The sequence below is a fragment of the Lutra lutra genome, chromosome 10 (assembly GCF_902655055.1).
Source record: "Lutra lutra chromosome 10, mLutLut1.2, whole genome shotgun sequence".
NCBI lineage: Eukaryota > Metazoa > Chordata > Mammalia > Carnivora > Mustelidae > Lutra > Lutra lutra.
This window is the reverse complement of record NC_062287.1, coordinates 72,783,874-72,912,292: the sequence shown is the minus strand read 5'-3', so window position 1 is coordinate 72,912,292 and position 128,419 is coordinate 72,783,874. Positions and strand designations below refer to the sequence as shown.

The 128,419-nt window shown below is 42.2% G+C and overlaps 3 protein-coding genes across 10 annotated transcripts; 1 reads left to right on the top strand and 2 right to left on the bottom strand.

The window, feature by feature from the left end:
• Positions 1–20,030: 20,030 nt before the first annotated feature.
• GTF2H1 (general transcription factor IIH subunit 1) lies at positions 20,031–59,492 on the bottom strand. 4 transcript variants are annotated; one of them, XM_047690401.1, is made up of 16 exons: positions 59,373–59,492; positions 59,028–59,234; positions 50,092–50,264; positions 46,951–47,143; positions 46,085–46,247; positions 44,406–44,499; positions 42,594–42,743; positions 42,388–42,467; positions 36,937–37,064; positions 36,742–36,829; positions 32,957–33,045; positions 32,475–32,592; positions 27,585–27,675; positions 27,017–27,132; positions 25,680–25,772; positions 20,031–20,475 (listed from the first exon to the last, which is right to left on the bottom strand). In XM_047690401.1, the coding sequence occupies exons 3-16, from the start codon at positions 50,243–50,245 to the stop codon at positions 20,389–20,391; spliced, it is 1,644 nt and encodes a 547-aa protein (XP_047546357.1). In that variant the 5' UTR covers positions 50,246–50,264; positions 59,028–59,234; positions 59,373–59,492; the 3' UTR covers positions 20,031–20,388. The 4 variants fall into 4 exon arrangements, with proteins under 4 accessions (XP_047546357.1, XP_047546359.1, XP_047546358.1 ...); XM_047690403.1 differs by lacking the exon at positions 59,373–59,492 and having other exon boundaries at positions 50,092–50,277; positions 59,028–59,286; XM_047690402.1 differs by lacking the exon at positions 59,373–59,492 and having other exon boundaries at positions 50,092–50,260; positions 59,028–59,286.
• A 6,033-nt stretch (positions 59,493–65,525) lies between these two features.
• Positions 65,526–108,114, top strand: HPS5 (HPS5 biogenesis of lysosomal organelles complex 2 subunit 2). Of its 4 annotated transcripts, XM_047690396.1 has the most exons (22): positions 65,526–65,689; positions 71,044–71,154; positions 71,323–71,387; positions 72,281–72,473; positions 74,334–74,467; positions 78,089–78,301; positions 78,784–78,855; positions 84,265–84,353; positions 87,646–87,824; positions 88,285–88,443; positions 89,222–89,408; positions 90,072–90,195; positions 91,476–91,625; positions 92,976–93,053; positions 93,551–94,128; positions 96,806–96,926; positions 97,122–97,277; positions 98,060–98,179; positions 99,638–99,751; positions 101,126–101,232; positions 104,370–104,640; positions 106,473–108,114. In XM_047690396.1, exons 1-22 carry the CDS (start codon positions 65,582–65,584, stop codon positions 106,504–106,506), a joined length of 3,363 nt encoding a protein of 1,120 aa, XP_047546352.1. In that variant the 5' UTR covers positions 65,526–65,581; the 3' UTR covers positions 106,507–108,114. The 4 variants fall into 4 exon arrangements, with proteins under 4 accessions (XP_047546352.1, XP_047546354.1, XP_047546355.1 ...); XM_047690398.1 differs by lacking the exons at positions 104,370–104,640; positions 106,473–108,114 and adding an exon at positions 102,542–102,687; XM_047690399.1 differs by lacking the exons at positions 104,370–104,640; positions 106,473–108,114 and adding an exon at positions 102,017–102,497.
• Positions 108,115–119,502: 11,388 nt separating this feature from the next.
• Positions 119,503–124,578, bottom strand: LOC125078198 (serum amyloid A-2 protein-like). Of its 2 annotated transcripts, none has more exons than XM_047690406.1 (4): positions 124,486–124,578; positions 122,384–122,478; positions 120,186–120,324; positions 119,503–119,799 (listed from the first exon to the last, which is right to left on the bottom strand). In XM_047690406.1, the coding sequence occupies exons 2-4, from the start codon at positions 122,472–122,474 to the stop codon at positions 119,637–119,639; spliced, it is 393 nt and encodes a 130-aa protein (XP_047546362.1). In that variant the 5' UTR covers positions 122,475–122,478; positions 124,486–124,578; the 3' UTR covers positions 119,503–119,636. The 2 variants fall into 2 exon arrangements, with proteins under 2 accessions (XP_047546362.1, XP_047546361.1); XM_047690405.1 differs by having other exon boundaries at positions 122,384–122,485; positions 124,486–124,526.
• Between the last annotated feature and the right edge of the window lie 3,841 nt (positions 124,579–128,419).

Below are 128,419 nucleotides of genomic sequence, written 5' to 3'. Positions count from 1 at the left end.
ATCACGTTGACAGGTTCCAAGGCAAAGACTGTCACTAGAATATAAGGGCTTCCAAATTGAGGGGCCTCAAAATCAGTGCTACAGAGGGTGTCCTAAGGCCTCTCCAAGCTAGACAATCCCCAGCATATAGAGTGTCCCTTATCTAATCACCACAGGGGAGGACTGTGGGAAGTTGTGATAGCCTTTCCCTCTGACATCTTGGGTGGCAAGGACAGTGATGGGCATGGCTTAGCAAAGAAGAGTGGGCAGCCTGGTGGAGAAGTGACACTGACCTGAGGGGTCAGGAGACCTGGGTTCTTGCCTGGCTTGGTCATGGACCTCTGAGTGACATTGTGGCAGTCACATTCCTTCAGTAGCCTCAACATCCTTCAGTAAACCTAAGAGGATCTCTGCCAGTTCTAACACCCAGGTAGGATCTGAGTTCGTGAATCAAGCCTCCATGCACACCTTCATTTTTAGGATTGCTCAGAACTCAGAGGCAAAGCTGTCCTCCATTTTGGGAAGTGATTAGGGCTGCTCCTGGGATGGAGGCAGACATTCGAGGTGCCTGGCTGCATCCATGGCAACAAGAATCCCACGCTTAGCATTCTCTTATCCCAATATTAGTTCCAAAACTGGGTCCAAAATTCCCAAGAAACTGGTTGGGTGTCGAATATGTGAATGAAAAATCTCACTGGGCTTTGGAACCAAATTACTGTTAACAGGAACCCATCTCTCTCTGATTCTTCAAGGAATTTTGGAAACCTTACCAAATGAGGAATTACATTCCAAGCTCTAGTGTAAAGAAGAAGTCTGATTTCCTATAAAATTCCAAGAGGATCAAAGCAAGTATAGTTGTGAATAAAGCCCGACTACTCTATTTGTAATTTCCTGGGGCTACAGTGTGGGGAAGGAATGGAGGTCTCCTTATTTGTGCAGATGCTGACTGGCAGAGCCCCCTCACTGAAATTTGGGCCTGTGGGCCCTGGGATCTTGTTTAAACTGCTGTTCACAGCCATTCATCTAGCTGTACCCCATTCATCTGCCTGTACTTTGAGCCTGTTCAGAGGGCCCTGGCCTGAAAATGCTGTCCCACCTCATATTTTTGGGGTACTAGAAGAGGTTCTGACTCCCTGGGGAGCATGAGAGTCTGTTAAGAGAAGCAAAGGAGAGCTTCCTAGGTACCTCAGGAAGTATCCCAGGCTGTGGTGGGTCTGGTGCAGAGGAGGAGAAGGCTTCCCCTGCCGCTAGATAAAACTCACTGGGTCCGGGGCGCCTGGGTGGCTCAGTGGGTTAAGCCGCTGCCTTCGGCTCGGGTCATGATCCCAGGTCCTGGGTTCGAGCCCTACATCGGGCTTTCTGCTCAGCAGGGAGCCTGCTTCCTCCTCTCTCTCTGCCTGCCTCTCTGCCTGCCTCTCTGCCTACTTGTGATTTCTCTCTGTCAAATAAATAAATAAAAATCTTAAAAAAAAAAAAAAACTCACTGGGTCCCTCACACGTGCATAGCCTAGGGTGGTTGTCATGTTCAGTGAGAACATGACTTCAGCCAGGAGAAGAAAGCAGAGCAGGAATTTTTTTACCTCCATTTTACTGGTGAGACTGTGGAAACCTCAAAAAATGGAATTGCCCCAGACCACACAGCTGGAAAACAGCCAGGCAGATTGCACACTCCCAGACTAGCTTTCTTTCCCAGGGCTCACTCTGCCCCTCTGCCTTTTCCTTTGGTGCTTTACGGCCTGGAAAGCGCTTAGCCAGCCCTCTGCTCCCGGGATCTCAAAGGGCAAATCAGCCTCCCTCCCCCCGGCACTCCATTACCTTGCACGGCGTGCCTGTGTGCAGGGCCAAACTCTGCCCTTTGTACAAACACACTTGCCATGTCAGGCCCTGTCAAAGGACATTCCAACTTAGCTCATCCTCCAGTTTTAGCCACAGAAGGGAGGAAAGCCTAGGGGAGGCCCTCCCAGCCTTGGCCCTTCTTTAGCCACTGAATTAGAGGGAGACCAGCCCCTCAGGCCTGCCCCTGCGTTGCTGACACTGGGGCCGCTGACACTGTGGGGCCTCTCCGCTATCTCTTCTGGCTCACAGGGCAGGCACTCACTGTGGGACACTAGGGCTCAGGGCTCAGGGAAGAGAAGGGAAGTGCTCTTGGCTCCCATAGCGTTTCAGTGGTGGTGACCAAGGTGCTGGAGCCTCCCAACGAGTCTAGTACTTTCTCACTGCACCAGACATGTGGTCTTCTCAGCCAGCCTGGGCTCTAGCCTGGCACTGTGGGTGTGGCTCTCACTCCAGTCTCCGAATCCTGGTTTTTTCCACTGTCCCAGAGCCTCTTCCAACAGCCCCTACTGAGGTTGGCAGCTTGGCAATGAGGCCTCACTGTGCAGGCGGCCACACCCAGCCATTAATGCTACAGGATTGGCACGAGGCCACCGTAGCCTCAGCCTGCTCTCCAGACCCCTGAGCAGCAGGCTCATGATGTCACAGGCCCTCCCCTGAGTCTCAGCTCCTTCTGAAGCAACCACATTTCTCCTCCTTCTTCATCAGCCACAGATGGGCACAGGCTGTGCCGGCATCTCCATAGTAACCGGGCCTTCAGTTTCCTGCCTTGGGCCACAATCCAGAGCCAGCACCATTGGCAGAACTCCTCTGCAGATGCCAGGAAGGCTGACTGTCGCTGCAGGCCCATCACCCCTTAGTGTCAGCCCTGGGAACAACAGCCTAGGGAGGTAGCCGGGCTGGGCATCCTTTTAAACCCATCAGTTTTTTGAGAAAGGTCCTGAAATGAGGTCAGGCTGGGAAGCTCACTCCCTCTCCCCCATGTGGAATTGATTCTTCAAGGCAGGTAGTGGGGCATTGGGGTTAAACTCTTTTCAGGGAATCGGGTGAAAGTTAAAAATTCCACAACATGTTGGTTGGCTTTAGACTTTGCTCTTCCTGGCAGAGGGGGCAGTGGCAGTACAGGAGACAGAGTGCAATGGATTAGGCAATGATCCCAGTTCTTGGCCATCTCCCACCCCACAAGATGGATCCTGGGGCAGTTGAGGCGCTGGCAGACTCCCAACCGGGGAAGGGGGTTATGGATGAGAAGTTAAAGACTCCATTTTACTGGTGAGACTGTGGAAACCCCTGTCCTGGTGAGAATGAGAGAATGGGCAGACCTGCCCCCTTGTCAGCTCTCCCGATGGAGAGGAGGAGGGGTGCTCGCGGGGCACCCAGGGGCAGGGACGGCACCTCACTGCCACGATCCCCAGGACTGGGGAGGTGTCTTCATAGAGGTTCTGTTTCCAGGGGAAAAAGAAATCAGAATGCCAAGTGGAACTGCTTCTGGTTGCCACGCTTCTCTTCTCAGCTCAGAGATACGCACTTCTCTGCTTTCAATGACAGCACTCCTGGTAGGGGAGAGGAGCGGGCCTGAAATTTGGCTGTATGTATACAGCACCAGGCCAGTGTTCACAGCCTTCCCTGCTCCCCGGAGCACCCCACCCCTTTACCTTTTGCCCCCAGTCTCAGAGGGGAGTCCATCTTTGCATGAGTTCTTTGGGCTTTTGTGATGCTGAATCAAGAACTCAGTTGACCTAAGACTATATTGGATGGTAGAGGGGAGCTTTGGGTCTATGGCTGTTAATACACATGATAAAGAAGCAGAGAAAACATCTCAAGGGTATTGCGGAGGGGGGGCGTGGGGGGAGGTTTAAAAAGACATGCCCTAACTCTGTGGCTGACTGAAGGTGGGCTGCAGAGGAAGGCGGATTCTCACTTGGTGCGGCTGCAGTCCTCACTGTGAGCCGCACTCCCGCTTTGCTGAAGGACCAGCCAAGCATCTGAGCTCTTTTGAAATTCCCTGTGACCATGGAAGGGGGCTTCTTAGTGTCAGGAGCCCAAACCCCGTAGGTCCAGACTTTGAGAGAATTGCCAGAATAATCACTCCCATGTTTCCCAAACATTTAATATGTCCCTAGCCCTCCTACCAAGTGCTTTAGGTGCGTTCTCTGATTTAATCCTCACGACTGCCCCGAAGAGTAGGGAACATCATCGAGTTCGTTTTAGAAACAGGAACTGAGGGGCGCCTGGGTGGCTCAGTGGGTTGAGACTCTGCCTTTGGCTCAGGTCATGATCTCAGGGTCCTGGGATCAAACCCCACATCGGGCTCTCTGCTCAGCGGGGAGCCTGTTTCCTCCTCTCTCTTCTGTCTGCCTCTCTGCCTACTTGTGATCTCTCTCTCTGTCAGATAAATAAATAAATAATCTTAAAAAAAAAAATAGAAGGGCGCCTGGGTGGCTCAGTGGGTTAAAGCCTCTGCCTTCAGCTCAGGTCATGATTCCAGGGTCCTGGGATCGAGCCCCACATCAGGCTCTCTGCTTAGCAGGGAGCCTGCTTCCTCCTCTCTCTCTGCCTGCCTCTCTGCCTACTTGTGATCTGTGTCTGTCAAATAAATAAATAAAATCTTAAAAAAAAAAATAGAAACAGGAACTGAGTCTGAGCCAGGTGAAGGAGCTTGCCCACAGTCCCACGGCCAGATGTGCGATAGCTGGGCTGCAGAGGCCTGCGATCTGAGAGGCGTGGGGCAGGCTCCAGCGTGGAAATCAGGAGCTCCCACCCCTAGCAGCAGGAACAATGGAGAGTTCCTCTCAGCAGCCTCCCAAGGACATTGCCAGGCCATCCTGAAGAGGACTCTCTCCAGAGCGGCAGACTCTCACTGAGCTAATGAAGCAGAAAATGGATGGGGTTTCCATGAGGCATTGCTGCCTGGAGGCTGCTCCCTCACTGATGTGAGCAGAAGGAATGTACGGAGCGCCAAAGTGATTTTCTCTGGGGCAGCTTCCGCCAACCTGTTTCGGGGCCATTTTGCTAAGACCTGGGGGTGGAGGGGCTGGGGAACTCACAGCCCAAGTGGGCCCCTCGGAGGAGGAGGCCCTGTGTGTCTCTCTGTCTTGACCATTCAGAACCCAGACGTCTCCCTCCTGCCCCTGCCACACAGAGAGACGTTTTCTCCTTTCCAGGAGAGGGATGCACAGCGGGGCCTCCGTCTACGCGGGGCTCCTCTAGGCTGCATCAAACTCCTTACCCTTCAGAAAGACGGTCTCAGCGGGAACCTCCGCTTTGGGCACCAGACAGGACTTGGGTTCTAGCCCTGACTCTGCTTCTACTGCCCGTATGTTTCTGGGCAAGTCACTTCACCCCTCTGAGCCTTATGCAGATGTGAGAGAGAAAAAATAAAAGAAGCCATCTGATAGTTTTAATGCAAGAAGGACTTGGCACAGGACACTTGCTCAATAAGCCATTTCCTTATCTTAGGAAATGAGCTGAGGAGAGAGTTGGGTTGGTTTGTGGTCTCTGTCCTGACAGTTTGTCATTTATTTTGGACTGTAACTGGTTCACAGACTTATTCTTGGCCCTGCACTGAGACCTGGCCTAACCTCTTCCTCAGGTGAGGGCTGCCCCAGGACCTGCATATAATGCCTCCCTTATTCAAGTTTGTTTTGGTTGGTTTTCTTGGGGGAAGTGGTGTTTTGATTTTTTTTTTTTTTTTAAAGATAGACAACTTGGGGTGCCTGGGAGGCTCAGTTGGTTAAGTGTCTGTCTTTGGCTCAAGTCATGATCCCAGAGTTCTGGGATAGAGCCCCACATCGGCTCCTAGCTCAGCAGGGAGTCTGCTTCTCCCTCTCCCTCTGCCTCTCCTCCTGCTCATGGTCTCTTTCTATCTCTCTGTCTCAGTAAATAAATAAAATCCTTTTAAAAATTGTTAAAAAATAAAAACCTTTTTTTAAAAAAGATTTTATTTATTTATTTGACAGACAAGAGATCACAAGTAGGCAAAGAGGCAGGCAGAGAGAGAGAAGGGGAAGCAGGCTCCCTGCTGAGCAGAGAGCCAGATGTGGGGTTTGATCCCAGGACCCTGAGATCATGACCTGAGCCGAAGCCAGAGGCTTAACCCACTGAGCCACCCAGGTACCCCCCCCCAAAATAAAAATAATCTTAAAAAAAGGGGAACGCCTTATTACTTAGGATTATAGTCATATATATATATATATATATATATATAAGCTGGGCCGGGCTGGCCAGGGAGGGACTACCAGTTCCTAATTTCTTATAGTGCCTCTAGTCCAGGGTATAAAATACATGGGTGTTCCTCGACACCCTAAGCTGGCCATGCTGCCTGGCCATTGCCAAACGCAGGTCAGTTTCTGCCTCTTGCATGCATTCAGAAAGGCAGCCTCTGCCTGGGAGGCCGGCTTTCCTCAGCTTTTTTCTCATGGGTTGGAAAGACAAACAGCCATGCAATGTCCAGACAGCCACTAAGGAAGGGACACATCTCCAGGAGACAGGTTCTGATCAGTGTCTTTCCCCAACTATGGCTCTTTGCTTTGGCCTCATACTACTCTGGGTTTGACTCCTAGCTTTGCTACTTACTGTGAGAACGTGGACAGGTTATTTGATCTCGTGGAACCTCTGAGTTCTCGTGGAACCTCCTCTAGAATGGAGATAATACCATTTTCATAGATTGTTGTGAGGTTTAAATGCAAAGCTCTGGGCATAATAAATGGTGCTCAAGGGACGCCTAGGTGGCTCATTGGTTAAGTGTCTGCCTTGGGCTCAGGTCATGGTCCTGGGGTCCTGGGATCAAGATCCCTCTGCTTGTGTGCTCTCGCTCTCTTTCTCGGACAAATAAATAAATAAAATCTTTAAAAATAAATAAATAAATAAATAAATAAATAAATAAATAAATAAGGGGTGCCTGGGTGGCTCAGTTGGTTGGTTAAGCGACTGCCTTTGGCTCAGGGCATGACCCTGGAGTCTTAGGATCAAGTCCCGCATGGGGTTCCCAGCTCAGCAGGGAGTCTGCTTCTCCCTCTGAGTCTCTCCCTTCTTGTGTTCTCTCTCTCAAATAAATAAAATCTTAAAAAAAAAAACCTAATAAAACAAAATAAATAAAATAAAATACAATAAAATAAATGATGCTCAAGAAATATTAGTTCCCTTTTCTCTTCCTCTGGGGAGATCTGGAATGTTGCACTCTGGGACACTTTCTGGGGAGCTCTCAAGAGTTCCATCTAATAAGGGGGACAACCCGCAGGAGCCAGGAAAGACCTTTGATACCACATGCTTCCCAACTGGCACTGCCTTGTTGGGCTGGAGATATCCCAGGGGCAGTTCTAAGACAGGCACGGAGCCAGTTGCCTTCCCTGAGGCTAAGAACTAAACACACCGGAAAACTGTCAATTACCAATTCCTCCCATATGCTCACCTGGCAGCTCAGGGCAGCAGGCGCAAAGGTGCAAAGGAAGGGAGGTCCCTGGCAGCAGAAATACAGCCCTAAGATGGAGGCAGTTTGTAGGAGGTCTACTTTGCTACTCCAGCTCTGGCCCGCCGCAGATAGCCTCTTGCCATTCAGAATCAGCTAACTCAAACCAGGGCAGAAGCATTTCTAACACTCATTCCACAGAAACAAACTGATTTCGGTGAGGAAGGCTACCACTGGGCAGTCCTTAGTTTCCATTCCAGTTTGTGGACCAGCAGTAGGAGACGAGCATACATCCAGGGCTATTTTGGAAAGCGATGTGTTAAGTCTCCCTTCTGGATCATGCAGCATTAGTTCGTTGCAACTCAGGATTAGTGTTTACCAAATTTTAGGCATCCTCACAATGCTTACCATGCCTGAATAGCACCTATACTAAAATTTATTCAACAATTTCCCCCTTCCTCCTTCCCTCCCTCTTTTCTCTTCTTTCTTTCAAGTAGGCTCCATGCCCCATGCTGGGCTCAAACTCAGGACCCTGAGATCAAGACCTGTGCTGAGATCAAGAGTCACATGCTTAACTGACTGAGTCACCCAGGCGCCCCTGAACACTTTCCTTTAAATAGATTCACTGTTTTTTAATTCATTCTTAGCAAAATATGGGCCTGATATACTAGTTATACACACACACAGAATAAAATACACAGCTATTATAATTGTGAAGTGCTCTTTCATCTGATACTTAATCAAGCCCTTGGAGGTGTGCTGACCATGATTTAGAAAACACTGGGCTAGTGAAGAACTTAGTAAGAGAATACTTAGGAACATGTTAAGAACTTTGGCCTAGGGGCACCTGGGTGGCTCAGTTATTGGGCGTCTGCCTTCGGTTCAGGTCATGATCCCGGGGTCCTGGGATCGGGCCCCGCATTGGCATCCCTGCTCCATGGGGAGCCTGCTTCTCCCTCTCGCATTCCCCCTTGCTTGTGTTCCCTTTCTCGCTGTGTCTCTGTCAGATAAATAAAATCTTTAAAAAAAAAAAAAGAACTTTGGCCTACTGTATCACAAGGAACTTAGGCCAGCTAATAGGGGTGTGTGTAATACTGATTCAGAGCAATCACCTTCTGGGGCCTCTAGTCATGAATTGATGACCATTCACCTAGACCTAAATAAAATAAAATAACTCCCAAATTCATCACTAGTGGACCTTTGGTTAAACATGGTGGATTTGTATTCATATGTTTATCTTAGCTTAACTAAATTGATAGGAAAAGAACACACAAAGGTATAATCACACAAAGATGGAAGAGATTGGGAGAGGAGACCACCACAGGTGATGTCTGCCGACAAGCTTTTACAAAGTTGAAATCAGCATGACTCACACCAGAGTGAAATCCAAGCATCCCCAGGACATGGTGAAAAGGGAGAAGCTGATTTCCCCTGCAACTAGGAACTGGAGGTAGCAGCTACTGTGGAAGGTAGAAGTAAAGTGTGGGGCTGGAACAAGGGATGCAAGGGACTGTTGGGACCCCTAGATGCCTATCACCACCCTGTGAAATGAAACAACTCTTTCCCGTGTCTACCCTCACTGAAAATGGGAGGTTTAGTCTTTGGGAAGATGAATCAGGACCCAGGCACAGTGAGAGGTGTGGTGAGTGGCCCTAAATACAGGAGCAGAAAAGAATGTCTGTATGCTGAATAGAATTCCTGAGGCAATTCCCAGAAAGCAACTAGGCTAAAACATTCCCAGGTAGATACATGGAAGCACCTTCCCCAGAGAGACTAAATGGCCTCAGAGAGAAGTCCCCCAATACTGACATTTGCAGTCGTGGGTGGAAAGGAGGCTTCCCTCCCCAGTGACCCACAGGAAGCCCTCTACCTGACAGGCCTGCCTCTGCACATTGAGCTTTGAAGCTGCTTTCAAGTATCTCACTCAAATACAAGAGCTAGCTGAGGGGTTTTATAGTTTTTTCACTGTTTGGAGAAGTAGTCACAGGAGTGTCAGAAGATCAAGCAAGCTGCAGACTATGATGAGGTTTTTCCCAGGAAAGACAAAAATGTTGGTCAATGCTAAGCGAAGTCAGTCAGAGAAAGACAAATACCATATGATTTCACTCATATATGGAATTAAAAAAAAAAAAAAACAAGCAAAGGGAAAAAATAGAGAAAGAGGAAAACCAAGAACAGACTCCTAACTATAGAGAGCAAACGGATGGTCACCAAGGGGAGAAGGGGATAGGGGGGCGATGAGGAGATGGGGGAAACAGGTCATGGGGATTAAGGAGCGCACTTGTCGTGGTGAGCGCAGGGTGACAGAACTGTTGAATCACTAAACTTAGTAAGAGAATACTTAGGAACATGTTAAGAACTTTGGCCTAGGGGCGCCTGGGTGGCTCAGTTATTGGGCGTCTGCCTTCGGCTCAGGTCATGATCCTTAGTTTTTTTGTTTTTTTTTTTCTGATTTTTATTTTTATTATTATTTTTTAAATCCCTAACAGATTTTTAAAAAGAGGCTATATTAAATGACAATGCATTTTGAGTCAGGGGGAGGAAAAAAAATTAAAAACCCAAAACTTCTTTCAGTTTATTCAAAATAAAAATACACATAGAATTATGAAAATATAGGTTTACTATTTCCACCACGTAAGTTGATGCTGCTGTTTGAAAGGCTTGCAAATTGTTTTTCAAGTTTTTAAAGCTCATCTCGATCCCTCAATAAAGTATACCTATATTCGCTGGGTGCTAATTTCTGGAAGGAGCTCTCAGGTGGACTGCTTGCTACATCTTGGACTTACATCTGAAACTAATATAGCACTGTATGTCAACTAATTAAAAACTTTTAAAAAAAGAAAGAAAGAGGGGCGCCTGGGTGGCTCAGTGGGTTAAGCTACTGCCTTCGGTTCAGGTCATGATCCCAGGGTCCTGGGATAGAGCCCCACATCGGGCTCTCTGCTCAGCAGGGAGCCTGCTTCCCTCTCTCTCTGCCTGCCTCTCTGCCTACTTGTGATCTCCGTCTGTCAAATAAATAAATAAAATCTTTAAAAAAAAAAAAAGAAGAAAGAAAGAAAACACAAGTTGGTTCTAGCCCCCTGCCTGGCTGCAATGTTGGTCTTCTGTTTGCCCTACCGGGCCACTCTCCTCTTCCCCAACCCTGCTCTGGGCCCTGGGGGACTGACCCGAATGAACCACACAGCAGCGGTGCCCCACGCCCTCTGCCACTGCCTTCCCTGAAGGAGACTGGGAGAGAGGGAGAGGCATACCTTCTCCCCATGGGACCATGGGTGGGCTGTGTCCCTTCTGTCTTCTCTTCTGGGAACCACTCTTTTCGATCACTGCATCAGGCCTAGGCCTGGTAGGTTGGGGTACTACCCTATTCCTACAGTTTCTCTATACTCTGCCCACACCTTTGTAAATAGTCCCTTCATTAACCTTCTCAAATTCCCCAATTTGAGGGTGCCATTTGTTTCCTGCCAGGACCATGACTGTGGCATGGAGCAATATTTACATAATCAAAATGTAAAACCTGACTATTGACTATCAAAAAGCTGTGAAATAGGGGGAGCCTGGGTGGCTCACTCAGTTAGGTGTCTGCCTTCGGCTCTGGTCATGATCTAAGAGTCCTGGGATCCAGCCCCACGATGGGTTCCCTGCTCAGCCCGGGAGTCTGCTTCTCCCTTTCTCACTCTCCCTGGGTTCTCTCTCTCCCTCTCTCTCTTTCAAATAAATACATAAAATCTTAAAAAAAAAAAAAAAAAAAAGGCTGTGAAATAATTATATTGGGATGGAGAGAGGGAAATGGGAATAATGATATAAGAACACTAAATCCTCTACTACCAAAATAGAAAGTCAGCAGATAATAACAAAATTCATAAATTAAGAAAAAATTGTATGTAAGTGAAAGGAGTTGAAAGTGATTGATTCTGTGAAGAGAGAATACAGAGCAGGGAGCAGTGGTTTGGTAGACATGTTTTGGTATGTGCCTTGTAGGGCTCCTTTTTTTTTTTTTTTAAAGATTTTATTTATTTATTTGACAGAGATCACAAGTAGGCAGAGGGGCAGGCAGAGAGAGGGGGAAGCAGGCTCCCTGCTGAGCAGACCCTGGGATCATGACCTGAGCCGAAGGCAGAGGCTTTAACCCACTGAGCCACCCAGGTGCCCCTACTTCTGACTTTTTAAAATCACAAGCAGGTTGGGGCACCCGGCTGGCTCAATTAGAAGAGTACATGACTCTTGATCTCAGGATTGTGAGTTTGAGCCCCATATAGGGTGTAGAGATTAAATTAAAAAAAAAACAAACACTTAAAAAAATAAAATTATGAACAGGTATATCTTTGCTAGAGAACACAATTTTTAAAAGGTCCAATGTCAGGAGAAAACAGGACAGTGAAGGCCCTTTTATTCTTTTGAGGACCTCGCATATAATGGATGCTTAGTGGTACCAACAGAAGAGTTTAAGCCTGTGTGGCTCTCCCTACCAGCTTTATTATTTATTATTATTATTTTTAAAAAAGATTTTATTTATTTATTTGACACAGAGAGAAAGACAGTGAGAGAGGGACTATAAGCAGGGGGAGTGGGAGAGGGAGAAGCAGGTTTCCTGCTGAGCAGGGAGCCCAATGTGGGGCTCGATCCCAGAACCCTGGGATCATGTCCTGAGCAGAAGGCAGACGCTTAACGACTGAGCCACCCAGGCGCCCCTCCATTTAAAAAATAGTTTATTTAATTATTTGAAAGAGAGAGAAAGCGCACAAGCAGGAGGAGCAGCAGGCAGAGGGAGTGAAAAGCGGGCTCTCTGCTGAGCAGGGGACCCGATGTGGACCTAATGCAGGACTCGATGCCAGACTCGATCCCAGGACTCTGGGATCATGACCCAAGCTGAAGGCAGACACTTAGCACAGTGAGCCACCCAGGCACCCCTCCCTGGCAGCTTCAGCTCCAAGAATCTGTCCCCTTCATTGCACATCAGGAGAATGAAGCAGTCTCTCGGCTTCAGAGCCATCTGTGCTTGTCAGTGTGTGGCCTGACAGAAATAAAATAGCTCTCCCTCGCTCCATTATTTATAGCAGGTAGAAGAGAAAGTTCCAGCCTGCCTGAGCAGGGTGGGGAGACAGGGCCCAATCTTTTGCAGCTGCACAGATCTTACATTCAAGAGCGGCATTCGGCATTCGAGTCAGCTCTCTGCTCCCAAGTTCGGAGTCAGGGGCTTTAGGAGAGTTGTTTGACCTTCTCAAGCCTCGCTTTATTCTTAAGTGAGCCTGCTGAGGGCACGGTTGATTTCACCCATCATCTAGGACAGTGCCTTTTCACAACTGGAGACTTTATAAGGTGGGGACTGCGGACTGACCCATAGTAGGAGCTTGGTAAACCACTGCTGAAAGAATCCTGAGCGTTAAATAAGAATATACTTATGCATGGCGAATATCTGGCAAATAGACCTAACAGATATCAGTATCTTTCTTTCATTCTCTGCCTCAGCTGCCTATCAATGTTGATATTATATACTCGCTGGAGTTAATAAGATTTGAGCTGAAGATGATGATGATGAAGATGCTGATAATAAATGACACGCAGAGCATTTATTGCTTAATTTGTGCCAAGCAGTATTCTAAGCACTTACATTTATTAGCTCATTTAACTACAATAAATCTACAAGTACTATTAGTATGCCCATTTTACAGATGAAAAAACAGGCATGAAGAGACTAAGTACTCACACCACTAGTAAGTGGCAGGGCTGAAATTTGAACCCAGGCAGCTAAACTGTAGAGTTTGACTGCTTAAATCACGTTAGGCTTTTTACCAGTCTATTCATGTACCACAGAAAATGGACCACTATCATGTTTTTAAAGAAATTACTTCTTGCGGGGTCCCTGGGTGGCTCAGTTGGTTAAGCATCTGCGTTTGGCTCAGGTTGTGATCCCGGAGTCCTGGAATGGAGGCCCGCATCAGGGTCCCTGCTCAGTGGGCAGTCTGCTTCTCCCTCTGCCCCTCATCCCATTCGTGCTTTCTCTCTTGCTCACTCTCTCAATTAAATAAATCTTTAAAAGAAATTAAAAAAGAAATTCCTTCTTGCCTAAGCTACAATTGTAGATATCAAATCACCACATTGAGGTCTGTGGACGTGTTCACTGAAGCCTGTTAATGACCTTGTTTTGAAAAGAAACCCTTTGTACCTATTGAATCAAGTTTCAGGGTTGCTCTTCAGGTAACTTTCTCTTTTACCTCAAGTTTGGGCCCAACCTCTATCTTTTTATTTTCATTTTGTGATTGTTAGTATGTATTGTTAAGGAGTCCACTTATATCACTGTCACAAAGCCCAGGCTGGGTCCTAGTGGGTCCTAGAGGCAAGTACACCCTGCTCTGGGCTTTCTGGTTATACCACTGTCTGCTCTCCATCTCAGCTGAAAACCCAGGCTCAGGGGCACCTGGGTGGCTCAGCGGCACCTGGGTGGCTCAGCCGTTAAGCATCTGCTTTCGGCTCAGGTAGAGATCCGAGGGTCCTGGGATGGAGCCATGCATTGGGCTCTCTGCTCAGCAGGAAGCCTGCTTTTCCCTCTCACACTCCCCCATTGTGTTCCCTCTCTGTCAAATAAATAAAACCTTAAAAAAAGAAAAGAAAACCCAGGCTCACGAGGCCTCAAATCCTGACTCCCTACTCCAGGAAGATGCCCAAATCAACTACGTAGGAGGCTTTTTCAGTGAAGAAGACAACTTTGTCTTCCTAGCAGACAAACCTCTACTTTAAGAGGCAAATGGCAATCCCAAACCACGGACAGGTTGGGACCTGCACATGCCTCAATCCCACTACTATTTTAAAGAAAGTCTCAGCAAGTAGTTAAAAGATAATAGTATGTGCTAGTATGTGCTTTCCTTACACTCATAAATGCAAATCTTTTTTTTGCTCTAAATATCAAGCAGTATGAAGTGCAACATTAATTTGGAATGCATTTTGGATTCTAGTTTATAGTATCCTTTGGTTTGCAGCTGTTCTTTGACTTGTATTTACATGTTACACCTCAGGCAAGAACACAGAAGCCTCTTGTTCCCCAATGAAAAGAATTTATTTTATAAATACTGCGACTGAGGTGTGAAATAAGTCATAAGCAATTTATACATAAAAAAGTTCCTGGGGCACCTGGGTGGCTCAGTGGGTTAAGCCTCTGCCTTTGGCTCAGATCATGATCCCAGAGTCCTGGGATGGAGCCCCACAACAGGCTCTCTGCTCAGCAGGGAGCCTGCATCTCCTTCTCTCTCTGCCTGCCTCTCTGCCTGCCTCTCTGCCTACTTCTGCCTACTTGTGATTTCTCTCTCTGTCAAATAAATAAATAAAAAATCTTAAAAAAAAAAGTTCCTAATTTGGAGAATGCAGGGTACCACACAAAGTGACTTTGGAAGGTGAGCCATGATAAGACGCAGGCAGTACTTTGGGGGATTAAAGTACAGAAGAAAGCACTTTTACTGTTCTTTGGGACAATTTTCTTCCTTTTAGGTTTTCAACAATGAAGTCAAGCCACTGTGTGGCTCAGTGAAAACCAGTATCAGCTTTAAGGACAGCAAATACTCACACAGCTTTCACATGTGCTGGACTCTGCTCTAAGCACTTTATCACAATGTTACGATATTCTATCACAACCACCTTATCAATAAAGTACTATTATAATGCCTATTTTATAGATAAAAAAAATGGAGGCACAGATTAAATTGTCCAAGGTCACACAGCTAGTGAGCTATGGAGTTGCAATTCAAACCCAAACAGCCCTGCTAGAACATGTCTCTACTGCTCACGAAGCTGCAACCACTCCCAGCTGGGCACACTGTTTTTCTCTACTCCCTATATCTGTGGATGCAAATGTTCTTGGTGATAGGATCTGATTGTACATGTAAGGCCAAGCAATTTTTGTATTCAGGCCAGGAATAGCCTGTTCTAATGGATAACCAGGTGCCAGAACAGTACACTAATGGATAGGACCAAAATTTACAAAAATTTGGCTTGCAGAAGTAGGACCATAAATGGATTCTCTAAAGAGACCCATTATCAAGGTTTATCTTAAAGATCATGAATGTATGCACAGACATCTCTTGCCAGAAAAATCTCAGGTTGTAGACTAGAAAAACAATGTTTTTTTAGATTTATTTATTTGAGAGAGAGTACACACGTGCACATGAGAGGGGAAGGGGCAGAGGAAGGAGAGACAGACTCTCAAGCAGATTCTGCATTGAGTATGGAGCTTGAATGGGGTTTGATCTCACGACCCTGAGATCATGACCTGAGCTGAAATCACAAGTCAGATGCTTAACCAACTGAGCCACCCAGGTGCCCCAGAAAAAAAAAAAAAATTAATTTTGAGTGAAGAGAAAAATATCCATGAGAAAATGCACTGAGGGGCGCCTGGGTGGTTCAGTTGGTTAAGTGTGACTTTAGCTCAGGTCATGATCTCAGGGTTCTGGGATCAAGCCCTGTATCAGGCTCCCTGCTCAGTGTGGAGTCTGTCTTGTTCCTCTGCCACACCCCCCTGCCCCAACTCTGCCCATGCTCTCTAATAAAAAAATAAAATCTGAAAATTAAGAAAGAGAGGTGCTGGGTGGTTCAGTCGGTTAAGTGTCTGCCTTCAGCTGAGGTCAAGATCCCAGGGTCTTGGGATCAAGCCCCACATTGGATTCCCTGCTCATTGGGAAGTCTGCTTCTCCCTCTCCCCCTACTCATGCTGCCAAATAAGTAAATAAAATCTGAAAAGAAAAAAAAGAAAAGAAAATGCACCGAAGATTATCTCAGCAGAGTGTGATTTGGTGAGAAGGGTATAGAACCACCTTCTAGTTTATATACTTCAATACTGTTCGACCCTTAAAAAAATTGTACTTTCATAATAATTTTTAAAATGACACCAATGGTAATGATTGTATAAGTCATTCATTTTCACAGATCTGTTCACTACAGTTAGCTACTAGAATGAGAGAAATAAATCTGAGTAATAAAGAACTTTGAGCTCTAACACCTAGTGAACTTGAATTTGACACCTGATGGGAGGGCAAGTCCGGTGAGGTAAATGTGGACGTTTTTGTAATTATAACTAGTGTATAACTGAGGGTTATTTTTTAATCCAAACTGACCAAATTTTGTTTTTTGAAGTGTTCAGTCTGTTTGCATTTAATATAATTGTTAACAGGTTGGACTTAAGTACCATCATGCTATTTATTTCTATGACTACAGAAAAGTATAATTTAAATTTAAGCCAGAATTTATCTTCGACTTCAGTGTATTCCTAATATCAGCCATCACAATACACAGACCAGGCTGCTAGGTGGCCAGAGAGAGTCTGTTTCTCAGGTTGTATTCTCAGTACATTGTTGGGATGGGGGTGGGGGAGCAGTGAGAGGAATTGGAATGAGTCTCTACCTCAACAGGTCCAATTCTACATTTGTCGTATGTATTAGGAACTCTATGAAAGATGATGGAAACTGGATTCTGTGGTTCCAAAGCTGGAATTCTAAAGTCTTTTCAGTGACTTGAATACCCTCAAGCAAGAACGCAGACTGCAAACTGAGGGCTGACCACCCCTGAACCCGGTTCTAGACAATGCTCTAACTCTGGACAGTTTAAGCACTGAAAATAACTGAGATTCCCTTGGCCTCAGGAACTGGGAGAACAGCTGAGTCTTCAAGAAGCTAAACTGGGAAAGGGCAGAGGTAACACACTGAGGAATCCCATGCAAGTCTTGACACTGGAGACAGCAAATCTAAGTTTAAAACGGGCAGCTTTCCATCCCAGGGCCGCTGTTGGCTCCAGATGGTATATATACCAACTGGACATCAATTTCTGCATTAAACTGCACCCCCCGGAGGAGTGGGTTACCTATCTATTTCTAGGTACAGGTGTAAAAGAATTCTTTAGTTTCCCAGACTGAAGTGGGCATCACAACATGGCTATTCATTTTGTAGTGTAAGTCCAAAGCAAACTAGCACTACGGACTTTCTTCTTCTTTCCAGAAGAAACTCATCCTCCTAAGGAAGGAAGCGCTTCCATTATATTCTGCAGCCCACTGGGCTAATGGGACCCATTAGGCAGACTAACTCTATACTGTGATTTGATATAAAAGCAATACAGGGGGCACCTGAGTGGCTCAGTGGGTTGAGCTACTGCCTTTGGCTCGGATCATGATCTCAGGGTCCTGGGATTGAGCCCCAAGTTGGGCTCTCTGCTCAGTGGGGAGCCTGCTTCCCCCTGCCCCTCTCTGCCTGCCTCTCTGCCTACTTGTGATCTCTCTTAAAAAAAAAAAAAGCAATACAGAATAGAATCAGAGGTAGTAATAAAAGGGCAGTCAAAAGAAAAACTAGCCAAAGGAGGCATGAGTTGGGGAATAAAAGCTTCCAACTACACAAGGATCTTATTCCTAAGGGACTGCACAGCTTAGAAGTTCGGGGTAAATCCCAGCTCTGGCACTTACTGGGTCTATGAATCTGGGTAAATCACTTAACATCTAAAGCATTTCTGGGGTTCCTGGGTGGTTCAGTCGTTAAGCCTCTGCCTTCAGCTCAGGTCACGTTCCCAGGGTCCTGGGATGGAGCCCCGCATCAGGCTCTCTGCTCTGTGGGAAGCCTGCTTCTTCCTCTCCCTCTCCCCCTGCTTGTGTTCCCTCTCTCACTGTCTCTCTCTCCCTGTCAAATAAATAAAGTCCTTAGGGGGAAAAAAATTCTAATTTGTAAAATAATCTGTTTAACCTACCCACTTCACTGTTATTGTGAGAATGAAGTTGACATACAGCCTGAAAAGCGCTATCTTTTTCCACAGTGGAAAGGTAGGAAAAGTACTAGGCCTAAATGGCAGCCAAAGTCCACTTTAAAAAGACATCAAAGATCAAATACTTTAAACACAAGCTAGACATGAAATTGAGAGCTATTTCCGGTGAAATCACCCTTAAATCCTTCACTTCCTGGGAGAGTTGGTCACATACCTTAAGAATGTCTTTACTCATCCCCTCCTAATTTCCAGAACTCCACTTTAATTTGGACCTAATTTCCAGTCTGATCCTTTTAGGGGTTTGGCCTTCCTGTCAGACTTTTAATCTACAACCAACCAACCCACCCTCATAAAAACAACTTACTCAAAATTTTCTCTGACATAACCCATGCCTAAAGGATAAGGTCTGAATTTCCTACTTTGGCATGCAAAACCATTCACAACCTGAATTACACTGATTTCCCCAGTCATTTACTTGTCATTCCCAATCCTCCAATCTAACACACTAGGGTCTTTTTCCAAGCCCTCCTACCTTCATCATGCTTTGCCCTCTTCAACCTGCAAGGCTTAGCTAAAATATTACCTCTTTAGTAAAGAGGTACCTAGTTCCCCAAAATGGTTTCTTTTTTCGGTCTCCATTACATTGATCACTTAATCTTTAACAGAGCACTCAACAGAGCATTTGTTTAAAACTGCCTTTCCCAACAAACAAACTCTTCTATTTCGAACATTCTTCTACCTGCCCCATCGCTATTGCTTAGAGTAACTGTCGAGATAAGACATTTGAAAAGCACTCTGTAAAATTATAAGGTATAAGAGATTACCACTACTATACGGATCTGAAGGAGAAATGGGAAGACTGAAGCCAAAAGGGAGGTTGCCCCTTTTCTTTTACCAGTTCAAAGTTCAGGTTTTCAGCCTGTTGTAGCCATTATATGAAAGATGATCAGGGTTTCCAGTTACGGAATCAGTCACAAGGATGGAAGGTACAGCATACAGAATATAGTCAATGGTACTGCAATAAATGGTGACAGATGGTCGCTACGCTTGTGAACACAGAGCATAACATGGAGAGTTGCTGAATTACTATGTGGTACACCTGAAACCCAGATAACATTGTATGTCAACCATACTCCAATAAAACAAACTTTTTTTTAAAAAGCAAGAAAAAAAAGGAAAGACAACCAGCTTGTACAATGGCTTTAAAAAAGAATGAGTGGCCCACCCAAGTAAATGTAACACATGAGAAACCACAAGAGGTCTTAACAGTTAAAAGAGTATCTATAAAAAGTTTTACTTTTTAAATATAAGACATCTATAAAGTCTTAAACAGGGGTTGATCCTATTAGGAACAAAATATGGCATGATTCCAGAAACAAGAATGTTTTTTTTGTTTTGTTTTGTTTTTTTGTTGTTTTTTTTTTTTTGCATTTAGGCTTTTCAGTCACTATGCAATGATTATCGGTTCACCAAGGACAGTAACAGATACTGGAGAAAAGGAGATATGAGAAACATCTTTTATTTTTTTCTAAAGAGGTGAAAATAAGTAAGATTTCTTATATTTCTCACTCATAAGATTTTTAAACTCTTAAAAATGCAATTTCCTCTTTTCAAAGCACATGCCATCTTAAAAAAAAAAATCTTAGCAATGTACATTTGCACTCAAAGAAAAACATGCAGCGCCATTGTCTTCTGACAAAATTCTGCATAAAAAAACCCCACGCAACTTTCTGCAAGTTATGTTCCCTCTTAATCATTTAGGGACTCCAAACCACAAACATTCAGTGCAACATTTATTGTTTCTTATTTCCGTAGGAAACACAGGACCAATGATGTCTTCTGACTATAACTGTTTCCTGATGGTTGAGCAACAGTCTCCTTCTGCTTTACTTGAAAGTACTCTCTTAACCTGCTGATGTAAGGGACAACTAGAATTCAGTACAGCTTGAGGATCCAAGTGGAGGATGGAGGAGAAATACTTAAGGTGTACCCTGTGCCATAAACTTAGGAAAAAAATTTACAAAGGAAAAAAAACACCTCAGATTTTATCAATGCACCCTTTTAAAAAGTTTTTTTTTTTTTTAAGTTTCTGAAAGCAGCTTAATGTGAATCAAAAGCAGTTCCTGAGTAACTGCAGTAAACAGTGTCTCTTTAAGATATATATGTGTGTGTGTGTGTACACACACACACACACACACATGTATCTGCAACTTAGCTCATTTTGGTTCTGCCTTAATTTACCTCCCCAGCTTTGAGTTTAGTCACAGTTCCTTTCCTTTCAGGTCACAATGTGCAAGTACAACAGCATCAGCTCCAAGAGTTGGCGTGGTGCAGATGTTCGTCACTTCTGTGTGATCACTGGCATGTCTCAGGCCAGGTTTCCAGAGTCACTGCAGGTCACAGTTCTCTCAATTTCACAAAAACTTGCGAGAGCCACAGATCCTTCACGTTTTCTTCATGAGACGCCGTGACTGCCACTTGTGGAGCTTGTTGTAGGCGGTCTGCAGCATCTCTTCTATGTGACTTACCAACTGAAAAACACAGCAAGACACTTAAGCAATAACTGGGCAAAGGGAGGGGAAGTGAATGCCTCTGATCCAGATCTGGCACATACTTCAGAGTGTAGTTTCCAAGCTCATTTGTATTACCCCAATGAGGCAACTTGCAAGCCCTCGGTGAGGGTATCTGCAGACAGGTTTTGTATAAAAGGTTAAGAGATGGTGGGATAGAGGCTGGAGTTCGCCTGCTTGGTTTGGACTGCAGTGTCTGGCTTGTCATTAACTGGCTATAAGACAACACGGAAGTTGCTACTGGGCTCTAGGCTCAGTTTCTTCTGTCAAGTGAAGGAGGTGTACTAATATGATGACTTCTAGATTAAACACTAGTCTGTGGGCTAAAACCAGGAGGGTGGCATCAACATTATTTTATAGAACAGGTGAATAAAATGCCTTGCTCTCCTGAAGATTCTGATGTAGCAGGTGTGGGATGAGATCTTTGATGTTCAAAAGCTCCTGTAGCTAATTTTGCTGCACAGCCCATCTTGTGAAGCAATTTTCCAAGTTTTTAATGGTCTTTTCCAGCTCCAATGTTACAGAATTTCAATATAACTCAGTAGATTAAAGAAAATATAAATGGTGTCAATGCTTCATATAGGTACTATTGTCATACCTTAGGTCAGGACTATGTATCTTGAGTAGAAAAGGATTTTACCCTGTCATGGATATAACTAGCAGTCAACAAGACCACACCAATCTAAGCTGCTAAAGACTCCTGAAGGAAAATGTCTTTTTTTGAAGGAACATTTCTTTGTGGAGATGGACAGTGTTTATGTGGTTGGAAGTTAACAGTCTTATCAAATCTGTAAATCAGTTCTGGCAGTATGTGGATAAGGGACAGGAAGTCCTAAATCCTTGTAGTATGGCAATGAATTAGATTCAATCTGAGGCAGAATTAAAATAACAAGGGGCACCTGGGTGGCTCAGTGGGTTAAAGCCTCTGAGTTCCACTCAGGTCGTGATCCCAGGGTCCTGGGATCAAGCCCTGCATCAGGCTCTCTACTCAGCAGGGAGCCTGCTTCCTCCTCTCTCTCTCTCTGCCTGCCTCTCCGCCTACTTGTAATCTCTAATAAATAAATAAAATCTTTGGTAAAAAAAAAGAATTAACAAAACAAAACACTCTTATTTACCCCATCTGCTATCACTATGGTGGGGGAGGCGATGAGGTCTTAGGCTATTTAGTTCTGTCTGGAAAATACATAAAAATAATTTAATTTGCTTGATGGTCACCAGTGGTTCCATAATGCCAATTAGGAGATGAATGTCATACCCTCATGTAAGGCTGTACAGGCATGCCTTATTATGCAACATTTTATCATGCTTATGTACTTTTTTTTTTAACAAACTGAAGGTCTGTGACAGCACTGCACTGATTAAGTCTATTAGTACCATCTTCTCAGCAGCATTTGCTCACTCACTGTCACATTTCGGTAGTTCTAGCAACATTTCAAAGTTTTTCATCATTATACTGTTATGGTAATCTGTAGCCAGTGTGACTTTGCTGTTTCTGCAATTGTTTTGGGGGCACCGTGAACCATGCCTGTAAGATGGCAAACTTAATAGATAAATGTTCTGTGTTCTGACTTCCACTGAATGGCTGTTCCCTACCCTACTCCAGGACTCCCTATTCACTAACACGTAATACTGAAATGAAGCCAATTAATAATCCTATAATGGCCTCCAAGTGTTCAAGTGAAAGGAAGAGTCACACATCGCCCACTTTAAATCAAAAGGTAGAAATGATTTAGGTTAGTGAGGAAGGTGTTGTTGAAAGCTGAGAAAGCCTCACTGTGCCTGTTAGCCAAGTTGTGAATGCAAAGGAAAAGTTCTTGAAAAAAAATTAAGTGTTATTCCAGTGAACATATGAATGGATGGTAAGAAAGCAAAACAGCTTTATTGCTGATATGAAGTTTTAGTGGTCTGGTAATGAAGAGGAAGGCCCTAATTCTCTTCAGTTCTATGAAGGCTGAGAGAAGTGAAGAAGCTGCAGAAGAAAAGTCCGAAGCCAGCAGAAGCTGTCATGAATTTAAGGAAAAAAGCAGTCTCTGTAATAGGAAAGTGCAAGGTGAAGCAGCAAGTGCTGATGCAGAAGCTGCAGAGTTCTCCAGAAGACTGAGCTAAGTTACCTAATGAAGGTAGCTACACTAACCAATAGATTTTGAATAGAGACAAAACAGCCTTCTACTGGAAGATGCCATCTAGGACTTTCAAAGCTACAGAGAAGTCAATGCCAGGCTTCAAAAGTTCCAAGGACAAGCTGATCCCCTTATTAGGAACTAATGCAGTTGGTGACTTTGTTTTACCCAATGCTCACTTACCATTTGATTACCCTAAGGCTGTTAAGAATTATAATAAATCTCTTCTGCCTGTGCTCTATACACAGAACAAAGCCTGGATGATAGCACATCTATTTATAACACGGTTTAGTGAATATTAAGCCCACTGTCGAGACCTACTCAGAAAAAGATTCCTTTTGAAATATTACTGCTCACTGACAATGCACCTGGTCACCCTGGAGCTCTGATGGAGATGTACAAGATGAATGTTGCTTTCATACCTGCTAACCCAACATAATTCTGTAGCCCGCGAATTTGAGTAGTAATTTTGACTTCTAAGTCTTACTATTTAAGAAATACAATTCATAAGGCTTTAGATGCCCTACATAGGGATTCCTCTGAGGGATCTACTCAAAGTAAAATGAAAACCTTTTGGAAAGGATTCACATTTCTATTGGCACCTGGGTGGCTCAGGTGGTTAAGTGACTGCCTTCAGCTCAGGTCATGATCCCAGAGCCTGGAGTTGAGGGGCTCTCTGCTCAGTGGGGAGTCTGCTTCTCTCCCTCCCTCTGCCTCTCCCCCTGCTTTTGTGTACTCTCTCTCCCTCTCTCAAATAAATAAATAAACAAACAAACAAACAAATAAATAAATAATATTAATTTAAAAAAAAAAAGAAAAAGAAAAAGAAAGGATTCACCATTCTAGATGCCATTAAGAATAGTTGTGATTCATGGTAACAGGTCAAATATCAACATTAACAGGAATTTGAAAGAAGCTGATTCCAAACCTCATGGTTAATTCTGAATGGTTCAAAACTTCAATGGAGGAAGTAACTGCAAGGTGGTGGAAACAGTATGAGAACTAGAATTAGAAGTGGAGCCTGAACATGTGACTGAATGACGGCCATCTAAGGAGTTGGTTCTCAGGGAGGAGCAAAGAAAGTGGTTTCTTGAGATGGAATCTACTCCTGGTGAAGATGCTGTGAAATGACAACAGCAGGTTTAGAATATTACATAAACTTAACTGATAAAGCAGCAGCAGGATTTGCGAGGACTGACTCTGAAGAAGCTCTAATATGGGTGAAATGCTCACACACAGCACCACATGCTACAGAGAAACTGTTTATGAAAGGAATAGCCCATTGAAGCAGCATATTTCACTGCTGTCTTATTTTAAGAAATGGCCACAGCCACCCCAACCTTCAGCAGCCACCAACACAGAGGTAAGACCCTCCACCAGCAAAATGATTATGACTCTCTGAAAGTTCAGGTGGATAGAAGTTTTAGCCATTTTTAATTAAGGGATGTACTGCAGTGCCTCAGTTGGTTGTGCATCTGCTTTTGGCTCAGGTTGTGATCTCGAGGTCCTGGGATCAAGCCCCACATGGGGCTCCCTGCTTCTCTCTCTCCTCCCTGCTTGTGCTCTCTCAAGTAAGTAAGTAAAATTTTAAGAAAAAAAAGAAGGGATATACAATGTTTTTTAAGATGTAATGTTACTGCACACTTAATAGACTACAGGAAAGTGTAAACCTAACTTTTACATGCACTGGGAAACAGAAAAAATCATTTACATCACTTCACTGCAGTGGTCTGGAACCAAATCTGCAACGTCTTTGAGGTATTGCACGTACATGGCCTGAGTCCTTTTTACCACAGTGTTCCAGGCAGTTACAATCAAGAAGGGCACGTGAACTGAAACTTATGTGTTGTCCTTGCTCTCTTGTAGGAAGGTACTTCAAGCTGCTTTCCTGATTGTAAGTAGTACTATCATTTTGAGAAAAACCACTTAGAACATTTAGGGAATAAACACCAAAAACCTTACTGATGAAGAATTTTCAGCTTTCAACTGTAAAACACCTTTTGATTTAACCTACTTATTGAAATACTAAATCCTAAATTTGTATATACTCTTCCCCTTCATCTCAGAGAAGACCGCCCCGCATAACAGATACAAAAAATTGTCTCCTGCAGGTTGCTCTAGCCTTGCATTAAAAACAACGTTAAAATTCCTGGGCACAAAATGACACTTTTCACTTGCTCCCTCACCCACAGCCCCACCCTACTGTAAGCAATCAGGGAAGCAGAAGGCAGACCATAAGGCAGCCACTCTGAGGTCTCCTGTTACAGAGTAGCAATTCTGTCCTTCTTTGCAGGGTTAGATTTGTGCTTGCTCCTCAGGTTTTCAAAATAATAAATTTTCAAAATAATAAATAAAAAATTTTTAGGGACATACACATAGGTTCTAAATCTACAGAACAAAGTGTAGAGACGATTGGGGCTTTTGGCGGGCTCAGCTGGTAGAAGATGCAACTCTGGGTGTAGGGTTGAGTTCAAGCCCCACCATAGAGACAGAGTGTTTTAAGTAAACCAACCAACCAATCAACCAACCTCATGGAGTTATTACAAATGCTGGGGTTAGTGGTGGCCTTGGAAGACTGTGAAGAGGGAGGGGTAGGCAACTGGATAGGGAATATCTATGGGTATTGGTATTGTTACATTTCTTATGATGGTTTGTGGGTAAATACTTGTTTTATTGTTTTAAAAAGTGTTAGGTATTTTATACACTCTTCTGAATGTATGATACATTTTGTATTTAAAAACTAGTACTCAGAGGGGCACCTCTCTGGCTCAGTTGGAAAAGCATGCCACTCTTGATCTCAGGTCGTGAATGAGAACTCCACACTGGGTACAAAAATTACAAAAAAAAAAAAAAAAAAAAAAAAAAAAAAAAAAAAAAAAAAAAAAGGCAAAAAACCCCCCAACAAAAAAACATACTCTGAGCAACAGGGAAAAAAAAAAAAAGAAACCCCAAATGTATCTACTCATTCACATGAATACAAAGTTAATTTTACCATTTTGCAACACAGAGAAAGAAAACCAGGCTAAAATCATATTGTTGGCTTACATTTGTGCTTAAATACTGTCTCCGAATTTTTTCTTGGAATGGGCAGAGCTTCGTAACTTGAAATCGTTCCAAATTACTTTTCATTTTTACTACCTACAAAAGATGACAAAAATAATTATGCAGAAATCTCAAAGAACCTATAGGGAACAAGAGAAAAACACACATAGGAAGGTTATTATTATTATTATTTTTTCCACTAGATTAACTGGCTTCAGGCAAAGAAACAGTATATACCACCACTCAGTGGTTCATAAACACTGTGGTTCATAATTCACAACCCTCTCAATATTTTTTATGTATGTGTATAAACACATTTATTATACTGTTTTAAAATTTTACTTAACACGAACATCTTTCAGTCATTAAATACTCACTTAAGTCATCATTTAAAATGGATGCATTGTATTTCAAAGTATGCATAGCAAATGCTTCTTAATTATACCCCTTCTGGTAGCTAATTAGGCTACTTCCACATTTGCTTTCAGAGACAGTGGTAGAGGAACATCTCTATTACTAAATATTCTTAATTATTTCCTTAGCTTAAATTCCTAAACACTGAATTTCTGGGTCAAAGCATTTTTTAAAAAGGTAGTATGAGTAATGGAAGAAAGGACTCTTAGCAACCTGGCCATCACTGATAATTTTAAATTTCTTGTTATTTTAAAAACCACAGATTAAAAAAAGCTCTTTCACTGTAGCTTTAAAGATAATTTATTTGACTACTAATGAGTATGAAAATTTCTTTCTTCATCTCATTCTTTAGTGAGATGCCTGTTGAAAGTCCCTTGCCTATTATTTTTAATGGTGTATTTAACCTTTTCTCTTAAGAGTTGTTTAAAAGAGTAATCTATATAGTTAAACTATTACTATTAATACTATAAATATTTTCCCATTTGTCAACTGTCCTTTAATTGGTTAAAAGGGTATTAGTGTTAAATAGCTAGTGCTATATTTGTTGTCAATCTCAGTCTGAATTTCATTATTTCTACAAAATATACCAAATAAGTAATTTTATTGATGTGACTTGTTTTGGGTCTCCGTTCTTTATTTGCTCCCAGTGGCTTACAGCTTGACACAAGTTTTAAGATGTACAATCATTAAGTTATAAGCTCGTCTGAATCTCAAGTTTCTTCATCTATAAAATGGGTTTGAATACCTACTCCATTTAGGGTTTGAATACCTACTCCATTTAAGCTGTAGGCTTAAATTAACGTATGCAAGTAGCTATCTGAGTGTCTAGCACATGGTAAACACTCAATACAATTTTTTAATTTCAAAATAACACGTCGCTAAGTGATACTACCACACAGCTGGCTGTGTTTGGAATCAATTCTGACCTTTTCTTCTAGGAATGGTGTATTAACAGGGAAGCAGGACCAGAAGTGCCGTAGAAGTTCCCCAACAGCCACATAAAGGTGTTTCAATTCAGACTGAATATCATTTGGCACCATCTCTGCAGAAAAAAGAATAGGATAAAAGTTATTTCCACATATGGACACTCTCTGAAAGAAGGACCACTCACAGAATAAATCTGCACATGTGCACTTAGTCTATGCCAAGCCAGGATGTGCTAAGCTTGAGGTAAGGTAATGATTTTGTTGCTATGTTAGAATTCAAATTCCCTGAGATTTTGGAGCAATTTTCAGGTTTCCCTTTATTCTAAGAGGTTAGAAAGCAAAAAAGAAAGCTTTTCATATGATATAGGGAGACTAACAATGTACCACTGTTTGTAATATTAAGATAATTATGAAACCAAAGCTCTTTTCTAAATAGATCTCAGGATCTATATGCATAAAAACAGAAGTGTCAGAAATGCCCCAAAGAAAATCCAATCTAATTACTTTAGCATTCCTCCCAACTCGCTCTTTAGTGCTTTAATCAGTGAGAAAGTGGCTCCACACGTACGGTTTATGGCTTGCTGGGTCCCTCCCTGCATAAGTGCTCCTCCGGGTGACAGCGTTGTGATCGTACTACTGGCAGCGCTACTTGAGAGAACCTGAAAGAAACGGACACACAAAGTGGGTTTCCTCTTCCTGCCATCTTCCTTACTTCATTATTTCAGTTTTACAGCATACATCTTTATTCCTGTATCACAATACATAATTTATAGCAGCCAGAGTGAAGGACTTCGCTTGAGGCCAGAAACACAGTGCGCACAGAAAGAGAGTATCTACCAGTCTTCCAGCAATACTGGGCAAGACTCTAGACCTCAAAACTCACCCTTTTGCTGAGTAAAAGCCCTTTCTTTTTTTTTTTTTTTCCAAGCACAAGAATTTAAATTTTATTTTTTTATAAACATATATTTTTATCCCCAGGGGTACAGGTCTGCGAATCGCCAGGTCTACACCCTTCACAGCACTCACCATAGCACATACCCTCCACAATATCCATAACCCCACCCCCCCCTCCCAACCCCCCTCATCAACCCTTAGTTTGTTTTGTGAGATTAAGAGTCACTTATGGTTTGTCTCCCTCCCAATCCCATCTTGTTTCATTTATTCTTCTCCCACCCCCTCAACCCCCCATGTTGCATCTCCTCTCCCTCATATCAGGGAGATCATATGATAGTTGTCTTTCTCCGATTGACTTATTTCGCTAAGCATGATACCCTCTAGTTCCATCCACGTCGTCGCAAATGGCAAGATTTCATTTCTTTTGATGGCTGCATAGTATTCCATTGTGTATATATACCACATCTTCTTTATCCATTCGTCTGTTGATGGACATCTAGGTTCTTTCCATAGTTTGGCTATTGTAGACATTGCTGCTATAAACATTCGGGTGCACGTGCCCCTTCGGATCACTACGTTTGTATCTTTAGGGTAAATACCCAGTAGTGCAATTGCTGGGTCATAGGGTAGTTCTATTTTCAACATTTTGAGGAACCTCCATGCTGTTTTCCAGAGGGGTTGCACCAGTAAAAACCCTTTCTTAAGCACCAACTCAACTTGCGAAGTAAAACAACACATTAACATATACTTGCCTGCAGCTGGGGAAACAAAAACCTCAACAGAGCAGAAATAGACCGTCTGTTACTTTCCAAGGAAGTGAATACAACTAGCCAAAGGGGAAAAGCATACTCCCCACTCTATCAGTATCAACAGTTAGGGAAGTAATTGGCCTATCTATTCAGTGACTGCCTAACAAGTGCCAGGCACTGTGGTTACAGAGGAACAAATCATTCGGTGAATAGCTCAAGTGCAGGGTTAGTATGTCTAACGCTTTTCTTTCTTTCTTTCTTTCTTTCTTTCTTTCTTTCTTTCTTTCTTTCTCTTTCTTTCTTTCTTTCTTTCTTTCTTTCTTTCTTTCTTTCTTTCTTTCTTTCCTTCTTTCTTTCTTTTCTTTCTTTCTTTCTTTCTTTCCTTCCTTCCTTTCTTTCTTTCTTTCTTTCTTTCCTTTCTTTCTTTCTTTCTTTCTTTCTTTCTTTCTTTTTTTCTTTCTTTCTTTCTTTTTTGAGAGACAGCAAGAGAAGGAACACAAGCAGGGGGAGTGGGAGAGGGAGAAGCAGGCTCTCTGCGGAGCAGGGAGCCTGATGTAGAGGCTCGATCCTAGGACCCTGGGACCACAACACGAGCCAGATGCAGATGCTTAATGACTGAGCCATCCAGGCGCCCCTGTCTAAGGCTTTTCAATGATGTTTTTGTAAGCAGAAATCCATGTGTATATGGACTAGATGAAAACAAAATTTCAACTTGGAGTAAGCATACAGAACATGACAACCATGAGTCAAGGGAACATGGGCGTTCATGCCATTCCTACTTCCTTTTGTCAGAAATGTTATGACGTCTCAGAAACAGAAGCTTCAGTGATTGATGACTAGCCCTGGGCTGCACTCAGGTATACACACCCAAGGACGGAGAACTTCTTGGGCCTTTCTGTCTCAATCCATGCATCTCAGATACAGTATTATTTCTGGGATGCAGAATAGGTGTGGGGAAGAATTTAAATATCTAAGATGGACCACAGCTTAAAAAAGTTAGGATGGTCTACTTGGGCCCAAGGGCCAGATGTTGGACAATTATATTCCAGAAAGAAAAAGTAGTCAAGTAATGTCAAATTTATTATGTGTGCATATATATACATATATATATTTCTCAGCTCTGCCCATGGAAGGGACAGTAACACCAGCAGCAAATGATACCCCAACAGCAATGAGTACACTGTACCCAGGTCGTGGTTTCTTTTCTTTTTTTCTTTTAAAGGATTTATTTATTTATTTTACAGAGAGAGAGAATCTCAAGCAGACTCCATGCTGAGTATAGAGCCTGATGCGGGGTTCAATCTCACGACCCTGATACCATGGCCTCAGCTGAAATCAAGAGTGGGATGCTTGACCAACTGAGTCACCCAGGCGCCCCCAAATCTTGGTATCTAAATCTACCCAGGACTAAAGAAGATTTTGTGGCTGGAGTGGGGAAAGCTTAAGACAAACCTAGAACATCTATCTCATTGTTCCATAAAGTAAGGTACTCAAAAAGGAGGTGCTCAAAAATTGAAGAAAACACTGTCAGAATGTTGATGTTTACAAGAAGCATGGGTACATTTCTGGGGGTGAAAAAACTGCTTTTTTACTTGATTGTGTAAGTGGTTACAAAACTGTTTATGTTTATTAAAATTTCCAGGAGACTGAAAAAAGGTAATTTTACTGTATGTAAATCATACCTTGGTTTAACAAAAAACCAAAAAACAGCAACAGTTCATAACCCAAAGAATAACCTAAGAAACCATGACTCCTCTGTGATATAAATAAATATGCAAGAAGGAAAGGGAAGCTCTTTGTCTTAGCAAAGTGTCACCACATGTAGAAGGGATAATGGAATTAGAAAATCACCATTTGGGGCACCTGGGCAGCTTAGTCAGTTGGGCGTCCAACTCTTGACTTCAACTCAGATCATGCTTTCTGGGTCGTGAGACTGAGCCCTGCGTCAGACTCTACGCTCAGTGTGGAGCCTGTTTAAGATGCTCTCCCTCTGTCCCTCCCACTGCTTGTGCACTCGCTCACTCTTACCCCATTTAATCACCACTACAGTAGTAACTGTTTCTGGTAAGAATCACCAATGGATTCTACAAAATTCACGGCTAAAAACTAATACAGTTTTTATATAGTCTCAAAGTATCTCTCAAAATAACTCATTACAAAGCGAAAAACAGTAACGTTTTGGTTGAGAAACCAGGTAGATACTACCTTACCCGAGTGATTGGAAGTTAGGAAAAATAAATACACGCCTCCTGATATGATACACTAAGGATGACACCTCACTTCTGTGATATTCCTGCCAAAAACGTATAATGTGAATCCAATCATGAGGAAACACTAAAGAAACTCAAATTGAGGGAATTTTACAAAAAACTGGCTTTTACTAAAATATCAAGATCATGAAAAAACAAAGATTGAAAAATGGTTCCATCTGAAAGGGCACTAAAAAGACATGAGAACTAAATGCAACTTATGAACCTGACTTGGATGCTGGACCAAAAAGTTTTCTTTGCTGTAACGGAAATTGGTGGTACAACTGGTAAAATTTTCCTAAGACCTAAAAGGTTGGATAATAATGATAACAATGCTTTATCAATGTTAAGTCATCATTTCTCTAACTGCATTATTTATGAGAGTATCTTTAGTAAATACAAACTGAAATATTTCAGAGTTTCTACTCTCAAAATGGGCCAGAAAACTTTTTTTCCCCCCAACTTTCTATAAATCTGAAATCACTTCAAAATAAAAAGTAAAAAAATAACTTTCAATATGTGACAAGCACTACAAGACATGTATGAACTCTGCCTCAGGGTTTATGAAAACAGACACCCTCCCTGCCCCAGCCCCAAACTTGTTACTGAGCATGTTGAGACTGCTTTACAGAGACAATGAAATCTGACCTGAGTTTTGGGTAATTATTAGGTCGCAGAGGCAGAAACAGGTTAAAGGTATTCTAAGAAGAGAGAAAGCCTGAGCTTTCTCTCTTTTCTAGATAGTTTAGTGTATTAGGCTGGAGAGAAGACTCTTGGTTGTATGTGGAAGGGAATGGTAGAGATACAGCTGGAATTGAAACTGGAGACGTGGATTAGGGCCAGACTGTAAAAGCTCTGTGTGCTAGACAAAGGCATTCAGACAATTGCTATGCCAATGAAAGGAGGCAGTGAAAGTTTTAAGCTGCAGAGTGGTAAGATTAAATAAAATTGATCATGTCTGCCTAAACCAAGGAGTCAAGAAATACTGAAGAATGGACAGGACTTCCAGATCAACTTAAGTATGAATAAGAGGGATGCCTGGGTAGCTCAGTGGGTTAAGCATCTGCCTTTGGCTCAGGTCATAATCCCAGTGTCCTGGGATTATGCCATATCAGGCTCCCTGCTCAGGGGGAGTCTGCTTCTCCCTCTGCTTGCTGCTCCCTTGCTTGTGCGTGATCTCTCTTGGACAAATAAATAAAATCCTTAAAAAAAAGAAAAGTACGAATAAGAGCTATAGATAATAGGCTCAATTTTATGTATTCTAGTTTGAGGTCATGTAGAGTATCTAGACAGTGATGTCCAGTTTTTTGGAAATCTGGGAAATTTCCCCAATAACACTGTGTACGTGGGAGGAAAATAATTAGCAATCACAAAACTCATCTATTTTTCATTATCATCTTAACTTTAGATACTTCTGGAATGTGCCAAAAATTTTTTTTCAATTTATTTGTAGAAATATGTCTTTAAACCCAATTAAAACAGTTTATATAGTTCAATTTGGCTATGCTCATAAACTAAGGAAAGAACTATGGGAATTCTGGTTTTCAAACAGTACAAGTCACCTACCTGAGTTAATTTGGGTGTATAAGCTTCCATTTCTTGCCTAATACTTTGAAAAGAATTAATAATGTCCTGACTTGTTGCATACTGTAGTGACTGGATTGGAGTTGGACCATGATAATACCTAAAGATTAGCAAAGAAGAAACAAATTACTAATCACACAGAATAAACAGCTGTCCTTCAAATATTTTAGCAGTCTCCATGTCCCCAAAGCAAAAAATAATATATTTAAACAGATTTGAGTAAAATAACTTAATTCCCATAAGGGCAGTAAGAAAACTGCACAGAGAACTACATTTTTATCTTGGCTTTGATCATTTAAGCATCCTTTTCTGAAATGCACAAATTAAGTTTTCAAGGAAAAAAGATAGTTTATTCTTATGGTAACAAAGAGACTTAAAACTTGAGTGCTATACTTGTGGAATATACTCTGCAGTGATTTGTGTTACATAACTGTTGTGCCCAAGTTAATATTGACCAAACTTACCTATCTGACTTCTTGAGGTTTAGTGCAATCGTTTTTATGGAATTATTTTTCCCCAAGTCTTCATATTCAATAGACTCTTGTAACTTTGCCTGCAATTATCAACATAGCACTTTTTATGGTACTTTTCCTTATAAAAGTAATGAACATGATTGAAAAAGTACAACTATACACAGGGTAAAACATGAAGTTTTACCACCATGAACTTCAATTCCTAGAGATGACTATGCTAACAACTGGCACAACTCGTTTTCTCACCAACCGCTTACAGTACCTGCTTTCCTACAACCTGGCAGGTGAAAATGGTGTATTTTCCTATTCTTCCACCAAATAAGCAGAACTAATTTATTACGTGTTGTAAATACTTTTTCTTCTCATTTGGTGTTGTTTGGTTTTAATTATTCCCTTACTGCTTATTCTTCTGTGGATTAATTTTTTGCTTAAATCTTTGATCCATTTAGTATTTATTTTGGAATAAGGAATCTGAAATTCTTTTTACTCATCAGTTCTCCCAACACCATTTGTAAAATAGTGTGTCGTTTCCTGTGGATCCTGAAATACCATGTTTACTATATGTTATTTAATTTCTCCACGAATTTGGGTTTATTTCTATGCTCTTTATTTTGGTTTTACTAATCTGTTTTCTCCTGTGCTAGTAAAAGACTGCTAAATTTCTATAGCCCATGTTAATTAAAAAAGATATAGGAAAGCAATCTACATGGTCGTTTGTGAAATTAATTCTACAATATTTCATCCCTTATATAGCTATGAAATTCACCTGATAAACCCTCATCTGTAGCTACCAAGAGTAGAATCAAAACATTTCAGTTATTAAATATCTCTCAAAAAAGGTCAACCTGAAACTTAATTTTTTTTTTTACTACTTTCTCAACTCTCCACCTTTCCACCAACTTCAAGGCATACCAAAATCTGATCTTCATTACTTTTTACAAACATCAAGCTCATTTCTATCCCTGCTGCTCCCTACCTAAGTCATGTCTCTAACCTAACCTCCCATGATAACCCAAATCCTACACTTGTGCTAAGGCCTCATTCGGTGACCTGACTCTTCTACTTAACCGGAAACTCCATTAACGTAAGGACTCTATTACTACTTCTGAATCTCCCATTCTATAAAACCCTTCTGTAGAACACACATCAGACTATTTCAAACTATTGATTTGAAAGAACATCTAGAGTTAGCATTTATTATTGAACATAGTGAAAATTCACATAAACCATGATTTTTGACAAATCTTTAATGACCAAAAATCAAATGTACTTAGTGCCACAGTATCGCAAAGAAAAGCATCATTTCCTAGATTTCATCTTAAACTCCTCTTTCATTTTAATTTCACTTTCCTTAGCCAGAAAAAAAAATATTTATTCAACTCACAAATATTTTTTAAAGGAGTGCACTTGTGATGATTACCGGGTAATGTAGTATGTAAGCACTGAACCATTAAGTTGTAGGGATGCCCAGGTGGCTCAGTCAGTTAAGTGGCTGCCTCTGGCTCAGGTCATGATCTCAGGGTCCTGGGAGTGAGTCCCATGTTGGGCTCCCTGCTCAGCAGGGAGTCTGCTTCTCCCTCTCCTCTCCCCGACCCCTGCTCATGCTCGCTCTCAAATACATAAAACCTTTAAAAAGAATAAACTGTATACCTGAAAACAAATACTACACTATATGCTAACTAACTGGAATTTAAATAAAAACTTAAAAAGAAAAAAATCTTATTGGCTTTGTTAAATATTTATTCATTTGAGAGTGAGAAAGTGAGAGCATGAGAAAAGGGGAAGGTTCAAAGGGACAGAGAGAAGCAGACACGCCACTGAGTGGGGAGCCCAATGTGGGGCCCAATCCTAGGACCTCAGGATCACACCTGAGCTGAAGGAAGATGCTTAACTGCCTGAGCCATCCAGGTGCCTGTGGCTTAGTTTTAAAAGTGTATATGCGAGGGACGCCTGGGTGGCTCAGTGGGTTAAAGCCTCTGCCTTAGGCTTGGGTCATGATCCCAGGATGCTGGAATTGAGCCCCACATCCAGATTTCTGCTCAGCAGGGAGCCTGCTTCCTCCTCTCTCTCTGCCTGTCTCTCTGCCTACTCATGATCTCTATCTGTCAAATAAATAAATAAAATCTTAAAAAAAAAAAAAGTGTATATGCGGGGTGCCTGGGTGGCTCAGTTGTTGGGTGTCTGCCTTCAGCTCAGGTCATGATCCCAGGATCCTGGGATTGAGCTCCACCTCAGGCTCCCTGCTTGGCGGGAAGCCTGCTTCTCCCTCTCTCACTCCTGCTTGTGTTCCCTCTCTATGTCTCTCTCTGTCAAATAAATACATAAATTCTGGTTTAAAAATAAATAAAAGTGTATATGCCTGTAGAAACATTAAGTTACTGAAGCATGAACCAAAGACTCATCTGTAATTCCTTTACAGAAAGATAACCATTTAACGTATTCTTTTGAAGGTGTTTTTAAAAAGTTCATAAAGTTTTTCTTACAAGTGAAATTGTATCACATAGTCTGTTCTGTGAACTTTTCATTTAATTTATGAATTTTTATTTTCTTTGATTCCTAGTATAAATAACACAAAAACTACAAGTTTTATTTTGAAAGACTTTTGATTTCCTCTTCCCTATAGACACTAAACTCTCTGAGGATAAGAACTCTTACTCATTTTTGTTTCCCACCCCTTAATACTTGTAGCAACTCAAACATGGTTTCTTGAATTTATTTTTTTTTCTTAGATTTTTATTTGACAGAAAGAGAGAGCACAAGTTGGCAGAGAAGTAGGCAGAAGGAGAAGCAGGGAGAAGGAGAAGCAGGCCCCCCACCGAGAGGAGAGCCCGATGTAGGGCTCAATCCCGGGACCCTGGGAGATCAGGACCAGAGCCTAAGGCAGATGTGCAACCAACTGAGCCACCCAGGTGCCCCTAATTTCTTGGAATTTAATTTTTTATGAATTAAACTTATGTGAACTCTTTTTTAAATTCAGAATGTCATTAATCCTTTTTAAGTTATTCATGACCGCATCAGTCTCTACTATATGGACATACCAATGATATTAGTACTGGAATGTTTGCGATTATAGTAATTGAAATAAGTATTTGTATCTAAATATATGCACATCTTTTCCTCTTTAAATAACTCTCCAAAATGAAATGCTGTCCCAAAAATGGAATAAGGGCAAGACAAAAATTTTAATACATATTGCCTGATTGCCCTATAAGAAACCTTTATTGTACTTATTTTTATAATTGGGGAGGAATTTGAAAACACAGAGAGGTAGAGTAGCTTGGCAAAATTGCAAGGAAGGAAATATGGAAGTAGATAATTCTGTCCATATTCCCACACAGCCCCAAATGATTTCTTCAACATTTAGTAAGAACACATTTCTAACTCTGAAATGCTAGGTTTGATATGAGGCCCCAATCCTATCTTTTAAAATCATATACACAAACCTTTAGGTTTTCTTTCTGTTATATTGCCTTTGTTGAATACTCTTGCCCAGAACACAAACTGTATGTCAATATGTGTGTACGTGTCCATGTGAAGGAAAAAAAGAGTACAAAACCAGTAAGAACAGTTAACAGACAGGAGTGCATGGAAAGCTGGTTGGCAAGTTAAAACCAAGGAAGTACTCTTTAAAATGTTCTACAATTTATGCCAAATGCTTAATGTCTTGGTCAGAAGAACGGAGTCATTGAGGTAATCGAGGATTAACATAAAATTCTAGCAGTTATACAGGCTGTCAGAAGAAACCTGAGCTCTAAACCTGAACTTTTTACCCGTACCCTTTTGACTGCTGGCTGGAAGCAATCTGCATCTCCAGAATTTCCATCGATGCTGCTGGGCTCACCATTTTGTTCATTTTGTGCTTCTCTTAAAACAAAGGAGGAAATGTTAAAAATCACAAGCAGAACAATGAGAAAATTCCATCTGGCTACCTTGAAAAGCCCAGTTATTGCACTTTTGCATGTATACTTAACTGTTTCCTGAGACCTGCTGCCAGGACCATGGCACTGTGATGGTTAAACCTCTTGATGATGGCAGCATTACTATTCTCCTTTATGGACTTAGAATTAGAAGTAGATGGCATGGAAGAAATGCCATAGCCCTAAAAGAAACAATTTGGAAGATTAAAAATCAAAATAAAGTTCTGGTTTTCTTCTCCATTATGAGAGACACACTTAGCTGAAAATATTTTCTGAAGGATGGGACTGTATTAATTCTGAGCATTACTAAATTTTTACAGATAAATATTTTTAAAAGTTATGTATACAAAAAATACAACATTCTCCTTCTGGCATCAAAAAAACAATCTTAATCTAAAACAGTGCATTTTGGGGCACCTGGGTGGCTCAGGTCATGATCCCAGGGTCTTGGAGTTGACCCCACGTCAGACTCCCTGCTCAGCAAGGAATTTGCTTCTGAACCCTCTGCCTCTGCCCCCTGCTTGTGCTTTCTTCCTTTCTCAAATACATAAAATCTTAAAAACAAAACAAAACAAATTTAAACTGCATATTTAAAAAAAAAAAAAGAGTTAAGTCATCTCTACACCCAATGTGGGGTTCAAACTTAACAACCCTGAGATTAAGAGTTGCATGTTCTACCGACTGCCCCAAACCGTAAATTTTTTTAAAAGAGTTTTGGATAAAGTTAGCAAAATATATTTTTTTTTAGAGATTTTATTTATTTGACAGACAGAGATCACAAGTAGGCAGAGAGGCAGGCAGAGAGAGAGGAAGGGAAGCAGGCTCCCTGCAGAGCAAAGAGCCCGATGCGGGGCTCGATCCCAGGACCCTGGGATCATGACCTGAGCTGAAGGCAGAGGCTTTAACCCACTGAGCCACCCAGGTGCCCCTAACGTTAGCAAAATATTAAATGAAGAAATAGAATACAGTGAAAAAAAAAAGGCATGGACCCTGGAATCATATAAATAGGGATTCAAATTCTAGCTGTATAATTTTTTAAGTATTATTTAAGCAAGGATAGTCAATTTTTCCAAGCTCTGTAAAATAACTCAAATGTATATATATATTTTTAAATAACTCAAATATTTTCAAATATGTACTGAGTTTGTGCTAGGCCTTACAGACAGCAAGTTAATATTTTGTGCCAAAGGAGCCAGAATACTAGTTAGTAGGGTCCTGGGCTGTAAACCAGTACACAGTTAAGGCTTCTATGTGCTAAAAGAGAGGAAGTAGCTAATCCCACTGGAGGAGAGCAGAGGTAGGTTCAAAAAAGCTTCAGGGAGCATCATTAACTCGATCCAGTTCTTACAAGCCAGACACGAAGATAGTAACATTTCAGGGAGAGGAAACTGCTTAAATATAGGTGTAAAAACAACATAATGCATACTGTGTCACCGGCTTTTTCTGTACTGCAGTCACATCTGGAATGAAGGGTGGGTCAGGGATTGGTGAAACATAAGGCTACAATGGCTAAATGAAAGATTATGAAAAGACTCACAGCATTCATCCATTTATCACATAATTACTGATGCCTTTTCTACGCCATGTGTAGGGGACAGGCCAGTAAATAAGAGGTACCCTCACAAAACTTATACTCTACTAAGAGAAAATCGCTTTTGAAAATGACAAGTGGCATCAAGAAAATAAAGAAGGGGGGCATTATACAGCGGCTGGACGGAGAGGACGAGCTACTTCACACAGTGGTTAGGGAAAGTCTCTCCTGAACCAGTCTGAACAGCTGTCTTAAAGATGGTAGAAGCTGGTTAGGGAGGGACGCCTGGGTGGCTCAGTTGGTTAAGCCGCTGCCTTTGGCTCAGGTCATGATCCCAGGGTCCTGGAATCAAGTCCCACATCAGGCTCCTTGCTCCGCAGGGAGCATGCTTCTCTCTCTGCCTCTGCCTGCCACTCTGCCAGCTTGTGTGCGCGCGCATGCTCTCTGACAAATAAATAATTAATTAAATAAAATTAAAAAGAAAAAAAGAAGCTGGTTAGGGAGAAGAGCAAGAAGGAGGAATAGCATGTGCAGAGACCATGAGGTAGAGAAAACTTGGAACGGACCTGAAAGAAGGTATCTAGAGCATAAATGAGTGTAAGTGGCCCATACTGAGGTAGAAGCAGGCAGAGGCCAAATCAAGAAGAGCCTTGTAGAAGTTTTAAGTTCAATGAGAATCCACCAAAGAGTTTTACGCAGAAAACTATTATGATCTGATTTATAACTTTCACTGTTAGGGGAAAGTAACTACAGGGAACAAAAGTGGAAATAGGAATCTCAATTAGGAAGCTAATGAAAACAATCAAGACAAAAATGGCAGTAGCCTAATAACAGTGAGAGGATGTAAGTGTGGAGATGGACAGATGTAGACAAACTGGAGATGTATTATACAGGACTTGCTAACGAACTGAATGTTGGAGGTGAAGGAAGAGGAGGAATCAAGGAGGTTCCCAGGTTTCCGCTTGAGCAACTTAGTCCATGGTAATTTTTTTTTTTTAAAGATTTTATTTATTTTAGAGAGAGACAAAATGTGAGCATGGGTGCATGTGCATAAGTGGCAGGGGCTGGGGTCAGGCAGAGGGAGGAGAAGCAGATTCCCATGGAGTAGGGAGTCCAACGTGGGGCTTTAGTCCAGGACCCCGAGATCATGACCTGAGCCGGAGGCAGACACTTAAACGACTGAACCACTAAAGAGTTCTGATGGTAATGTTTTTTTGTGTGTGTGACACAGAGAAGACCCAGGAACAAATAGGTTTAAGAGAGGAATAAAAGGCTCCATTTTACATCTATGCTGAGGTGTCTGTGAAGTATTTAAGTGAAGACTGCAAGTAAGCAGGTGGGATGTATAATTTTGGAATTCTGGGGTCAGAGAGACAGGGTTACCTGGATTCATCATTACATATTAGTATTTAAAGCAATGGAATGAAGACAACATATTCAGAACATGTACCCAAAGTCTTATCAAGGGAGAATTACAACACCTAGAGCATGATAGAGGAAAAAGAGGCACCAAAAGAAAAACTGAATCACCTAACATTTCTATTATGGGGATTGGTTATGTAAATGTTTACATTTCCATAAAACGGAATACCGGGCACTAAAAAACATAAATGACAGTAACACCTATTATTTGCTGAGCACTCACTGTGTACCACACTCTTCTCTTGTGGCAATTCTATCAAGTCAACACCTTCTTTGTATTGGATTTTTTCAATTGACTTATAATTGACATATTAACATTTTATAAGTTAAAAGTATTAACTTGGGGTGCCTGGGTGGCTCAGTGGGTTAAGCCTCTGCCTTCGGCTCAGGTCACGATCTCAGGGTCCTGGGATTGAGCCCCACATCAGGCTCTTTGCTCAGCAGGGAGCCTGTTTCCCCCTACCCTCTGCCTCTCTGCCTACTTGTGATATCTCTCTCTCTCTGTCAAATAAATAAATAAAATCTTAAAAAAAAAAAAAGGAAAAAAGGTATTAACTTGCTATTTATATATTGCAATAGGACTAACCTAAAGCTGACATCTGTCATGTCATGTAATTATCATTTCATGTTTTGTGGACAGACAACTAAGATGTGGCAACTCTGAAGTTTATAAAACAGCACTGTTGACTATATGCTGTACATTCTATCTCTAGAACTTATCTACCTGCTAATGGTAAGTTGGTACCCATAACAAACATCTCCTCAATTTTCCTACCCCCTGCTAAGGTCAGTGGGGAATTCCGTGGGGAATCTGCTTCTCCTCCCTCTGCCTGACCTCATTTTATAAGAAAACTGGGCTTAAAAATGTTAAAAAAAAAAAAAAAAAGGGAGCATCTAAGCCAGGTAGTTTGGTTTTATAGTTTATCTACTTAACAACTATGGTTTAGCTAGAACTAATAGTGATAATAGGCAAAGCGAAGAACAAAATCACACATAAATATGTGTAATATATAATTTTTTTAAAGTTAAAAAATTTGAGTAATCTACACCCAAAGTGGGGCTCAAACTCAAAATCCCGAGATCAAGAGTCGCCTGCTCTTTCAACTGAGCCAGGCACCCCAATATACCATCATTTTCATTTTTATTTTTAAAAAGTACTAATGGTGTGCCTGGTTGGCTCAGTCAGTTAAGCGTCTGCCTTGGGCTCAGGTCATGATCCCAGGGTGCTGGGATCAAGTCCTGCAACGGGCTCCCTCAGTGGGGAGTCTGCTTCTCCCTCTCTCTCTGCCTGCTTGTAATCTCTGTTCTCTCTTTTTCAAATAAATAAACAAAATATTAAAACAAATTTAAAAAAAAAGGCACTAAAATCTTTTCCCTGTATTAAGCTATACCTCTAAGCTTCACAAAGCTTCATTTTTTTTCAGGATGATTTAGGAGGGCCATGTTTTAATATGTTGAAATTCACCAAGGAAGTGCCTAAAGGTGGAGAATTACCAAGAAAACTCAATCTCATTAAGGAAACGACTTATTTTGGCACCAAGGATTATTTTCCGCTAGAGACTGTAGGTCAAAAGTTTAACACTGATTTCCTTACCTTGTGAGTACCATACAATAAAATAAAGGAAAAAATTTAGAAAAAGAAGACAGGAAGGTTTAAGCATGTGTATATGGCCAGCAGAAGAGGAGCCAAAAGAAAGGTAAGAAAATGAAAATCTGAGTGTTAAGAGAGTAACTGAGGAAGGCAGGCTCCTAGTTTATAAGTAGGCACAGGGATGGAACTTGCCTCAATCAAAAGGGATCCCATCTTTCCCCATGACTGGATACATTTGTAAGTCTACGGTCAAGATGCAGAGGTAGGTGGTACATACTTGGTGGTCTACCTGTTGAAACTTAATGAAACTAGTGTGCAGCCAAGGGTCACAGGTGTGCTCAGTGGGCTACAGAAAAACGGTTATCTTTCCTTGGCCTACTGATATTTATTCACATTTCTTTAGATTAACACCAGAGAATAAAGCTGGACTCATAAATATGTTAAGCCTTCACATTACCTAGAGATGTACCAATGGGGGAAAAATTCCTTTAAAAAAGTTTGAGCAATTCATACAGGGATTTCAATTTTTCAAGGCAATTTTAATAGTAAACAGTGCTACTGACAAGCACTTCTAATAAAGACTGTTTTCTCTCATAAGTTCTTTTTAATTAAAATTTGTTTTTTTTTTGTGGGATGCCTGGGTGGCTTGGTCAGTTAAGCATCTGATTTTAGTTCGGGTCGTGATCTCAGGGTCCTCAGATCGAGCCCTGCATCAGGCTCTGTGCTTTAACAGGGAGGCTGCTTGTCCTTCTCCCTCTCCTTCTGCCCCTCCCCCGACTCATGCTCTCTCTGCCTTTCACTCAAATAAATAAAACCTTAAGAAATATATATGTTTTCTGTTTTTAATAGGCTCTATGCCCAGCATGGGGCTCAAACTCACAAACTCTAGATCAACAGTCGCATGCTCTACCAACTGAGCTAGCCAGGCACCCCTCTCAGAAATTCTTTTAATACCACTTACCTCATCTAATGATTTATCTTCCAAAGCTGTCAAATCAAGTAATGGGTTTTTTACTCCTAATGAAACCATTGTTTTTAACCCTAGAAAATGAATGAAATAAAAAGTTGGTCAAGTCTGGCCTTTTTTAGGAATAAAAAATTCACTAACAACATTATGACGAGAGAGCAGCAAATTAAATTTAATGTGTGTCAGGGATGAACAGTTACCTTTTTCATCTATTTTGGCACATTCTGCAAAGAGGTCCTTTGACCCTGTATTCAGCCGGTCCCTGTGAAAATAGTGGGACTGAAAGAAACGTGTCCAAAATTCCTTTTCTGTCATGTTGTGGGGAACATTTTCGGCATATTTCATTTTTACTGTAGAAAAAAACCGTAATAGTTACATACAGAATTTCCATTTCTTAAAATCTCTCAAGTTAGGGGCGCCTGGGTGGCTCAGTGGGTTAAGCCGCTGCCTTCGGCTCAGGTCATGATCTCAGGGTCCTGGGATCGAGTCCCACATCGGGCTCTCTGCTCAGCGAGAAGCCTGCTTCCCTCTCTCTCTCTCTCTGCCTGCCTCTCCGTCTACTTGTGATCTCTTTCTGTCAAATAAATAAATAAAATCTTTAAAAAAAAAAAATCTCTCAAGTTAACTGAAATAAAAACAACAGCAAGAACTAGACTGAACTGCTCAACTTCATATACTGTATATAATAATCCTACTGTAAATAAAATATGTAACTTGAGAGATTAGGTAATATACTACCTTTATGAATCTTAACAAATTACAAACAAAACCTTATCTTGCTCCAAGAGAACTAAAAGTTTCAAAGTTTTAGTAGAAGTACCAAGAATCAATACCCAACAGACTATCAGTTCAGCACATTCCAGAAGCTCACAGTCTAATCAGCAAAGAAGTTAAGAGCATGAGTCTCTTGAGCCAGAGAGCCCGAATTTAAAATTCTAGGCCTGCCACTTATCATCTGTATGATCTTGTGCAAATTACGTAATCTTTCTGTATTTTGATTTCCTCTTCTGTCATGTGAAGGTAATAAGAGCACCCACTTCATAGGGTGATTTGTAATGACTAAATGAGTTAATATAGATAAAGACCTTAAAATGGTGTCTGATATGTAATAAACGCTATATAATTATTACTATCAGAAAAATATGAAAATAATTACAATTTAGTAACTTTTTGAGGCAGACACAAGTTCCTACAGAAGCAAAGGGGAGGCTTGTACCTACCCAAAGAAGTCAGGATTTTATAGAGGTGGCAGTGGGGCAAATACTTAAGTCCTAAGGGTTCTCGATATATATTTCCAAAGAAGTAACAGAGAGCAGGAGTGAGGAAGTGTGGAGAGAGAACTGTTTAGTCAGCAGAATAATTGAAGTGGTGACTCTCAACCTTGGCTGCACAGCATAAATGAGTAAGGCTGGGATCAAGTCATTTATATTTTTAGGATGGTTTCTGCAAGGGTTAGGATAAGTGTGTTAGAAAGGTCACTCTGGAGGCAGCCTAAAGGATGATCTGAATTACAGCAGGAGAAACTCATTTATTGATGCCTCTGGAGCAGATCATTTTGTGCAGGTATACTAAAGGGTAAATAAAGTTTAAGAGCCGCTGATGGAAGAATGGGAAAGTCATCATACTAATGTAACTGATGACAGCACATCATATACTGACCCATTAGTAACTACCATATGTTTTCACGTATTTTATTGCACTTCATCAGGAATAAAAGGTAAAGCTTTTTGTTTTTCACTGATGTATTACTGAATTCATCCAAAGAAATATTTTTCTTTCTTTTTAAAGATTTTATTCATTTATTTGACAGAGAGAGATCACAAGTAGGTGGAGAGGCAGGCAGAGAGAGAGAGAGGGGTGGAAGCAGGCTCCCTGCCAAGGAAAGAGCCCGATGCGGAACTCAATCCCAGGACCCTGAGATCATGACTTAAGCCAAAGGTAGAGGCTTAACCCACTGAGCCACCCAGGTGCCTGAAATATTTCAACTATATGGAAAAATGGATTCTTTTTACCTGCTGGATAGGTCCTAAATATGGACTCAATGATATCAGAAGTTAAATTGTATCTCAGACCATTGCATCCATCCGTTTGGGGCCGGACATCAGCCTAAAATAAAGACCACACATATATGTTCATTAGAATATTGAGGGAAGATGTGTAAGCTCATAATAGACACTGGACAAAGGTGGCAAAACAGACTTTCTGAATAAACTAGAGACAGAAATTAAGTTCCTCACTCTTAACTGTTGGCATTGGGAGAGGACTCAAAGAAACCTGGCTTGGTTTCACACAATATTACTTCTGTGTAAAATCTGCTTCCTTGAAAATTCAACATAGTCAAACAGGTATTTTTAAGTGTGGCCAAAGGCAGACAGCTAGTGGAGCTTTACCATAATACTTGTAGAGTTACCAAAACAACTATAAACCTTGGTTACTAAATCAATATTATCTGACTGGTTTCTTTTTTTTTTTTTTTTTTTTTTTAAAGATTTTATTTTATTTATTTATTTGACAGAGAGAAATCACAAGTAAGCAGAGAGGCAGGCAGAGAGAGAGGAGGAAGCAGGCTCCCCGCTGAGCAGAAAGCCCGATGTGGGGCTCGAACCCAGGACCTGGGATCATGACCCGAGCCGAAGGCAGCGGCTCAACCCACTGAGCCACCCAGGCGCCCCTCTGACTGGTTTCTTTAGGAAAAGTCTTATTAATTCAATTCACTACTAAGCAACCAGGAAGAATCTAAATATATAACTGGTACTCAAGTTTTTGTTAAATGCATAAATACCGCTTTGGTTCCACCAGGGTATAAACTAAATGAATGTCACTTTCTAATTCTACAGGTAAGGTATTCCCAATTTTTCACTAAAATACATTTTATAAATCTTATTTCTTCTGTAATACATTTAACTCTGCATTACAAATACAGCAATCGTAAAGACACTTATCAGAAAGTTCTAAATTTAAAAGAAGTAGGGGCGCCTGGGTGGCTCAGTGGGTTAAGCCGCTGCCTTCGGCTCAGGTCATGATCCCAGGTCCTGGGTTCAAGCCCCACATCGGGCTTTCTGCTCAGCAGGGAGCCTGCTTCCTCCTCTCTCTCTGCCTGCCTCTCTGCCTACTTGTGATTTCTCTCTGTCAAATAAATAAATAAAATCTTTAAAAAAAAAAAATAAAAAATAAATTTAAAAGAATTAGGGGAAACAAGTATTAGTCCAGTTGCTAAAAGATTCTATTTAATTAAAGTCCATTTCATTTCCAGCATGTTAGGGAGAAGTCCCCAAACCAAAAAAGTACAGCTAGCAAAAAGTATCTATTTAAAAAATACTGCATTTATATATATTTTTTAATTTTTATTTATTTATTTGAGAGAGAGAGAATGAGAGAGCACAAGGAGGGGAACAGCAGAGGGAGAGGGAGAAGCAGACTTCCTGCCAAGCAGTGAGCCCAAGGTGAGACTCCATCCCAGGATCCTGAGATTATGACCTGAGCTGAAGGTAGCCACTTAACTGACTAAGCCACCCAAGGGTCCCAATATTGCATATATTTTTAAAATACTTTAGAAGAATACCATAGATAGCAAAGTAGCCACTGATTTACTTTAAGGAAATGCTAAGTTTTACAAAAGAAATGGCACTGTTAACACATATACCAGGACTTTTTTTTCTTTTCCCTTCAGAAATTTGGAAGGGTAACATACCAGAAATGCTGCAGAAATGCCAACATCTTGCTTATGATTGGATGTAGAACTCTCTGTTGCATTCACATTTAAACGATTGGCCCAGAATTCCTCAGCACTGATCACTTGACTCACAACAAGGTCTTTATAAAGCTGAAACAAAACAGGATCTTCTTGCAGCATTCTGGTGATAGAATATATTGAATATATTGAACTTCTAGAATAAAACGCTATTTATGTAACACTTTAAAAAGACCTTAAGAACATGAAACCCTGAGACACTCAACCTTTTATGAGGCTAGAGCAGCAGAGGTCATTTAGTTCATTTGTTAGTAATTAAAAGAAAAAACATTTTTGGAGGAACAAATGAAGATAAATGGAAGTCTGAAGAAGCAAAGACTAAACTCTTTGAGGGTACAGATTTGGTGTTATTCATCTATCTAGTGACAGCAAGATCACCATGTATTTGTCTGTACTGTATTCTCTTTCACAAATGAAGGTGAAAGGGGAGAGAGGAGGTATGGTTGAGATTTTCCGGCTACCAATTTCTCACGGATAAGCACTTGGGAGACTTAAGCATGGATGGCCTGCAAGATACTGGCGATGGAATCATTGGTCTTATCAGAAACTCATTATTTTATATGCATTTTCAACTTTTTTTACAATGTGATTTCTCTCAGGTTTCTCATTCACAAACACACTTCTAATGGTTTCATGTCATCTTTGTGACAGAGAACTGGGAGAAGGAATAAAAGGACCTTATCACCTTTGAGTCTCAGTTGTGTTCCCTGTCAGATGTTAGCCTTGAGGCAGTTAAATTACTTAATGCAGCACAAGGGATAAGAAATAACAAGCTGTTACATGTCTTTATTCTTTTCCCCCTTCACCTGTTCTTCTCTTCCAGCTCTTTATTTGCTTTCCTCTTGAATTTGGGCAGCAGCTGCTGAAGAAGGTCTTTTACTGCATCTCGCTCTTTGACGGCTGTGCTTTCATTGGAAAAATGGAAGTTAGTTGTGTCCCCTGCATGCAACACCAGCTGAAGCTGAATTTTAGCTTTTCCTTCTGGACTGATTTTCTGGCCTAAAAAGAAGCATGAGACAAATTAGATGAGGACATCCACACTGGAAACTGTCCTACAATAGGCTACTTCTCCTCCCAAGAAGATTCAGAATTCCTTTGGGCTTTAGCTGCCCTGTTCCAATCTTAATGCTTTTGCAGAAATACCCTCTTCTCAAATAATCCCATATAATCAGAGCACAGTTTAACAACTGCACTGCTAACACTCTGCTTCCTTCTTCAGTATCCTCTTTGTGTGGCACTTCTCACCCACTGCCTCCACCTCAAGATACTATAGGGCTTTTGTTTCCATTCAACCGGGGCAGATCTCTAAATAGCCAACTAGGAGTCCTGAACCCACTCTGAACATCTGACACCAAAAAACATCATCATTAATAAAAATGATCTGTCATAATTTAAAAAACTCCAAAACACACCCTTCTCCCTCACTGCCAAGAATACATAATTTTACATTTGAGAGATGTGGTGTCACCACTTCAACCAAGTGATGAAACTTAGTCTCGTCCAAAGTGGGTGTCACAACCTCACACTATTGGCTTTCTGAGGGGATAGAATAGTAAGTAAACACCACCACCCATGTGTTGTTCTTGCTGTGAGGGTTTAATCTGAGTACAATCAAGCCTGTAGACGTAATTTTCAGTTTCTGAGAAATACAGGCCTACACAAATAAAGAAAACCTTGAGACAAGCAAACAATCAGAATATATGTGACAAGCCTATAAAGACTGAAGAGACTACAACTCCATCTGTGAAGTTAGACTGGTTAAAAAAAAAAAAAATCAATGCTACAGAAAACATTGGGACAACTAGGGAAATGTAACAGTGTTCTGGATATTCTACAATTAAAAATTTCTTGGTGTGAAAATATTACCGAGCAAAGTGTATGCACACAGAATCTTAAGTGGGACATATCGTATAGGTATGCACTGTGCCATTCTCAAAATTTTTCCTTAACTTTGAAACTTTTCATAATAAGCTGAGGCTGGGAATGTCAAAATACACCAACATAATGGAGAAATTGTACTTCTGAACTAGTGGGCCTCATGGCAATAATAGAGCTTGTCTCTGTCAGAGGAAGAGAGAGAGATGGAGGGGCTTGGTCCCATGAAATTGGAGACTCTTGGAAGTGTGAAACAAGCTCCCTAGAGCTCACAAGCCAAACCACCTATCTCCTAAACAAACTTTTTCAATAAAGATGCAGCTTCCAGACCCAACAGTTTGGATAAAATATCTTAAAACCAAAACCAGCAATACAGGGCAATTTATACTGTCAGCCAGCCTACTCCAGTGTTCTATTCTGTTTCTCCAAAACTACCACCCCTTTCTAAGCATCTTTTCTCAGTCATTGCTTTATCCTTTCACCATCTTACACTTCGCCTCTGAAAGGTGTACTTCTGAATTGGCTTTTATTTGTTTAAGATTTTATTTATTTGAAAGAGAGAAAGAGAGAACACATGTAGAGGGAGCAGCAGGCAGAGGGAGAGGGAGAAGCAGGCTCCCTGCTGAGCAGGGACCCCAGTGTGGGGCTTGATCCCAGAACCCAGAATCATGATCTGAGCTGAAGGCAACTTATCTGACTGAGCCACCCAGGTGCCCCCTTAAGTTTTTTAATTAGGTTACTTAACTGCTGATTTTCACCTTAGTAATTTACTACTGGTAACTTTCAGTGGATTCTTTCAGAAATGGGTATTATTTCAAATATTCAACTTAAAACAAAAACTGATCTGGGGCAGATGTAGATTTGGGTTTGTGCTCTCATTCTCAATAACAGAAAAATTGTTGAGAAATAGGAAAAGCATATATTCTTTATTGTATGTTGTGGGTACCACAATGAGTGTGTGTTTTGCAGAGCTACAGGATCAGCTTCCTGTTTAAGAGAAATGCTAATAGAGGCAGTTCCTAATTTATGAGTTTCTTCTGGTACAAATTTTAGTTTGTAAGAATACTAGGAGGAACTTGGTGAGGCACTTTTCCACAGAATTTTGAAAGGAGGTAGTATTATCAGAATAGTGGACAAAACACCAGCTAGCTTAGGCAATACCTAACTATGATGAATTTTAAATAGTATTTCCTTTTGAAAGTTAAAAATCTAAGTTGTTTCAGTGGAGACAGAGAAAATCTTGGTCATTTCCAGCAGCAAGTGGAGGTAAGTTCTTAGGGCCACTGTTCACACACAAAGAACATTTATAAATTGAGCCCTTGAATGTGTAAGGTTGACTATTTTTTGAGGTGTCATGTTCCTTGAAATCTACACAGGATTTTATCTAGGGGAAGAATTTTATATCCAGGAAAAAAAATGAATTTGCATTAATGGTTATAGTTCAGATACCACAATTTGCTAAGGATACTCTCTGTATATCTCCTATGTCCAATAAAAAAGTGAGTCTAAAAAAAAAAAAAAGTGAGTCTATCTTTTCAACAGATGGTGGCCACATAACCAAAGATTAGACAACTTGCTTAAATGATACAATTTTATTAAAGGGCAATCTGCCATAATCCATCATTTTAACGCATTTAAATGCATGAACCATCTGAACCAGTAAATCTACCTCAGGATGTACCTCACACATACAACTTCACAAAGATATTAGCCCACAGAACTATGCTGCAGTACTGTTTGCATTAAAAGAATCGTGGAAACTTCCTAGCTGTCCTTCAACAGAAAATTAATTAAATATATGACTATGTCCGTTTAGTGGGCTATTATGCAACTCCTAAAAGAAGGTTCACGTGGAGATCTTTACATGACGTAGATTTACATACATAAAACTATACAAACTCCATTATTAATCACAGGTTACAGAATAACATATATTCAGGGAACCCACTTTATATATACTTCAATATGTTTTTTTTTGAAACTATAATGAAAAACCCCACAAAGACGGTATGAGCAATCTTTTTATAAAAGACTAACAAATCTTCCATCAGACCTTAGTATAGCTGACTTACATTTAATATCTGCATACATATGGCTGATTGTAAATCTATCTTTGCCTTCAGGTGCCCAAGCGATTCTTTCTGCCATGAGGTATAAAGCTCCATCCTGCTTCTTCTGACGCACCTTCTTCACAATCAGCAAAACTTCTTCAGATGAAGTTGCCATGATGCCTAGAAAGTGCTAACCGAGACAAAAGACTTCACATCTCAATTAAGATTAGATCTGTTGACTTCTGGAGTCCTTTCCAAATCTAAACCTAAACTAATAATGAGAAGGAAAAAAGTCCCTGATTGAAAGTTGAAGATAAAGTTGTATGGCATTATTTATTAAAATCAAATTTAACCACTGATATCATAGGTGTGAATTTACACAACACAGTTTATGACACTCGGAAGTTCTTAAACCATTTCTACATATTCTATTCAGACTATTTTATTTATTTTTTTTTTTAATTTTTTTTAAGATCTATTTATTTATTTGACAGACAGAAATCACAAGGAGGCAGAGAGGCAGGCAGAGAGAGAGGAGGAAGCAGGCTCCCCGCGGAGCAGAGAGCCCGATGCGGGACTCGATCCCAGGACCCTGAGACCATGACCCGAGCCGAAGGCAGAGGCTTTAACCCACTGAGCCACCCAGGCGCCCTATTCAGACTATTTTATATTTTACTTTTAGTTCCCCCATAATATTCCTAAGTTTTAAATGTATGATTTGACTACAGATATGCTGGTCTTTTATCTAATCTATATCTAGAATTAGAACCCTACTGAACTTTAGTTCAATTTTGTTTCAGCTGAAACAAGTAAGTGCCACAGGGTCTGTGTGATCTTCCCAGAACCACTCTCAGAGCTGATAGCACACCCACATTTCCTGATTCCTGGTCTAAGTTTCTTCCTGTGTGCTTTAAAACAAAACTTTTAACCCTTAACATTTCAGATGCTATTTCACCGATCTTTTAACAAGCAAATGTCTTCAACTGTTCTCCAGGCTTGGGCTGAAAATTCACGTGTATATAGCTAATTCATTACCTAGGAAACAGCTTTTAGTCTCCCTACCTCTACCCCTTCCTTCCCAGTCCCGGGAATCTTAAAGATTCAACCCAAATCCTAGCGGCTTGGCTGTAGCTAGGCTAGGCTGGAAAGGAATGTGAGGCTGTATGGGCTTAACAGGAAAGAAGCCATGATCTATGGCAATGTCTCTCATGGGCCGAGATGGGGAAAGTGATAGCACAAATGCCCCATATATGTCATTTCTGGTGAAGTTATGACTTTAAGTTTTAATTTCCAAAGAAATGATTTAAAGTTACTTCTTCAGGGATAGCTTAAAATACAATTTCAGAGAAATTAATGTATCTAGGTCTAAAAATTAAATTTGCCATGAGCAAACAAGCGAAACTTTAAAGAAACCCTTTTCCTGGAAGTTAAAACAATTAGGAACAATGAAATACTGAATCTGCCATTAGTTATTCAAATAATTGAGGAACACTTCTATTTGGACATAGTCGGAAAGTAAGCATCAGGAAGAGTAGCAGGCTTTAAAAAAAAAAAAGGAAAAAAAAAATGGAAATCACCGATTCTTCCATTACCTCTTAGGATCAATGAAAAATATGACTGGATTAAAAACACTTTAATTGTAGTTGACACATGGTATTACATTAGTTTCACATATATATGTATAATATAGTAATCTGACAAGTTATGCCCACAACTGTAGCTACAATCAAAAAATTCACTCAAGCAGTAATTTAGAAATAAAAAATACAAGTGAAAAGTGAAATCTTAATTTCTCTGAAGTTAATTTTCTGAATTTTGAGTAGCCAAATATTACCAGGCTACTCTACCTGAGGAATAGGAAGAAAAAAGGGTCAATGTGTTGGGACGCCTGGGTGGCTCAGTTGGTTAAGCAGCTGCCTTTGGCTCAGGTCATGATCCCAGCGTCCTGGGATCGAGTCCCACATCGGGCTCCTTGCTTGGCAGGGAGCCTGCTTCTCCCTCTGCCTCTGCCTGCCATTCTGCCTGTGCTCGCTCTCTCTCCCTCTCTCTCTGACAAATAAATAAATAAAATCTTAAAAAAAAAAAAAAAAAGGGTCAATGTGAATACTTATCATTCAATAAATTTGTTCTGACCCAACAAGTTTAGGGTTATCCAAAGATGAATGTGTGACAATAATGATTTCTGCCTTTTTTTTTTTTTTAAGATTTTATTTATTTACTTGACAGAGATCACAAGTAGGCAGAGAGGCAGGCAGAGAGAGAGAAGGAAGCACACTCTCAAGCAGAGAGCCCAATTCGGGGCTCGATCCCAGGACCCTGAGATCATGACCTGAGCTGAAGGCAGAGGCTTAACCCACTACACCACCCAGGTGCCCCATGATTTTTGCTTCCAAAGAGCTTCCAGTCAGTGAGTAAGATATGTATCAGTGTATACAAATTAGAATGTGTGAAGTTCCTAAAAGGAGATAAAAAAAAAATGTTCTGAATTACGACTCAGAGGCCATTTCCTCATAGAGGAGGTTTTGCCAAAGGTTTGTCATAGATTTTTTTTTAGTGCGATTAAAAAAATTCAGGTATAAAGATACAAATGTAGTGATCCAAAGGGGCACGTGCACCCAAATGTTTATAGCAGCAATGTCCACAATAGTCAAACTATGAAAGAACCTAGATGTCCATCAACAGATGAAGCGATAAAGAAGATGTGGTGTGTACACACACACACACACACACACACACAGGAATACTATGCAGCCACCAAAAGAAATGAAATCTTGCCATTTGGAACAACGTGGATGGAACTAGAGGGTATTATGCTGAGCGAAATAAGTCAATCAGAGAAAGAAAATTATCATATGATCTCATTGATATGAGGAAGTTGAGAGGCAACATCAGGGGTTTGGGAGGTAGGAAAGGAATAAATGAAACAAGATGGGATCGGGAGGGAGACAAACCATAAGAGACTCATAATCTCACAAAATAAACTGAGGATTGCCGGGGGGAGGTGGGTAGGGAGAGGGTGACTGGGTTATGGACACTGGGGAGGGTATGTGCTATGGTGAGTGCTATGAAGTGTATAAACCTGGTGATTCATAGACCTGTACCCCTGGGGCAAATAATACATTGCATGTTAATAAAAAAATAAAAAATTTATTAAAAAATTTTCAGGTATAATTATCAAATCACCAAAATGTGTACATTTTAGGTGGTCTATTTGATGTATTTCAACAATTGTATACATGCATGTACCTTTACTCAAAACAAAACAGGGAATATTTCTGCCACCCCCCAAAATTCTCTCATGTTCCTTTCCATTCAATTCTCTTTCTCTCACCCTCCAACAACTATTTTCTGATTTCTATCACCACAGGTTAGTTTCTGTCTCTTCTAAGTTTTCGTACAAATGGAACCATGCACCATGTACTGTCTCTGACCTTTCACCTAACCTGTTTTTTGAAATGCACCACATTACTTCACCTATCAGTAGTTTGTTCTTTCTTATACCTATGTTAATCATGAGTTGGGTCTTAAATAAATCATGAGTTCAAGTCCCACGCTGGGTGCAGAGCTTACATTGAAAGAAAAAAAAGTACTCAATGCTTACTAACATGTGCCAGGCACTGGGCTAAGTTCTTTATAGGTATTATCTCATTCAGTCCCCAGTTAACAATCCCGAGGTAGGTTCTATTATTAGTTCTATTCTGCAGATAAAGGAAACTGGGTCTAAAAAAAATCAAGATGCTTTCCCAATGCATCAAGGAAGTAGCAGGTTTGAATCTGGGTCAGCCTGACCTTGGAGTTCCACCATGCTATTTTGCAAATATATGTAACTGGAGGGATATATACCCAACTTCATAGTGGTTACCTACTGGTGATGGAATTACAGACGACTTGAATGTTCTTTTTGTTTTCTGGATTATCTATAATAATACATTTTTTTTTCTTTTTCAAAGATTTTATTTATTTACTGACAGAGATCACAAGTAGGCAGAGAGGCAGGCAGAGAGAGAGGGGGAAGCAGGCTCCCTGCTGAGCAGAGAGCCAGATGCGGGGCTTGATCCCAGGACTCCGAGATCATGACCTGAGCCGAAGGCATCGGCTTAACCCACTGAGCCACCCAGGCGCCCCGAGAAAAATAGTTTTTAAGAAAGTCTTTCCAAGAGTTTATTCCCTATCAAACCAGAGGTTTATAAGGTAACATGGAAAAGTGTTAGTAGCGTTAGTGTAAGAAAACAATTGTTATTTTGAATATTTCTGTAATACATATCAATTGTTTCTTATTTACTTTAAAAATTTAATGTATAGGGGCGCCTGGGTGGCTCAGTGGATTATGCCTCTGCCTTCGGCTCAGGTCATGATCCGAGGGTCCTGGGATCAAGCCCCACATCGGGCTCTCTGCTCAGCAGGGAGCCTGCTTCCCCCCCCACCCCCGCCTCTCTGCCTACTTGTGATCCCTCTCTGTCAAATAAATAAATAAAATTTAAAAAAATATATGCATTGTTAACATTTAAAAAAACCTTAATGTATAAAGAAAAATTTATAACATTCATGAACTATTTAATACTTTAATATTAATTTTTATATTCATTACAATACAATTAATAATAAGTTTAAAAAGTCTGTACTATCAGAAGTTACACTGTATACTATACAAACCACATTTTAAGAAACATGAATCAAAATCTGAAAGATAGGAGGAGAAGCTTTATGGACAGGGGAAAGCAGACAATTGTAAGACAATTTTAAGTATGTCCATATATGGAAAAAAAGCAGTGAGCAAGGACAGCTAGCTGATAGAGCAAGTCTCCAATTAACTGAGCTTATAGGCACAAATAAAAAGTGCTAGCTTTGGAAAAGAACAGAAAAAACTTTTCTGAGACAAGAAGGTAAGAAAGAAAAGATGAATGAAGACAGAGAAACTGTAAAATGGAGAATAAATCAGGGGATGGAGAGAACCATTAGAGTCAGTCCCTAGCACGTAAAACCATTCATATTAAAATACATTTGGTGGGGTGCCAGGGTGGCTCAGTGGGTTAAAGCCTCTGCCTTCGGCTCAGGTCATGATCTCGGGGTCCTGGGATCGAGCCCCACATTGGGCTCTCTGCTCAGCAGGGAGCCTGCTTCTCCCTCTCTCCCTGCTGCCTCTCTGCCTACTTGTGATCTCTATCAAATAAATAAATAAAATCTTAAAAAATAAAATAAAATAAAATACATTTGGGAAAACATTCAAAATAAATCAGAGATAAGTAACTGAACATTGGGATGACTAGCCAATTGTCTCACAGCTAACTTGCTTGGCAAATTTCCTTGTTCATTTGTAGCACCTCTGTTAATTGCACAAGACCAGTTTTAGAAAGTTTAATAAAATTGGTGGGGATATCCTACAATGTCTTCTGTGATTTCCAGATTTTTCTTGAAGATGGCTCCTTCTCTTCTAGAGAGAAGCAAAAACTTCTTCCCAATAAACCTCTGTAAGATCCACAGAATGTATTATTTATGAAAAATATTGGTTAGCTCCATCTCAACAAATCAGCTTGAAGATCTAGCTTTACTTAAGAGATTATTTTTTTAGGGACACCTGGGTGGCTCAATCGGTTAAGCCTCTCCCTTCAGCTCAGGTCATGATCCCAGGATCCTGGGATCAAGTCCCACATCTGGCTCCTTGCTCAGCGGGGAGCCTGCTTCTTTCTCTGCCTCTACCTGCCACTCTGCCAGCTTGTGCTCTCTCCCTCTCTCTTGCTGACTTTAAAGATTTTATCTTTATTTATTAGAGTGAGATCGTGCAGTGGAGGGGAGTTAGGGGGCGAGGCAGAGTGGTAGAGGGGGAAGGACAGAGACAGCAGACTTCACTGAGCACAGAGCGGGTCTCGATCCCAGGATCCAGACGAAGATCATGACCTGGGCTGAAACCAAGACTTGGACATTCAATCAACTGAGCCACCCAGGTGCCCCTGCTTAAAAGATTATTTACTTTATGAAATTATCTGCCACAAGACTACTTTAAATAGCAAGATCCTCCAGTAAAGGGATTAATTCATTTGCAGTTAAATATTTGCTTGAAGTTAAATGTACATGCCTTGCTGAGCCTTTGCACATTCTCCTCCTTTCTTATCAACTGGCTTTTAATCATTTTTTTTGGTAGTTAGAGTACTAAGTTTCAAAATTACTAGACAAGACTTTCTGTTCTCTTGATAGCACTTATCCCAACTATAATTAATTTTTTTAAAGATTTTTATTTATTTATTTGACAGAGATCACAAGTAGGCAGAGAGGCAGGCAGAGAGAGAGGAGGAAGCAGGCTCCTTGCTGAGCAGAGACCCCGATGTGGGGCTCGATCCCAGGACCCTGGGATCATGACCTGAACCGAAGGCAGAGGCTTAACCCACTGAGCCATCCAGGCGCCCCTATAATTAATTTCTAAAGTAATTCTTTTAATGCTTGTCTCCCCTGACAGACTACAAGCTTCATAAAGGGAAGAGGATGCATGTAATCACTGCAGTACAGCACCCAGCCACCTATTCGGCCTACATGAAGAGTCCAATAAATATCTCTGATGTCAACTTAAAGTCCTTCTTGTTAAAAGAACACTACCTTGGGGGTGCCTGGGTGGCTTAAAGTGGGTTAAAGCCTCTGCCTTCAGCTCAGGTCATGATCCCGGGGTCCTGGGATGGAGCCCCACATCGGGCTCTCTGCTCACCGGGGAGCCTGCTTCCTCCTCTCTCTCTGCCTACTTGAGATCTCTGTCAAATAAATAAATAAAATCTTAAAAAAAAAAAAGAACACCAGCTTAGTAAGATACATAAGACACCTTTACACATATGTCCTTGGCTAACCTCCAGGAAGCATTATAGCTCTTTACTCAGAGATTACAGTATCATTCCTCAGAGATCCCAATAACTGGCTTATAAGGAAACAGGGATAGGAAAAATTTGAAACTGATCAACAGAAACCTTTAGATTACATCTCTTTCTAATGTGCAGAGATAAATGGGGCAGAAACAAGGACAACAGGTGAAATATAAACTCTGTATCAGCTTCTAAAGGAGAATTATTATTAGAGAGAGCTGCTGTATCTGCCAGCATACAAAATGGAGATCTGGAATGCTGCTTGCTATGAGGCAATCCAAAAAAATTTTAACAATTCAGCATTACAGGGAACAAGACCTCGGAAGTATGTAAAAAGCGAACAAAATTGACCATTTTAATGAAAGTTACACACACAATGAAGCTATTAAGGGGAATAACTGATGTAGCAATTTTGAGACCAAGCACTTTTTCATTTTACAGCAGTGCAGGGAGAGGCAGGAGGAGGAAAATGCGACAGAGACCAAGACAGAATGAAATGTATGCTCATATTCACTAATAAATACTGCATGCTGACAAGAGTACTACATCAAAATTGAGAGAGCAATCAGCTGGTAATCAAAGTGGGGAAGGGAGAGATATTACTTATTAGTTGGATGCCTGATACTGCCACACTGAAGACAGGCTAAGAGAGAAAAGAGGAAGGGCATAAGACACCTCTAGTAGCCATATCCAGAAGGTACAAATAGTGGTCAAAATGCTAGGAAAGCTCAGTCTGGTATTAGGGGGGAAAAACCCCAGCAGCACAGAAAAGCAAGGCTAAAAGGCGGAAAGATAAACCAGCAGGCAGAAGATAAATGCCTCCATGCAGAAAGCCAATCATTTGGTTTATTAAACAGATTCCTCTCTGCACCAATATTCCTAGTATTTTTAAAAAGCTCTCCCTGCATTTCCATGGCTAATTTACATTTGCACGACTCTATGTATATAATATCACCTAAGAGAAACTCACACTTTTAATCTGCTGCACTGCTAAATGTCTGCTGAGTAAGGGCAAAAAAACCAGGTTTAATGGCCTCAAATTCTCTCTCCCTCCTTCCCAAATGAGGGATTTAGGTCTGTTAAAAGGTACAAAGTTCTCTCCAGAGCCCAGTCCTTCTATAAGCCATAGCCCTGATACTGGAGATTATCTTCCCTTCTGGTGTGACTTCTCCATCTCATTTGCTGTAGTTTTGACTTTAAAATCCATTTTAGGGTTGGCAATTTTGGCTTATTTACCAAAGCTCAGTTAAGTGGTTTTCAAACTCTTCCAAGAGGGGAAGCCGACTGGGTGGGGCTTAGCCATCCCAAATCCAATTCCACCATGGAATGCTGTTTTGTATACTGGAGTTCGCAGTAAGAATTCATGGAGAGAAACTTCCACTCCTTCATGGAATTAATACTTACTTCAAGGTGTAGTTCAAACCACTGAGTTTTTTTGTATGTTTTTTTAAAATTCGGTCTTCTAATAGGCAAAAAGGGTAAGTTTTTTTCTCTCCCCCGCCCCCCCACTTACTGCCAAAATGAGCGTTTAAGAGTCAACTGAATATACTCCCTTAGTTAATTTTGTCTCTGAGAACATTGGGGAATTTATAAAAATAATTATACATTTCTATGGGTTGGTGCTCTATTTTTCATCATTACAAGACAATCAGATTGGGAACAGACCAAAACTCGTCGAGTGGATTGGCACACGTGTTAAGAAGGTTTTAAGAAGCGGTAGGACTGACAGGTGAAGCAAAAGGTGTGCGGACACTACGGTCAAAGCAACAGAAACTGAAAGACTTAACAGCACATTTCCTAACGGAAAGGGATCCTCTGTCAGGAAGAGGCCTCCACGTCCTTCATTCTCCGGAGCCAAGTCTGATCCTGGCTTTCAGTAAATCTTCGAGTCCCTTACTCTTAGTAATGGGGCAGACTTCCTACAAGCCAGCAGATTAGGGGTCGCCTATCCCCCGCTTCAGGACAATAGAGGGCTAGCGAGATGCCAGGCTTAGGAGTCGTGGGGACGGCAATAGGGACACAGGGAAAAGGAGCAGAATCCACGCCGTCCTGCGGCCCCCGGGCCTGTCAGCTCCTCACCCACCCACCCACCCCCATTCTTCGGTCTAAACTTACCAGGTGGAAGCTACGGCCTTGGGCAGGGAATAAAGTAACTGGGCTGAGTCGGGTCGAGTTCCGCTGCGCTTCTTAGAGACGCTGCCGGGAAGACGCTGAAACCCAGTAGCCACCGCCGTCGCCACCGCCTCTGTTACTGGGGGGTCTCGCCTCCATCGCTGGCTGCGAGGACTCTGAGGGCACGTGACCGGAAGTACCAAGGCGGGCCTGCCGGGCACGTGACCCAGAGCGCGGCCGCCATGACACCTTCCGCTAGTTCCCTCCCTCCCCCGCCGGTTCCCGCCTGTTTCATTTCCTTTCGCGGGTCTCAAGCTGTGAAAAGTCCCGGGATCCTGGCTGGCTCACCCCTTTAGCCTAAACGTCCTCCGGTCCCCGTTGGCGCTGCGTCTTCGGCCGGCAGCAATCCGTGAACTGCAGGCCGCAGAGAGCGTAATTGCGACCGCGGCCGGAGGGGGAGGGACCACGCGCAAGCAGGGGCGTAACCCGTCACGTGACAAGGAAGTACCGTTAATAGCGTTGTCCCCGCGGTCTCGGCGCTTGTGGATGACGTAAACCGGGGCCGGGAAGTGCTGAAGGGGAGAAAGACTCACAGGTGTCGCTCTTAGTTGCTTGTGGAGTGTCTGTACCGCTTTTAGTTGCTCGGTGAGTGTCACGGCGGCTGGCCGTGAGAGAGGGTCTGATTCACTGAGAATTGGGGGCTACCGGCCTAAAGATGAAGCGGGGCTGAGCGGGGCTGCTGGTCTGTCAACCTTGCTTTGGAAAAATTGGTTGCCGATGCTTCTCTCCTGGAGAAATTTGAATATAGTATTAAAGACATCGCTGCCAGAAAGTTATTGGTTCCGCTAGAAAGCTTCTTGTGCGTAGGGACCGTGTGCAGCGGTGGGTACAAAGCCATATTACAACCTAAAATACCATCTGATGTGTTTCTGAAGCGGCCATGTCACACTTTTGACTCAACTAAAACCCAAAGACATTTTCACATAAAATGAATATAATCTTCCTACTCCGTCCTCTTCAGCGTGACCGACTGCCAGGGTACAAAGCGCGCCGAATGCATGATGCATTTATGAGTGAGTCTCCATTTCTCTGACGAGTTTCTCTGAGGAATTCTCGGATTATTACGTCTTGGGTAGAACGATCCTGTTGTGGAATGGTGGAATCTCCTGTTACTCTTAGCATAGTATCTGTAATTTTTGCTTGCTTCCTTCTCTTTTCCTCCTCCTTCCACGTAGCTAGTGGGGGAAAGAGAACGCTGTTGTTTTCTTTTGATGTGTGAGCAGCAAACACTGGTCCATTGGTAGAGTAAGTATTAGGGTGATGAGAAAAACCTTTTCTTAATCCTACTACTTGTTTATGTTACCATCAAGTTATGCGTGGACATGGAAAAATGATTATTCGATTTGAACTCAGGAGAACTGGATTGTAGTCTCTGCTCTGGCTTAGCAGAGTTCTGTAACCTTGGGCAAGCCAACCCTTAAGATTGTTGCACTGACTTTGGTAAGCATTTATAGCCACCGTCTATTTGTTTAGGTGTGTTTTTTTTTGTTTTTTGTTTTTTGTTTTTTTTTTTTTTTTGCTAAGCTAGAGGTGTGCAGGCTTAACAAGTAATATTTAAACTCAGCTTCGCAGAAAGGGTTTTGTTAGATGGATGAAGGATCAAAAAAGAGTATCTATTAAACCATGGAGGCACCAAAAGTTTATACAGTGAAAGAGAGACAAAAGATAATCTTGGTATAGTTGGAAAATGGTATAAAGTGGAAGATGAGGCTGGAAAAAGAAGTAAGAATGACATAATAGATTATGTAAGAAGGGGAACCTTTGAAGATTTGTACAGAGATTTCTTTTTAAAAGTATGTATTTGGGGCGCCTGGGTAGCTCTGATGGTTAAGCTCTGATGGTCTTCCTGTGGTTCAGGACATGATCTTAGGGACTTAAGATCAAGCTTCACATCGGGCTCTCTACTCAGCGGCGAGTCTCTGCTTCTCCTTCTCCCTCTCCAATCGCTCTCACTTTCCCGCTCTCAAATAAATAAAATCTTGAAAAAAAAAAAAAGTATGTACTTAAAGGGGCTCCTGGGTGGTTCAGTTGAGCTTCTGACTGTTAATTTGGGCTCAGATCATGATCTCAGGGTGGCGGGATCGAGCCCCCAGTTGGGTTGAGCGCAGAGTCAGCTTGAGATTCTCTCCTCCTTCTAAAACCTCCCCCACCCCATGCTCTCGCGCGCTCTCTCTCAAGTAAATAAACCCCATGTACTCAGAACCGATCTTTAACAATCGTCAACATCGTGCTATTGTTTTTACAGAGAATTTAAATGTGTGAGTACTTTTTATATTCATTGTCACGTTTGATTAATAGCAAATTTCAGGTTGAGTTCAGTTCTATTGTATATAAATACTAGGTAGGAAGATTATATTCATTTTATGTGAAAATGTCTTTGGGTTTTAGTTGAGTCAAAAGTGTGACATGGCCGCTTCAGAAACACATCAGATGGTATTTTAGGTTGTAATATAGAAACCTAGTGTCCAGATCCAGGAGGTTACTGTTTCTATTCTATTCTGTGTTATCCAGCTACTTAAGGAATATTATGTTCTATTCTAGGTACCATATTTTCAGGCAAACCTATCTCCTGTGTAGAAGATTGACAAGAATAGAGAGGAATTTGGAAATTGTCATGCTAGAAATGATTGAAGAATTGGGAATGTTAAATTTTTAGAAGACCTAAAAAAAAAATTTTTTTTAGAAGACCTAATAACACTTTTCAGATACTGAAGGGTTGTTTTGGAGGAAGTAAATTTGCTCCCTTAAACTGTAGAAGACACAATTAGAAATAATTAGTAAAAGCTCTAAGTAATAAGATTTAAATATTAAAAGAAAATTAGCACAAAGAAGTATAAATTTGGAGTTGGCTTACCACCATCACCCTGCAACTTTTCTTGAGAACTAACATAGCTTTTGCTGTTTCTTTTTCATTCTCATTTCCCATTAGATCTTTTTTTTTTTTTTTTTTTTTTAGAAAAACAGGAACTTCCTAGGTTCTTTTTTACCTCATTAAATTATAACTTGTAGGACACTGAGATCAAGGCCAAATGGCCTATCCACCTCAGAGCTTAGGATAACAAACAGACGAGATAGATACTGTGGGCTTGATGTCATTCCTCTCTATCTTCTTTAGGATTTTATACTATGGTTTTGTTTTTTTCTTGTATCTTCAGTACTTCTCATTCTAAAGACTCTAACCTACTACTTACAAATCATTTGAGTCTTTCCTGCTCAGAAAGTAAAGAGAGGTTGGGGTGCCTGGGTGGCTCCATTGGTTACATGTCGGACTCTTGATTTCAGCTCAGGTCACAGCTTCAGGGGTTTGGGCTCGTGCCCCACCTCCACTGGCTCCTCACTCAGCAGGGACTCTGCTTGAAGAGTCCCTTAGCCTCTCTCCACTTTCAAATTAGTCTTAAAAAAAAAAAAAAGTCAAGAAAAGTTTTCTTTTCCACCAGATTTCTTGAATAATTGGAAGGCCTTATCTTTACTTCCTTACCACTCAATATTTTTCTCAAGTCTTTGTTTTCTAGTGTGTGCCACAGCACTTCACAGAAGTTGTGATTGCCTAACACTAAATCCTTCGGTTCCTTTCTGTTGCCTCTCAAAATTTCTTCAGGTTCCTTTGTTTGAAAGTCAAAAGCATTTCATACCTTGTGCTGAATTACTCTTCTGTTTTTATCTTTCATTAATCCATTTGTATCCTGTGTTTCAACCAAAGACTAAATGTGTCTCCAAATGTATCCTCTATATTTTTGCTTATTGCTGCCATTTTCCTTCTGATAAAATTCTACTCAGCTCCAGTGCTATTCCCTTAGGAAGTTTTCTATGATTCCTTTGTGGTTATTCTGCCTCTAAATTCCAATGTAGCACTTTGCTTCTCTCTCCCTTTTGAGGGGTATGTGCGTGTGTGTGCATTTTCTCCCTATTTATAAAGTGACTGATTTCTGGAATTATTTGTCTTGTTCCCACCATTGTGCCCCATATTCACTAAGAAGTCAATAAAATGTATGAGTGAAAAGAATGAGAGATTTTTCACAGGACAGGAATTCTCAATTTTGGGGGGGAGCATAAAGATTGTATTTATTTATTTTTAAAAAGAATTTATTGGGGCGCCTGGGTGGCTCAGTGGGTTAAGCCACTGCCTTCGGCTCAGGTCATGATCTCAGAGTCCTGGGATCGAGCCCCGCATCGGGCTCTCTGCTCAGCAGGGAGCCTGCTACCTCCTCTCTCTCTGCCTGCCTCTCTGCCTGCTTGTGATCTATCTGTCAAATAAAAAAATAAAAAAAAAAGAATTTATTGATTTATTTGAGAGAGTGTGCAAAAAATTTACTTATTTATTGAGAGAGGAGGGAGTGGCAGAGGGAGAAGGAGAAGCAGACTCCCTGCTGAGCAGGGAGCCCAACATGGGGTTTGATCCCAGGACCCCAGGATCCTGACCTGAGCTGATAGCACACCCTTAACTGACTGAGCCACCCACGCAGTCCGAAGGATTTATTTTTAGTTAATCTCTACACTCAGAGCGGGGTTCGGACTCACAGCCCTGAGATCAAGAGTCACATACTACTCCACTGGCTGAGCCAGCCACGCACCCTGGAATTCTCAAATATTTTGCATATGGGACTACTAAAGATTTGTTATTTTTTTTTAACTACTATTCGCCTCGCAGAGATCAAGCTGTGTTAAGAACATTATAACAAATAGGAAATAAGACTGTATTATGTCTATACAATAAAAAAAATCATAAGTGTATGTGTGTTTTGCCACTGGGAAGGATGCTCCCTGAAAGTTAGGATTTTGTTTTGTCTCCTGGACCTAGAACAGTGCACAGGTGGGTGCTATTGTAACCTAACAAACTTTGAGTTCACTCCTGTGAATCACAGGTAGAAACTACATGGGGTAGAGTTGTTGCACAAAGGAAACTTTATTTGCAGCAAATAGGGAGATCATGGGGAATAACTTCCAAAGCTGTGACTCCCCAAGCAAGGATGAGTGGGTTTCTTTTACTTAGGGTTAGATGAATTTTAGATAGGGGAGCCTTGTAGTATGTAGAGGCTAGCATAAGGTCGTGCATGCTCCTTAAGGAAACATGCTTATGCATACGTTGTATGTTAAACGTAAAGCAGGCTTGTGCTCCTCCATGGGTGGAGATTTTAGTATTCTACTGAGGTAAAGGTAACTGTGGGTCACTCCCTGGGTCACTGCATGGTTGCTCTGAAAAGGCCTGATTTCCGGGGTTAAGCTCAAACTGGTCCAGGCTGCCTGATCGGATGGAGCTCCTGGATGGAGCTCCTGTCCGGGCAACGGTTACTCCTTGGGGGGTAGTTTCAGTTTCTTTCCATCACGGGATGTTAGGCCCCTGGGGTTTTTTGCTTGAGTTAAGAGATAAGCTAGAAAGCAGAGCTTAAGGAAAAATGTGGGACAAAGGTCAGTGGGAAAAAGCCCGTGAGAAGTAAAGGTCAGGTCCTAGGGTCTAGCTGGTGACGCTATGTTCATATTTGATCAATAAGTGAGTGAGTAAATACATGTGGTTCTGGGAAAAAAAATTAAAAAGTACAAGTAATTTAAAAACAAAAATAAATGGTTGTTTCTAAATTTTTCTGTACTGTTTGCTTTTCTTAATTTGGCATGTTACAAAAGACTTAGGAAAGTTAAAATTAATGGGTAAGAATTTTCTTGAATTTTACTTCTTTTTTGGAAGTTGGTGCAGTTTAACAAAAATACACGCTTGAGAGTTGCAGAACAGATAAACTCTTGCGTTAGTTTACAATGTCTTCATTGGGTATTTAGCATTTGCTGTTTTGTATTCTTATTCCTATTCATTTGTATTAGTTCTCTTATTAAAGCTCTTTTCTTTGAGTTTTTAATTCCCTGCACCTTACTTCCCACTTAGTAGATGCATTCATTCATTCAGCAGATACTTACTGAGCCCCTGATGGTTTGGAGAAAGAGTTCCAGAAGTCTTTTTCTTTGAAGCACTCTTTGAAGCCAAATTGTTGGCTGGTAACTATTGAGTTTGCTGATAGGGTTTATAGTTTGAAGCCTTTAGAGAACATTGCCTTTTAATGAGAGACTCCGAAAGGCAGAAGAGGACTTACAGCTTGAAGTACAACCGAGGTTGCTATTTTACCAAAGAGGAGCTTGACCAGTTTCCCTCTTAAATCCTACATTGCCTATCCTACCTACTCACACTGTGAGATAAACAGAGTGGGGTAGGATTAGGGAGGACCTTGACATTCTGGACTTGATTATCTGGGAGTTTCAGAATCAGGCAATGATACAGTACAAGGTGATGGTTCCATATAATATTATCTATGTGCTTTCTTTCCACTTAGATGCTAAGTACCTCCAGAGTAGGGATCCTTGTCCCTTTCTCCCTTTCTCATGATTCTCTTTGTTCTCCATATATCCATTAAATATATGCTGACTGAGCAAAGAGCTTCTTAAATTTTATTTTTGCAGGTTTTATTCAGGAGTACTTTGCCTGTCACTCAAGGTGGTTTCGACTTTCCAGCTCAATGGCTTTTGTGCCAGTGATACCAGAGTCCTACAGCCATGTTCTTGCAGAGTTTGAGTTTCTGGATCCATTACTTTCAGCCCTGAGGCTGGACTCCAGTCGTCTAAAGGTGAATTTCTTGATCCTTATATCAATTTCATGTTCATATTCATATATTTTGTGGGCTCTGTTGTATATGCTCCCTGCCCTCTAGTTCTTTATGTTTACTGGAATCTTGGGTATTTTTCCCTATGCTAGTAATATCTTACATACAAGTATCATGTTCTTAGCTCTTTTTTTTTAAATACCTATTTTTTTTTTTAAGATTTTATTTATTTATTTGACAGACAGAGATCACAGGCAGAGAGGCAGACAGAGAGAGAGGGGAAAGCAGGCTCCCCTCGGAGCAGAGAGCCCAATGTGGGGCTCGATCCCAGGACCCTGGGATCATGACCCGAGCTGAAGGCAGAGGTTTTAACCCACTGAGCCACCCAGGCGCCCCTCTTTTTTTTTTTTTTTTTAAAGATTTTATTTATTTGCAAGAGAGCATGTGTGCCTGTGCGTGAGCACAAGCTGGGGCTGAGGCAGAGGGAGGGGGTGAAGCAGACTCGCCACTGAGCAGGGAGCCTGATGCTCGGCTCAGTCCCAGGACCCTGGGACCATGAACTGAGCCAAAGGCAGACGCTTAACCGACTGAGACACCCAGGTGCCCCCGTAGCTCTTTCTGGATTTACTTTTGGAGCTATCATTTGAATTCTTCTTTCCCATCCTTGAAAACCATGATATTGATTGCTGAATTTTTTTTTCCCTTCACGATAATCTTACTTTTTTTCCTCAGAAAATAATGTATTTGATTGAAAGTAAAATAGTATAGAGTATACCCTGTTGCATTTTAAGCAGTGTGAACCATTGCAGTTGTACTAAGCTCATTCCAAAAAAAGGAGTTTGATGTACTCTCCAGTTTAGGAAACAGAGCAAAAGCTATTAGCTCTGTGGGAAGAAGTATGTGTTCCCCTCAAACCCTGGGTTCTTCTGATAAACTCAGGAATGACATGGTGAAGAGCAAAATTTCATAATCAGTTCCTAAGTAATTTCATTTTTATACTTATGCTCCCCCACCCAGTTACTTTCTCAGCTCTAAGCAAAAGAATGCAGCATAATAGGCAAAGCGAAATGAGCAGCAACCATGAGGGTTGATTTCAGTTAGACTTTTTTAACCACAAGTTATGGGATGTCCTACTTGGTATAGCATGGCTTAACCAATAAGGATGTTTATAATGCTGTTGGAAGTTAGTGTTTCTGCGTTTAGTGTAGTGGCCCAAGGATATCACTGAGGTACCGGGCTCTCCCATCTTTCCTGTTCCACTATCATCCATATATTGGTTTTTAGTCACAGTTGCAAGATAGGTGTCCAGGCTCTAGTCTTGATGTTTCCATTAGCATCTCAAGCAGGAAAGATGGGCAAAGGCTATGGGCAAAGGCTCCCCCCACCCCCTGCCTCCCCAGTTTATTATAGATTTTTTATTTTTAAATTTTATTACTATTTTTTTATTATGGTAAGTCTACTTTTTTTAAAGCAGTTTTTTTTTTTAAGATTTTATTTATTTATTTGACAGAGAGATCACAAGCAAGCAGAGAGGCAGGCAGAGAGAGAGGAGGAAGCAGGCTCGCCGCTGAGCAGAGAGCCCGATGCGGGCCTCAATCCCAGGACCCTGAGATCATGACCTGAGCTGAAGGCAGAGGCTTTAACCTCTGAGCCACCCAGGCGCCCCATAAAGCAGTTTTGTTTTGTTTGTTTTGTTTTAAAGATTTTATTTATTTGAGAGAGGGAGAGATAGTGAGAGATAGCACAGGAGCAGGGGAGAGAGGGAGAAGCAGGCTCCCCGTTGAGCAGGGAACCTGATGTGGGGCTCAATCCGAGGACCCTGAGATCACGACCTGAGCCAAACGCAGACTCTTAACTGACTGAGCCACCTAGGTGCCCCATGATGAGTGTACTTTTAATCCTCATTTCCTATTTTCCCCATTCTCCCACCCAGCTCCCCTCTGGTAACCATCAGTTTGTTCTCTCTCATTAAGATTGTCTGTTTCTTGGGGTACCTGGGTGGCTCAGTTGGTTAAATGTCCCACTCTCAATTTCGGCTCAGGTCATGATTTCAGAGTTGTGGGATCCAGGTTCCCACTGGGCTCCATGCTGAGTGTAGAGCCTGCTTGGGATGTTTTCTTTCCCTTTCCCCCTGCTCCCCTCACCCCCTAAAAAAAAAGAGAGAGAGAGAGAGTCTGTTTCTTGGTTTGTTTCTCTAGCTCTTTTTTTTCCTTTGCTTGCTTGTTTTGCTTCTTAATTCCACATGAGTGAGATTATATGACATTTTATCTTTCTCTGACTTACTTCACTTAGCATTATACCCTCTAGCTCCATCCATGTCGGTGCAAATGGCAAGATTTCATTCTTTTCCTATGGCTGAGTAATACTCCGTTGTAGATATATACCACGTCTTTATTCATTCATCTGTCGATGGACACTTGGGCTACTTCCATAGTTTGGCTGTTGTGATAATGCTCCAGTAAATATAGGGTGGTGTAACCCTCTGAATTAAGGTTTTTTAATTTTTTTAAAAAAGATTTTATTTATTTATTTGAGAGAGAGAAAGAGAACATGCACAGAGGGAGAGGGAGAAGTAGACTCCCCGCTGAGCAGAGAGCCCAATGTGCGGCTCAGTCCTGGGACCCCAAGATCACAACACAAGCTGAAGGCAGATGCTTAACCGACTGAGCCACTCAGGCACTCTTGTCGTAACTCTTCTTCTTCTTCTTCTTCTTTTTTTTTTTTTAAGATTTTATTTATTTATTTATTTGACAGGCAGAGATCACAGGCAGAGAGGCAGGCAGAGAGAGAGGGGGAAGCAGGCTCCCCGCTGAGCAGAGAACCCAATGTGGGACTCGATCCCAGGACCCCGAGATCATGACCTGAGCTGAAGGCAGCGGCTTAACCCACTGAGACACCCAGGCGCCCGTAACTCTTCTTTAAATGTTTCACATTTTTTTTTTAAGATTTTATTTATTTATTTGACAGACAGAGATCACAAGTAGGCAGAGAGGCAGGCAGAGAGAGAGGGGGGAAAGCAGGCTCCCTGCCAAGCAGAGAGCTTGATGTGGGGCTCAATCCCAGGACCCTGGGATCATGACCTGAGCTGAAGGCAGAGGCTTAACCCACTGAGCCACTCAGGCGCCCTAAATGTTTCACATTTAAAGATGTGAAGGCATCTCGCCCTGGACCTCTGTTTGTTGGGAGTTTTTTGATTACTGATTCAGTTTTCATTGCTGGTAATTGGTCTGTTCAAATTTTCTATTTTTTTTTCCCTGGTTTAGTTTTGGGAGATTATATCTCTAGGAACTTACCCATTTAAGTTGTTCAATTTGTTGGCATACAGGTTTTCATAATACTCTGTTATAATTTATTTCTGTGATGTGATTTCTCCTCTTTCATTAGTGATTTCCTTTATTTGGGTCCTCTCTCTGTTTTTGTTTGTTTGTTTGTTTTAATTGAGTTTGGCTGTATGTTTATCTATTTTGTTGATCTTTTCAGAGAACCAGCTCCTGGTTTCACTGATCTATTATATATTTTAGTTCCTATGTCATTTTCTTCTGCCCTAATCTTTATTATCTTTATTATTTTCTTCCTTTTGCTTGGTTTAGGTTTTATCCTTCTTTTTCTGGCTCTTTTAGGTATGCAGTTATGTTGTTTGAGATTTTTCTTGCTGCTTCTTGATATAGGCCTATATTGCTATAAACTTCCCTCTTAGAACTACTTTTGCTGTATACCAAAGATTTTGGACTCTTGTTTCCTTTTCTTCTCTCTCTCTCTTTTTTTTTTTTTAAGATTTTTATTTATTTGACAGAGAGACACAGCGAGAGAGGGAACACAAGTGGGGGAGTGGGAGAGGGAGAAGCAGGCTTCCTGCTGAGCAGGGAGCCCAATGCCAGCCTGATTCCAGGACTCTGGGATCATGACCTGAATCGAAGGCATATGCTTAACAACTGAGCCACCCAGCCCCTTGGACTGTTGTTTTCATTTTTATTTGCTTCCATGTAATTTTTTTAATCTCTTCTTTGATTTCTTGGTTGATCCATTCATTGTTTGTAGCATATTATTTAATCTCCACGTATTTGTAGTCTTTCCAAATTTTTTCTTATGTTCGATGTCTAATTTCATAGTATTTTGGTCAGAAAAGGTGCATGGTAGGACTTTGATTTTGTTTTAATTTGTTTTAATTTTGTTAATTTGTTGAGACTTGTTTTGTGGCCTAATGTGTGATCTGCTCTGGAGACTGTACTATGTGCACAGTGTGTATCCTGTTGTTTTAGGGTGGAATGTTCTGAGTATGTTAAAGTCATCTGGTCCAGTGTGTCTTTCAGAGCCACTGTTTTCTTGTTGATTTTCTGTTTGGATGATTTGTCCATTGATGGGAATGGGTATTCAAGTCCCCTACTATGATTGTATCATTATCCATTGTTTCCTGAAGGCTTTGTTTTCTTCACTCTACCTTTTACCTAGTAAGGTATACCTTTCTAAGAAACCCTAGCAGGCTGGATTTTAGTCACATAGCTCCCCCTAGCTTCAAGAGAGACTGGGTAATGGGGCACCTGGGTGGCTCAGTCTGTTAAGTATCTGCCTTTAGCTGGGGTCCTGATCTCAGGGTATGGGTTTGAGCTCCACGGTGGGCTCCGGAGCCTTCTTCTCTCTCTCCCTCTGCCTGTCTGTGCTCTCGCTCTCTCTCTCAAATAAATAAATAAAATCTTAAAAAAAAAAAAAAAAGACAGCTTGGGTAAATGCATATTTAGATTTTCCAGCTTCTGTGGTGGAAAGCAAGGTTGAGAGATTTGGGAGTGTCTGTTCATCAGGCAAGCAGCAAATTTTGTCACAGGGTATTATTGAGTACAGTATGACCACTATTTTCTCTGGTGGATAAGGAAAGGGATCATTTAAGCTGAGGGCTGGGGAAGACATAATTGACCTGCATCTGTGTCCTCCACAGGCCAACTTGTACTAAAAGCTATGGGTAGTTTGAGTGCTAATTATGTAGACTAGAAATGATTCACGTTGAGTAAATGGTTACAGCATTTGCTTTATCCCCTGGAGACTTACTTGATCTTTCATCTTTGTGGTCAGCATTGGAATGACCTAGCCAAATTAAGCAAAAGATAAATGGTCTAATAACTGGATTTTGCTAAGAGAAAATTACTCGTTTGTACAATTGGGCCTATTCACTCATTTTGAGATTCAGTTAAACATTTAAAACCAAAATGTTCTGTATGTTTCACTATACTAGAATGAAAGGGTAAGTGGCATTATGTGGTGTCCAACTGGGCAGGGAGTAGGGTGGGGGGAGAACCTGCTACACAGATCCTTCGTATTCGTTTCCTGCAGTTAATTTGGTTATGTGACTTTGATGATCTCTTGCTTGTCTGTTTCCATGTTTTTAGTGCACGAGCATAGCTGTGTCTCGGAAATGGTTGGCTTTGGGCAGTTCAGGAGGAGGACTCAATCTCATTCAGAAGGAAGGCTGGAAGCACAGGCTCTTTCTTTCACACAGGGTAAGATTAAGGGTAGTCCTGTCATACCATTTGGAATATCTTTTGTTAAGTTCCAGTTTCTCTGTTATGAATAATCATTTGGAGTCAAAGAGGAATGTAAATCTTGAGATTTAAAAGTAAAAAATTAACGTTTTTGAGAAGCCTAGTATTCTTCCTTTTGTGTTATAGGAAGGTGCAATTTCTCAGGTTGCCTGTTGTTTACACGATGATGATTATGTTGCTGTAGCTACCAGGTGAGAAACTGCTTTAAAATAATGTGATCTTTTCTAAATACATTTAATTTAATTTTACATTGTGTATTTTACATTTTGTATTTTTTTTTAAATATTTTATTTATTTATTTGACAGACAGATCGCAAGTAGGCAGAGAGGCAGGCAGAGAGAGAGGAGGAAGCAGGCTCCCTGCTGAGCAGAGAGCCCGATGCGGGACTCGATCTCAGGACCCTGGGATCATGACCTGAGCCAAAGGCAGAGGCTTTAACCCACTGAGCCACCCAGGTGCCCCTACATTTTGTATTTTATATTTTATTGAGAGTGAGCACTCAAGCCAACAGAGAGAGAGAAAGAATCCTAAGCGGGCTCTCTGCTAAGTTTGGAGCTCAGTGCCATGAGGGGGGGGCTCCATCTATGACCCTGAGACCATGACCTGAGCCAAAATCAAGAGTCAGACACTTAACTGATTGAGCCACCCAGAAGACCCTCTAAATACAGTTTAAATTGACAGATGTAGTTGTGTGTTTGTTAGTGTGGCCAACCATCCTGGTTTGCCTATGACTGTCCCAGTTTTAGCACTGAAAGTCTTGTGTCCTAAGGAAATCTTTCAGTTTCCAGCAAACCAGGACAGACAGTTGGTCACTGTGGGTTATGGAAAATGTCAGTATGAGGCAACAACATTTCAGTGGCCTTAAAAGAGTAGGGTAACTGAGATAATTTAGAACATCTAAGTTCTCTTGTACTGGATTGGTGGACTAAAGCAAGGAAATTAGTACCTTGACTTTCTACTTCCTCTTTTTTTGAAGAGCAGGAGTTTGCATGTATATTTTATATAATTGATACTGTGATACAAAGAAATTGCACCTTTTTCACCATTGCCAAATGTCTGCTTCTGTGACTCATTTTCTTGCAGTCAAGGTCTCGTAGTTGTTTGGGAATTAAATCAGGAGCGTCGTGGGAAACCAGAACGAATTTATGTGTCTTCAGAGCACAAAGGCCGAAAAGTTACAGCTCTCTGTTGGGACACAGCTATTCTTAGAGTTTTTGTAGGTGATCATATGGGGAAAGTTTCTGCCATCAAACTTAACACTTCCAAACAAGCAAAGGTAAGAAACAGTCCAGTTCCTTGTGTATGTGGGTGAGATATAAGATACTGTCTTATTATAGAATTTCAATTGAAGAACACAATTTTATCTACTATATTTCTTGGGGGACTGATCTAGAGCCCAAGCTATTAATTTTGAGGAGACTTGTTTGTGTGTAGTAAATATAGTAGCCTGATTCAACTTGATACGTTATTAAGGGTGGCTTTTGTGAGCTGACTTCAGTAATTTGCACATTGTCTATTACAGTACTCTGTAATTCACCTGTATGATGCACTTAAATTAAGCATTAATACTAGACTATTACGGGGCGCCTGGGTGGCTCAGTGGTTAAAGCTTCTGCCTTCGGCTCAGGTCATGATCCCAGGGTCCTGGGATCGAGCCTCACATCCGGCTCTCTGCTCAGCAGGGAGCCTGCCTCCTCCTCCTCCTCCTCTCTCTCTCTGCCTGCCTCTCTGCCTACTTGTGATCTGTCAAATAAATAAAAATCTTAAAAAAAAAATACTAGGCTATTAATAAAGATAAGATTCTTCTCTTTTTTTGTTTTTCTTTTTGAGAGAGAGAGAAAGAGAGAATGAAAGGGGGCAGGGACAGAGGGAGTGAATCTTTCAAACAGATTCCTTGCTGAGCACAGAGCCTGATGCAGGGCTTGATCCCAGGATCCATGAGATCATGACCTGAGATGAAACCTAGAGTTGGACGCTTAACTGACTGAGCCACCCAGGCACCCCAATGAGATACCTCTTTATTAGTTGTGTGAACAAAATGGGAAACATAGAAATGGTATCAGTTGTGGGCTTTTGTTCTCCTGGTCCCTATTTAGAAGAAACTCATGAGTCTAGGTACATTTTTTCTCAAAATGGATGTAACGTACCGTAAATTGAATCTTAAAGGTACTTCCTGGATTGTGCTCAGCTGTATGGGTCCCAGGCTTCCTGCTACAGTTGTTGGAGCAGAAGGGTTAAGTTTCAGGTTATCCTAACAGAATGCTCCAGTCTCTCATTAAGGCAAAGCAGACCAAATTCTTACTGTCCCTCGTCTCCAAAATTGTTATAATGGGGAGCTTGGCTTATTTTCACATAGGATCTTTGAAGGAAAAGAAGAAATCTAACTACCATTGGCTAAATTATTTTATTTTAATTAACACATCAGAATATTCTTCTGATTTGGTCATGGTAACCTATCAAAGTTACCGCTTGATGCCTAACCTTTTTTTTTTTTTTAAGATTTTATTTATTTGACAGACGGAGATCACAAGTAGGCAGAGAGGCAGGCAGAGAGAGAGGAGGAAGCAGGCTTCCTGCTGAGCAGAGAGCCAGATGCGGGGCTCGATCCCAGGACCCTGGGATCATGAACCGAGCCGAATGCAGAGGCTTAACCCACTGAGCCACCCAGGCGCCCCCCCTTTTTTTTTTAAGATTTTATTTATTTGACAGAGATCACAAGTAGGCAGAGAGGCAGGCAGAGAGAGAGATTCCTAACATATTTTTAATCCCCAAAGCATTTGGAACCTTACAGGTGCTATAGCCCTAATTTGTCTTTTTTTCCAAAGGAAGAAGTACTGTTTTCTGTGTGACAAAGTTCTGTCACATGTTCCAAAACTTGCTTTATCTTTGTCATTCCAGTTTCTAAGATTAGATAACCAGAAACAGAGCCTTAAGAGTTGTCTTCTACGGTTATGTAACCAAGTGTGTCACAGCTTTTAAATGAGTGGAACTTCGATATCCTAATAGGCAAATTAAATTTTGGTCCATTTGAAATTTGTTTTTCTGCTATCCAGTTATTTTCACTTAAAAGGTAAAGAGAAGGAGATTATACGGGTATGTAAAGATGAGTCTTCTTTCCTTGTCATGTCTCTTTTAGGCAGCTGCTGCCTTTGTGATGTTTCCTGTCCAGACAATAACAACGGTTGACTCCTGTGTTGTGCAGTTAGATTATTTGGACGGAAGACTCCTTATATCTTCACTTACTCGGTCATTCTTGTGTGACACTGAGAGGTATATTGGCCAACCATGAGTCATAGGTGATGCGGAGTTCTGGAACTCTCAGAGACTCAGATGTCATCTAGCCCAAACCCCTCTGTTCAGTAATACAGATGTTGATGAGGAACCAGCTGTGTGCAAGCTGATGTTAGAAAACAGGAGAGACAGGAGACAGAGATAGTCCAGTGGGCGACTGAGACAGATGTTCAGTTAACTCTGTGAAGGGTGGTCACAGTGCCATGAGGGGAGGCCCAGCAAAGGCCTGTTTCAGTATGGGGGCTCAGGAAGTCTTCCTTGATTGAATTTGTTGTTGTTTAGAGTTGTGTGTTTAATAGCATTGTACTGATTGGGTGAAGAATAATTAAGAACTTTGTGATGCTGACAGATATTTTACCAAAATCTCCAGGGTGGAGGCAAAGGTTCAGTGAATGGCAAAGGAGGAGTGTTTAGAGGTAGCTGTGAAACACCAGAGCCAAACAGGAAACAGCTTGGGATAAATATTATGTACCCCTGTGCTGAAGTTCCTCAGCCATTCTCCCTGCAGGGAAATTTTCACTCCTGATTGTATTTTCCCAGTACCATATTCTCCGGGACCAGCTACCCTTTTGAATATTTATTAAGGAAAATTTTGAGCCTACATGAAAGAGAATTTTATATTGAACCCCTGTGAACCCACCAGGCAGCTTCACTAATTTTGATGATGGTTTTTGGTAGGCTGAATTTGGAGTAAGAGGAGAAGGAAGGGACGTTCTAGCAGGGAGGAACAGCCTCTTGGGGAAAAGTGAGAAAGAATTAGGCATATTTTAAAACCTGCCAGCCTGGCTTAAGTAGGGCAGTTGGGGAAGATCAGGTTAGTAAATTAACACCATAATGAGAGCAGCAGCCTTAAATGTCACATAATTAAGTGGATTCTCAGGTCATTTTAAGAAGTTGTGCATATAGAATGTCAGGGTTTGAAAATTGATTTCCTTAGAACTATTCAGGCTTGGAAAGTCTTTATGTATTTCTAGGAGTTCATATGTCTCAATTAGAAGGCAGCTATTCTAAAAAGCAGGAGATTATTACAAAAGGTTTGAAGGAAAGTCTGCAGAGTCAGGGATGGTAGAGGGAAGGTTGGGGAGAAGGTATACTTTGTATTTATTTTCTTGGATGGGGAAAGGCACATGGAAAGGAGGCCAGTTACAACAGGTGGCAGGTGTCTGAGATCAGAGAACCTAGCTGGACAGCACAGAGGCAAGGCCTTAAGATGCACATGGTCAGTTTACATGAGTTTGTGGGAAGGAGGATGTACTTGGTTCTGACTTGTCTTAGACTATAGCTCAGTGATGAAGTTAGACTTGGAGTATTGGAGATCATCTAGTTGTCACCCTTTTATTCTTCAGATCAGAAAGCCTAGGCGTCTGAAGTGATAGAGCATGCCTGATATTACCGTGCTGGGAAGAGGCAGGCAAGACTAGAACCATTCTGTCTCGATTCTCTGCCTCTGCTCTTACCTCACAGTTCCCCTCAAACAACCTTGACATTGGACCTTTGGCCATTAACTCCACACTTGAGGTTTTGGTAAAGTATTTATTAGCTTTACCAAGTTCCTAACTATTCTGTAGATTTTCAAGTTTACCAAGGGACCCAATATAGAAAGATATATGATAAGCTTTTTAAAATAAAGAGCTAAATAAGTAGAGGCTTATTTTTCCTTCTGTGCAGTAGAGTTGCTCATCATCATTTTCCCATTCACAGGGGCGTGGCTAGAGTTGGTTATGAGAATAGTATAGATTCTGCTGTTAGAATAACATCTTAAAGAAATGCCCACTTCCTGTTAAGTGGAATTCAGTTTGGGAGGACATGGATAGTACAATAATTTAAAAAATACATTTATATTTAAAATTTTTTGTTTCAACCTCTATTCCCTCCCAACAAACAGCATTTTTTTTTTTTTTAAATAGGCTACACACCCAGCATGGAGCCCAATGCAGGGCTTGAACTCTTGACCCTGAGATCAAGACCTGAGCTGACTGAGATCAAGAGTCGGACGCTTAACCGACTGAGACATCCAGGCACCCCAACATTTTTTTTAAATGGGGGCTCTTAATAACTAATTGAAGTGATAGATATAAATTTTCTTCTCCTGCCAGACACTCGCTATTTTCTGTTAGTATTGTTGATGAGCAAGGTGGAGCCCAGGAAGGAATAAAAAAAATAGAAACAAAGAACTATAGGGTACAGGGGAGAGAACATTGACTAATGGAGCCTAACAGTATGATTTCAAATTCTGGCTCTACCACTTTTTAAGCCTTGCTAAATATTGGTTTCCCCATCCAGAACATAGAGATAGTTCTAAGGATTAACTAAGGTAATGTATATGAATTACTTAGCCTTGTGCCTGTTAAATATTGTTTGAAAACATAGAAAGCAAGGTTAATGAGCATATGAGTAAGAATGAGTTGCCTTTATTTGTTCACTCAGCAAACATTCATTGCCCTCTTCTGGACCCTAGTACTGTATTAAGCCACAGAGGTTATAACGTAAGCAAGAAATAGATTTTATTTCCCAAATAACATAAGTAATAAGTCCCTAGCTTCTTAGATTGCTCTGTATGCGTTTCGAGGCACTTTTACATCATGATCTCATGGTATGTACCGTTGTTACTATTTTTCATAGTACGCAGGTACACTATGAGGTTATGTTTGATTCACGAAACAAATAAGTACAGGGATATTTATTGAATTATATCTAAAATCAGCTTGTAAATTCACACTACAGAGCATATTAGATCATTCTCTAATAGAGGAGTTTGAGTATATGGAACACTGCAGTGCGTGATCAGTGCTTTCTGTAGGCCAGATGCTGTGCCTTGAAATTCAACTAAAGAAGAGTAAGAAATGGCTTTTGTCCTAAAGAAAGTCATAATCTGTTGTTCTGATATACACAATTGCCATATATAACGTGGTAAGCACCCAGGGAAGCATGGAATTCAGCTTATGGGCATCAAGGAAGTCTCTCAGAGGAAGAATGGTGTAATGAAGTCCTGGAGAATAAGTAAAGCAGATTTTAGGAAGAGACCTCTTTATGTTGTCACCTTCCATGTTCTCAGGCAGTATACTGAGCTCTTCTATTTAATTCATGTACTCATCAGGAAATAGTGTTCAAGGTTGCCATGTTTCAGAAGGACTTGGCCTTTTGAAGAAAGTGAGGAGTTTCCTGGGTGTCGGCAGTGGGGACGGGTGCGAGACAGGGTGAGAGAGGTAGCTTAGCAACTCCCATGGAGAGTCCACCTTTTACAAGGTGATTAGGGATGGATTTTTTTAAAATAACTTTGCAGTAAGATTTAAGGATGTATGAAATGGTTGGCTGGCACTCATTTTGTAGATTTGAAAGGGGACTTCAGATAGAATTGTGAGCCCCTATTCTGTGGGTAATAAACTGAGTACTAATGTGACTTTGCTTCCTGTTGTAGAAATAGTCAATGGCAGGTCAAAGCTAGAACCCTGTTTTGACCTTTCCAAGGTGCTGCTCTTTCCAGTATACTGCTACTATGAATATAGAGAGGACATTATGGCCATGCTGCTTTGTAGTACCATTGTTTTTAATTTTTTTTTTAATGAGTAAACTTGCTTTCTTTTCCTTTTTGGGAATCAGAGAAAAATTTTGGAGAATTGGAAGCAAGGACAGAGATGGAGAATACGGAGCTTGTTTCTTCCCTGGAAGATGTTCTGCGGGCCAGCAACCCCTAATATATTGTGCTCGCCCTGGCTCCAGGATGTGGGAAGTGAACTTCGATGGGGAAGTTATAAGTACACATCAGTTTAAGAAACTCCTCTCTTCACCACCTCTCCCTGTGATTACCCTAAGGTAATGATTTGTGTGGCTGGTAGGGACTATTTGAGGAATTTACCTGTAGGAGTTGGGTTGAAATCTCTGATGTTCTAGATTAATCTAGAATAAAATCTAGTTAAAGATTTTATTATGCCTTCTAAGAGTGAAGTAAAATTTTTTTTTTTTTTTTTGGAAAGAGATCACAAGTAGGCAGAGAGGAAGGGAAGCAGGCTCCCCGCTGAGCAGAGAGCCCGATCCAGGGCTCAATCCCAGGACCCTGGGATCATGACCTGAGCCGAAGGCAGAGGCTTTAACCCACTGAGCCACCCAGGTGCCCCTGAAGTAGAATTTTTATTAAAGATTTAGAGAAACCAAAAAGTCCTAACCAGTTATCTTTGGTATAATTGAAGTAGATTGAATAAAGGTAGATGAATTAGATGCAGCAAAACTTTTCCTGTATAGGGAACAGGATACTTTTATGTTGTGATTCAATCATTAACAGACTGTTTACTTCCTAGATCAGATCCTCAGTATGATCATACAGTTGGGTCCTCCCAATCTTTGTCTTTCCCCAGACTCTTGCACATTAGGTAAGTTTCTCCTTTTGACCTTTCAAAAAAAAAAAACAATAATAATAATGAACACTTTTTCTCTTTGCTGCATGTTCACAGGCGGTTAGCTTTTTTTTTTTTTTTTAAGATTTTATTTATTTGAGAGTTTAAGAGAGAGTGAGGGAGAGAGAGAGAGAGCACCAACCAGGGGGAGAGACAGAGGGAGAAGCAGACTCCCCACTGAGCAGGGAGCTGACGCATGGCTCCATCCCAGGACACCAGGATCGTGACCTGAGCCAAAGGCAGACAGTTAACTGACTCAGCCATCCAGGTGCCCTGGCAGTTAGCTTTCCTACTTTCTTTTCTTTTTTTTTTTTTTTAAAGATTTTATTTATTGACATACAGAGATCACAAGTAGACAGAGAGGCAGGCAAAGAGAGAGAGGGAAGCAGGCTTCCTGCTGAGCAGAGAGCCCGACGAGGGGCTCAATCCCAGGACCCCGGGATCATGACCTGAGTCAAAGGCAGAGGCTTAATCCATTGAGCCACCCAGGTGCCCCGGCAGTTAGCTTTTTAAAAGGTTTTTGGATATAACTGTTTTTGAGAATTTAGGAAGTGCCTATGTTACATGAAATGTTCTAAGAGGAATATAAAGATCATGGATGTATGTTGCTTTTTTGGGTTGCAAATTGATCTCAACTAGTTGGACAGTCTGTAATTATCAGGGAACTTCTGATAATTAGAGCTATGAACTGTTGATACTCTTTCTTTCATAATCTCTCCTTTCTGCTGGGAGGTTACAATGAAAGCAAGTCTCAGACTGAAGTCAGCCACACATAGATATGTTTCTTAGCAGGTAGGCACAAACCTAATTATAGAACTTTTTCTTCTAAGCTTGGGAAACTTTCAGCTCTGTGTCCTTTAGGTGCTCTGACAAGTAAGTACCTTGCATGAAAGATCTGCTTGAAGCACGTTCAGCCATATTCTAACTTTTTTTTTTAAGAGTTTATTTATCTATTTGGGGGATAGAGCACAGAGGGAGAGTGCAGGGGAGAAGCAGAGCCCCTGCTGAGCAGAGCCGGATGTGGGCCTCAATCCCAGGACCCTGAGATCATGACCCAAACTCAAGGCAGATGCTTAACTGATTGAGCCACCTGTGTGCCCCACATTCAGCCATATTCTAACATTGGGGTTCGGCTAGCCTTCCAGTTGGATTAGGTGCAAAAGTCCGCTAAGTGGCAGCACAGAGTGCCACCAAAGGCTGGGTTTGCTGAGTCTTACACCTTGTTCTGCCAATGTTACCATTTCCACCCAGTCTCATTTCATCGATGGATATTATTTCTAGTATCCCTTAGGTTAATGCATAAGATCTCTAATGCAGATTCAGAGAATGTTATTTGGAGGTTTTATAGAATAGTCTGATTGGGTTCTTTCATCAAAGGCTAACTAACTGCTCTTATAATGTGATTAAAAAAAAAAAATACTCTTGGGGCGCCTGGGTGGCTCAGTGTGTTAAAGCCTCTGCCTTCAGCTAGGGTCATGATCTCAGGGTCCTGGGATCGAGCCCCGCATCGGGCTCTCTGCTCTGCGAGGAGCCTGCTTCCCTCTCTCTCTGCCTGCCTTTCTGCCTACTTGTGATCTCTCTCTGTCAAATAAATAAATAAAATCTTTTAAAAAAATAATAAAAAATAAATAAATAAATAAATAAATAAAAATACTCTTGAAATGTTAACTAATTGCCACTGATGTATGTATATGTCATACTGCCTATACTGGTATATTTTAAAATTAAATTGTAGGGCGCCTGGGTGGCTCAGTGGGTTAAGCCGCTGCCTTCGGCTCAGGTCATGATCCCAGGGTCCTGGGATCGAGTCCCGCATCGGGCTCGCTGCTCAGCGGGAAGCCTGCTTCCCTTCCTCTCTCTCTGCCTGCCTCTCTGTCTACTTGTGATCTCTCTCCGTCAAATAAATGAATAAAATCTTTAAAAAAAAAATTAAATTGTAAACAGTTTAACATATTCCTAATTCACCCTGAAAATTACTGAGAGAAGACTGTTTGCTCATGATTGGATAAAGCATATTAAAAACTCTTCCTGGGGCTCCTGGGTGGCTCAGTTGGTTGGGCGTCTGCCTTCTGCTCGGGTCATGATCCCAGGGTCCTGGGCTCCCTGCTCAGCAGGGATCTTACTTCTCCCTGTCCCTCTGCCTGCCACTCTGCCTACCTGTGCTCTCTCTCTGTCAGATAAATAAATAAAGTCTTTTAAAAAGTCCAAAAGGGGCGCCTAGGTGGCTCAGTGGCTAAAACCTCTGCCTTTGGCTCAGGTCATGATCTCAGGGTCCTGGGATCGAGTCCCGCATCGGGCTCTCTGCTCAGCAGGGAGCCTGCCTCCTCCTCCTGTCTCTCTCTGCCTGCCTCTCTGCCTACTTGTGATCTGTCTGTCAAATAAATTAAAAAAAAAAATCTTTAATAAATAAATAAATAAAAATAAAAATAAAAAGACCAAAAAAATCCCTCTTCCTTTATGGCACTTATTATGACTTATGATTACATATTCATATAACATTTATGCTTGTTTTACTCTTAGTAAGTGCTGTGTGTCTGTTTTGTTCATTATATTCTTCTCAGCGCTTGGCCTAGCCTCTGGCACATGACAGATGTGGGCTGACTGTGGTGTGATTGGTGAGGAAGCCCTTTACCCAAGAGTATGTTTTCTAACGGCAAGGCCACAGTCGCTCGGTTCTCCTGGTAGAGTTGTTATTTGAGTTAAGCTATTTAAAGCTACTGTTATAGTCTCTGCCGTAGCATACAAAGCCCTTGATGATCTGGCTCTGCCTACTGCTCAGTTTAAGTAGTAATTAATGCCGGTTTGAAGCCTCTGCTGACTCTTCCAGCAGGATGAGATTAGACACTTATTCCCAGGCACTATTGTCGCACCTTGTTGATTCCTCTGTCACCACCGGTCTCACTGTACCACGAATATCAATCCCAGCACCAGATTGTCAACTCCTTTGCTCTGGGCTTGGTCTTAGGCACACAGAAGTCTCTCAAATAACAGCTCAGTTAAAGAATTCAGTGAAGATTTTTTTTAAAAACATGAATAGAAAGGCTTTTTGTTTCTGTTTCTTTTTTTCCCCCTACCTATACACTTGTGTCCAGTGGTAACCTTTACTGTTATACCCACAAATCCCAAAGGAAGCAAATTTATATACTTTGTTTTCTTTGGGGTAAACAGTATTACTTTCCCTTCCTTGGCCTTGCAGTGCTCTTAGGCTGTGTCCTAGTCTGTTTATTATCAGTGAAAGGACAAGAGGATAAGTGACGTGTAAATTGCAAAGTATCAGCTCTTACCTAAGCTCCCCTCCTAAGATTTCCTAAGGAAGCTGAGTATCAAAGTTTAGTGTCAAAATCATTTTGTTTATCTACTCCTTTGGGATCCTTTGGATCCTTTGGCTTCTTGTGATCTTGTGATCTGTCTGTCAAATAAATTAAAAAAAAAATTATTTTTTTGGGATCCTTTGGCTTCTTATTTTTTTTTCTTCTTTGGCTCCTGAAGGTAACCTTCTGGTTTTTCTTCCTTTAGATTAGCATTCTGACCATTTCTTCCATCTTTGTGTCAAATATTATTTTCTCATAGGGACAGTGACCTGGTCTTATATTGACAAAATGTTTAATATTTGTGTGAGGACCCAGTTCTTATTAAATATCACTCCTGGTGTTTCATAGCCACATAGTACCATTTTTAGTACTCTTGGGAGTATAAATTTTAAAAAGGTCCCTGTTTTTTTTTTTTTTTTCTAATTTATTTATTTATTAGTGTGCATGTGCAAGCACAAGTTGGGAGGAGGGGCAGAGGGGGAGAGAGAATCTTAAGCAGGACACTCCCCCACCTCCCCCACCCCCCTGCTGAGCATGGCGCGTGACACAGGGCTCCATTTCATGACCCGATATCACAATCTGAGCCAAAATCAAGAGTTGCATGCTTAACCAACTGAGCCACCCAGGCGCCTCAGTGTTCCTGTGTTTAAGATTATAATTTGTTGGAGATGTGGTATTTCGACACAAAGTGAGGGTTGCAGCAGTACAGTACATGACTAAGTACCGTATGGACACAGGTGACAGGAAATAGGGTGAGCACAGGAGGAAGAGCAGTTGCCGTGGGCTCTTGGAGGATCCCAGAGGGGAGTAGCACTTCTGTGATCCTTGGGAGGCAGCTGGAGTGAGCATTATAAGCTGGGACGCCCTGACTGAGGGGAAGAAGCAGAGATGACCCATTGGTATCTGAGAAACAGTAGCAGCCTTGAGAAAGAGTATACAAGTAAATACAAGCAAAGGGGTATGTGAAGAGATGAGCAGAGATGGAGAGTACCAGAGGACTGGAAAAGCTGGCCCAGGAAAGTGCAGTGTCCCAGAGTCCGGGGAGGTTAGATTCAGGAAGGAAGGAACAATCAGCAGGGCTGGCCCCTGCTTGAGCATCAAGAAGAAAGGAAATAAGGGAAGGGTCATTTGGTTTGGCACTTAGGAAATGTATGACTTTATGAAAATGCAGTTATGTGAAGTAGTCCAGATTCTGGGTAATAGTTGGTGGATGGGTCACTGAGAGTAAATGAGGGAAGAAGTGGGATTCTGTGAGGTGTAGAGAAAAAAGTCCCGCTCTTGTAGCCAGACTGTGCTTGGGTGTAATATTTCATCTCTCTAAATTTCAGGGTTTTTGTTTTTATAAAATAGGGAAAAGCACATCTGTCTTGGTGAGTGTCTACAAGCTAAGATAGAGACTTTGATAAAGCTCCTGGCAGATGGTTGATGAGTTTTTAACCTTTTATTGCCTGCACACAACTAAGGGCATCAAACTATTACCATCCCCACATGTGGCTCACTAGAGCAGTGATTTGTGGTGGTGTGTTGTCTGTTTTAAATGTGCCCTTTTCATACCAGTGGTGGGAAATTTAGATGCTTTAACAAACATTAGGTAAAATACCAACCTTTTCTTTTTTTAGAAGGTTTTTAGTGTATGTATCTAAATTTTTCCCAGTTTGGTGCCATATTATGCTATTTTTTTAAAGGACTCTTGTTAGGTGTTAGGACTTGACTAACTGGATCACTGTTGTATTTTCTTTTCTTTCTTTTTTTTTTTTTAATGTTTTATTTATTTATTTGACGAGAGATTGACAGCCAGAGAGGGAACACAAGGAGGGGGAGTGGGAGAGGGAGAAGCAGGCTTCCCGCAGAGCAGGAAGCCCAATGTGGGACTCGATCTCAGGACCCTGGGATCAGGACCTGAGCCAAAGGCAGACACCTAATGACTGAGCCACCCAGGCACCCCTGTTGTGTCTTCTTTCTACAATATTCCTTTAATAGCTGATGTGAGGATCTGAATTCAGGGAATTAGATCATAAATTTCGGTATCCAAGCAAACTAGAATTCTCTTAACTTCTTCCCTTTTCTTTTGTAGTGAGCACTGTGTGCTGACTTGGACAGAAAGAGGAATTTATATTTTCCTTCCTCAGAATGTTCAAGTTCTTCTCTGGAGTGAAGTCAAAGGTAATTACATTTTTCTTCCTTATGTAATTTATTTTATTTTATTTTTAAAGATTTTATTTACTTATTTGAGAGAGAGAAAGACTATGAGTGGGGTGAGGGGCACGGGGAGAAGGCTCTCCACTGAGCAGGAAGCCAGACTGAAACACCCAGGTGTCCCTTTCCTTATGTAAATTTTAATCTCTTGCTTGTGAAAGATTCAGTGATCTTAAGAGAATTCTCTTAGAGTGTGAAAAGTAGAAAAATAGACTGAGGTGGTGTTTCTCTTTAAGATTAACGTCAGGGGGTGTCTCAGTGGGTTAAAGCCTCTGCCTTTGGCTTAGGTCCTAATCCCAGGGCTCCTTGCTCAGCAGGGAGTCTGCTTCCCTTCCTCTCTCTCTGCCTGCCTCTCTGCGCACTTGTGATCTCTGTCTGTCAAATAAATAAATAAAAATCTTTAAAAAAAAAAAAAAAAAAGATTAATGTCAGGGGTGCCTGGATCGCTCAGTCAGTTAAGCATCTGCCTTAGGCTTAGTTCATGATCCCAGAGTCCCAAGATCAAGCCCCATGTCAGGCTCTCTACACAGTGGGGAGTCTGCTTCTCCCTCTACCCCTCACCCTGCTTGTGCTCTCTCTCTCTTACTTGCTCTCTCTCAAATAAATAAAAATCTTTAAAAAATAAAGATTAATGTCATAGATGTTTTCCATTGTAATGTATTTCCCAAGCATGTACTTGGGAATTTATGTTCAGTTATTCAGTTTTTCATGGATAATTTTATTTTTTATTTATTTATTTTTTTAAGTAGGCTCCATGGACAGAGCCCAACATGGGACTTGAACTCAGAACCCTGCTGAGATCAAGACCGGGGCTGAAGACTCAGCTGCTAAGCGACTGAGCCTCCCCCAGGCACCCCTTCATGGATAATTTAAAATAGAATTTTCACTGATTCTTAAATATTAGTAACCACTGCTAAAGATTGAGTGGGTTAATTTTTTCCTTCTAATTACCCTGAATCTTTATCCGCATTAGAAGTCTTGCTTTCGCTTCCATTTTGTGTCTTAATAGTTTGGAGTTCAGAATCCTTGTGGAGGGGGGCACCTGGGTGTTTCAGTCAGTTAAGTGTGTGCCTTCTGCTCAGGTCCTGATCCCAGGGTTCTGGGATCGAGCTCTGCATTGGGCTTCCCTCTCCCTCTGCTTGCGGCTCCCCCTGCTTGTGCTCTCTGTCAAATAAGTAAATAAAATGTTAAAAAAAAAAAGCCTTGTGGGACTAATATTTGGGTTTTTGTTTTTTTTTTAGTTTAAACCAAAAATGGAAGAAATCTTGCATCATTAGCATTGCTACTTAGTATATCTTTCTGGAATCATTTTCTATTGCAGAAATATAAGAAAGAGGAACCCTTACTTCCTGATCTGATTAATACTGATTTCTTGTGGTTTAAGTTGCTAAGGTTGTCCCTCAAAAACAAGATTGTTTTTTAAAAATTGACATACACACTGTGTGAGTTTAAGGTGTATACAAAGTTTTGATTTGATACAGTTATATAGTTAACCCTTGAACAGTGTGGGACTTAAGGGGCACAGACCCGGGTCCTGCGCAGTCGAAAACCTGCATGTAACTTTTGACTCCCCCCAAACCTAACTACTAATAACCTGGTGTTGACCCAAAGCCTTGCTGGTAACATCAACAGTTGAGTAACATTCTTTATATATTATATGTATTATTTGCTATATTCTTACAAGAAAGAAAGCTAGAGACGAGAACATTATTAAGAAAATCATAAGAAAGAGCAAATACATTGACTATACCGTATTAATTGAAAAAAATTCGTATATCCATGGACCCGTGCAGTTCAAACCCATGTTGTTCAAGGATCAGCTTTATATTGCAATATGATTACTGTCTTTTGTGATGAGAACTTTAAGATCTAGTCGCTTAGCAATTTTGCAATATATGGTACAATATTGTGAACTGTAATCACAATGCTGTGTGTTAGATCTCTAGAATTTGTCAGCTAATTGCAAGTTTGTACCCCTTGACCAATATCCCCCACCCCTCCAGTCCCTGGTTTTCACCATTCTTCTCTGCTTCTACTTGTCCTGCTTTTTCAGGTTGCACCTATAAGTGAGATCAAAAACTAGTTTTTTAACTCCTTTCATGATGTTCTGCCAAGATAGGTATTTTCTCATGAACTGTTGATTTACGTACTGTGTTAAAATCTGTTTGTTTCCATCAGATTGTAACTCAGAAATGTTGTCATCTGGTCTCTGATGTCGAGTGCTCTCTTAAAGCCCCAATTTCTTTTCACGGAAAGTAGCATTTTATTTTACTTATTTTATTTTACCATTACTATTTTTTTTCCATTTATTTTATTTTATTTCTTTTCAGTGTTCCAGCATTCATTGTTTATGCACCACACCCAGTGCTCCATGCAATACATGCCCTCCTTAATACCCTCCACCAGGCTCACCCAACCCCCCACCCCCTGCCCCTCCAAAACCCTCAGCTTGTTTCTCAGAGTCCACAGTCTCTCATGGTTTGTCTCTCCCTCTGATTTCCCCCAACTCACTTCTCCTCTCCTTCTCCCAATGCCCTCCATGTTATTCCTTATGCTCCACAAGTAAGCGAAACCATACCATTACTATTTTTAATTCCGGTAGAGTTAACAAGCAGTTTAATCTGTTTTCAGCTGTACAATATAGTGGTTCAGCAGTTCTGTACATCACCCTGTGCTCACCACGACAATTGCCCTCCTCAATCCCCACCACCCATTTCTCCCATCCCCCCCCCCCCCCCCCGGCGACCATCAGTTTGTTCTCTGTAGTTAAGAGTCTGTTTCTTGGTTTCTTTCTCTTTTTCCTTTGCTCATGTGTTTTGTTTAGAAAGTAGCATCTTTCACATAGAAATTTAGAGAAGAGAGATGTGTTTTTGTTTTTGATCTTTCTAGAAGTGTCTAAAATATGTCTTCATTGAATTGCAAGTATAATAGCAATGAAATTCAGGCAAGCCAAACTCAATATAAAAAATGAATTTATTGGGGCGCCTGGGTGGCTCAGTGGGTTAAAGCCTCTGCCTTCGGCTCAGGTCATGATCCCAGGGTCCTGGGATCGAGCCCTGCATCGGGCTCCCTGCTCAGCAGGGAGCCTGCTTCCTCCTCTCTCTCTCTGCCTGCCTCTCTGCCTACTTGTGATCTCTGTCTGTCAGATAAATAAAATTTAAAAAAAAAATGAATTTATTAGAATAATTTCCATCCTTACCAACATGGAGAAGGAGTATGTGGTTAACCTTCTGTGTGTTCACCCCTGTGGGTTTTGTAGATCTTCAGGATGTAGCTGTCTGCAAGAATGAGCTGTTCTGTCTGCACCTCAGCGGGAAAGTCTCACATCTTTCTCTGTTGTCTGTGGAACGCTGTGTGGAACGCCTGCTGAGGAGAGGCCTGTGGAACCTGGCTGCTCGCACTTGCTGTCTTTTCCAAAATTCTATTATTGCCAGCAGAGTGAGTCAGAGTGCTTACCTGTTCACCTGGGTTGTTGGAACTGCACTAGTTTACAAGAGTGGGCTGCAAAGTTGCCTGTCTTCATTAGCCCTGTCTGTATGACCTACAGATGAAGCAGCAATAAATCCCTAATGGAATCTTGCCAGACAAATCTAGATGTGGGTGGTGGGTAAGAAAAAGGGTATACTTCCCACTGAAGAAAAAAAATTGCATTTTCTCAGAAACTTCGTTGAATTTCAGGCCTTGTTTTAAGGGGGTTGATTGTGTGTATGGTGACTCTTAATTCTTAATTCCTAAGATAATTCCCATTAAGTCTTTCTTGAGCTTATTAAACGTTTTTAAAGCACCTTTGAGGTTTTATGGTCTCTGTTAGACATTTTTCAGCATATTGGCCATTGAATTTAGACTTAGTTATAAGTAGTAAGCTGTTCTATTTGGTTTCTGCTTACCCTTTCATTAGGGAAGAAAATCTTTGACTGTAGATAAATTGGAGCATTTGAAGTCTCAGCTGGACGTCGCAACCTACAGTGATCTTATTTCTCAGCTGGAAGAATTGATCTTAAAATTCGAGCCTTTGGATTCAGCTTGCAGCAGTAGAAGAAGCTCCATTTCGTCACATGTAGGTATTTTTACTTTTTAGAAGGTCTATCTGCACAGTAAGGTTTCTCTTCCTTAGGTTGTACGCACATATCTCTTCAGATCCCAGAGCTTATCTTCCTTTCCATATAGTAGATTTGGGGCGGGGGGAGGGGTGCCAAGACGAGGCTTTCTTTCAGTTGTTGGGCGGCCCTCCTGAAGCAGCCATTTAGGTGTGTGTTGGAGCCATATTTTGTTTCATCATCATTTATTTATTATGTTCTGTTTCCCGACGTACCTCCTATAGCCTCCAGTACAAGTTCAGTTACTCCTAATCTGTGATGCTTTAGAGCAATTGGAGTCATAGTGCAGTTCAGGGTTATGTCCCTGCAGCCCCGTTCTCACTGCTGGGATTCATGGACGCAAGCTAGGGAAACATGGCAGTGTGTGAGTGTGAGCCAGAGGCCAGGGACCTAAACCTTGCTCGCCAGCTGGTTCTTTTAAACCAAAATTGTTGGGGTGCCTGGGTGGCTCAGTTGTTGGGCATCTGCCTTTAGCTCAGGTCATGATCTCAGGGTCCTGGGTCTGAGCCCCGCATCGGGCTCTCTGCTCAGTGGGGAGCCTGCTTCCCCCTCCCTCTCTGCCTGCCTCTCTGCCTACTTGTGATCTCTGTCTGTGTCAAATAAATAAAATCTTAAAACAACCTATCATTGTTACTGACTTGCTACCTACTTGTGTTGGTTGTTCTCTTAAAAAAAACATTTTTGTGTTAAAAAGTAAAGTTTCACTTTGATTTTTTGGGGGGTTCTTCTTATTTTTAGGAAAGTTTCAGCATCTTGGACTCTGGTATTTATCGTATCATTAGTAGTAGAAGAGGCAGTCAGTCAGATGAAGATTCTTGTTCGCTTCATAGCCAAACCCTCTCAGAAGATGAGAGACTCAAAGAATTTGCCTCACATCAAGAAGAGGACCCACCAGATCAGTGTTGGGGCTCACACGGAAATGAAGGTAATGATGACGTGTTTTGTTGGTTGCTGACAGGAAGTAGTTATTTTCTGTGACTTCTATTTGCCAGGATTAACTTGTGCATCAAGTTTTCTGTGTGGAGTTAATAATTTTTATTATGTTGATAGACTTTCCATGTAGATCTACTTGCCACTGGAAGAATGGGTTTATGTTTAGTTGTGTTTTCCCCCCTCCTGTTTAGGTTAATGTTGATACAGTCCCTAATTTTGATCATGCATCAGAGTCCTGGAAAAGTTAAAGAAGGTCATTAACCAGTGGAGTAGAACAGTTTTATCTTGACTAACCAAATTATTTTCCATCAGGAATGAAAAATTACTACAGTTTTGGGGGCTATTGCCTTCACTTTTCGATGTTCAAATATTCCTGTGACTGAACTGTTGAGAAGAGATAATAGAGACTGTAAACCTTCCTTTTTGACTTACGGGGATTCAGGGTTAGTAGGAAAATGAAGGTACCTGCCTAAGTGTTTTATATGTGGACCATCCCATGCATCTTGTAAACTTGTGTTCTGCTCATTTGTATCTGGGTCAGTTGTGATTTGGTATGGAACCCTTCATTTCCTTTGGTTTATTCATTTCAGAAATTTTTTTAAAGATTTAAATGATTAAATTTTGTTTCTTTGTCCCCCCCCATTCCATTTATCAGACAGTGTTTCCCATGTTCCCGGGACATCTGAGACAGATAAGAATGAAACTTTTCTCCCCTTCAGCATTCCGCTTTCATTTCGTTCTCCATCTCCTCTTGTGTCTCTTCAGGCTGTCAAGGAAAGGTACGTTAGTCCTGTCACAGAATCCCGTTTCTTGCTTCCCTTCAGTTGTTACGTTAGGTGCTTTTGTGCTGAGAATGGAAAGACATTTTTAAAATTATTTATTTTTAAAAAGGGTTTTATTTATTTGAGAGAGAGAATGCACCTGAGTGAGAGAGAGCTGGGAGTGGGAGTGGTATGGGGTGGGGGGTACAAGTGGAGGGGCAGAGGTAGACGGAGAAGCAGACTCCCTACTGAGCGGGGAGTCTGATACCTATGCAAAGATTAGGAGCTTGGTCCCAGGACCCTGGGATATTGAACCAAGCAGAAGGCTGATGGTTAACCGACTGAACCACCCAGGTGCGCCTGGAAAGACATTTTCAATGAGAAAAAAAAAACAAAGTCTCTAGGTTATTTCTCATATAAACTCTTATCGAGGCTATTAACTTCTCATTTCCATCTTGGGCAATGTAGCTTTCCTCTTTGAGTAGTTGGATGTTTGAGTTGTTTTAAAATGTGCTCTCCACCCAAGAGACAGAGCAAAAGTTTGAAAAATCTGTTGTTTTCCTTTTCCCTGATAGGAACAGTTTCCATATATCGTTATTCATCTCTTGATCCTTTCTCAGTTTAGGCTCAGAATTGGAGACTCTTTGGAGGTCTTTCTCACTACTCTATGGGCCTAGAATTGGCACTTGAGTTTGAGAGAAAAGATTTTGTAAAGCTTCTTTTTTTTTTTTTTAATTTTATTAGATTTTGTAAAGCTTCTTAACTGCTTATCTGAGTCTCCCTGGATACAATTTTATGTTTTTTTTTTTTTTAATTTTAACTTTAATTCTAGTATAATTAACATACAGTGTCCTATTAGTTTCAGATGTATAATGTAGTGATTCACTTACCAGCTGCAGTTTTGCTTATCCTTGGAGGATATGTTGTGACTAGTTAGCCACTGAGTCTCATGGAGAAATTTTATTATTTCTCTGGCCAGAATGGGGCAGGTGATCACATGGCCTCCTTTGCCTAAGTTGACAGAAACCATGTAGACATAGCTGGAGTTAAAGACGTTTCCTTTAGCACCAAATCAAAGCAGTTTAGTAAAAGAAGTGACTCCTTACTATACTGTAAATTTTATGTGGGCCTTATATGAAATTTGTGGTTGATTAGGGAAGTTACTATAAGCATAGTCTTTATTAAGTCCAGATTGCCTTTCTAGGACTAACAGGAACAGAGCACTCAGGTACTGAATTTTTTGTTTTGGGGAGTAATGAGGTTTTTTTCATATTCGTTTTTTGGTATTTGACTTCCAGCGTTTCTAGTTTTGTACGTAAAACTACTGAGAAGATTGGCACCCTTCATACAAGCCCTGATCTGAAAATAAGACCAGAACCCAGAGGTGAGGAGCAGTTATGTGAAGAGGAGATGAGTCTAGTCACCTACCCAAAGGAAGACGACACTGAGTAAGCTCTTGCCTATATATCTGGGTAAATTCTAGAGGACTCAGCTGTCTTTTTGAAGAAAGGCTTAGACTCTGTGCTATTGAGAAGGCACACATATAACCCTGTTCATTATAGATTGTGTAGCTCATAAAAAATGTGAATACCATTAAGTAAGTGTTAGAAAATGACATGAGTCATTTTTTTTTTTTAAAGGTTTTATTTATTTATTTGACATGGGGAGGGGGGTGCGTAAGAAGGGAGAGTGATAGGCAAAGGGAGAGGGAGAAGCAGGCTCCCTGTAGAGCAAGGAAGCTGGTGCGGGGCTCCATCCCAGGACCCTGGGAACATGACCCAAGCTGAAGGCAGGTGCTCAGCTGACTGAGCCACCTAGGCACCCCCTCCATAGCACATCTTTTGAGAGAGTTTTAATTTAGTACCTCTTTCATCTTTGCCCTGCATAAACTCCCAACCTCCAAATCTCTTCAAACTTCTGGGATGTTAGAGTATTAGATTAAGAGGATGACCAATGATCAAGGCTCTGTGCTTCTGACTAGTATGTGACCTTGGCTAAGTCACTAATGCTCTCTGGCCTGTAGTGCATTTTGGTCTTGTCATGAACCTTCTTAGGGTATGCTGGTGGCGTCTTCATTATGAATGGAGTTGTAGCAGAGCCCTTGCTCTGGCACAGTGTGAAGTGTGTCCATCTGGTCTCTGCCTTAACACATAATTCAGGGGATCTGAGCATTAGAAGCATGCAGGCTCAGCACTTACCCAGGGATTGAGAGCCCCACAGGCCCAGTGTATGTAGACAGTCAGATGAAACAGAAGAGTTTGGCGAATCCATATATATATCGGAAAAACAGTACAACTATAGCTGTGGCCTTGAAAGGAGCCCTCAGTGTGACCTTAGCCCCCCCTTTCCAGCCTCATTTCCAGCCACATCGTTCCAAGTGCTGTAAATTCCAGTCCTGTCAGAGCGCTGGGTGGGGATACTTCACTACCTTTCTTTCTTTCACCTGCACTATCCTCCCTCCCCACCCCCATTATTCTTCTGAACTCACAAACTGCCTCCAGGGGAAGGCATCCTTTGATTGCCTCCTCAGAATAATAATTGCTTTCATTGTGCGTTAATAGCACAATGTTTGTGTTGCTCTTCGGATTTGCTTTATTCTCATTTGTAGTTAGTTGTTTGCATACCTTTCTTTCTCACTAAACCTTACTCATCTTGAAGCCATAGACCATTTTTTAATACTCCTCTGTTTGTGTCTTGTAATATTAATATTAAGTACAATACTTGCCACTTAGTAAGCACTTAGAAACATTTGTTTAAGGATGCGCTAATCCCCTCTAACTCTTTTCATACTTTTCTAGGGGCAAAAAAGAAGTAATTAGTCAACCTCTGGAAGAAGACAAGCTCCAAGAGCTCAAAGTAGCAACAGCAGAAGCAATGTGAGTATTTATGAATGAGAGAGTTTTCTAATGAATGGGAATGACTTTGAGGTCATCGGTAGTGGTTCTGAGACCGTGTGGGGCAGAGGTAGTCTCATTTGCAATTGAAATTCAACAATTAGTATTAAAGTTAGCACTCTCTGTATTGTCATCTTGCTGAGATAATTGTTGAAGAGTTGAAAAGTAACATTTATTCCTAAGAAATGTTTCATCCAGTAGGTTTGTTTAGCATGAAATAATGTGTTTTAAAAAAAACACATGGAGCGTGGGATGCCGGGGTGGCTCAGTTGGGCATCTGCCTTCAGCTTGGGTCATGATCTCAGGGTCCTGGGAACAAGCCCGCGTCAGGCTCTCTGCTCAGTGGGGAACCTGCTTCTCCCTCTCCCTGCCTCTCTGCCTACTTGTGATCTCTCTGTGTCAAATAAATAAATAAAATCTTTAAAAATATATAAAAAAACACATGGGGCATAAATTTCATATTTGTCTGTCTCGCACAGGACCAAGCTAGAGGACCCACTGGTTTTGTTTGAACCCACGTCTCTGAGGATGATCTTACAGGAGTGGCTCTCGCAGTTAGAAAAAACATTTGCCACGAAGGACTTTACAGTTATTTCAGATACTGGCAACTCATCCATGACATCAAACCAGGATATGCTGTCATTTGAAGAGTCAGAAAAGGAAATGTTAGATGAAAACAGTGAAAAAGAAAAGGGGGACTCTTTAGGCAATGAAGAAAATGTTGATCCAACAGCGTGTGAATCTACAAATAGTCCGAGGGAGCCCTTGGTTGACCTTTTCCAAGTATGTTCTCCGTGCAGCATAGCCAGCTGTCTTCAGAAGGACCTGGCTGAATTGACAACGTTGTGTTTGGAATTGAATGTATTGAATCCTGAGACCAAAAGCGCAAGTGGACATGTGGACCACACTTCACAACAGTACTGTCCTGAAAGTCTGGCTTGCCAGTTCATAAAGAAGTATTTTTTTCTCCTGGACTTGAAAAGAGCAAAGGAGAGTATCAAGCTTAGTTACGCTAACAGTCCTTGTGTTTGGGATACTTTTATTGAAGGACTGAAAGGTAATAATCAGATTGCCTTATCAAATAGAAATTAGTACAGAGCACAATAGCATCTTAGCATGTTCACATTTAAAGAAAAAGAGTGAAGTACAAAATCACTTCTATTCTGGCCAACCCTTCTGTTTCCCACTCAATTTAATTTTTAATAGTTCTTCAAACATTGATTTCATTTGCAATGGTATTAATAAGAAATTCATTTTATTTCATGCTCAGTCATACTCAAAAAATGTACATAGCAGTGTTGAAGAAGTTGGGTTTACTGTAAAATGTTTTATAAATGTATAAATAGAAAAACAAAATCCTTTATGTAACTTACTAATGCAGAGATAATCTATGCCATTTATTGAGTACTTACTGTGTGTCAGGTATAAATATTTCAATAGGCATCATCTCATTTCTTCCTTATAAATGTCTTCAGAGTAGATGGTGTTATTCCATTTAACGGGGGAAGAAACGGAGGTAGAGAGAGATTGTAATAGTTGAGTAGGCTGAATTGCTGAGTAAATATCTCCTAATAACTCAGATACAGTAGAAGTTTATTTCTTGCTCCTGTCACTCCAGGACAGGTTCCAGGTGAGTGGGAAGCTCTCTTCCATGTGGGTAATCCAGGGTTCAAAGTTTCTATCATTTCTTTGAACTCTGTCTTCCTTTGGGCTTGTGATTGAGGATGGATTGCCATGTCCCAGGGAATGCATGTGGAAGGGGCAGACATGCTGTGCCCTCTTAGAGGCCTGATCTTATAGTGCCTGACATCTTGTGTTTTATGTCCCATTGGTGAGAATTCTATCACATGGTTTCCCTACCCGTGAAGGAGAGTGGGAAATGTAAGCTGTCCAGGTGTCTAGAAAGAAAGGAATGGTAGGGGCTAATAGCTTGTCTTTCTGCTTCAGGGATTTTGGTGGACAGGCAGCAGTCTCCATTTCACACTTGACTGAAAGTGTGTGTCATCCTCCTGTGGAAACCAGCTTTTGTACCTCAGACCATGTATGCTCTTTCCACTGTACGGTCCCATGTTTTGGAATAATTGATTTAGACTGGAAACACACCTTTCATTCATTACCAAAAGCTAACAATCACAAGTACCTATAGATTTTTATATTGTCTTTATAAACTTAAAGACCTTCTGGTTTTCCAGAAACATGATCTGTGGTTATTGTTCTGCTTCAGTTCACATTTAAGAGTTAACAGCATACAAAATGATTTCAGTTTCTTTCTCTGAGTTGAGGTAGACTTTTATGTTAAATAAGAAAATTTATTTCTCTTCCACTAGGTTCAAATGTTTCGCGTTATTACTTAGCGGAACTTTGCAATATCTGTCTCTTATGTGATCATACTCAACCCTGAAGAGAGTCTCATCAGCCTGAGTAGTGGTTAACTTATTACCAGAGCTGGAGAGAGCCGGTGGGTTGGGTGCTTTGAGGTGATGCAGCTGCTTGCTTAACTTCAGGGGGAGACGTTTGGCTTAGCCCCCACCCAGTTATAAAGCTTGCCCTCTCGTCTCCAGCTCTAAATGCTGGCTGCCTTCTCTGAATTTGTCCAAGTACTTACTGCCTGACACAGTCATATAGACAATAATGAAACTGTGGAATGATTTTAAAAAACCCATGTATCAGAAATGGAAGGTCTGGTTTTCAGAGAGGATCTGAACAGGTTCCACCCTTTTGCTAGTGATATAATTAAGGAAAGCAGCTTTTGGAGCTGTTCTTGGGGATTTGTCTTCAGAGCCAGGTGAAAACTACTTTGAAAAACTCATTTCAGAGGCTCCTGGCTGGCTCAGTCAGTGGAACATGAAACTCGAAACTCTTGATCTCTGGATTCTAAGTTCGAGCCGCACGTTGGGTGTAGAGATTACACCCAACTTTAAAATCTTTTTAAAATCTTTTTTTAAAAGCCCTCACCTTAGATTCATGTGTGCGTGTGTTTTTGTGTGTGTGTGTGTGTGTTTTTAAACTACAAGTAGTTTAGCTAGGTCATAACTCACGCTTTTCTTTAAATGACCTGGCTATAATGGATGGTTATTAAAAATAGGTGAAATTTTAAGTTAATTTATTTTGTCCAAAAAGTTCGAGCACAGGCACTGGTTCTAGGAAAAATGAGAAATTTGGCCTTGATGGTAGATATATAACATATATATGTTAGACACACACACACACTGTTGATTTAGTGTATAACATATATATACTAATATATGTTATCCTTATTTGAGGGTGATAGTGGCTTATATTACTGGTTATATGTTCTTATTTAAAAATTGCAATGTGCTTTGCCTCCCAATTTGATTTTAAGGTCTTTATTTTTTTTTAAGATTTTATTTACTTATTAGAGATCACAAGTAGGCAAGAGAGGCAGGCTGTGGAGGGCGGGGAAACAGGCTCCTGGCTGAGCAGAGAGCCCGATGCGGGGCTCAATGTGGGGCTGGATCCCAGGACCCTGAGATTATGACCAAGCCGAAGGCAGAGGCTTAACCCACTGAGCCACCCAGGTGCCCCTAATCTTAAGGTCTTTAAAAGTAGGCTTTGTGTCTTATTCTTTTTTGTCAGTCCTTCAGTGCTTAAACATTGTGCCATGCACCCAGTAGGTCCATGACTAATGATTGTTGAATGAGTGAGTTTATTGTGTTGAACTGAATTCTCAACAGCTATGAGATGAAAGGAAAAGGGTGTGCTTTATCTTTCAGAAATGGCAAGTTCCAATCCTACATATATACAGATGGAAGAAGGAGACCTACCAACAAGAATAAAGTTATTGAATGACTCAGTCCCCTTTAACAATCCTTTGTTGATTGCTCATGCTACCCGGTAAGTTGTCGTGTATGTTGTTTATATGAATAAAGCACATATTTTTTTGTTTGTGTCTTAATCTCTAAAGTTTTACTCAGTCGCCTGGTGGGCAGTTTCTTGTTATTTTTATTTCTCATAAGTGCTTAGATGATGTAACCAAGTTACATCATCCGGTTGAAGTTGGAGACTTACTTGTTTTGTTTTTAAATGCAGATTGTATGAGAGGTTTGGAGAATCTGCCCTTCGGTCCTTAATCAGATTTTACCCATCTATCTTGCCTTCGGATGTCATGCAACTTTGTCATCATCATCCTGGTCAGTTTTTGGCCTACTTAGACAGTCTGGTGAAATCAAGGCCTGAAGATCAACGGTGAGAAGGCGAGAACATTTGCAGATTCCCCTTTGCGTTGACGGGATATTGTTTCCCTTGTAGAAGCCATTGTAATGTTTTTACTGCCAACTGCCACGGAGCTGAGGCCCCTACCATGAAAGAGGGTGATTGTAGTCATTACCTTTCTGTCACAGTCCATCGCGCACACCATAAATGTGCGCAGACTATGTTTCTCTTCCTCCCTGCTCAGGGATTCTCAGGTGACCAATAAGGTGATTTTATTCTTAGTATGAAATTAAAGCCCTGCTTCTGGTCCTCTGCTAGGGCAGATAAGCTTCTTTGTTGTCAGGGCTGGTGAGTGCATTTGTTGCCCCCTCTTTACTGATAATATCCCAGCTTTTGTGGGATCTCATCTTTTTGTGGATCTCAGTTCCAGTTCTTTATCCCTTTTTTTAGATCGAGGTCTCATTTCCTATTTCCACATGGCCCTTGGTTGTTGAAACTAGCAACAGCCCCCCCATCACCCCCTTTTATCCTCTGATTAATTTACATGTGCTATACTAGCCTTATTTCTCTCTCTCTCTTTTTTTTTTTTTTTTTTTTTTTTTTTTTTTTGGCCCTTGGACATTTTCTTTATTATCTTGAACCCACCTGTTCATTTAAAAGGCTGTCAGATTTTCACCTGCATTTCTAGACATTTTGTAGCAGAGCATTTTCATCTACTATTTTTATCCCCTAATAACATTTTCTTCACATTCCCACATTTTATGTCTCCTTTCTCAGTGTGAAGATTGGTGATTTTGTCCCCAACTTTCTTTTAGGCCATCCTTCCTTGAGTCCCTTCTACAACCAGAGTCTTTGAGATTGGATTGGCTGCTTTTGGCCATGTCCCACGATGCTCCCCCAAGCACAAGCATGATGGACGATGAAGGAAACCCTAGGTACAAAAGTTCTCTTTCTAAGCTCTGATTTTCTTCTGGAATGGAACGACTAGTCACATACAGCATTCTGGGCTTTCGTCAGGGAGAGCTATGGAAGAGACTGACTCAAGTCATGATAGTAATGAAATTGTATTTCTTAGTGGTTCTGAACATTTTTTGAGTTATAGATCTTATAAGGATCTGATGATTCCTTTCAGAAAAATGCACATCTCTGCATAATTTTGCACATGATTTCAGGTTAAACTGACCATCTGAAGCTCTTTCATGGATCTATATTAAGAGTCTTTGACGATTCAGTCTATATTAGAAGGAAAAAAATTGCATGTTTTCATACTGGAAATTTCTAGACATAGCTTGATTTGGGACTAAAAAAAATAACTATTCATAAAAAAATATGCATTGGCACATATAATGTATTAGAAATGTTCCTTGTGTTTTCCTCTAGCAGAAGCTTTTTTTTTTTTTAAAGATTTTTATTTATTTATTTGACAGAGAGAGATCACAAGTAGACAGAGAGGCAGGCAGAGAGGAAGGGAAGCAGGCTCCCTGCTGAGCAAAGAGCCCAATGTAGGGCTTGATCCCAAGACCCTGGGATCATGACCTGAGCCGAAGGCAGAGGCTTTAACCCACTGAGCCACCCAGGCGCCCCTAGCAGAAGCTTTTTAAAAGCCCCCTAAGTGCCTATCTTATATGCCTAGACAAAAAGTCTAGAATGACATACAGTGGCTGTCTGTGAGTGATGAATTATAGGCTTCTTTCTTTTGCTTTTGAATAATTAAAAATGTCTAATTTTTAAAAATAGGTAATTGATTTTACTGGAGAAACAGAATTGCCATAAATTAAAATTACATATTTGAATATTTTGATTAGTAACCTCAGTCAACCAGCAGACTATGCCCAAAACTTTAAAGACATCTAACCAAGCAAGCACCAAATGTTTGCAGAACCACAGCAAAATTTTAAGTACCACAGTAGACTAGTGATAAGGCCTTTGTCCTATAAAAGTGTTTAGTGCCTTCCATGTCTTAGAAATATAGTTTAGCTGCCTTTAGCTTTTTTACAGAGCTGATCCTATCCAGGATTTATGATGAGAAACTAAAGAGGAATTGTTATCCAAAATTCGGATGAGTGGAATACAGTGAGAGAAAATGTATAACGAGATTTATATATAATTAGATGAATGTAGTTACAGAACAATTAGGAAATAAAACCTGTCAGTGACCGATATACATAGAAAAATTTTTTTAAAAAGAATAAAACTTAGGAAAAAATAAATAGGTATTTGTACAGAAAAAAAATAGCTATTTTTAATTTTTCAAAAGCCAAGTAGAAATGTTTGAAAAATACAATAGTAATGGAACAAGTAAAATTAAACTCTGTTTTTATCTATAGATAATGAATAAACATTTTGTAGAATGTATTTCGTATTCCATTTACTGAGAGCTTTTTACTTCACAGGCCTCATTCACACTTGTCTTCGTGGGGCTACAGTCAGCTGATGCTATATCTCATCAAACTACCTGCAGATTTTACAACCAAAGAGAAAATGACTGACATCTGTAAGTCTCATGGGTAAGTGAGAATTTTTTTTAGAAGCTGAAGTTAAAGATTGGAATCATCTCAATTAATAGCTTTACAGTGAAGGGCTTGAATTGGTATGCTTTATCATTTGGGAATTCTCTTTACTATGGAAAAGTTTCTTTTGTTTTAAGTGCTAGTAGAGTAAACATCTTTTGCCTTTTAAATTTTGTGTGTATTTTTTCTTTGTGTAGAAGACACTGGCCCTTGCGAATTTCTCTTTCCCCCTGGTCCTTAGCTAGCCCCAGTTCTCAGGCACTTAGATGGTATTTAATTAAGCACCAGACTGTGTGATAAGACTTATAATTGGTGCAGGGTTCTCGAGAAGCCAGAGATCAGAATGTGCCCAGTAGAAGTGCTGGTGAAGAACTTAAGGAGGAGATGAGACTTTGGAGGTAAAAGCCCTGAAGACTGGACAAGATTTTTATTGATAAAGGAGCCCAAGACGAGGAGGGCAGGGGCATGAGAAACTGACATCGCTTTTTGTCTGTACCACATATCAGTTCTTTATTGCCTGGCAGTGTTATCTTATGGCTCCACCTGGATTATAATCTTTTGGAGATAGGGACCTGTGTCTTCCTTTTTTCCTCATAATGCCTTAATTCAGACAGTGGTAGGTACTTGATACATATTTGTTCTGTGATAATAAGGGATGAGACTAGCCAGGTATGGTGGGTGATGAGATGATATAGGACCTTGACAGTTCGTCAGAAGAATTTAGTTATCAGTAGAGACCTTTTAGACTTTGGGGTACAAAAATGGCATGATAAAAATGGAGCTTTCTGGAGATCATTTCTGGTGTCATACATGAGAAGGGTTGGAGACAGGAGGGCCAGCTAGGAAGTTGTTGCAGTAATTCAGGTACGACTGAATTGGTGATTAGTAAGTAGGGCAGCAGAAGGAGCACATTCTGAAGGAAAATGCAGTGGGACTTAGACACAATGGGTATAGCAAATGAAGGAGGGGGAAGAGTCAAGGAAGACTTCCATAGTTTGCATATTTGGGGAAGAAATCTGAAAGTTTATGAAGTATATAAGATTATACATTTCATAATTGGTGCTTGGCCTAAAATGTCAGTATTTATCTCTAGCTTTTATTCTTTTTTTTTTCTTTTTTAAATACTCCAGATCAGGGCTAATAGAGCTGTCTGTAATGATGGAATTATTCTACTGTGTTGTCCAATATGGTAGCTACTAGCCACTGTGGCTATTGAAAACTTAAAATATGGATTGGTCAGCTGAAGAACTGACTTTTTATTTTATTTAAATTTAAGCAGCCATATGTGGCTAGCATCTACTATATTGGGCAGCATAGCTCCAGATAAATTCACTGTTTTGATTCCTTTCTTCAACTTTATTCTCTTTAAAGTTTCTGGTCTGGATATCTTTCTCTTTGTTTGGAACTGGAGAGAAGAAGAGAGGCCTTCACCAATATTGTGTGCCTGAATGATATGAGCCTGATGGAAGGGAACAATGGTATGTAAATCCCAACTGGTTACTCTTGGTTATAGTATTTTAGAAATCACTGCAGATTTTTCAGTAAGAAATTTGGTGAACATTTTGATGATCCCATATGTAATTCTGTAATTCTAGCTAGCCATCAAATTTGTGGATGTTTGTTTTTGTTTTGTTTTTTTTGTGTGGGGGGGGTTTTTTTGGTTGGTTTTCTTTTTTTCTAAAGATTTTATTTATTTGATAGAAAGTGAGCAAGAGTGAGCAGGAGTGAGGGGAGGGGCAGAGGTAGAGGGAGAAGCGGGCTCCCTGCTCACAGGACTCAATCCCAGGACCCTGGGACCATGACTCAAGCTGAAGGCAAACGCTTAACTGACTGAACCACCAAAGCATCCCGCAGGTTTGTTCTTTTTCATTTATTTTGTTTGTTCTTATCTATATCACTTAGTGTTTCACAAAATCATAATTAGGAATAAACTATAGGCATCTTTTTTTTTTAAATTTTATTTATTTATTTGTCAGAGAGAGTGAGCATAGGCAGACAGAGTGGCAGGCAGAGGCAGAGGGAGAAGCAGACTCCCCGCTGAGCAAGGAGCCCGATGTGGGACTCGATCCCAGGATGCTGGGATCATGACCTGAGCCGAAGGCGGCCGCCCAACCAACTGAGCACCCAGGCGTCCCAATATAGGCATCTTTTTTTATTAATGAGTGTCTGCTTTGTGTTAGGCACTATACTAGGTCTTTTTTCATTGCTGGTTAAGTAAGATAACAAGCTGTTGGAATAGTTCCTGTTATTTCTGTTTTACAGAAGTTACAACTGAGACCTCGAGGAAGGACAGTTAGTTTCCCCAGAGCCATACCACTGGTGGAGCAGGTGTTCAGACCCAGGTCTGATTATCTCTAAAGTTTGTGTTCAGATTCTTTTCTCAGAATCGTATTGCCTTTTCCACAGCCAAATGTTAGATCATCAGAATGAACTTAAAGTAGAGTGGCAGTCAGCTTTTCCTAAGCTTCATAGGTATTTAGATAATTAAAAAATTTTTTTTAAATTTTCATCAGTCCAGCCTAGATACAATGGCAATCAGAAGGCCGGGCTTAGATAATGGTATCTGAGGCCTGAGAGTCTGTCGTGTTGCTTTATTCGCCTCCGTGCAAAGATGCCAACCGCGTGACATCAGGGTCCTTCATTCAGCAGTGTGACCTACAGCCTGGTTCAGCCCTGTTGGTGTGGGAGAGGGAAAGTTCCATCCGGGCAGAGAAGCCAGTGACTGGCAAGTGTTAGCTTCAGTTGTCCCAACTGTCACAACAATTACTTAGATCATCTCTGTTTCAGAAATGAAGAGGAGGGCTGGGTGGTTCTGCAGGACTAGAGCTGTAGACGTGGATACACTCCTGAAAAATAACCAGAACAGTTATGATAGGCGTGGTTTATATTTTTCAAGTTCTATCAAGATGTTTATTATATATAAAAACTGAAAATTCAGGGGTGCCTGGGTGGCTCAGTGGGTTAAAGCCTCTGCCTTCAGCTCGGGTCATGATCCCAGGGTCCTGGGATCAAGCCCCGCATCGGGCTCTCTGCTCCACAGGGAGCCTGCTTCCTCCTCTCTCTGCCTGCCTCTCTGCCTACTTGTGATTTCTGTCAAATAAATAAATAAAATATAAAAAAAAAAAAAAAAAACCTGAAAATTCGGGAAGCATAAAGAAGATAAATATCACTTAAAATCCTTTCTGCCCGGGGCGCCTGGGTGGCTCAGTGGGTTAAAGCCTCTGCCTTCGGCTCAGGTCATGATCCCAGGGTCCTGGGATTGAGCCCCGCATTGGGCTCTCTGCTCAGCAGGGAGCCTGCTTCCTCCTCTCTCTCTCTCTGCCTGCCTCTCTGCCTACTTGTGATCTCTGTCTGTCAAATAAATAAATAAAATCTTAAAAAAAAAAATCCTTTCTGCCCAGATAAAAGGATTCTGAATATTTTGTTAAAGTAATAATAGCAGCTGTTCTTACCCTTGGTGTAATAAATGGGGGTCTTTTCTTGACACTCTGTTTCCCTGTAACTCATATTAATCACGCTTCAAGGCATGTTGGTTTTACTGCCAGATGTAGATCTCCTGTCTGTGTACCTCCTTTGGCTCTACCACCAGCTCTCTGGTCCTAGCTACTTGCCCAGATGGCTGCGGTAACCTCAGAATTAGTCATCTGGTTTCTGTTCTCTCCCACATTTAATCTATTTTCCCTATAGCAACCAGAAGCATTCCTTTTTTTTTTTTTTTTTTTTCCTTCATCTTCTAGTCCTGATGCCCTGTGACCTCAAGCTGCCCATATGTGAGCCCCAGGCATGTGCTCTCTAAGCTTGCCAGGTCTTTCAGCTGTCTGCTTACCTGTCCCATCCTCATGGAGCCCTTCTCAGATCCTTCCCCAAATCTGTCATTCTAATGGTTTCCTGATCTTTTTTTTTTTTTTTTTAAAGATTTTATTTATTTGACAGACAGAGATAACAAGTAGGCAGAGAGGCAGGCAGAGAGAAGGGGGAAGCAGGCTCCCTGCTGAGCAGAGACCCTGATGTGGGGCTTGATCCCAGGACCCTGGGATCATGACCTGAGCTGAAGGCAGAGACCTAACCCACTGAGCCACCCAGGTGCCCCTTTTCTTTTTTTAAAGTAAAGATTTCATTTATTTATCTGGGAGAGTGTGCACGCGGGAGAAGCAGGCTTCCCCTGAGCAGGGAGCCCAATGTGGGACTCGATCCCAGGACTCGGGGATCATGACCTGAGCCAAAGGCAGATGCTTAATGAACGAGCCACACAGGCACTGTGGTTCTCTGGTCTTTATCACACTTGGCCCAGTTTATAAGTACAGATTTATTTCTGTGTTTATCTGGGTTCTGCCCCCTTTACTGGACTGTGAGCTCCACAAGAGTTAGCACTCATCATGTCTGGCTGGTCCCGCACAGCACCTTGGGTGCCTAGCCTAGGCTATACCTGGGAAATTCCTGAGTAAGTGGGTGAATGAAGAATTTTGGAGCTAATTTTGTTACTTCTCCTTATCGTACATTACTCAACAAATGTTCAGAAGCAACTTTGTGTTAGGATGGTTTTGACCATGTCCCGTATGCAGGCAGAGTGCTAAGAGCCATTAGAGCCAACATTTGTGTGTTTCTGCGTGTGTAGGTTGGATCCCAGAGACTGTGGAGGAATGGAAGCTTCTCCTACATCTCGTACAGAACAAGAGCACAAAGCCAAGCCCCCAGAAGTCACCAAATGGGAACTTCAATGATGGGCCTTCCCCCATCAACGTGGAGAATGTGGCACTCCTGTTAGCTAAGGCTATGGGCCCGGATCGGGCCTGGTCCCTCCTACAGGAATGTGGTTTAACCGTGGAGCTGTCAGAGAGGTTTACCAGAACCTGCAATATCCTAAGGATTGCTGAGAAAAGGCAGAGGTAATAACTTGTCACACCTTGTCACGCCCTTTCCACAGGTACTTGGGGAATGTGGAAGCTCACAGATTTTCAGAAGGGGGTGGGGCTCTAAAGATGACTCAGCCCAGCCTTTCCCTAGTAGCTGAGGGAGCTGAGACTTCTCTGCTGCTGAAGGACAAGCCTAAGGTAATGCTTTGTTTCACAGTCATGACCGAGACCCTTGCGGACCAATGTGAACACCCAGAGGTGACGTGTACTAGTTTGCAAAGACAGCACCAAATGTCACATAGTCTCAGGGCTTTTTTTGTTTTTGTTTTCATCGTGGTAAAATACAGATAACGTAAGATTTACCATCTTAACCATTTTTAAAGTGTCTGATTCAGTAGTGTTAAGTATATCCATATCATCTTGCAAAACTTAAACTTTACCTATTAAGCAACTCCTCATAACCGCCTCTGTGTGGCTTCTGGCAACCACCAGTCTCCTTTTGTCTCTGTAATTTTGACTTATCCAAGGGAGGTATTCCCCAAGACCCCCAGTGGATGATACCTAAAACCATGGATATATTGAACCTCTATATGTACTGGGTTGTTTCCTATATAGGCATACCTGTGATAAAGTTTAATTTATAAGTTAGTGAGAGATTAATAATAACTGATAAAATAGAAGTTATAACAGCATACCGGAATAAAGGCTATATGAATACGGTCTTTCTCTCTCTCTCTCTCTCTCCCCCTCTCTATTTCTTGCTCTCTCTCTTTGTCTCTCAAAATATCTCATTGTATCGTACTCACCTCTCTTCCTGTGATAATGGGAGTTGATAAAATGCCCACGTGATGAGCTGGACTGAGGGGAGTGACTTAGGCATTGTGACGTAGTGTTCGGCTACTCTTGACCTTCTGATGGGATGTCAGAAGGAGGATTGTTTGCTTCTGGACCATGGTTGACTGTGGGTATCTGAAACCATAGAAAACAAAACTGTGGGTAAGGGAGGAGGACTACTGTATTATAAGTATCTTATATCAGTGAATTCATATGGTGCTTTCCTTTTTAATGACTGGCTTATTTCACTTACCATAGTGTTTTCAAGGTTCGTTCATATTAGAGCATGTGCCAGGATTTCCTTCCTTTTTAGGGTTGAATAGTAGTCCGTTGTGTGGACGTACCACATTTTGTGGATCCATTCAACATGGGATGCTTCCCCTTATGTCTCTTATGTGTAAAGCTGCTGTGAACACAGACGTACAAATGTCTCTTTGAGACCCCGCTTCCAATTCTTTTGGGTGTGTACCCAGAAGTGGAATTGCTAGATTATATGGAATTCTATTTTTAATTTTTTGAGGAACTGTCATACTGTTTTCCATAGGGGTTACCATTTTACATCCCCACCAGTAGTGCAGAAGGGTTCCATTTTCTCTGTATTCTCAGTTAACACTAGTTACTTTCTTTTTGACAGTACCCATCCTAATGGGGGTGAGGTGAGAGGATACTGTGGCTTTTATTTGCATTTCCCTAATGATTAATGGTGCTGTGCATCTTTTCATACATTTGTTGGCTGTTTGTATATTATCTTTGGAGACCTCTGTTCATGTCCTTTTTCCTAATTTTTAATCGTATTGTTTTTCTTTTTTGAATTTTTTGTATATTCTGGATATTAACCCTTTACCAGATACATGATGTACAGATATTTTCTCCTATAGGACAGAATGCCTTTTCACTCTGTTGATCGTGTCTTTTGATGCACAGATCAGTCAACTTTTTGAATCCTTTAATTTTCTGTGTGTTTTAAAAGTGTCTTGTAAAGAAAGGACAACAAAAATAAATGTGCTTGTTTCTTTTCTTTGGGATTTCAGAGCCTTGATACAAAGCATGCTTGAAAAAATGTGATCGGTTTCTCTGGTCTCAGCAGGCCTAGTGGAAGAAGATTGAGCAAATGTCACAACGTTTTGAGAAAAACTGAATCATGCTCCCAAACGTCCTGAGTACATTTGCTGTTGAAGGAAATGTACCACCTGAAAACCCTGCCACCTTCCAGGGTGTACTTTTGTCAGTGTCCCTCACTTCTGCGTTTGTGGCTCCATCTGTGTCCTCAGTGTTTCTCACCCAGGATTGAACTTTGAAAGGAATCAGTCTTTGTTTGGTGAAATGAAGTGCCCTGGAATCAGAATATGAAAGTTCACAGCCATGTCAGTCTTATTCTGAATGACAGTATTACCTTCTCCTTGCTGGTGGATTGGGATAATTAGTTTCCTGTTGTGACTGTCATGGAGGGAGCAGAAGTTTCTCCTCCCAGTTCCATGAAGACGGATAAAGTAACTGGCAGGAGTTGAATTCTTTTTACATCTTAGCTGGAATAGTTGAGAAATACTGAAATAAGACCTGGCAGAATGGAATTAGCACATCAAAGAAGTGAAACTGAGCATTCAAGTTAGATATTTACATTAAATGACCCCATATTTAAATTGAGCTAATTTACAATATATTTTTCCTAGTATTTGATGTTTTCTAATCTGAACCTATATACAAATGACTAATTTATTACTGGAAATGTTTTATCTCTAATCTTTACTAAACGGTGGCCCAAAGGAATCATGCACTTTTAAAGATTATTTTTTAAAAGCCATAATAGAGGAAAGCGAAGTACTAACAAAGGTGGTAGTAGGCTCTTGTGCCATTTAAGCCATGTACTAGAATGCCTTCTTCAGGCTCCTGTACCTTTGTAGCACATTAACGTTGATAATAAATGTAAAATCTGTTCTTATTTGAATAGATACAAGGTTTATTGTGAGCAATTTGCTGGAAGGTGTGGGTAACCTCAGTGTGGAGTAAGAAAAGTTGGATATGTTGAATGATTCAGTCATAACACTGAGAGCTACAGATAGAAATGGCTGTCAGATATTCCATCTGATATTCGGATACTATGTAACCAGATGGTTGAAGAGATTGTCAGGGAGAGGAGGCTTACAGAGTTTCATAGAGTTTTGGGAAGCATAAAAAACCTAACGATTCTGCTCAACAGTGGGGGTAGGGTGGGTGGGTGGGTGGGTGGGTGTGTTTGTGTGTGGTTTCCTCTTACCAAGCAATTCTCTGACACCAGTTGGGTGGCTACAGTTCAACCCATTTCTGACACTACTGACCCAGAGGTAGCATCAGATCCACAGGTAAAGGGCTCAGTCCTAAGAGTGCCCTCCATTTTATTTTTTTAAATTTAAATTCAGTTAATTAACATATAATGTGTTATTCAGAGGTAGAGATCAGTGACTCATCAGTCTTAGGAACATCCAATACTCATTACATCACGTGCCCCCCTTAATGTCCATCACCCAGTCACCCCATCCCCCCACCTCACCCCTGCCCTCCGCTTTGCACACTAATTGCATGTCCAGGTTGTTACCTGTACTTCTGACCAACTGGCTATAAATCAGAGGTCCTCATGATCCCTTCCTTGGGTTTGATGATTTGATTAAATTGCTAGAGCAGCTCCCAGAACTCAGAGAAACAGTTTGTTTACTAGATTGCCAGTTTATTATATAAGGACAGCTCGGGAACAGCCAGATAGAATAGATGCAGAGGGCAAAATTTGGGGAAAAGTGTGAGGAGCTTCCGTGCCTGCTCCAAGCTCCACCTTCTCTGAATATGACATGGTCACCAGTCCGGAAATTCTCTGAATCAAATTCTTGGGTTTTTTTTTTTTTTTTTAAAGATTTTATTTATTTATTTGACAGACAGAGATCACAAGTAGACAGAGAGGCAGGCAGAGAGAGAGAGAGGAGGAAGCAGGCTCCCTGCTGAGCAGAGAGCCCGATGCGGGACTCGATCCCAGGACCCTGAGATCATGACCTGAGCTGAAGGCAGCGGCTTAACCCACTGAGCCACCCAGGCGCCCAAGTTCTTGGGGTTTTTTATGCCTTCGTTACAAGGGCATGGTTGATTAAATCACTGGTCACTGGCCATCGAACTTAATGTCCAGTCCCTCTCTCCCTCCTGAGGTCGGGGTGTGGTGGTGGTTTGGAGGGTGGGACTGAAGGTTCCAGTTCTCTAAATCACGTGGTTGGTTCTACTGGCAACCAGCCCCCATCCTTAGGAGCAGTCCAAATGTCACCTCATTAGTACTACAAGACACCTCTGTGGCGCTCATCTCTTAGGAAATTCCAAGGGTTTTTAGGAGCTGTATGCCAGAAATGGGAGGAAGGCCAAGTACATATTTCTGTCAGTCAAAATATCTTACCTTCCCACTAGAATCAGCTGGGTTTTGTCCGTATCGGATTATGTCAAATATTCGTCTGTACTGAGGTAAAGGGCAAGATGCCTCCCTTCACTGGCCTTCGGCTTCTGTCTGTCCAAAAGAGGACCCAGAAGAAATCTCAGAAGGAGATGGCTTGAACTGGCCCGATGGTGCAATCATTTCCTGACAGATTGCTCTAAGGGATCATACAGCAGTCCTCATTTGCCAAGAGGGTACAGAGAAATTTCTGGCATTAAAGAAATAATAAATAATAAATAATTTTAAAAAAGAATCACATCCTCTGAATTTATTTTCCAAAGTAAACCAAGCAACAGCAAAAAAGCCCCTTCAGTTAAGCAATAAAGTTTCAACAGTCAAGTGGTTATTAGGCAGTATTTCCCAATACAACTTGTATCTTTCACTGGCCTAAAAATTCTAGAGAGTGATGCAGGGTGGCCTCACTTTCAACAGGGCTACAGGGTAGCATAGTGGATAAGCGCTTGGGTGCGGAGGCGGGCTGTCTAGCTTTGAATGTTGTTCTGCCTCCTCCTAAATGACCTTGGAGAAGTTACTTTGTTTCTCTCAGTGTCAGTTTTCTCATATATACGATGGGGACAGTAGTAGCACTCAGGATGGTTTGAGAAGTGACGGAGGTCATCAATGTGATGAAAGTGAAGCATGGAGCAGGTGCCCGGCACAGAGAGTGCAGGGAGAGCCATCTCTGGGTGACACATGAGACTGAAGTGCGGGGCAGTAGAGCTTGTGACAGTGCGCGGGGAACACTGGTTAGCTGTGGTGCGAAAGGGCTGGAATATCCTTGTGCCCAGTAGTGATCAGACACGAGTAAGCTGGTTTGTATGACTCCGAGAGAGTGGGAGGACCAAAGTTGAAGTTAAGAATGTCCTTGCATGTGTTACATTTGTCCCTGTCCTGCCCAAGGCTTGGAACCTTGTGGCCGTCCTTGCCTCTCCCCCTTCTCAACTCTCACGCACCATCCCTAGGGAAATGCTCTCCATTCTGTGTTGGTTGTGTTTTTCCACTGGTCATTTTTTTCCCCACTTGCTGTTGCCGCTGGTCCACGTTCTCATTCCTTCTTGCCTGCCTGGACAGTCGGAGCAGTTTTAATGACCTTTCTTTCTTCACTTCCAAACTCTACCTTCCCTTCCGCTACCACTCAGTGTCAGCTCCTTAAAATAAAAGCGCCTAGGTATCCCCCAAGTCAGGTGACTCACAAACTTGCTATACATTGGAGTCACCGCAGGAGCTAGTGAAAAATACTGATGTCGGGGATCCTGCCCCAGGCCTGGGATCTGCAGATCAAGGGTCTGATTTAATCCTCCTACTCCTACATTGTTCCTAGATTTAGCTGAAGAGTGATCTTGAATTCTAGAGAAAGCCCTGTCTTGGTCTCATGGGAGGTTAATGAGAGGTCCACCGCCAGATTTCTTGTCCTCTTGAGGCACAGCCTTAATCGGGCCTCTTCCCCAACTGTAACTTTTGGTGGCTCCCCTCTGCTTTCCGAATAAAGCCTGAATCCTTGACCTTGTTGGTGAGGCCCGTTGGTGACTTGTTTCCAAGTTCAGTTTCTCAGTTCCAGAGTTTATCTCTCATCCTGGGTTCTCTGCTTCTGGACACGCTCTGCATGTGAACCTCTGGTTGGGCCCCTGCTTAATTAACCTCTGAATGGCAAGTGTGGGTTATCTTACATTGTGATAAAATACGCATAACACAGACTTCATCATCTTAACCATTCTGTGGCGGAACAAGGGGATGACATCTCTCCTAGTGCCCGGAAACAGAAACTTTAGAGTGGGGTCAGAGCTTTTCCTACCCCTTCGTTTAGAAGACTCTGCATAGCACTAAACTTCCCTGAAAACACTGCAGAGTTGCGACACAGAGCTGCTGTGTGGTGTCTGGAGTTTCCAGGCAGCCCTGGCCTTCTGGATCAAATACAGATCACAGAAGCATCCCGGAAAAAAATCCTTCATGGTAATTCTTTCCAGAGGGCTCAGAAAAATACTGACTGGCACCACTGTGGCCTAAATACAGAGAATGTTTTCCCAGATTGTGGTTTTCCCATCTTGCCTAAGTAATACATTTTTCTAGATGGGCAACTCTGAATCATAGTGAATATTCAAATTGATGTTTCCCTCTGGTGATGTGGGCAATATTTATACCTGTTATCAGTAGGTAAAGCCTGGGTTTAGTGACTTAGTGTCAGCGTTTTGGGTTTTTTTTTTTAAGTATTTTTTTTAGATTTTATTTCTTTATTTGTCAGAGAGAGCGAGAGAAGAGAGAGTGAGAGAGCACGTGCGCACAAGCAGGGGAAGCACCAGAGGGAGAGGGAGAAGCAGGCTCCCAGCTGAGCAAGGAGCCCAATACAGGACTCCATCCCAGGACGTGGATCATGACTTGAGCCAGAGGCATGTGCTGACCTGACTGAGCCACCCAGGCGTCCCCACCATCTTGGAATTTTAAATGATTTCTGAATAAGGTTCTCCACATTCTTCTTTTGCTTTGGGAACCCCATATTAAGTAACTGGCTCTGGCTGCCACAGTAGATCTAAGGTGGAGTCTGAGATTTTACGTTTCCAGCAGATTCCCAGGCCATGCTTCCTTGGATCACCCTTTGGGTAGCAAGGCTCGGGCTAAAATCTGGTAAAGCAGCAATTTGGAAGGAGCCAAGGCCCCGGCAGGTGGATTACTTGCCACGTTAAGCGGAACATAAATCTTTGCGTTCCTTAAGCTTCTGAATCTCTGTTACAGCAAGTTAGCTTTGGGCTAATTGAAGGAAGGGAAGTAGAGCCCGTCTCACAGCCTGTTCTGTTCTCAGTTTATTTCGGCTTAAATAATTATGGAGAAAGAGCCTTCTGTGAAGTGTGCCTGGAAACTGGCCTCCGTCCATGTCAGACTCAAGCTCAGGTTCTCTGGTCCCCCTCCTCCAGTGCTGGTGGGTGCCAACTGGAATGGCCCCTATGACCTGAGGGACTGGAGAGAAGATGGAGCCGAGGCCGTGCCACTCAGGCTGACCAGAGTTCAGTCTTGATGTTTGGAGGCAGGCCCTAGCTAACAAAAACTTGCTTCTTATTGCCCTTGAAACTTACCCTCCACTGGGGACTCCTATATTGTGAGTGGCTCATATATTCCTCGGATCCTCTAACTGAAACGGTCATCACATCACCCTGATTCTACCCCAACTTCTAAAAAACAACTTCTGTTGTAAGAAAACAAAAGCAAGTTATCTTAAGCAAAATACTGCAAGGTGTGCAGCAGATCCAGTCTTGTTACTAAGAATGTCACCAACCCCTGTAGCATTCCCAGTCTCTCAAAGAGCGCTGTGCTCCAGATCCTGTCCCCCTGGGGTGGCCTCTGTCTGTGTGGCATCGCTAGGTTCATGGATCCCCATTTCACAAGTTCTTTAGTTTACATTTCTCTGCCCTTCCTGCTTCCCTCCCCCTCCCCTTGGCTAACCAGTGTGCCTTTTCCTCTTCTCTCTCTCATCTTCAACCCTAAGATCCCATCAGTGCCTACATTCAGGAGTGAATTTACTCTCCATGCCTTGGAGATCCCTGTGCTTTTTCCATGAGCTTTAGGAAAGCACAAGGTTGTGGTGTATCAGGTCTGGCTTATGCGCTACCTCAGATCCTCTGGCCCCCTCGTCTTCCTGCAGCCCCTTCTCTGACGACTCCATATGGGCTTGGGTCCCTTTCCTGCAGGAGCAGCCCGGTAGCACCTTGCTTTGGGTCTGCTCCATAGGGCTTCTGTTTCCCAAACAAGGGAAACCCTCGGGTACTCACATGTGCACAACCACGAAATGCAGGAACGCTAATATTCTAGGGTTCACATTTGACCAGTAGAGATGGAAACCAGTTGATAGGTGCTTTTCTTTTTTGAATCCTGGTAGATAGCACTCAGGCATCTGGTACTGCATCTTCAGGATGTTCCAGTGGGATTGAGCTCCAGCTCTAAGGCTCCTACTTGTGGCCTGCCCTATAATACATCCTTCTCTTGGCCATGCTCCTCCCCTAGTCTACACCCCTCTCTCTCACGTCTGCTCCATGGGGTTGTTTCCCAGTAAAGTACCTGAGAACCTAGGGGAGGCGGTGGGAGTGAGGAAGGCAGGAGGTGGGAAGATTCTCCTATTTGAGGCTTTATCACTTAGTCTTAATCTGCTATTCAAATGAGGGGTCCATTAGGTAAGAAAAAGTAGATAGATTGTTTCTCCCCTGACATGACCCACTTTCTATCCTTCCTCCTACCCTGATGCCCTCAGTTCCCCAGAACTAAGCCCCCTGACCTACCTCCCTACCTGCCGATGCAGCTCAGCTCATAGCTTGCTATAGAAAGTACTGGAGGATCCTCCCTGTCTAACCTCCAGGCAGCCGTCCACCTATAACCTGGGGGACAGGGGAGCATGGCACGTCCATATTTATCCAATAGTGAGATCCAGAGGGTCCAGGGCCCGTTCAGATGGTGGCCCAAATGCCAAGCAGAGTCCAAGCTGTTCTATTAACTGTAAGTCCCTATCAGAGAACTGGGGAGTCTTATTATTATTTATTAATACTGTCCAAGGAAGTAGTGGTGTAGGTTGAGGGAGGAGCCTCAAGCCAAACTTCCTGTGTTCAAATCCTGGCTTTACCACGCATTAGCTCTGTGATCTTGAGCAGGTTACTCAGTCTCTTTGCCCCTTAGTGTCCTCATCTGAAAAATAATCTGCCCCATAGAGCTGTAGCCAACTGGGACTAGAATGAACTCAGTAAATATTAGCCATTATGACTAGTATTATTATTAAAATACTCTCCTGGCTAATCCCAGTAATCCTGGTTTTTATTTTCTAACCAAAACATAGTTAATATTTCACACTAAACATAGCTTTTCTTTTTTCATATGGAGATGGTAATAATATTTTTTACAAAATTCCCTATGCATAAGATAAACAACAGATTCTTTTGTTGTCTTATCAAGATAATACTACACAGAATTTTTTAAAAAGTCCCCTGGGTAAAGTGGGTATTACCTGAAATGACTGCATAGTATTCCATTTTATGGTCATATTAAATCATTCATATTATTTGATGAATGTTCTCTCCTTCCCCCACCCCACTGCACCAGGCCCTAGTCTGTTATTTACATTTTTTTCCTCATACAGTTTTTTAGTTGAGATGTAATTCACATACCATAAAATTCACCCTCTCTGAGTGTTCAGTTCAGAAGTTTCTAGTATACTCACAATATTGTGCATTCTTCACCTCTGTGTAATTCCAGAATATTTCCATCATGCCAAAAGGAAACTTCATACTCTAGCAGTCACTCCCTACTCCCCCTCCTTCCAGGCCATAGCAACCACTAATCTTTCTTCTCTGGATCGTTTCTAGAAATTTCATACAAATAAAATCATATATAACCTTTTATGTCTGGCTTGTGTTATTTAGCCTAATGTTTTCAAGGTTCATTCATGTAGCATGTATTAGTACTTTATTCCTATTATGGGTGAATACCATGCCATTGTATGAATATACCACATTTTGTTTAAACACTCATTAATTGATAAATACTTGAGTTGCATCTATTTCTTGGGTATTTTGAATAATGCTGCTACTTCGGTCATGGAAGGGACAATGCTTTTCCTTAATGGAATAGACACAATGAGTATAGATTGGTCTTCCTTGCATCCAGTGCTTCTTCCAAAGTCTGTGGACTTACTGAATGCCTTATGCACTACCATGGTATTTGTTTTATACAGTATTACTCTGGTTAAAGAACCCGTCTGCAACAAATAAAACGTGGCAGTGGGACTGTGCTCCTGGAATTCACTGGTTTAACCATGTTCCCTATTATCCTGAAGTAGCTGGCTGGGTAGAGTGGTGGGATAATGTTTTGAAAACTCAGCCACAGTTCTAGCTAGAGAGCAACACCTTGCAGGGATGAGGCAATGCCCCCCGCCGCCACCCTTATGGTATGTGCTTTAAATCAGTTTCCAATATATGGTACTGTTTCTCCCATAGCCACAATTCATGAGTCCAGGAATGAAGGCAAGGAAGTATCATGTTAGTGGCTTCTCTCACTATTACCCCTACTGATCCACTAGCAAATTCTTTGTTTTCTGTCCTTGTGACTTAAAGTTCTGGTGGTCTAAAAGACTAGATCCAAAGAGAGGAACCACCCAAGGGAGAGAATATTTCACCCGTAGACAAGAGCTTGAGCCCACACCTGTGGAGTTCCAGCCTGCTCATGATCCGCCCTGCTTGGTTGCACGGAAAACAGGTCTTCGCTGTAGACTTTGGGCCTCCTTAGCCAGCCCCTGCCATTGCATAAGCCAATTCCTTGTGAGAGATCTAAATCTAGACCTATCTCTATGATCCTGTTCCTCTAAAACAACTTACAGTACCAAATTCTGAATCAGAGTTTGACCAGAGAAGTGGAACCAATAGGCCATAGATGTATATATTAATGGCCTTATTACAAGGAGCTGGCTTGCACAGTTGTAGGGGTTGGCCAAGCAGTCAGGAGAGGCAGGCAGGATGGCATGATCCAAGGGAAAGGAGAGCAATTGTAGGCCCAGTGCCTATTTGCAGAGCAGATCAAGGAAGAGTTAAGCCTTTTTCTAAAGGCCTTCTGACTGTGAAGCGAGTTCCACCTAGGATAATCACCCATTTGATTAAAGATAATTTATTAAGGACTTCAACCATGTGTGCAAAATACAGCAGCATGTAAATTAGTGTTTGAATAACCGAAGGAAGACGTGTGAATACAGCAAAGTGGTTCCGGCTCCCCTTCATCCTTTAACCTTGGGCAGGGAGTATCTCCTATGGGCCATCCAGTTGGCCTCACGGAGAAGTGTGAGGGGGATCGTTCAGCCCAGCCAAGTGGACACATTCAAAAGCCATGACTGGGAATCACAGTTCTCATTTTTAATGAGAAAGCTTGCAAAGCATTGCTAGAGGAAAGGACTTTTTCTATGATAAAGTGAGATTATGTCAGTTTAGATGGAACTTCAGTGAAGATTTTGGTATAGATTTGGATACTGATCTTTAACATGACCACATTCTGCAGACCAAAACCCGTATCAAATACCAAATACCCTCCACACATCCCAAACACTGCTCCCAGGCCTGCCATCGTGTGCAGAATACTTTTCTTCCTGCTTCATTCATTCACTCAGTAAGTGTTTATTGAGCATCTACCATGTGCCAGGAGCTCTGGTAGGTACTCTGGGTAATGAGGAGGATGTACAACAAGATAGACATGCTTTTTTTTTTAATGGAGTCTTTTTTTAAAGATTTTTATTCACTTATTTGACAGAGAAAGATCACAAGAAGACAGAGCAGCAGACAGAGAGAGCAGGGGAAGCAGGCTCCTTGCTGAGCAGAGAGCCCAATGCAGGGCTCGATCCCAGGACCCTGAGATCATGACCTGAGCTGAAGGCAGAGGCTTTAACCCACTGAGCCACCAGGCGCTCCAATACACATGCTTTTTGCCCTTTGTGATGGGTCCTGGGGACAATAATGTACAATAATAGCAGCTACAACTGCATTCCCTCAGGTTCCTCACCCCCGCCAAATGTTCCGCATTTCCTCACTGCCCTCTGTTTACCTTCCTCTCTTTCTCTAGAGTACCTCCTTGCTTCTTTTCAGGTTAACCCATCATCAGTGAGCTTGACCTCATCCCCTCCTTCTGACTAATCAGTTAAAAAGTAAATTATTTCAACCATTCGTTCATTCATTCAGTGTTGAGGTTCTGTTATGCCCCAGATACTTTGCTTAGTGCCAGATACTTAAAGCTAAATAAGACAGAAATTGTTATAACCTAGTAAGGAAGCTGGACCAAGAAAGCCATCAAAACAAAAAACGGTAACAGAAGAACGTAAAGCAAGAAATGAAAAAAACCACTACATATTAATAATAGGAAAGAGAGAATAGCTACAGTAGGTGACTCAGAGCAGTCAGAGAAGGACTCTCTGAAGGGAGAGTTCCCGTGAGAGACACAGGCTAAGAAGGGAGCAACCATGGGAAGAGCGATGGATCGAGTGTCCGAGGCACCATGGCAAATTAGAGCTTGACCTTTTGGTGGAACTGAGGGAAGACCATGGGCCAGGAGGGTGTGACAAAGGAGCGCGCGAAACCATGAAGGCAGTTGAGGGCATCTTTTAAGCAGGCGGGAGAAGGCAGGTGGTGCTGAACACCCAGGCAGCCACTCCAGCCTGTGGTCCTGGCTCTGCACCCATGCTCTGTGCAACCCCGGACACCGTCCTAATTATGTACCTCCCCACTGGGGTTTCTCCAGCTAACCGCAAAGACTCCGTGTGGCTTACATCAAACAAGGCACGTACAGTATAGAGGATGGTTTGGCATCTGCAAACAAAGAAAATGGCAGCTATTCTGTGTAATTAGTATTCACCAGCCTCCCCCACCCCAGCAGAGCTGGGGTTGCCTCCCGTGTGCTTCCGCTGAGGCTCTTTATTAAAGCGTGTTGTAAGTGTCTATGTACATAACTGGCTTCCTTTCTAGAACATCGGACCTTGTCAGAAGAAAAGTCATGTAGAAAATAGGATGGAGGGCGCCTGGGTGGCTCAGTGGGTTAAAGCCACTGCCTTTGGCTCAGGTCATGATCTCAGGGTCCGGGGATCGAGCCCCAGATTGGGCTCTCTGCTCAGCAGGGAGCCTGCTTCCCCGTCTTTCTGCCTGCCTCTCTGCCTGCTTGTGATCGCTCTCTCTGTCTCTGTCTCTCTCTCTCTCTGTTAAATAAATAAATAAAATATTTTTTAAAAAAGAAAATAGGATGGAAGTGTATTATGAACTGTAAACTACTGTTCGGTTGGGAGTTACGTTAAAGAGGCTTGGAATCTATCTGGGGGAGCTGACACATGAAAGGAACGGAGGGGATGAGGTAAAGACGAGCCCGCAGGTATGAATGAAGCTCTGTGAGAGCCCATGTGCTGCCCGGGCTACTGGGAAGGTTCTTCAAGGAAGTAGAATTTTTATTGGGATCTGAGTTCAAGAACAGTAGGAATAAAGATGAGAGAAACTAATGTGAGAGGCATTCCTCAGGTAGGACCAAAAAGAACTGGTTAAAAATGTCATCAGAGGGGCACCTGGGTGGCTTAGTTGGTTAAGCATCTGCCTTTGGCTTGGGTCATGGTCCCGGAGGCCAGGAAGGAGCCCCAGGCCAGGATCCCTACTCCGCAGGGAGTCTGCTTCTCCCTCTCCCTCTGCCATTCCCCCTGCTCTTTCTCTGTCTCTTAAGTAAAAAAAAAAAAAAAATCTTTAGAAACAATGTCATCAGAGACAGGGGCTGCTGTTGGGGAGGCCAAGACATCACTTGCCAGAACCCCTGGGATTAGGCTTCCCAAAAGCCTGATGGAGAGAGGATGCTGAGGGACAAGGTGCAGAGGCAGAGCAGTGGACAGGACACAGGTGACTGGGCAATGAAGAGAAGGGGACACAGAGAGGTCTGGGAATAGCAACAAAATACCTGGAGAGGCCTCAGCACGGTAAGAGTAAGAGGCAGAGAGATGTGAGAGAGGTCTCGTCCTCCATGCTGTGGGTATCAAAGGAACAAGCCCATGCAAACCACCTCCCACCCCCCAGATTGGAGACCCTGTTATTTGTCAGCCAGTCAGGAGACAGAAACTGAGCAGTGATATGAAGAGGGAGGGTTTAACATAAAGAATTATTATATAGTTGCAGAAGATTGGCTATTAAGGGATAAAAAATAAAGGATGAATTCAGGACAGACCCTCCTCACAAGGCTGACTTTAAGGTCTTGTTAAAAAGTGTGTGGCCTTTGGGATGCCTGGGTGGCTCAGTTGGTTAAGCAGCTGCCTTCGGCTCAGGTAATGATCCCAGCGTCCTGGGATTGAGTCCCACATCCGGCTCCTTGCTCATCGGGGAGCCTGCTTCTCCCTCTGCCTCTGCCTGCCATTCTGTCTGCCCGTGCTTGCTCTCTCTCCCTCTCTCTCTCTGACAAATAAATAAAATCTTAAAAAAAAAAAAAAAAGTGTGTGGCCTTGGTACTTTGCTTGGCAGCAAAAGTTTGGTGGGTGCCACAAGTCAAAGTTGATGAGCAAGGAAGTCTCTAGATGAGGTGACAACAAAACTTGCCAGATGTTGATGATGTCACTGTGCCACCATTTCCTGGCATGTTTTGTTCCTGGGAGCTTTTGTGTGAAATAAGGTGGAGAAAAACTGCTCTGGACATGTTTCTTAGAAGGCAGGGACAGAAACTGGTTTTCACTGGATTTGAAGGCCCAGCTAAGAACCAACAGAGGATCAAAGTGACAGTGGCCAGATCAGGATGCCACCATCCCGTCCTCCCACGGCTGAGTCCCCTGACCCCAGGGACAGAGAACACTAAGGCACAAGACAAAAAGAACTAGACACTGAGGACAGAGAAAGTGACAGGACACCACGGACAGCAGTGAGGGGTCTGGACGTGGAAGGACCTGGAAATAGCACAAGTGCAACTAGAGTGGCCTGGACAGGGGAGCGGGTCTGATCCAGGAGGAAGGGTGTGGGGTGTTTGTCCTGTGTCATGCTCAGGTGTCCCCCCTACACCAAACACAGGCTCTGCCTGCTCGGGGTGGGGGTGTCCATCCTTCACTCCTGGGGATCAAACAAGCAGTCCTTATACCCAAGAGTAACACACACTTTTCAAGTCAGTCTCATTAAGCATTTATTAGACACATATTAAGTGCCCTCCCCCAGCCTCTGGGGACAGAGAACTCAATGACTGGGGTGTTCCTGCCCTCAGGGTCCTCACAGCCCGTCCCCCCAGGGCAGAGCCAAGGGAAAGCTCAGTACTTGTCAGGCAGGCCAGGGGGTCGGAAGTGGTTGGGGTCTTTGCCACTCCGGCCCCATTCATTGGCAGCCTGGTCAGCCTTGGAGTCCTCCACTCCATGGCCACTGTCTCCATACTTGAAAAGGTCTGTGACTCTCTGAGAATGCTCTCTGGCGTCACTGGAATGGAGGAAGGCAGGTAGAGATTCATTAGGGGCTGCTGAGCAACAGGCCCCCGCCCCCACCAATCCCTTCTCTTTCTGAGGGATGGCTGAGAGGAGCCCAGGCCAGAGGGGCTGAAACACCGACCCTGCTCCACGCACACCCCAGGTCAGCCCAGGCTGGTCCCCGTGCCCACAGCAGGAGGGTGGGAGTCCCCCATTCCCACTGGCCTTGCTCTGGCTCTGCCAGCCACTCAGACCCCACACTGGGCACAGAGAGGACAGTGGCAAGAGGACCAGGAGCCCCTGTCTCTATAGGAAGCTTCTCTAGGGTTGGCCCCTCCTGGCTCTCTAAGGACGCCATGCTCAGCCGGGCCATCCCTGCATCCCCGGGGCCCTTGTTACCTGATGACTTTAGCAGCCCAGGCACCCCCGGGGCCCCTTTGTGCAGCATCATAGTTCCCGCGGGCATGGAAGTATTTGTCTGAATTTTTGTAATTGGCTTCTCTCATGTCAGAGTAGGCTCTTATCATGTCTCTAGTCCCTGGAAAGGAAAGAAAATGGAAGTGATCCTCTCTTGGCAAAATAGGGAAAAAGTTTTTCTCCCAGTGATTCTAAGACTTCAGCCTTTGACAAAATCCTCAGACATTATATTGGCTGAGATAAATATTCCTTTACTTTTCACTCCCCTGGGTGAATGTTAGGAGAATCACACTTGGTGCAAGTTTTATTCTCTGTGAGTCCTTTCTGAAAGTACTTTGCTACTTGGTTTTTGAATGTGTGTGATGTGTGTGAACGGGAGGTGGGGTGGTCTTTAAGGGATGCTTCTTGTACAAGGGAACCTCTCTACCTGGGAAGGACAGGGACCCCTTGGACTGGGGCATGAGGACAAAGGCAAGTCTGAGGGAGGCTGCCGACCCAGAGGGCTCCCAACCTAGTCGACAGGAGAAATTCCTCCCTGTGGGCAGCATGAAGACAACTCAGGCCTGTGTACGTCAGAATATCCAGGGCTTAGGTGGCACCAGGAAACTGACCAAACTCAGTCATAAATATAACTGATAAAGATGAGTTCCCCCAAGGGAACTTTATAGAAATGGGGTCACCATCAAGGCAGAAAAAGGGCAACTGACCTACCAGCTCTAAAGTCCAGTGTTCTCCCCAGTAAATGGAAGAGTATTGACTTCCACAGAGTGCTTATGCAGACAAACTGAGAAAATACACATAGAACTTCTGGAAGGCTGCAGTTGCCCAGGATGCTATCACTGCTCTGGGCCTTAGGAAGTCTGGGACAAACCCAGGAAAGGGACTAAGGAAGAGGAAGAGCAGCGAGTTACAGACTGAAGGAATCTGATCAGGCTACAGCTGTGCCTGTGAGAATTTAAAAGGATCGACAGAAAACCCTCAAAGCAGTAATCAGTGACTCTCACCAAAAAACAAAAATAAAAATAAATGATGTGTAATACACAAATCGTGGCGCTGAGTCTGACAGCTAAGTTGTGTTCCTCTTGCTCCCCTGCCCAGCTAGGCCCCAGGCCCGCAGAACCACCATCACTTAATTCCTTGTGCCTGTTTATTGTGGGGAGCGGAGCTCTGCAGCGTGGCCCTCTGCCTTTCCCAGGGCCTGTCTGCCATTTGCTCAGATACACAGGAGACTGTGTGATCCCAAACCCCGCCATGGGCCATGCACTCTCTGGTCTGGGAGGCAGGACAGCGCTGTTCTAGCAAGGTCTGGGGAGCCCTACCACAGGGGACATCCGGTTCTGCTTGAGGACTTTGTCAGACTCTTCATTATTTTGTGCCTCAGGTCCTCTGTCAAGGGATGATGGCCCCTACACTGCAGGGCTACAGATTAAAACCTGAGGATGAAAACAAATTCATTCATCCACGCAAAACTCTTAGAACAGTGCCTAGCACAGGCCCAGCTCAGTGACTCCTGGGTGGAACGAGGCCCCGCGTTTCCTGGCTGCCTGAGAGCCAACCACAAGCGGTCCCTGACTTCCCGCTAGGTGGCGCTCGCGTCCCAATTGGAAAGAGGGCGCCGGCACCCTGGACCCCAGCTCTCTTCCTGCTCCTGCTCCAAGTTGAAGCCCTCAACTTAGTGGCCTCCAGCCTGGGGATCCCCTGGAAGAGTGCAATGCTGCCTAGAAAAGCCAGGGGTGGAGGGATAGGACAGATGTGGTTTAAGGAGAACGGCCATGTGTAGTAAGTAAGCCCTAGAGACCTAATGCACAGTATAATGAACACCAAACAATATTGTATTATAATTATGAATATGCTATAGTCTAATTAATTACTTCAACTCCTAAAAAGAATGGATAATTATGTAACATGATAGAGGTGCTAATTATAGCTACAGTGGCAATCAGATTGAATATATAAATGCATCTAATTAACATGACATACACCTTAAACATACACAATGTTATATGTCAGATATAGTTCAATTAAAAAAAAAAAAAGCCTGGGAAACTACTATCTTGAAAACCATGCTTCTTCTTTTCCCACTTGTGGCCTTTGGCCTGTGTAGACATGGCCTCTGCTCTGGACAATCCTGGAGGGAATCCAGGGACAGCCTCCCCCTGCTCCCATGCTTTTGACCTTACCTTGACCAGCTTCCTTGAGGAAGTCTAACCATCTTTGGCTGCTGACGCCCAGGACCAGGGAGCACAAAAGGATGCCCAGGAAAAGCTTCATCCTGCTGCAGACTCAAAGACACACAAAGATGACAGGTGTTTGGTTTTTGTTTGGTCTGATTTGGGGGGAGGGGTGATGTTGACCTATTGTATTCCAAAACTGAGCCACACTCAGGATTATCTCTATCTATATATCCACACACACAGACACACATGCATATGTGTACACATACATCCATGTATATACACATATGTATGTACGTATGTGTAGAAAGAAGTAGACAGTACGTATACATATATTAGGCAGGTGATACATAGATACATAGAGAATTCCAAAGGGTCCACTTGTCCATTTCCACTTGCCTCTATTGGAATCCTAGCATGAGAGACTGCACTGCGCTTCTTTTTTTTTTTTTTTTTTAAGAATTTATTTATTTATCGGGCTCTCTGCTCAGCAGGGAGCCTGCTTCCTCCTGTCTCTCTGCCTGCCTCTCTGCCTGCTTGTGATCTCTCTCTGTCAAATAAATAAATAAAATCTTAAAAAAAAAAAGAATTTATTTATTTGACAGAGAAAGATTACAAGTAGGCAGAGAGGCAGGCAGAGAGAGAGAGGAGGAAGCAGGCTTCCTGCCGAGTAGAGAGCCCAATATGGGACTCGATCCCAGCACCCTGGGATCATGACCTAAGCCGAAGGCAGAGGCTTAACCCACTTCTGATAGAAACCACTTTGCGGGGAGCCTGGGTGGCTCAGTGGGTTAAAGCCTCTGCCTTTGGCTCAGGTCATGATCTCAGGGTCCTGGTGATGAAGTTCTAGAACCTAGGTGAGGTTCGGTGGGCTGAGGTCCGGAGCCGATGACCAAGAAAGAATTCTTGAGACATCTCTGGTGCAAAATGGTGGTTTATTAAAGCCCGGGGACAGGACCCGTGGTCAGGAAGAGCTGCTGTCCGTTATCCTGAGGAGTGGCTGATTATATACACAGGAGTTGGGTAGGTGAGAACAAAGGGGGTGATGTTAGTCTCTAAGGAATTTTAGAAGCAAGGTCTCCAGGATCTTGAGGGGCTAGCTATTGTTGGGAGAAAGGTTATTTATTACTAGTAGTAAAAATCTTCTTGTGAGACCCTTTAGATGTATATCAATGGACCATATGCTTGGGAATGATTCTTGAAACTATCTTGGAGATCTAGAGATAAAGTTTCACATTTCTCCTATCAAGTGTCCTTGTTAGTGAGATTTGGGTTTAGAAGAAATTTAACTTTATTTAAATTTAACTAAATTTAACTTTATTGGCTTGAGGAACTGAGTTATTTGCCTCTGGAAATTGTGCTATTGTTAAGATAGCTTCTTTGTTGTAAATCTCTAGGACACTGGTAAACCAAGGGAGACTCCTGTCTTGCAGGATTGTGATCTCTGCAAGTTAACTATTTGTTTTTCTTTTAGGGCAGTCAGGGATGCCTGAGGAATGTCACACATATTACCCGAGGGGAGCAGGTAGGAGAGGGGGTGCAAGGTGCTAGCTTTTGCTTTGTTCTCAGCCAGCGTCCTGCTCCCTCATCACTGGGATGAGTCCCGTATCTGGCTCTCTGCTCGGCAAGGAACCTGCTTCCCCCTCTCTCTCTGCCTGCCTCTCTGCCTACCTGTGATCTCTGTCTGTCAAATAAATAATAAAAAAAACACCAAATCTTTAAAAAAAAAAAAAAAAGAAAGAAAAGAAAAGAAAAAAAAAAGAAACCACTTTGCATTTCAATCCTCACCTATGAGCCCTGACACCCAATGTATAAAAAGCTTCCAAAGAAGCGTCTGGGCATTGCGTGACCATATACCAGTCTGTCGAATGAGATGAGTGAAACAGTGCACAAATATTGGTGGAACGCCTGCTCTACCCATCCCAGAGCTCCCACCGAGGAAGTACACGACTAAATCCCAGTCCCAGAAAGCATTCACCTATGCTGACTCCTAATTGTCAGGCTACGAGATGCAGGGAGGAAGCAGAGAGCTGGGACACAGCCCAGGAATGCTGTGGGGAAAGGGAATCTGCAGAGAGAACAAGTGTTGGAAAATTCTAGCACCTTACCTTGGGCTGTCGCTTTCAGCAGATCTCCCGGTGAAGCTGAGCTTCCTGTAAGACACGCCTGCACTTTATATGCTGGGGCTGTGCTGGGAAAACGAGGGGGAAGACAGGTTTGAAGCCAAACCCTGAGATTTGGGAAATTCTCCTTGGCCAGAACCCAGCAGCCAGCACAACAGGCTCCTTCCTTGTTCCTGTAAGGGTCTATTCAGCCAGAGCAGCCCCACCCCAGTTGAACTGCCATTTTGCTGTAAAACTTAAATTGACTTCCCCCCCCCCCCCCAGGGGAACTTACTTAAAAACAAGTCCTGGAAACCAGGCCCAGGTAACAAAATCCAAGTACAAGGGTGGGTCAGGCCAGGTGGAGGTATTCAATCAGTGGGGGCGCATACCAAGGAGTATGGGCCCTGCCTTTTGGGCACCTTTTGGGCGCCAATTCTGAACTAGGTGATAGGCTGGTTCAAATGTCTACTAGGGTAAATTATAATTCAATTGATCGCCTAGCATGACTGTGCAGCTTTCTCTGTGTGTTACAATCTCATTGGCCACCTGTGTGTGGCCAGGCCCAACCACATGGCCTTTGCTCTATAAAAGTTAGTCTGGAAAGCAGGGAGGGGTCGTCCTCTCTATAAGGGGCGGCCCCGACCAGTCTGTTTGACGGTCAGTTTGATTCTTGATGCTTGGTACAAAATAAAGCTCTGCTCGACTTTCGCTTTGTATCAGTCTCGCTCCTTTAATCACGGACCCATTTTGGGGGGGACCCAACATTCCCATCTAATTTCCCAGGTTGTGCAACCTGGCAGCTTCCAGAGTGCAGAAAATTTGGGGTTTTCTGCCTGTTTTCAGTCTCCTTCCTGGTGAGGAAAGATTTCCTTCCCAACACAATGAGGTATTGACAATGGGTGTGAAGAGTAGTCAATATTAGACAAGAGATTTGATTATGTAAAGAATGAACATAGAAGGGGAATGGAAGAGCAAACAGCCTCCATTGAAGGGAGAGATAAGGAGAAGCTGGGACCCCTGGGAACAGGGGTAGGATAGGAAGGACCGGGAACATAAAGCTTCCAGCACCAGCGTGGTGGCCTGGATGCTGGAAAAGGGAGTCCTTCAGACTCGAGTGTGTTCATGACCAGGGGCTGTGGGAGCTCCTAATGGCAGGCTCTAATGGGGGACACCGTGGATTAGTAACATTGAACTTGTCACGGAGAAATGACATATCCTAGAAGTGATCAGGAAATAGCCTATTGGCTGCTAAATTATGAGAACAGAAGATTCAGGAAGGATGCAGAGAAAGTTGGATGCAGAGCAAGAAAGCTGGGAGGTTGCAAACATGCAGAACAGCTGTTTCAGCTGGAAAAACAGGACTGGGAGTTTAGGAAAATGATGGTGGGAAGAAATTGCATGCAGGCCTTATCAGAGGGATGGGGGCCCTGGTCCCCTCATCTACCCCCTCCCTGCCCCTGTTTGTGAAAGGGAAGTTTTAGAGGTCATGGGATTTTTCTGGAGAGGAGAGGATGGTGCATGTGTGATGTGACAGTGACGATGGGGGGTGGAGAGGAAAGACCTGGTTCTTGTCATAGTGGGATCCGGGGCTGGAAGGCTAAGGCAGTAGGGCCGGGAGGCTCAGCCCAGAGAGTGCTGGCTCAGGGGTGTTGCCTGGGGTGCGTCTGGGACACAAGGAATATGAACAGACATTGCAGATACAACACAAGTGCCTCCAGGGCCCATGAAAGCAAAAGTTGGAGCCTAGACAGCCTGGAGGTTAGAAGATAGGAAGCAGTAGCCAGGGAGGAGGTGGGACTCGGCCTCCATTAGGAACCCAGAGAGGAAGCAAGAGGTGGAATTCTGATTTGTTACAAGACTAGAAAAGTTATGGGTAGGACATTGCAAAGGGGACGCTGACCCAGGATGAAGCCGATCAGGCAAGGATTCCACTACTGGGAGGGAATCAGGGTCTTGGGTTGGAGCCTGCCAGCATGAGGAGTGATGCCTCTTTCTGGGTCTGGGTCTTATTTGAATTCCTGTAGGTACATTGAGAAGAGAGGTGTAGGGCAGATAGCTGTCAAAGGATCCCTCTGTCTCTGTGGTTCTTATCCAAGGAAATGGTAAGCAAAATCTGGATATTCCCCACCCAAACCATGCCCTGGGAAATGTGGGGTCACCGAGGTCTCTCCATCCGGGCCCCTGAGCTGCTTTGGCTCCCTTAGTCCCAGGAGTAGATATGTGGGGAGAGAGGCAGATGTCAGCCCTCCAGAGCCTGTGGTGACAGGGAGCTTGGGGGCTGCTCCCCAGAGGAGGCGGTGTGGTGCCCACACCCCTTCTTCCAGGCTCCCCAGGGCAGAAATCCGGGGCCAGTGATCCCATCCTGTGGCATTCTTTTACTCCCTTGGGGCCGCTCCTTGCTGGAAAGCCCTCCCCACTTTCAGACAGCATTCAAGCCATTCCCTTCTTTGACAGAAACATTACAGACACAGCGAGTACACTTTCCAGAACCAAGAGGTGCTCCTCACGAGGACTTGGGCCAGCAAGCCTTGTCTCTTCCTTTGTTCCATCATGTATTCTGTGTTCCTGGAAGGGACGCGCAACTCCCTGCAGGGCCAAGCTTAGAACAATAGACAGTGGGGACAGGCAGCCATCCCCTTTGTGTCTCCTGCCAAGGAAAGATGCTGAGGCCTCCTGAGTCTTGCATGAGTCGCTGTGTCCCGTGTGCAGAGACTGTGTCTCTGAGGGCCATTGTGCCAGCTTCGTTAGTAGTGACAAGCCCTTTCGTGCCCAGAAGTGATCTGGTTTACAGAGGACATGAGATGGTCCCTGTTGGGTCCCCCCAAAATTGGGTACCCCAATAATGGGTCCGTGATTAAAGGAGTGAGACTGATACAAAGCGAAGGTCAAGCAAAGCTTTATTTCACGCCAAGCATCAGGAATCAGACCGACCGTCAAACAGACCGGTTGCCCCCCGCCCCCAGAGAGCACGACCCTTCCCTGCTTTCCAGACTAACTTTTATAGAGCAAAGGCCATGTGGTTGGGCCTGGCCACACACAGGTGGCCAATGAGATTGTAACACACACAGGAAACTCCACAGTGATGCTAGGTGACCAATTGAATTACAATTTATCCTAGTAGACATTTGAACCAGCCTATCACATCTTGGTTAGGATTGGTGCCAAAAAGCTCCCAAAGGGCGGGAGCCCATACTCCTTGGTAGCTAGGAGACAGTATGCGCCCCCCACTGATTGAATACCTCCACCTGGCCTGACCCACCCTTGTACTTGGACTTTGTTACCTGGGACTGGGTTCCCAGACTAGCTTTTAAATAAGTTACGGGGGGTGGGGGGGCAGGTCAATTTAAGCTTTACAGCAAAATGGCAGTTCAACCGGGGTGGGGCTGCTCTGGCTGGATAGGCCCTTACAGTCCCCCTCCTCTAAGAGCCCCATGTGACCAGGCTGTGGAGAGGCCTCAGAGACCTGCCTTTTTTCAGTTACAGTGGATTTCAGTGGATGAGAAGAACAGCAAGCCTGTGAGAGCCAGAAGCCAAAGCTAGACAAGATGCTCCACAGGATAATGTGACCAAGCGAGGGTAGGAGGCTTGGGGCCCAGACTTGGAGGGACAGCAGAAGGAAGGATGAGCAGTTTCCTGAATTTCAAATGAGAAGAATAATGATACCTGCCTGTGAGATTCGCACATAAAAGAAATAAAAATTTGGGGGCGCCTGGGTGGCTCAGTGGGTTAAGCCTCTGCCTTTGGCTCAGGTCATGATCTCAGGGTCCTGGAATTGAGCCCCACATCGGGCTCTCTGCTCAGCGGGGAGCCTGCTTCCCCCCCCCTCTCTCTCTGCCTGCCTCTCTGCCTACCTGTGATCTCTGTCTGTCAAATAAATAAAGTCTTTAAAAAAAAAAGAAATAAAAATGTGGTCCTTCAGAAGATGACAATGTGACTC

What these genes read in the sequence shown, in the direction of transcription:
- GTF2H1 (XM_047690401.1), bottom strand. Translation starts at nt 50,245, where the DNA reads ATGGCAACTTCATCTGAAGAAGTTTTGCTGATTGTGAAGAAGGTGCGT. An exon ending in TGCCAAAATAGATGAAAAAG is followed by an intron (nt 42,468 to 42,593) that starts GTAACTGTTCAT and finishes TTCATTTTCTAG; the next exon opens with GGTTAAAAACAATGGTTTCA. An exon ending in CACCATTCCTAGAAGAAAAG is followed by an intron (nt 25,773 to 27,016) that starts GTCAGAATTGAT and finishes CATCTTTTGTAG; the next exon opens with GTAGTAAAAATGAAAAGTAA.
- HPS5 (XM_047690396.1), top strand. Translation starts at nt 65,582, where the DNA reads ATGGCTTTTGTGCCAGTGATACCAGAGTCCTACAGCCATGTTCTTGCA. An exon ending in TATGTTGCTGTAGCTACCAG is followed by an intron (nt 71,388 to 72,280) that starts GTGAGAAACTGC and finishes ATTTTCTTGCAG; the next exon opens with TCAAGGTCTCGTAGTTGTTT. An exon ending in TTCTTGTGTGACACTGAGAG is followed by an intron (nt 74,468 to 78,088) that starts GTATATTGGCCA and finishes TTTGGGAATCAG; the next exon opens with AGAAAAATTTTGGAGAATTG.
- LOC125078198 (XM_047690406.1), bottom strand. Translation starts at nt 122,474, where the DNA reads ATGAAGCTTTTCCTGGGCATCCTTTTGTGCTCCCTGGTCCTGGGCGTC. An exon ending in CCTCAAGGAAGCTGGTCAAG is followed by an intron (nt 120,325 to 122,383) that starts GTAAGGTCAAAA and finishes TTTCCTTTCCAG; the next exon opens with GGACTAGAGACATGATAAGA. An exon ending in TGGGCTGCTAAAGTCATCAG is followed by an intron (nt 119,800 to 120,185) that starts GTAACAAGGGCC and finishes CCTCCATTCCAG; the next exon opens with TGACGCCAGAGAGCATTCTC.